This window comes from Paramisgurnus dabryanus, chromosome 2 (genome assembly GCF_030506205.2).
Source record: "Paramisgurnus dabryanus chromosome 2, PD_genome_1.1, whole genome shotgun sequence".
Classification (NCBI taxonomy): Eukaryota; Metazoa; Chordata; class Actinopteri; order Cypriniformes; family Cobitidae; genus Paramisgurnus; species Paramisgurnus dabryanus.
Window position 1 is genome coordinate 31,718,278 of NC_133338.1, and position 144,179 is coordinate 31,862,456.

The 144,179-nt window shown below is 37.5% G+C and overlaps 10 protein-coding genes and 1 long non-coding RNA gene across 18 annotated transcripts in view; 7 read left to right on the top strand and 4 right to left on the bottom strand.

Annotated features, from left to right (window-relative positions):
* Nucleotides 1-269: 269 nt before the first annotated feature.
* Nucleotides 270-2,816, top strand: ddx28 (DEAD (Asp-Glu-Ala-Asp) box polypeptide 28). The gene has a single exon (XM_065267768.2). It carries the CDS (start codon nucleotides 430-432, stop codon nucleotides 2,095-2,097), a length of 1,668 nt encoding a protein of 555 aa, XP_065123840.1. The 5' UTR covers nucleotides 270-429; the 3' UTR covers nucleotides 2,098-2,816.
* Nucleotides 2,817-3,481: 665 nt separating this feature from the next.
* Nucleotides 3,482-35,849, bottom strand: galr1b (galanin receptor 1b). Its single transcript, XM_065267801.2, has 3 exons — nucleotides 34,746-35,849; nucleotides 34,070-34,135; nucleotides 3,482-4,310 (listed from the first exon to the last, which is right to left on the bottom strand). Exons 1-3 carry the CDS (start codon nucleotides 35,400-35,402, stop codon nucleotides 3,993-3,995), a joined length of 1,041 nt encoding a protein of 346 aa, XP_065123873.1. The 5' UTR covers nucleotides 35,403-35,849; the 3' UTR covers nucleotides 3,482-3,992.
* On the top strand, nucleotides 10,982-13,232 carry LOC135749261 (uncharacterized). The gene is made up of 2 exons (XR_010532326.2): nucleotides 10,982-12,186; nucleotides 12,539-13,232. It is a non-coding gene; the product is annotated as an uncharacterized lncRNA (long non-coding RNA).
* Nucleotides 35,850-45,616: 9,767 nt separating the features above from the next.
* Nucleotides 45,617-48,153, bottom strand: ctrb.3 (chymotrypsinogen B, tandem duplicate 3). Its single transcript, XM_065267651.1, has 7 exons — nucleotides 47,996-48,153; nucleotides 47,359-47,462; nucleotides 47,165-47,244; nucleotides 46,737-46,821; nucleotides 46,440-46,620; nucleotides 46,052-46,185; nucleotides 45,617-45,887 (listed from the first exon to the last, which is right to left on the bottom strand). Exons 1-7 carry the CDS (start codon nucleotides 48,045-48,047, stop codon nucleotides 45,726-45,728), a joined length of 798 nt encoding a protein of 265 aa, XP_065123723.1. The 5' UTR covers nucleotides 48,048-48,153; the 3' UTR covers nucleotides 45,617-45,725.
* A 1,087-nt stretch (nucleotides 48,154-49,240) lies between these two features.
* LOC135749171 (chymotrypsin A-like) lies at nucleotides 49,241-51,115 on the top strand. Its single transcript, XM_065267646.2, has 7 exons — nucleotides 49,241-49,390; nucleotides 49,491-49,594; nucleotides 49,731-49,810; nucleotides 49,933-50,011; nucleotides 50,113-50,293; nucleotides 50,658-50,791; nucleotides 50,879-51,115. The coding sequence occupies exons 1-7, from the start codon at nucleotides 49,339-49,341 to the stop codon at nucleotides 51,038-51,040; spliced, it is 792 nt and encodes a 263-aa protein (XP_065123718.1). The 5' UTR covers nucleotides 49,241-49,338; the 3' UTR covers nucleotides 51,041-51,115.
* A 3,437-nt stretch (nucleotides 51,116-54,552) lies between these two features.
* On the top strand, nucleotides 54,553-56,593 carry LOC135749293 (chymotrypsin A-like). Its single transcript, XM_065267850.2, has 8 exons — nucleotides 54,553-54,612; nucleotides 54,727-54,830; nucleotides 54,921-55,000; nucleotides 55,177-55,255; nucleotides 55,371-55,551; nucleotides 55,761-55,894; nucleotides 56,063-56,260; nucleotides 56,402-56,593. The coding sequence occupies exons 1-7, from the start codon at nucleotides 54,561-54,563 to the stop codon at nucleotides 56,222-56,224; spliced, it is 792 nt and encodes a 263-aa protein (XP_065123922.1). The 5' UTR covers nucleotides 54,553-54,560; the 3' UTR covers nucleotides 56,225-56,260; nucleotides 56,402-56,593.
* A 2,656-nt stretch (nucleotides 56,594-59,249) lies between these two features.
* LOC135749294 (chymotrypsin A-like) lies at nucleotides 59,250-61,312 on the top strand. Its single transcript, XM_065267851.2, has 7 exons — nucleotides 59,250-59,393; nucleotides 59,505-59,608; nucleotides 59,687-59,766; nucleotides 59,981-60,059; nucleotides 60,160-60,340; nucleotides 60,771-60,904; nucleotides 61,111-61,312. Exons 1-7 carry the CDS (start codon nucleotides 59,342-59,344, stop codon nucleotides 61,270-61,272), a joined length of 792 nt encoding a protein of 263 aa, XP_065123923.1. The 5' UTR covers nucleotides 59,250-59,341; the 3' UTR covers nucleotides 61,273-61,312.
* Nucleotides 61,313-61,525: 213 nt separating this feature from the next.
* Nucleotides 61,526-65,286, bottom strand: agrp (agouti related neuropeptide). 5 transcript variants are annotated; one of them, XM_073812639.1, is made up of 8 exons: nucleotides 65,162-65,286; nucleotides 64,717-64,917; nucleotides 64,520-64,601; nucleotides 63,687-63,785; nucleotides 63,457-63,573; nucleotides 63,109-63,279; nucleotides 62,808-62,893; nucleotides 61,526-61,966 (listed from the first exon to the last, which is right to left on the bottom strand). In XM_073812639.1, the coding sequence occupies exons 6-8, from the start codon at nucleotides 63,215-63,217 to the stop codon at nucleotides 61,775-61,777; spliced, it is 387 nt and encodes a 128-aa protein (XP_073668740.1). In that variant the 5' UTR covers nucleotides 63,218-63,279; nucleotides 63,457-63,573; nucleotides 63,687-63,785; nucleotides 64,520-64,601; nucleotides 64,717-64,917; nucleotides 65,162-65,286; the 3' UTR covers nucleotides 61,526-61,774. The 5 variants fall into 5 exon arrangements, with proteins under 5 accessions (XP_073668740.1, XP_073668739.1, XP_065123926.1 ...); XM_073812638.1 differs by having other exon boundaries at nucleotides 63,687-64,601; nucleotides 65,168-65,286; XM_065267854.2 differs by lacking the exon at nucleotides 63,687-63,785 and having other exon boundaries at nucleotides 64,479-64,601.
* Nucleotides 65,287-65,418: 132 nt separating this feature from the next.
* Nucleotides 65,419-72,208, top strand: atp6v0d1 (ATPase H+ transporting V0 subunit d1). Of its 3 annotated transcripts, none has more exons than XM_065267849.2 (9): nucleotides 65,419-65,662; nucleotides 67,024-67,195; nucleotides 67,684-67,862; nucleotides 68,573-68,652; nucleotides 69,239-69,316; nucleotides 69,920-70,096; nucleotides 70,423-70,500; nucleotides 70,621-70,784; nucleotides 72,190-72,208. In XM_065267849.2, exons 1-8 carry the CDS (start codon nucleotides 65,536-65,538, stop codon nucleotides 70,780-70,782), a joined length of 1,053 nt encoding a protein of 350 aa, XP_065123921.1. In that variant the 5' UTR covers nucleotides 65,419-65,535; the 3' UTR covers nucleotides 70,783-70,784; nucleotides 72,190-72,208. The 3 variants fall into 3 exon arrangements, with proteins under 3 accessions (XP_065123921.1, XP_065123920.1, XP_065123919.1); XM_065267848.2 differs by lacking the exon at nucleotides 72,190-72,208 and adding an exon at nucleotides 70,938-71,474 and having other exon boundaries at nucleotides 65,420-65,662; XM_065267847.2 differs by lacking the exon at nucleotides 72,190-72,208 and having other exon boundaries at nucleotides 65,420-65,662; nucleotides 70,621-71,474.
* Nucleotides 72,209-89,427: 17,219 nt separating this feature from the next.
* On the bottom strand, nucleotides 89,428-100,495 carry hsd11b2 (hydroxysteroid (11-beta) dehydrogenase 2). The gene is made up of 5 exons (XM_065267905.2): nucleotides 99,990-100,495; nucleotides 93,779-93,991; nucleotides 93,009-93,194; nucleotides 91,292-91,429; nucleotides 89,428-90,804 (listed from the first exon to the last, which is right to left on the bottom strand). The coding sequence occupies exons 1-5, from the start codon at nucleotides 100,261-100,263 to the stop codon at nucleotides 90,371-90,373; spliced, it is 1,245 nt and encodes a 414-aa protein (XP_065123977.1). The 5' UTR covers nucleotides 100,264-100,495; the 3' UTR covers nucleotides 89,428-90,370.
* Nucleotides 100,496-142,201: 41,706 nt separating this feature from the next.
* The window catches only part of zdhhc1 (zDHHC palmitoyltransferase 1), an 18,742-nt gene continuing 16,764 nt past the window's right edge, over nucleotides 142,202-144,179 (top strand). For both annotated transcript variants that reach the window (XM_065267707.1, XM_065267708.1), the window contains exons 1-3: nucleotides 142,202-142,804; nucleotides 143,663-143,906; nucleotides 144,010-144,179. The exon at nucleotides 144,010-144,179 is cut by the window's right edge and continues 6 nt beyond it. In XM_065267707.1, coding sequence (XP_065123779.1) covers nucleotides 143,688-143,906; nucleotides 144,010-144,179 — 389 coding nt within the window. In that variant the 5' untranslated portion in view covers nucleotides 142,202-142,804; nucleotides 143,663-143,687. The remainder of the gene's footprint in view (nucleotides 142,805-143,662; nucleotides 143,907-144,009) is intronic.

A 144,179-nucleotide genomic window follows, 5' to 3' on the forward strand; every position in this document is an offset into this window, starting at 1 on the left:
TTGGCAATAAAAACTTTAACAGAAAAAAATTAAAAATACTTATGTATTGATTTTAAATGTATTTATATTTATTTATTCATACATTCCTCTAAAAACAACAATGCAATACAACATTTTACAACCAGCAGTGCAAGAAATAGCCTTTTAATTATTTGAAGACTTTAAAACATAAAGCAAAAGTAAACATGTTTTGAAGCTTTTCTATTAGTACACGCTTGAATAGTAAAAATATATCGAACATTGAAAACATCGGGGCTTTAATTTTGGCGTAACGAAGTGCTTTGCGTCATCATTCCGCGACTCAAAGACCCAAGGTTGTCTACACGTGAGTGCTAGTTGTCACGAAACTACAAACAAATGTGTGTATTAAAGAGATTGTGCGATATCGTTATCGATTCTGGATACTGATTTGCCGAACAAATATTCAGAATGCAGTCAGTTACGTTCGGGAACATTCACGTATTAAAACAGCTGTCAGTACTACGCAACTCTTTTTGTGCTCCGTTAATCTATGGACGGAGCGATGCGATGTTGGCTTGGGTACGCAGTATGACTACAGCTGCCTCACAGTCTGTGGTGATCCGGATCCCGAGACGAATGCAGGAGCGCATAGAGAACATCAAGCAGATGCAAAGCAAAAAATTTAACAAGCTCCCAACAATCAAACCTGGCAGACTACTGATCAGGAGCAGAAACCCTCAGCTGAACCAGTCTGTTGGCTATACACTTGGAAAATTTGAACAACCCGTGCTTGTTTCTAAGGGATGGAAAAACAAAGAAGCACTAGGGGATTACTTTACTATAAACAGCGTCCAAAGTGCACCGCCATTCATGGTGAAACATGAAGGTGAGGGTGATGACCACAAAAAGACATTTAATTGCTTTAACATTTGTCCAGAGTTGGTAGAGACGTTACAGAGTCAGAATATAATTCATCCCACCACAGTGCAGATGCAAACCATTCCTAAAATACTACGGGGTTTTAATGTTCTCTGTGCTGCAGAGACGGGAAGTGGTAAAACACTCGCTTATCTACTTCCCATCATCCATAAGCTGCTATTAGAAAAGCAGTTAGAGAAATTCACTGACACAGAGAGAAAGATCCAAGCCGTGGTTGTTGTCCCATCGCGGGAACTAGCAGAACAAGTAACGTCTGTGGCTCGTTCCATTTCCCAGCAGTCAGGGCTTGTGGTCAAAGTTGTGGGGGGAGGCAGAGGTGTGGGAAACATCAAAGCGACATTCTCGCACACCCAACCAGATGTTTTGGTGGCAACCCCCGGTGCCCTTCTGAAGGCCCTTTGGAAGCGATTTGTCAGTTTGAGTGACCTTAACTTCTTTGTGATCGACGAAGCTGACACCATGTTTGATGACAGCTTTGCAGGCATGCTTGAAAAAATTTTGTCCCATGCCCAAGTGGCATCCAGGCTCTCCGAGACTGTCGGTTTCACCCGTAAAGCACAGCTTGTTGTCGTGGGGGCCACATTCCCTGGTGGTGTCGGAGAGATCCTCAGTAAGGTGACTGATTTGGGCAGCATGGTCACTGTTAAAAGCCAGATGCTACATTGTCTTATGCCTCATGTAAAACAGACGTTTCTGAGGGTGAAAGGTGCCGACAAGATTCTGGAGCTTCATCAGGCTCTGAAGAAGGCTGAACAGGAGCACAAAGGTGTCCTGGTGTTTTGCAACTCGGCATCCACTGTCAACTGGCTGGGCTACTCGCTGGATGAAATGGGCGTGCGTCATATGAGGCTTCAGGGAGAAATGCCCGCTGCCATGAGAGAAGGAATCTTCAGGAACTTTCAGAGAGGAAATGTTGACATTCTCATATGCACTGACATAGCTTCAAGGGGCTTGGACACACAGAGGGTTGGACTTATTGTCAATTATGACTTCCCAGAATCCCACACAGATTATATCCACAGAGCAGGACGTGTGGGGAGAGCAGGTAGCTCCAGTGGAGGGGAGGTGCTGAGCTTTGTTACTCATCGCTGGGATGTGGACCTTGTGCAAAAAATTGAGACAGCTGCCAGGAGAAGAAGTTCTTTACCTGGGATGGAGTCAGAAATTAAAAAACCCAGCAATAAAACAGAAATGTAAAGTTTAACAAAAGGTAATATATTTTATGATCACTAAATTAAGCTTAAAACAGTGGAAAATGTAAGATATCTGTTGTTAATTTGTAATAAACCATTTGAAATAAATGAAAAGTTTTTTTGTATTTCTATGTAAGAAAGTTCACTAAGGCTTACAGTTCTTATTAGGCTCATACCCGTTAAGGTTTACAGTTCATGCTATTATACTAACAGGGCTCAATATTACAAGCATCCAAACCTAAAGACAACACAAAACGCAGATCCCTTAAATGCTATCATAACTAAAACCCATTTTAATTAAGCATATTAGTAAATTTCTTTTTTAATAGCTGGTGTGATGCTGCTTTGTTTGTGTGTTGTTATTTGAAGCCCATAATTGTTATCTGCATAATAGGGATAAGAGTGATAGAGAAGTCTGAAAGTAAGGCTGCATGCATCACTGCCATGCGCTTATTATTTCTGCACAACAGGGTGGTTGCCATGAGATAAATCTGAACTTTGCAGCAGTGCCTTTGAGAAGAGCGCTTTTCATAACATTGATTAGAAGAGGTATAAACACTAGATGTCAGCTTCTCTGATGGAGTTGAATAAAAAACCTGAACTACTGCTGTTTTATCTAATGCTTAGAGGCAAACCTTCAGACATGTGATCGACTGCTTACCTGCAAATCCTGTTTCAAGTATTTTATCCATATAGCACTGTTTAATAATATTGTTTGAAAGCAGCTTTACATGAAAAGAAAACAACAGAAAATGTGATGTATGTGATATATATATATATATATATATATATATATATATATATATATATATATATATATATATATATATATATATATATATATATATATATATATATAGTAGTATAAATAATAGATGTTGTTATTGCAAATTTTATTGACATCATAAATTAAAATAAATTAAACGGCATACTCTCCTTTGAACATGAGACATATTGTCATTTAATATGATAAATGATAGGTGTCATATTAAACATGCTTTTCCATCTTAAAAGAATTACATAATTCCACATTATGAAATGTATAGCAGTCGCAGGACGACTTAAATATTTTGGAGGACTAAAATGTCTATTATACATGGCATAATGCCAGATCAACAGTGCTGGCACTATTGCCATATAAGTGAAATGCAATCCATTCATGTAGAAAAACAGTTTACAAGAGCTTCTGTCTGGTATCTCACAGAGGGGTGACAGTATGGACTGGTGGGAGATGCACACAAATGCAAAGAGTTTCCATTGGTCTTTTGTTTAGGGTCATCTCTGCTATGTCAAACATTTAACCATAAGCATTTACTACAGATACAGATACATTATAAACACCCATTCTGAATTACTCTTCGAGGACCAGCAAACTTACACATAAATGATTCCTTAAATTAGGCATTTTATTTAATTTATTAATGACATAAAACCATAGTAGACGACATAATACATGTAAACTGATGTTGATGAATAAATAGTAAATCACAGTGCACAAGACAATATCTCAGCTGGCATGTTAAACTAAGTGTTTGTTAAAATACTACATAAAGTACACAAATGGTGTATAGGTCAACACTTTGCAGGTCATTTACAAACACTGTAATGTTCTTCATTGCTTCTTTAAAACATAAACTTATCATATACGGTAATTAAATAATTGAGTTTCTACAGTTTCACTTATTTTCATAAACATTAAAAACACATTAAATATGTACATAAATAATAATGAAAAAAACTCCCTTTTCATAAGCAAATTTGTTTAATACAACTGTCTTTGTTATTCATTTCTTCCTTGGATGAAATCTATGACATAAAGCTACAAAGCATAAAACAACAAAACCGCCTTTGCCCCCTTCTGGTGAAATTTTAACAGTGATGGTAACACATTTTGAGTTTTTATATGTTAGTGGTGGAATGCGTTGTGGAGAAGTTCTCCATGCGTATGCGCACCACTTTCTCCACAGGTGGAGGAGAATAAAAAAAACGACATGTGAAGACCTGCTTGCAGGCTTTTCGGAAGTTTTCAGAGAGGAAGGCATAAAGAATGGGGTTGACGCAGGAGTTTCCGTAGGCCAGGCAGTGTGACATGATGCGAAAAGCAAAGGAAGCATCGTTCAAAGGGAACTGGCCAAACTCCACCCACATTGCTATGATGTGATGAGGCATCCAGCAGATGAGGAAAGCAGCAACAACCAGCAACACCGTCTGAGCTGTCTGTAAGCCAAAGAAAAGAGAAAATATACTTGTTAATCATACTCATTTTAATGTGCAGATGTTTGCAGTTGGCACTGTTATTCTTAAAAAAATTCCCAATGAAAAGTATAATACACTTTAACATTTATATGTGCATTTACATGCGCTACTGTATAGCTCAGTGGTAGAGCATTGCATTTGCAGTGCAAAAGGTCATGGGTTTCTAGGGAACACAAGTTAAAAAGGTGTATAGCTTATAATGCACTGTAAGTTGAAACTGGTGGGAGGAGTGTAACTTTTTCTTTTGTTTTTCTCGTTTTGTAGCCAAACAGTTTTAAGATACTGAAGCAGATGCCAACCGGTGAACCTCACTGTGGGCTTGGTAATACACAGCCTATGCAGCTACAGTACTGATGATGCAACACATCCTTTGAGTGGGCAGGTGATAAACCATACCAGGTGATAATTGACAAGAGGCGAAAAACCTAAATCATGTTGCTAACATTATCTTGGCAGTCATTTCTAGAGGTGCTTCCTTAATAATGGGTGTTACATTCTGAAAAATAAACGGTGTCCAGGAAAATGAGCTCAGCTGTCTGCTTTCAGAAAAGAAGAAGAAGAAGAAGAAACATATTTTCTGAAGATAACTTTCACTTCCACAAATGTGGATTACTGAGTTATTCAGATTTTATAATGTCTGTAATCTTGGATTGTTCAGTACTTCGAACCTCATCTTGGTATAGTCTTAATAAAAAAAATCTATATTTAGCGTAAACATGTTGTATGACGGGCATATCAATATCACAATACTTTATTCAATATATAAATAAATATATTTATCAAATATCAAATAAAAAATATAGTAAAAACAAAATATATTTTTTCATTGGCCACATATGAATACAATCAAAAGAAAATGTATTTCATCACCAATCACTATATTTTTGAAGCAAAAATAATAAGTGATTGGTTATCTTTTGGTTATTTTTGATGCACTCAAGCATTTTTCAAGTATCCTATCATGTCCTTTTCAATAAATACACAATTTTGGAATGCACAATTGTTTTAGACTGTTCATTCTACAAACAAATCCCCCATGTGTGTGAAGAACTAAATAAGCCAGGGAGCAATCACCAATGTGAATTTTTGAAATATGTAATTTTATTTTGGTTGTATATTAAGTGACGTACAAAGAAAGAGGCCCTTGAAAGAAGATATTTAACCTCCGTCTAATATATAAACTCATTACCAGTGGAGATATAGACCAGCCTGACTTGTACTGTGTTTATAGTTGGTCTGTCAGTTTTTTAATAAGCTGAGTAGATGACAGTGGACAGCATCTGCTTTACACAAATCACAACCCACACATAGTGATTTGCTAGGTTAAGTACTGTTTGTAACTCAATAATTCTGACTAAGGTAATTATTGCAAGGTTAATGTCAGTATATCATTGGTGAATATATGTGTGTTTACTTTATATGCACACACACGCACACCCACACACACTCGGTTAACAAAATTTTCTGTTAGATTGGCCCTAGTTAAGCGATTCAATACTTAATAGCCTTTGCGTCATGAGTTTATTAAAATTATTAAAAATTTTCTATTAAAGTCCCTGTAAAGTCAGATATTAAATGTGTTCTGAGTTTGATACAAAAAATGTGATATTTACCACCCAGCCAAATCTGAATGATGGAAAAACAACAAGTAAATAAAATAAGTCATCAAAATCTCAGAAAAAAGGATTCTCTGCCCTCCGCTGTCACTCCACAACCACGCCCGCTCACAGGAAAGCTGCCATCTCTCTCAACTTTTAAATACAGCTACAACCATAGACAGTAAAAGAAATGGACACAGCGACCCCGTTGGATTCAATGGAGACAAGTGAAGCCAATTAGAAGCTCACACTTCCTGGGGGTCGAGCGTACTGCGCAGACTCAAACTGAGCTTGGTGACGTGAGCAATCTGTCTGACAATTGTAAGTCTTCTAATAGCTGTGCCAAGAGAAATCTGAATCACCCACCGAATCTTGCAGAAACGGCGAGCGTAAACAGGAGTACATTTTGTATTAAGTATATTTAGTATTCTGATGAATTACTTTGTCATTTTGCATAGTATTTATTTATTTTAAACTTTAACGCCAGTACGCCATATTCTACATGCGCTTCTCCTCCTGTCCATACGGTAATTTCTCTACTGTGCGACAGAGAGTCGCGTGGTTATGACGCAATCGTTAGCATAGTTTTACTAAAACTGCTTCTACTGGGCCATAACGTAAGATACAAGGTAATGGAGCCTTTTATACATTTTCGTGTTTCTTTAGAAATAATTGATGCACAAATTGAGTCTTTAAATGCCTCAAATGTAAAGTTATTCACTGTCAAAGTGACGCCAAAATGAATGGGAGTCAATGGAATGCTAAGAGCAGGTGGGGGTCCACTAGCTAATGGCGGTGCCCAGGGCTGCTTCAATAAAATATGAAACCCTGCCCCCCTGGCTACAACCTCAATGGATGCTCATGATTGTGTAAGGGGTGGGGCCATGCGGGGTGCCTCAAGTGTGTCATCAAGTCGCCGCTTTAGACCTGCTAAAAAATCTTGAACTCAGAAATGGTGAAAAACTGTTTAAAGTGATACTCCATGGTTTTGTCATATTAAACTGTTATTACCTTAACTAAGAAGAGTTGACACATACCTCTATCATCTTAGTGCATGCACTGTGGCGCGCGGCGACACTTTGATAGCACTTAGCCCAGTTCATTCAATGGTACCAAACAGAGATGAAATTAGAAATGACCAAACACATCAACGTTTTCCCTATTTAAAACGAGCAGTTATACGACCAAATATGGTGGCACAAAATAAAACCTGCCACTTTTCTAAGCGGGTTAAAAAGGGTAACTATAATGTATGGCGGAATAGCACTTTTGGGAGTACTTCGACTCGGCACAGTAAAAAGTCACGCCTGAAAAAACTGCTCCCCTTCTCCCTCTCATAGCGATGATGGACTGCACCCAGTCAAAGTACTCCCAAAAGTGCTTTTCCGCCAGTATCCCTTTAACAATCTAACTCTGTAATTTAGTACTACATAGTTTACAGCTGTGTTTCAGCAATACATTTTTAACTTTTACAATGTGTTTAAAAAAACTTTACAGGGACTTTAAGGGTAAATGTAATTGTTGAATTGTTTGATTTACATCTTGTTTGACACAAAGCAACAGAGTTTACATAGAGTAAATAGTTTGACTGGCAGATTTTAAACAAGTAAAGAAGTCTATCTAAACACCATTATAAACAAATAGAAAGATCCACCAATAGAAAAGATATGGCATATAGAGGACTTGAAAGCCCTTATAAATCTTATTAAAGTTTACAATTTCATGTTTTTTCCTTCAGTAAAAACATCAAGCAACATCTACTATTAAATGAATGAGAAAATACATGATGTCTGTTTTTCTTTTTAACTTAACAGTTCCCGTTTCACTGTGAATAGAGCATGATTCACTGTACTTGGGTAATACACTTGGGCATATTAGAGGACACCAGAGGATTAACTAAAATTAAAACTAAGCTAATGACAAACCAACTATTTTATTGCTCTTCTGATGGTTTTAAATGTATTTCCGAATGATATTCAACAAACACTAAAGACTAAGATTTATACATCAGGACTGTGAAATTGGTTGGAGGAAAATGGTCAGTAATATAAGAGGATGTAAGCCATAAAGGTAAGTCATTACAAAACACAGTAATTTATAAATTTTTAATAAAATATTTTATATATACCAAATTTATTTTAAGTATGAGCAACAAAGAATCATTGGCAAAGAAGAAAACAGAGTAAACACAGTCAGTTTTGATTTTATGTTGACTATTTTGTCAGTCATTTATGAAATTCTCTATTACACAATGTGGTCCATTCAATGCATTAAAAATAAACTGGCATATTTGATGGTGAATGGATCACAATGATCATATGTGAGAGATGCACCCTCATTCAAATATAAATATCCCTTAAAATAATTAATCTTACATAGCAAGGAAAACAATGTCTAACCACATAACTTGCATTGCTGGTCTCTGCAACCATTCTTTTCCATGATGTCAAAACATTTCCATGAAATGCATAACAGTCACAGTTTATCATGCAGAAATATTTTAAAAAGAGGGTGCAAAAATTCCATTAGGACCCTCAAAACGAAACGTCTTTATAAATATAACACCCAGTATATATTGCATATTTGTGACTGTGAAATTCTGCACAAAATTGAACAATGCAAGGATAAATGTTTTAATTCACAGCAAACATCAAACAGCAAAGTTTCACATACAACCTTAAAGACACATGTCATTCTGGCATTGTCCACTGTTGCACAAACAGCATTGAAAAACTGACAACACAAGTAAATATCGGTGTGAATGAACCGCTGGAAATAATGGGAGCCTATAGCGGCTCTCAGACTGATTCAAACATAATTACTATTATTTTCCCTTTGGCACCATCCACCTGTTTGGACTAAGGAACACATGCGCTCTATTCAGCATGGTAGGAGAAAGTTACATTTACCTTTGAAGCTTGTTACTGAGAGCTGAGGGAGTTTGTCAGCGGTCAAACACCTGCTGTGACCTCCATTGTCGGCAATTGTGTTTCAAATCCTTTTATTTATCTGACCCTTGTTTCTCTCAATAGTCTATTTCGCTTTCAAACACATAAATCTCTCTCACTCGCTCTCTTTCTTCTGTCACTGCTGCTTTCTCCACACTTTAGTCTTAACCTTCAAATATATGCCACAATGGGACCATAAAGTGAATCTGCAATGAAAGTGTCAAAGGCCATTAAAAAGTGAGCTTGAGAGTGTGAGCTTGAACAATTTTGAATAGTGCTGCCAAAAACTGATTGTAATTTAAAGGCAGGGTGCATGATCTCTGAAAGCCAATGTTGATATTTGAATACACGCCTCTACCCCAATAGAATCTGGACCTTCTTTTGATAGACCGTCCCATACACACACAACCCAGGCAACGATGTTGGTTAGCAGACACGCCCCTTACTGCTGATTGGCTACAAGTGTGTTTTGGTACTTGGCCCGACTCCCTTTTCCAAAGCGTTTTTCTCAAATCATGCACCCCGCCTTTAAGATTTCAAATCTCTATGTCAGTGGTTCTCAAACTATTGCGGTGTCCAGCCCCCCTGTGTACAGTGCATCCCTTCGTGCCCCCCCCAAAGAAATTATGACATAACATTCCAAACTTAAAATTAAACAAAACATCTATTTTACACTGTCGAGGTGTTGGTTAGTAGCCATATTTTAAGAATTTATGATAATGTTTTTTTTAAATGTCATTAAACTGGGGCCCCCCTGGCACCATCTCAGGGCACCCCAGGGCACCACTGTAAGGAATGTCTGTTTATTCTGATCTGTAATTGGCTTTGTCATGGTCTAATAAATCAGTGCAGTAGATTGTACTTTGATGTTCAATATGCATGCATGCAAGCTGTCTAATGATTAATTAAAAAGCCATTAAAATCAAGGGTTGGCAATGCCACATTAACCACGTTTACTTTTGATTTGACTCTACATGGCGTTTTAATGCTCACCCAATAACATCAAATGCACACCCACCTCAGAAGAGAGTGTGGAATAGCATTATGAGGTAAACCTTACAATACATTTTCACCAGAAACTGTAATCTACATTTATCATATTTTTGTCTATTTTACTGATCAAGCATGGCTGAGCTTTTACAGCCACTGACATTATTTGTCAGGAATTCAAGGACAGGACCCAGACACAAACAATATATGAATGCAAAAGACTTATTTTAAAAGACAAAGGAGAAAACAGAAACCCACAAAACTTAACAAACACAAGACAGACTACACTAACATTTTACAACATACTTTTTACTAAAACTTGACTTTATAATTCACAAGCTACAAAGAGATTTGACTTTAAACTAAAATGATTTCTAAATGAACCTAGCCTGGGTGCCTGCCGAACTTAGCCCCGCTAACAACATTTCAGGTCTGGAAGTTCGGTCTGGTGTCGCTCCATTGTGGCACAACTATGCTCGAACCAAAGCTGGTCGAACCAACCAAATTGTCAGGAAGGGCTTTATACAATGATGGACGGATGATCAACAGTAACGAAATCAACCACATCACCAAAGAGCGCTTGTGTTGAAAATGGCTGCCGCTGGAGAATTGAGATGTGAAGATTCTGCCATTGAGTCTGTTCTAGAAGATATCGACAGCACATTGATTTTAAAAGTGGAACAGAGAAACGCGATCAAGGCATTTGTTGATCGGAAAGATGTTTTTGCCGTCTCTCCTACGGGATTGGGCAAAAGTTTAATTTATCAGCTGGCTCCCGATGGTCGCTAAGAAGATGGGACACAATCAAAATGGAGCGGTATCAGACTCAAATTATGACTAGAATTGAGTATGACAACATCAGGCTAAAATGAACCAGCAAAGGACAGCAAACACAGGGGCATTAAATAGGGGAGAACTAATGAGGGCAACATGTGACATGAATCAAACAAGGATAATTAACAAGGAAACGAGGGGCTTGGTCAAGACACTAGATGGGGGACAGTACATGTCCAGAGTTAATAAACAACAATGACCATGTGCTACACATAATATACACTCTAAAAATGGCTGGGTTATTTTTTAACCCAAAATGCTGGGTTGAGTCTGTTGGGTTGTTTTGCTGGGTTATTTTTTAACATTTTAAACACTTTTTGGGTAGTTTCAGTTTTCTGGTTGTTGGGTTAAAACTGCTGGGTTATTATGCTGGGTTGTTTGAAGAGGCTCACGTGCTTCGCGCCTTTGATGTTTGAATGTGCTCAGCAAGGGTCGTTGTGAAAGGACAGAGTCACTGGAAGAAGTTGTTTCAAGGTAAGTTTATATGTTTTTGTAAACATTTCATGAATATAAACAAAATTATAACATTTTGCGAGACACCAACGTGTTAATTTATACAGACTAAGACGACGGGTGTAATTTAGAGGAATGACGACTGTTACCTCAGATCGCCATTTACACAAATTGACTTGAATAATCGTTCTAAAATGTTTAATATGGCATATTAATAAAATTAATAAAATCGATGTTACAAAATCCCCATCACACGGTTGATTTATTAACTCATGACAATTTCTGTAAGCCTTTAACAAAGCGAGTCAAAACCGGTACCGAGTCGACCTCCGCAACCCCACTTCGGCTTGTTGTGTCACACACGCGCATAGTTTTCCCAGCTTAGCAATAGCGACACTATTAAATTAAATTTGATGACAAACGAGTTGCTTTCTTGTCATTCGATATGGAAAGACAGACCGCGAGGCGCGAGCAAGTTAACTTAACCGGCGGCGGAGAATTGCGGAGCCGGCGTCTACTCTGTCACTGAGAGGCAGGGACAAGCAGCACTTTCAATTCACCGTCGGTACGGCAGGTAACTCGTCGATAAATGAAAACGAAACAGCGTTTCCAAGAACCGGTGTCTAATATGTATATTGCTTGGTCCTTTCTTTTAAAATGAAACAATAATTTAAGTGTTTGGACATGAACTTGAAAACATAAACGTATTTGTCACCAAGACGGAGGCTGCGTGTACCGTTTAACAAACATTTATATGTGTTATATGAATGAAGATGTGTTATTGAGTCGTATTTAGTTACTATTTTATATTAATTTAATAATATTCTTGGGTTGTCTCCTGTGATTTCAAGTTTATATTGACCAACCCTCTGATCTGTGGCTGACTACTGTATCAGAGATGTTATGTTTTTAGCAGAGATCAGATGTGATGTTGTTTTCCCATTCTTTTTTTTAGAGTGTGCAGAGTTTTTACGTCCATCCATTGATGAGGCTAGCAAGGCCTTCATACAGCCAGTAAGTATAACATTTAATCATTCCTATTTAAAATGTATTGGGAATGTCTTAATTATCTGCTGCATTTTAGTTCTGCAGCACATCATCCTATTTGTCAGTCTGTGTGGTTTGCAGCCTTTGTTGTTGGCACAACAATTAAAGCAGTGTAACACCAAAGTCTTATGCAAACCGATGACAGGCCATTGCATTTTTGGGAAAAAAATCTCACAAGTGGTGGTAATGCGGCCAGGGATCCAAAAGAAAGTCTTATAATTTTTATAAAATGTATAATTCCCTTGGCCCACATGGTTTTCTGAACACTTAAATCTGATCATTTAGTTCAGACCACTAAAAGTTTTTTCCTCTTTTGTAGATTGCAACAAATGTGGTGGAAGTTCTTCTCTGGACAGAATCCTCAAAATCCTTTCCTTTATTTCCTGGCCATGGGAAACATGCAACAGATCTCTCAATCTTTTTTCTCAATCAGTCTCTCTGATGGAGCCAATACGGAAGTGACTTAAACTGCAATTCGGCAAAGATGGCGACGGCACGCACCGCCTACTTTAGGCTTCAAAAATGCTCTTCACAAACCAGTGGGTGACGTCACGGACACTACTTTCATATTTTTTTTACAGTCTATGGTTTAAAGGCATTTTACGTGCTTGAAAATAAATACCCCAGGCAATGTGCATCTACTGTAGTCTGTCATTTTCCAAATGGATAAATCCTCTGCTGTTCGGTTCCTTTGTACATCTTTGTTCGTGAGGAGTAACTTTAATAAATGAAGTATTTTTAGTCAAATACATTCCATACTCTGAAACTTGGAACATCTGGTCTATAAAAAACTTTACACATCTGTAAATGATTTTACTTTTAATTTAACAATTACATTGTTTATTTTCTTACACTGCTGCAGTTTTGTTTATGTACATTTCAGTATTTCATTTATATATTGTATATACTTATATACAAATTCTGTCTTAAATTCAAACAAATTGATTTAACCTGTTACATTGTTACTTCAATGTGCATAATTTCTGATATTTAATAAATATATTTATACTTGATGTCAGTAAGCAGCAGTCCTTTAAATGATTTTGCAACTGCCAACTGTAAAAATTTAAGAGTTTGTAGTTATTTTGAAGTCAAATAAACATTTATTTGGTGTTCGCAATGGTCTTGATTTACAATAAAGCACATGATAAAAATAACCCAGCAAGAATAACCCAAACCCAGAATATTAATCTCATAAATGGTTAAAATGACTACACGTTGGGTTTTTTCAACAACCCAACCTGCTGGGTTAAAATGTGTTACCCAGCGTGTTGGGTTACTTTAACCCAGCATGTGTTCTGTCCAATATTTACCCAGCGCTGGGTTGCCAATTGGGTTGTTTTTAACCCAACCATTTTTAGAGTGTACATGGGGCTTTCACGATCCTGACACAAAACTAGAAACTATGCATAAAAGCCTGGATTGTGATTCGTGACATTATTATCAGTAAAATCTTTATTTGGACACATTCTTCCTTTTGAAGTGACATCTCATTAATCAATCTTTGACATAAAGCCATATTTTAGCTTTAGCCTTGCTGAAGATGAATATAAATTCATGAACATATAACTTCACAGTGTCAAATAAAAGCATAAAAACAGAACATTTGTCTCTAGATTTCAGCAATGTTAAAAGGTATACTTTTAAATAATTTAGTGCAATTAAATTAAGATACGTTTTAATTGCACTCAAAGAGACCATGTCTGTGAAATCCAGGCTAAAGTCTCAACGTAATTATGAGATTCATTAGGAGCATCGAAATGTAATTTCAGTCATTGATTTCACTTTTATTTCAGTCTTTGACATGGCCTTACTCAATCAATATAAAACAAGGTTATCTTTTCACAAAATGTTCTTTATGTGGGATGATTTTATCTAGAAAAATCTGAAAAATAACCTTGGGTTTCAACAGACAGGGTCACGAATGTGAGATACTTTCACTTTTAATTTAGTAAAAGTTATACATTCAAAATTCTTTAACTTTGGCGGTGGCAGCTCGTGACTGCTCATCGGAGGGGCGCAAATTCAAAATAAGTGTTTGTGTGTTGCTCGCGTTTTCAAAATATGTGTTTGTTGTGTCATGTAAACCATGTGCATCACGTGTTTTGTTAAAATAAGTGACTGTTGCACACCCGTAAAAAACGTTTATGATAAAAGAGACGCTCACGTTCTGAAAATACTTGCAAGACAGTAAACTCTAATTACACATGAGATTATGCAAGTATCTGGCAAACATGATTGTCTCTTTTATCATAAACCCTTTAGACGCATCTGCCGCAGGCACTTATTTTGACAAAACGTGATGATCTCTCAATGTGCAGAACACATATTTTGAAATTACGAACCACACGCATGATGGGCTACATACATGTTGTGACAAACTTTGCATCGCGCGCCCTCGAAAAAAAGAAGTCACCGCCGCCACTGAACTTTAATATAATCAAGTATAAATGACTCCTCTGCATTTTTAGTTCTGTAGCGTACAGTTTTTGCCCACCTTACCAGCCAGTATCCATTTCTTAGTGGCACCCAGATTTGATGCTAGCACTAAAAGAGTTTTGAATTAGACAGAATGAAGGTTCAAGTAGGTTGACTTTATATTTATATCTGTAATGGAATAAATTAAAATAGCTTTTTTTTTTTAATGTTGAGGACTTTTGAAAAACATCTCATGTCAGTGACGTGACCCTGGTACCATTAGATCCTTTCAGCTCTGTGCACCAAAAGGAAATGAAGAAATAAAAAAGCAGTCTTTCGTAAGTAACTATATCCAGAGTTTTTTTTTACTAAATCACTAATGGTAACACATACACTAATGTTAATGCATTCTTTTTGAACTTCATTTTGGCATTGCCAAAGAAAATTGGATCGTGTGATGAGATGGATTCAGACTCATGAGTGCCACAGGTTAATATACTGGAGCTAAAAGCTTTCCTGTAGAAAACTGGTAAGGTGCAGTGCTTGCAAAGCTGGCGTCATGGATTTGAGTCCCAAATACAATAAAATCTTTAATGCACTGTAAGTTATATTGGATACAAGCATGCCAGAAGTAACGTAAACGTAGCATATTTTAACCACTTGGCTCTAATACGAACACAGGCTTTTATAGAAAGCTCAAGCTCTCCGCAGAGAAAGTTTAAAACTTGTCAATTTGATTTGTAGTGTATTCTTTTGAGACATCACACATCTCTCTCCTTCAATTACGAGCAAGCTTTTTCTTCATAGCATGCTGACTCCTTATCTGCCAGAAAATGAGAAAAAGTTACTTTGGCAGCAACATCAATCAATTGATCTCAAAGGAAATAGAATCCTTGCTGAGGCATACAACAGGCTTGTAATGGGTCTCCCTTTGATGCATGTAGCAGAGCGCATTTTCTGTTAAGCTGTGAGTGTCCCTTGCTTTCTGCTTTATTTAATTATGCACTTGAGGAAACATCTTTCACATGTCATTCTCAAACTTTATCACCACAGCTATATTGAAATGATTGTTAACATTTACAATTCTGACAGAGCATATGAAGAAATTAGAACACAAATCTTTTCTTTGTCTTTACCTGTCATGGACTGAATGATAATAATAGTGTGATCGTGGTGTGAACGTCTTCAGTCATGATTTGCTGAATTGAGAATTTAGACATTTATCAACACGAAAGCTGACAACTCTGGTATCTTTCAGTTGCACTGTGTAACTTTTAGAAGGATATCTTGACAGAAATGCAATACAGTAAACACAACTATATTATGAGTGGTATAAAGACCTTACATAATGAACTGTTTTGTTTTATTACCTTAGAATGAGCTGTTTTTATCTACATACACTGCGGGTCCCCTTTTGTGGAAATTGCCGCCAGGTTTCTACAATAGCCCTAAACTGACAAACTGTTCTACAGAGCGCGTTTCATCCCTACTGTACATTGTCTAAAACGATAACATTTTTGTCCTGTGTTTTCAGATGTGCAACTCTTTTTTGAGTTGGTGCCGAATTTCAGAATTCGCGCAGTGTTTGGGGGAATCGTAAGGCAATTAACTTCTCTCGGCAATCAGATGGTCAATGAATTTCTTCTCACATATCCAACAATTTGGTCACTCCTTGTGAGGGTTTTGACCAGCTAAAGCAGACCTACAAACCGATTTCCCTGAGCTCAGTGTTTTTGTGCTCTTCTTCTTTTGTTTATTTTTTTTGGCACTGTAAATCTACTATGTATATCGCCACCTACTCTGCTGTTATGCAGTCAGGCATTATTTAAGGATAATTCTTCTCTCTCTTGGAAATCATGTGGTAAACACATACAATATGCCTTACCTACACCTGTGAATATACACACAAATATATCTGACACACGAGTGCCCACGGTATCATCTCATATAAGAAGGGCAGCACTTTTCTCAGGAATGCATGTTTATTTTGAAACAGGCACACAGCCACAAATGTTTGGGTTGGAGTGTCTCAAGTGTTTATTTTAGATGTTCAGTGTGAATAGTCAAGTCGCAGCTCATCAAATTGTGAGAACACAATCTGTGAGCTTTGACTTTACATCGCATTCAATTTTACTCATACAGTATGAGTTGCCGTTTATCCACGTTGAGTCTTATTTCAAAAATCTTATCCTCCGGAGGTCACATTTATCGACCGCATACAATACGTCATCTACTTTTATTATCTCAGGACTTATTTTAGAAAAGTATCTGCAGTGAAATAAATATAATTTTTATAAAGTTTTTTCTAAAATTGGAGAACCGTTCACTCACCACAATGGATGGTGCTCAGATTACTCTCTTAGATTTGTCCCAAAAGTATATTCTAGAGAATTTTGGTTTAATTGAGGTTTAATTTAATTTAACTAATTCCCTGCCAGCCATTTTTTTTTTTAAGTTCCCCGCCTCCATTTTTTTGTGATTTTCACAAAAGTTTCACAAAAAGCTGTACAGGAAAATTTTCTTCTAAAAATATATAATCATACAAATATATCAAATGAAAGAACAGAGTTTCATAAAATCTACGTAAATATGGGTATTTTTCTTAAAAAAAATTTTTGTGAAAAAAGCTGAAATAATTGATTTTTTTGTGAAGGAATTTTGATTATGATTATTAAAACATACACAGTTTAAAATTAGTAAATAACATTTTGGCTTCAGTTTTTTCATAAAGTGTGTATCGTCTAGTGGACAATCACGTTGTTGCAGATTAACATAAAAATTAACCAGGAACATGTTTTTTTATGCAAATGTTTCCTATAAATTGATGAGATAACTCGTCAAAGGCGGGGAAAGAGTTAATATGAAAATGGGTATTTTTCAAACAGCATTTAAGCAAGTTTGAAAGGCAATGCCATTTGTAAGGGCATTCCAAACAAAAGTGATTTCCCTTCGCAAAGGTCCCTTCTGTACACTTCAAGGAAGTAAGTCCCATATGTGATCACAGGACCTTGGGTAATAAGTTCTTTTAGTAGAATTATTCAGTTTTTAAGGCATATATTAGCCAGCGATAGAAATATTGATCTCATTTAGAATTGATTTTAGGAACATGTTTGCTGATGTGTTTATTAACATGCTCCAGCTGTAGCCTATCTACTTTAAACAAGCAATGCGAAGCAACTCAGTTTGAAATAAGACAAAAATAAACAACATTTCACAAGAAATATTAAAAATAACATTTATATGCAACAACTGAATCTATAGGTTTATGAAATATATAAGGGTACCCAGCTGCTACACTATTGATCAAGAAAAACACAAACAACTTATGGGTACTTAACGTACGATGTAATGTATGCTTTTATGCTTTTAAATCATCTAAATTCCTAAATTCTATCCAGATGAGCTGCATTCAAAGTCATTATGAAATAGTTGGTTTTGTATATACATACGAAGAGCTCAGATGCATGTTTTCTTGTAAATGAAGATAAATGAGTATTTTAATAGATTCTACCAACAGCAGGTTAGGCATGAATGACCGGAGGCTGGGATTAAGTGAAGTATTAAATTAACGTTTAATACGTGTCTGAGTTCCTCATATATTCCTTGAATGCAGCCAATTGCTACATTTACTTTGTTACATTAACATTTAACCAGTGGTGAAGTCAGTATTACACATGGCCTCTCACGGTTTTTCACTAAAAAGATAACAAACACAAAGCGTCAGTGTTGAATTTTCCCTGCTGTCAGATCCCTCTGTTTTTCATGTTCAGTTGACAAGATCACATCCAGGTGAGAAGTAGGCCAAAGAAAAGTCCAATTACAACATGTCGACAAAGAAGGCACATTTGTCACTCACTATGCAGGTGAAGAAAGCCTCTGTTTACACCTGTTATTAAGATTCATTTTGTGTGGTCTGATCACAGTTTGACAGTCGACACAGATTTACACCTGGTAGTTACACAGATCTCAGATGTCTCTCCTGTGCTGAGGAGTAAAATAGCCCTGGGCTTGAATAATTTTTATCTTCAAACCTGGCTGGCTTATATCAGATTTTTCTTTCACCACGCTACTGTTCATTTCTGTTTATTTCACATTATTAAACACAAATTAGAACGCCATCCAAACTCCTATGAACGCTATGTAAGAGGAACATCCTAGTGATACATTTTTCCTCTCTGATGGACCACTGAACCTTCAACTAATTAAATTTGAATTGGCATATGTGTGGATTACTCAGATCTTATCAGTGCATAAAGATGTGGATCACCAGAAATGTTCGTATTTCAAGGGATGAAGTGGAAAAGGCCAAAATGGTCTGACGTCAAGGTGTAAAATTGGCAGATGTTGTTTCATTGTATATGAAAATCAGGTTGAGGTCAAAACAGATAATCGGGCAGATGTTCTGCTTTGGTAGGAAATGAAAATCGGCCTGACATCAAAACGACATCAAAATCCAACACCCAACAAAACCTTAAATCAAAACCCAACATCTGCCAGATGTTGAAACACAACATAGGACTGACATCGAAACCCGACTTCATACTCAAATAAAAACATGTTGGGTTGACATTTTTTCTGCTAGCCTGGGGTGCGTTTCCCAAAAGCATCGTTAGCCAACAACTTTTGTAAGTTTTGTTGTTACTGACAAAGTTCAACGATTTGGTGTTTCCGAAACCATAGTTCAAACGAACATTTCGTCGCTGTCCGATGAAAACCACGTATGTCCATTTTGCCGATTTTGAGATTTTTCGACGAATTGAATGTCCAAGTTCATTTCCGTATACAGTATGCTTCACATATCTAAATGGCCAATGAAAAGTTGTGAAATCATGTCATCTGATATTCACGTATATCCATTTGGTGTTAAAGCTGTCAATCACGCCCCGTATCTCCCGCCCTGTGGAAGCATATTGCCGGTCTCGTGAAGTTTCATCGAAGCTCAGCACTGGATAGCCGAATAAACATAACCTGGTGAGACAATGACTTTCCTTCATCGAGGTAAAGGTTTGCCCCTGATGCGAGACGTACGTCTAGGAGTGACAAAATTACGATAGGACTGTGAAAACAAAGTATCTGTCTAGCATAACCATGTCAGTGTATTGATTCATTGTCCCTTCATAGTTTGCAAGAGACATTTAATAAATGTATAATTAATAATAAATAAACTAAGCGTATTTAATAAACTAAGATGTAGGCTATTTAATAAACTGAGCGTATTCATCTGTCAATATAAAACGCGACTTGGCCATTCTAATTAATGATCGAAAGAACGCGTATCGACCACCGTTACTGTAAAAGATGCACGTATGTCCATTTAAACTCAATTTTGGTCAAATGTGGATTATATAATTACACTGGCAAGAACATTGTTACATGTAAAAATGCCGTACCAAGTATTACAACGCTACATTCAACTGCTTTTGAAATACGGTGTTTTTTTCACTTCCTGAAAAGTAACCGTTTTGGACATACGTGAGTTTCATCGGGCAGCGACGATTTGCAAGTTGCATCGCAAACTTATGTGGTTTGAACGACAGCTCTTCACCTGTCGTTAGAAGCATCGTTCCTTGTTATTATCATATGTAGACTTACGTTGATCATGCTTTTGAACAAAATAAGCAAAAAAAATGTAGTACAATGTATATGTACATCCATCATTCTAAATATATAAAACTTTTATTTTACGTCTTTAGGTTTGTAAACAGAATTAAAGCGCTGCATTGGAAACTGCGCATCTGCGCAGATCTACGAGCTTTAAGACCCTGGGGAATCCCTGGGAGGAGTGACGTAAGAGGGAACTTGCGCATGAATTAAATATCTTGAAAATAAACAACAGATAACTAAATTACGATAACACAATTTGTCTTCCGATGCAATATATGTTATTTACAGCAATAATCTGACATTAAATCGATTTGCGCAGATTAATTAGTACTTCACCTCCCATGTGACATCATCAACTACGTTGTTAAACCAGCATGGTTTAAACGACGAATGTGCGACAAAGTTACTATGCTTTCGGTAAACAGTAGTGACAAGGTAGTTAGTTTCTCCAACTATGCATCGTATTATGTTGGTTCAGCAGCGAATTGCGTCGTTGTTCGGGAAACGCACCCCTGATCCGCCAAGTGGTTCAAAATTTTACTCGCCCTGCCGGCTGCACAAAAAAGTTAAAATGAAATAAAAAAAATCTAGCCTTAATTTTATCATTTCTAATATTTCTATTTTGAAATATATTAAGCATATGGTCAGCAAAAAACAAATAAAGCACAGATATGCACATAAAAACACAGTGCTGTTCAGTTTTTTTCAATTTGGTGTATCACTATAGTTTCGTATCACTAGTTAAGTTCGAAAATGTACTAAATATTTTGACATATTTTTTTTTGTGAATTTTCCACTTAAGTGCATGAAGACGTGAACAAGAATTAATTGCGTACTGTCTGAGATGCGACTTACTGCACACAAAACTTTGCATTCGTTCTCCTCCACATTAAATTGGCAAGGCTTAAACAGTGACAGCTCCGCACCATTTCTGAGATTTTTATGTTAAATAATGAGGTCTCTGCACATGTAGTAGTTGCTTCTGACTCAGCACGTCCATGAGTATACTGTAATACAAGTACTAACGTTGTGTTGATCCCACCTGTATGGCCTGTAGAATGGGCCAGCCCTACAGCGTTTCTTATCTAAAGGTAAAAATATTGTGTCTGAATTTATGCTGTCAGAGAAAATGATCTAAAACCCTGGCTGTCAATAGGCGGTACCTTTTCAAAAAATACACCTTTGCACCTAAAGAGTTCATATTAGTAACTCAAAGGTATATTTTAATGTGCCTACATGGTACATATTAATCTAATCTCAACAATCTTATTTCAAACAACAGTTTATTGGGTCTTGTACACCTTTTGTGAACATGTTGTGTACACCTATTACTACTATCATTACTACTTGTGATCAGATGACCAGAGGTCAAAGTAAAAATTGGTTTAAAGAGTGTACTTACATGTAAAATACATGGATAAATAACAAATTATAATCATTCAAAAACATTCATTGATCATATGAGTCATTACATGAAAAATAACAATGTTCCAAACAGCAGACAGTTAGTTACACAAACACACAAGCACGCACGCACGCACAAACACACACACACACACACACATACACAGTGAAAATATTCAGTTCTTAAGGTCACAATTCACTCGTTCACAAGTCCACTATTAATATTGTGTTATATTTAGTGTTATAAATCCAAAATGACAACAGGGCATGGCGTGCCAGGTCTGAAGACATCAAATCTTTATCGTTATAAGAGGTTAAGAACACTTATCAGGTGTTTATAATATTGCTTTAACATGTACCCATATACACATGTAACATCTCTCCTGTTCTCGATGTAGTTTTATGAATTCGGTTGTTTATTCTCTGTCTTTAATCGCATTATTGGTTTCACTGAGGCAGAACTAGAAATCATATAAAACCTTGTTGACGATGTTTACTGCAGTCTAATGTAGTTTCAAATGATTTAGAAATCTGTGATTCATATTGTTTTGCATTTTATTATGGGTTATTGTAACTCTGTTGTGTCTTTGCTGACATTTATTCTGACAATAGCCAAATGTTAACTATCAAAAGGTTAGGATCATTAATCTACGAGTCCTTGTGTCACAGAGTGTTTATAAGTTGTGTAATGTTCAGAGTTGTCGCTGTGGGGGTTCTACCAAGACTGTCACAGGTGTTAATAGGCTCACTAGACAGGAAATTTATCATTAGGCATTCCTTAGACGCTTTGTATATTTAGATAAAAATTCTTCTTTAACAGTTCATTCTTAGCTTTCAAAGAGGTAAATACATTTTTTTAATAAAACCAACAGAGATTTCATTTAAATATCATGTGTGAATTTATAAAATGTGCTCCAAGACATAACAACCCATAAAATAGGATGTCTGTCATATTTGTTTGTCATATTTGTGATCAAATATGACTCCTATACTGTAGGGGGGTTTACTATATTAGCCGCAATTCAACAGAAACTTTTGCCTTATGGTGCATTCACATCAGACGTGGAAGAGGTGGCAAGTGCTGTGATTTCCATGTTAAAGGTGCTCTAAGCCAGTGTTTCTCAAACTTTTTCAGCCCAAGGACCACTTCATCTTCCAATATTTTTCTGAGGACCACCTAACAGAATCTGACTCTAACACGCCCCCAAAAAAACAACAAAATAGGAAGGATAAGCTAAATTTAAGTTTAATATGCAACTGTTTTAAGTAAAAAACAAATTTTTTAAACACAAATGCAATGCTATGTTCAGAAATTATTATATGAATTTTATTTAATTTGAAAAAGTAAATTATAAAATGAGTTGCAGCTTAATATGAACAACAAACTGCACATGTGAAAAAAACTGCAATTAAACATAATGTAACAGCCTAGGTCCCACTTAATGTCATTCCAAAGAGCCATTAGTTTAAAACTGAGGTGGTGGGTATGTGAAGTTTATGGTTGTATCTATGGTAACAATATAATGCTGAAAAAAAATTCTCCTTAATGTCCAAAATCACTGAAATTACAGGGATTTTACACATGAAACAAAAACTAGTACATTACAAAACTAATAGATCTGTGGATTTTAGCTGCTTTCAGTTTATTCTTGACATTAAGCTTTATTCACATTTAAATAGGTAAATAAGATCCATATCACACTCATTGACAATTTAACTTATTTACTCACGTCAGTGCACATATCAAAAAAGTTTATAACATGGAACATAACATTGTTTTATGCAGTTTTTTGTCAAAGCTAATTATTACAGTAGCCCTATTTCAACAACAACAGCCATCTTAATAATTGGCAAACATTAGGCTAGCTTCTAATAAGACAGAATATGTTTTTAGATTTCGCAAGAGCAGTGAAATCAGGTGTATGTTTGTCAGCACGATACGCATACAGTGGTGCAAATGAACTGTTACTCGTTTAAATTGCATTATTGTGTGAGAACGATGCTTTGAATTTTGGAAAAACGTTTCATTTATTAAGACATGTAACGTAAATGTCATTGTTGATAAGCAAGTCATAATTGAGCAGACTTATCAGACCACAATTGTCGGAAAAGGCAGTGTTTTAAAGCTGGAAATACAACAAATAAAGTTAAAACAGCCATAGAGTCAGGTCTCTTAACTCACCACAGTCAGCTATCGCGTCTTGAGACGCGGGCGCGAGCGGGGGAGGCGATCGCGTTGAACTTGTGGACCAAAGCGCGAATATAAACACGTGACACAGCTGCTCGCACCAGTCACGTGACTCGCGCTCTGCAGCTCATGCTGTATGAAACAGACGCACGCGCATCAACTCGTAACTGTAGGGCCCGTTGTCTAACTTTCTAAATTTATTCTAGACATGTCTTTTTTACAGACTACATAAAGGGACGGATCAAATTATCTTGGGGGCCGGGTCTGACCCGCGGGCCGCCAATTGAATAGCCCTGGTATAAGCACTTGCCTAATTTAGGTCATCCTTTGGCGGACCACTGGGGGGGTTTGGCGGACCACTAGTGGTCCGCGGACCACACTTTGAGAATTACTGCTCTAAGCGAATCTGTGTCACTTCTTGTTGACGTTTGAAGTGTTATCAAACAAAACGGAGCGTAGCTACCTCCTCCCCCTTCCTTCCGTGCTTTCTGAAAAAGTAATAAAGGCGCCCCACCCCCACTCCCAAATCCTTCTTGTTGTTTATTGGCTGGAACACTTTGTTATGTTTCGTGGTGGTAGGTTTGACCGCTTTGTTTTTGTTGCAGTTTGTGGAGCCTGGGCTGTCTACAGAGACCGCATTTTTAACAGTGTGTTCAGGGGACAGGCAGCTAGCAGATAGTGAGGAGATGTTTACTATATGAAACAAAACATGTTTTATGGCCTAAAACGTGTGAATTCGCTTAGTCAGTGCAAAGATGCGAATAGGCATCCTACGGCGTGGTAAGCGCGATTGTGGCGCGGCATGGATAGCGCATTCTGTGCGAATTGAGTTCAGCTGACAATCATCATCGATTTACGAGACATCTACGTACTTTTACAGGAATTAAAAGGATCTTGTTTGGAAAAAAAACAGTCTGATAAGTTTACTCAATTTGAGCTATATACTGTAAGCCCCTCCCATGACGCAAATTTACGTGTGAATGTCTTGAATGACTAGAATTTCATGCGCAAATGAAGCGAGTAAACTCTTAATGTTCAAGCATCCAACTACGCATGAATAGAGCATTTTTGCCGCTTATTCTGCATCTGGGGTGAATGCACAGTTAATGCCTCTGTGTTTTAGTGGCATCTAGCAGTGAGGTTGTGAATTGCAATCTATAGCTCAGTCCACCACTCACCCCCCACTCGAAGCTACTTTAACCACCACAAAAAATAATGTCGTCATCTGAGACAACTTAGTGACAAAACACGCTCTGTAAAGCAGTTTGTCCATTAGGGGTACTGTAGAAACATGCTGGTGCAAAATGGCAACTTCCGTATAAGTTGACCTGCTGTGTATGTAGATAAAAACGGCATAAGGTAATAAAACATTATGGTTTATTATGTAAAGTCTTTATACACATCTGAAAACATAGTTATGTATAGCATTTTTGTCAATAGATCCTCCTAAAATTAATTTACCCATTGCACCTTTCCCTTAAAAATGTAACTGGGTTGTAATAAGCTGCTAGCACAGATTAAGGAAAATATGGTAGTTTTTGAAGGAGGACAGGTTAATTTATAAAGTTTCATTTATGGAAAAAAACAGTCTGTTTTGATCAAAAAGTCATTTTACTCTCATGGGTTATACTGCTCAAGCCAAATAAATCTTAAATGAATATGAAGGAACAGATATGAGAAATATCACTTTAAGCATATATCTTTAAACATAATGAGAACCAGATGACACAAAATCCACTTCAGAATTTTCTCTCTCACACAGCAATGTGGCTAAAGCTCCCCTGATTTTGAAAAAAGTGAATAAAAAAATTGCAGTCACTATGCGAAAATAGACAGACAAAAGAATTGCTTGGCAAGATCTTTGAATGATTTCTTATTTCCATATAAATAATAAAGAAACAGCAATCGTAATATAAAAAATCTTCAATAATGACATTTCATTTAACCTTTTATAAGAAACGAGAAATCATAATGAAAATCTCAAATCCCAACACAATATCACAGGTAAGGCAAAGACATTACAAAGTAAATGACATACATCTGAGTTCTCCTAATAGCCAGACATAGCAGCCTATTCATTTTTATAATTAAAATGTATTCATTTTTGCCCCAACGTATAAATGTAAAAGTTTTGCCATTTACATGCTAATAAGTATACTCACACTACAAAAATTTCTCTTAGCTGGCAGAGCATAATGTTATAGCAATGCCAAGGTCATGTGTTTGATTCCTCAGAAATTCTGTATGTTAATGAATGTAACTGACAATAGCAGAGAAACAGGCCAGCATTAATGCATAATATAAGACCATCGATTTTTATCCAGATAAAACCTACATAGTGATCAATACTGCAGTGAAAATGTCCTATACTCTGATAAAAGTCTCATCCTGCAAAAGACTGACATGCAGAAACACGCAAGAACTCATATTTAGCTTATTCTTTGATCTTTATAGACTAATTAAAATAACAAGCAAAACATATTAGCTTATGGATGTTAATAATACTTTTTTTAACCAAAATAAAACATTTTAGTTATCAGTAAATCATCAATATAATATTCGTATTCAATTCTATCAGTACCAATATGAAAGATTTTTTTAATAGCATTACTGTAGTCACTTTTACTTGTATCAATATGAAACAGCCTACATTTCAGTACATACATGAGGTGTAAAACCCAGAAGTACAGATTGTTTGAAACAAGCCTCTAAAATACTGGCAAAGAACAAACTGAAAACATCACTTTGTTATTTCCATAATAAAGGTGCAGAAGGCCAAGTGAACAACTATGAATTATTTATTGTAAACACCCTAGACAAGCTTATTATCACTTAACAACAGTTTTTCTCTGCACAATTTAATTTGTCTCAGCTAGGAATGGTTACAATATGCCGTTTTGCTGTCAATCCCAATTTCTGTGTTGTAATTAAAGGCAGAAAAACAAGCAAACGCCCTGACTTACTGCAAACACAATGTCATCAATCCATTTCTATCATATGGTCTGCTCTAAAACTTGAATACTGCAATTTGGCAGGATTGTGACTGCATTGCAGACAAATTATGGAATATGAAAAACTGTTGGGGAACAAAGTTTACAAAGGCTAGTAAAAGACCTCTATGATTTAAGCCCCCCAAAAAACCTGACAGCTAAAATGGACAATGGTGTGAACTGTTGGTCAGCCAAATGCCTTTTGGGCTAAAGGCCCAAATATTTTTAGCTAATCCTTATCCATATTCGATATTCTTTATTGCGCTGCTTTTTCATAGAAAGAAAATGAGAACAGAACGCCCAAGCATAGAAAAGAAGTAGGTTTTTATCTAAGAAAAGAAAGAACTGAAGTGAAAAATAAAACGGGAGCAAATTTAACACCATGAGGCCAAAAGCTCTCTCTTGTAATATTTAATATTTAATCTCTTTCCAATTCTCTGAACGTATAATTTTGACTTTCTTTGTTTAAACGAGACTTGGAACAGCCTGATGACTTTCTACATCTCAATCAGTCAGTCCCTTCAGACTGGTCCAATCTTTATATCGACCTCTTAAGATGAATTAAACTTAAAAAAAAAAAAAACTTTTAAAGGGCAAATATTATGCTAAATCTACTTTTATAAGCGTTTGGAAATACAGGTGCATCTAAAAAAATGTATATCATGAAAAAGTATACTTTATTTTTTGTAGTTTAATTAAAAAAAAGCAAACCTTTGTATATGCAGGAAAACTTTCATACAAACTGAAATATTTTAAGACCCTTTTTGCATTTATTCTGGTGACTACAATTTGTAGCATAGAACAATTTAATAAGAATATTTCATTGTGACCTTGATTGTCTTGATTAATTTTGAGTATAAATAGCAGGTACCTCCTAGCCTAATTAAGTACATGCAACTACAAACATAGGGAAGACTACTGACTTGACAGTTGTCCAGAAGACAATCATCGACACCCTCCACAAACACTGGCTGTTTACAGAGTGCTGTATCAAACCATATTCATAGAAAATTTACTGGAAGGTAAAAGTGTGGTACAGTAGAAAAAGGTGCATAAGCAACATATGACCGCAGCCATGGAAAGATTGTTAGGAACAGCAGATTCAAGAATTCAGTGGACTGAAGGTGGAGTTAGTGCATCAAGACACACAATGTCTTACGGAAATGGGCTACAACTGTCACATACCTAGAACCAGGCCGCTTCTTAACCAGAAACAACGTCAGAAGCATCTCACCTGGGCTAAGGAGAAAAAAACTGGACTGGTGCTCAGTGGTCCAAAGTCCTCTTCTAAGATGAAAGTATATTTTGGATTTCATTTGGAAATCAAGGTCCCAGAGTCTGGAGGAAATGTGTCCAGTGTGAAGTTTCTAGAGTCAGTGATGATTTAGGGTGCCATGTCATCTACTGGTGTTGGTGCACTGTACTTTATCAAGTCCAAAATCAATGCAGCCATTCACCAGGAGATCTCAGAGTACTTTATGCTTCCGTCTGCCGAGAAGCTGTTTGGAGATGCTGATTTCCTTTTGCAGTGGGACTTAGCAACTGCCCACAGTGCCTACTGTAACTAGTTTTTGGACCATACGATTACTATGCTTGATTGACCAGCCAACTTAACTGACCTATTGTCAAAAGAAGGATAAGAAACATCCAACAATACAGAGGAGCTGAAGGCCGCTATCAAAGCAACTTAGGCTTCAATAACCCCTCAACAGTGCCACAGGATTATAGTTTCATACTGTACTACACTGCATTAAAGCAGTAATTGTTCAAATTGTTTTGAAAAACTGGATTTTTTTCGCTGTATGTATAAATCAAAATAGAACAAATGTCTTGAAATATTCAACTTTGTGTGAAAGGAATCATGCATATACAACGGTTTGTTTTTTTGAAGTACAATAAAAAAGTAAAGTACTTTTCCATGATATACTAAATTTTTTAGATGCACCTGTAAATGTCTTGGCAGTGTGTGAACTCAACAACCACACAATAAAAACTCCCTTTACAAGTCTAATTAAACATGCTGTTTTGATTCTCTTGTTAATGTGATGTCACAAAAACACAGCCAAAGTTACATTTCATTTTACACAAAAGGCTTTTCTAAATGTGTTTGTCAGTACGTTGGAGCTCAAATGCAGCTAAATATACAATGTATTTATTGGATTCAGATCTATTTTTAACCAAAAGTGCTCACTGTCTGTTAGTAGGGTAGTGAGCTGTAGCTCATTTGCATTTAAAGGTACAGATAAGAAAACTTTCTTTGCTTCCACCCAAAAAAGGGCATTTTGGACATGCTATAACTTATGATCTGTGGGGCATTTTGTTGTGAAACTTAACAGACACATCCTAGATACACCTGAGACTAAGGCTGCATCTCAGTCAGCTCCCTTATTCAGTAGTCAGTGCACTGGTCAGTGAGTCAGCCATTTTAAGGGCTGTCTCAATCGCAAAATCCTGCCAATGTTCGTTCCGTAACAATTCCCACAATTCAACGGAAAAAACAGTTAGCATTGATGGTCCTTATTTTCCCTTACCAGAAACCACGTGACCTTTTCTGAAGCCCTCCAACCGAAACCACACGAGCCAACTCAAACTTCATGAAAAGCATGAACTTTTGAAAAGACAAACGTTTGTTATAATATAAACACATGTTGCAAGACAGGAAGGGATCAAAATCTGCTTAATATTTAAACGTATTACTTCTTCAAATGTATGTATGAATAGGTAAGATAAGTATTTTTCATAATATACTTTTAATATACCATTTCCTTTACTCACTGTATTCTCCAAAATTGTGTCAACTTGAACCTAAAGGTCGGTGCCTTGAATGTTTGTATGCCAGAACGCGTCTTACAATCTTAAAGTATTGTGTGCTCATCATATCTAATACTATAAGGATGCTATAACTAAGGCTAAATCTGAGTTTTACACTAATTTATTTAGGGCAAGGGAAGGTGAAACTAGATTTTTCTTTTTTTGCTGTCAATAAACTTGTCTCCTGAACCCTTACCATCTTACAGGGTACATGTACTCCACAACTGTATGTAATACTTTTATTGATTATTATACCACAAATAATTAAAACATCCATAATAATCCTGACAGTGGTATTTTAGATCTATTTGGTATTACATTTACACTGCCTTCTTTATCTACCTTTTAACTTCCCACTATTGAATAGATAACATGTATTATTAAGAAATCCAAATCCATTATATGCCACTTGGGTCCTCTTCCTACACATTTAGTCAAAGTACTTTATCCTCTTTGTCTTCTTTAATCACAATGATTAATATTTCTTCATTCTCTTCTGGTACTGTTCATTTATCACTTAAAACAGCAATACGAACTCCCATACAGATCCAACTTTGCGAATGTTTCAAACTTACCACTGCTTTCTAAAACTTTAGAAAAGATAATTGCAGCACAGGTTTCACACTATCTATCAGACAAAAAACGGTTTGAAGAATTTCAGTCCGAGTTTCATCCACTCCACAGTACAGAAACTGCGCTAGTCAAAATTACCAATGACCTGTGTATGACAGCAGATTTTGGACAGCTGTCTTTACTTATTTTAGTTGATCTGAGTGCAGTCTTTTATTCAGTCTCACATAACATTCTCCTAGACAGGCTAGTTGCCCTGGGAATTACAGGCACCTGTCTTTCTTGGTTTAGATCATATCTCTCTGGTCACACTCAGTTTGTGCACCTCCTAAAATTTCAATATCGAGTCATCTTTAGTTACCTCTGAAGTCCCTCAAGGTTCAGTACTGGGCCCCCTATTTTTTATTTAATGCCACTGGGACAAATTTTCAGCAAATTCTGTATTAATTTTCATTGTTATGCAGACGACATCTTTACAGTCTTTTTTGCCTACTTGTGTTTTTTATTCACCTTTTCTGACAAACTGCTTAGCTGAAATAAAGAAACGATTTTTGAAACTTAAAGGAACAGTATGTAGGATTGTGGCCAAAACTGGTATTGCAATCACAAAACTTGTGGCTAAAACTGGTTTTGCAATCACACAGCTGGTGGCCAATACACAAAATGACAACATAAACATCAGTTGAGGGCTGCAACTCCACTTTTTAAATGACAATATCCTGGCCAGACCACTGTTGTGGGTGATATAAGTATTTAAAAAGAAAATGATTTCTTAATGTCTCGTGACATATCAGGGCCATTTTATGATTAATTGATATAAATTTCTTACATACTGTTCCGTTAATACTTATAAAACAAAAATTCTTGTAGACTCCAAATGTTACTTTTCTGTCCATTGATTAGTCTATGCTTTACTTTCTCTTTCATTACAGGTAAAAAATATGGGTGATTATGGGTGATTATCTTATGAAGCTCGAACTGGCCTGTAATTTTCATTTACGCAATATAAACCGTCTCTATCCTTCTCTGACAACAAATACCAGTGCTATTCTCGTATATGCCTTGGTTACATCACATATAGATTATTGCAATTCTTTACTAGTAGGTCTTCATGAAAGGCGCCTATAAATACAAAATCAATTTTTATTATTAGAAGTTCAGCTGAGACAAACAAAACTGTGCAAGTTAGCAGCTACAGTCAGTAATCTTCATATTATTTGCCTAATATGATTCCTCACTGGTTAGGAAGAGTTTTGAAGTTTTCTGATCTATGCAGTTCCACTATTTCAATTTGACGAAATCACAGGTGTGCTTTAATTGGACAGATTTTAAAAACATAGTTTTCTTTTATCAGTATACAGAAAAAATAGAAACTTGAGAATGGAACTGTTGTTGTGATTTTGTTGTGCTTTGCTATCGGATTTGAAGAGCCCCAGGGTGAGCGTAAAGAGCTCTTATCGTGCTCCTCTGTTAAAGAGCCAATTTTCTATGATGCAGGTTGGAATTAAGGCAGCTGCCCACTTTCAAAACAAACAGCTTCATAATGGTATAGTCTGTAACACTCCTGCTTAATCTAGTCACTCACTTATTTCTCCAAGTAATTTTAGTTTTATGTAATGAACTACTCAATTAGTGACCAATGGCTTAAGAAAATGTACTGATAGTTTTAATTTATTATAAATCGTACTGGATTTAAAGTGTATTGTGAATGTTTTTGTATTTTAGTGTCATAGCTTGATAAAAAACATCAGTGTGCATTTCTCTGCACCGCATCTGTCACAAAAAAAACATGAAGAAGCATAGATATTTTGGTTCCGATTTAATAGTTAATTAAATTTAAAGATAATTACACATGTGTTGCCACATAAAGACCAAGTGATCTGATGTGCACTTATCTAGAAATTGTAATAACATGTAACACTTATTCTTAGTATCTCGCAGCACTTGACTATCAAGTTTCCTCTCTCATTCATTTACATCAGTTTCTATGGCATTCATCTTATTATCTAGCTAGAGCCCAGAAATTAGATTTCTAATGACAGAAAAGAGAAAGGGGACAAAAGAACAAAGGAAAGGGAAGATAACTAATAGCGATAATTGAACTATTACATATGGATGTCTTATGTTCTTGTGTAAGGTACTGTGACAGCACAGATGCAAAATTAATGATACAGATAACAATTATTACAATAATGAAGTACTCCAACAATTATGCATAATTATGTTCAGCTTTTTCACTGCACTTTTTACTGCTTTGTGTCGGGCTGGAAACAGACTCTGATTTAGTACGTTTTCTTTTCTGTCGCACTCTTAAAACTATTTTGTAAACAACATTCTTCTGTCAAGACACATATTTAGGTTATCAGAATATATATTACACTTCTACTCCTCGCAATATATCCACGTTCCAAAGCATCTGATAAGAAACCAAATATAAATCTACTTTGGCACACTGCTACGGCCTGCTCAATTCTTCAATGTGTGGGAATACAGAATTCAGTTTCAGAGTGTGTAATCTCTTCACCTAACAAATGATTTCGGACCAGTAAATTACAATAAGAGAAAACAATACATTAAGTACTGAAAGTTTGGGACAGTTTTTTCTAAGGAAACAAACATTGTCACTGGGGCGATAGCTTTCCAAAATGTGCACTTTTGTAATTAAAAGACGCATATTGGTACCTCAAAAAAATATACATTGGTAGAGGAACATACTTATTCATCAAAGGTGCATATCTGTACCAACATATACATACAATATTAGGACCTTGCAACTTTTGTACATTTCTTTCTAAGAGGGTAACAACGGATCAAGTGGTCAAATTCTTGGACTTTAAGAGACTCTTGTTACACTTTCTATAAAGCTCTGTTGTAATAAGTTTACATTGAGGACCTCAGTCTGAACATTTCTCCATCAAGGCAGCAAAATGGATTTTCGTGTTAGATGCCATTGCCAACCACTCCTTTTCATCTCCTAAAATTGTTATTTTTGGCTGACATGAAAGTCTGTGTTCTAAAACAACATTTTCCCCTTAATACACATGAATGGGTCATCCACTATGAATGTAATCTACTATAAAGCATCCCAGGGTAGTTTATCTGCTGCTAGAGATACAGATTTCAGTTTTGTAGTTGCTTTAACAGTGATATTTATCACATTAGTGGTCAGTTCCATTATAAATACTGTCAAGTACATCTGTGTGCGATGCATTAAGATTTACATATTTAAATCATTTCCCAGTAAATTTCAAAGCACTGCAATTCTTTTCTGCCACTCTCTAACATCCACTCCCACTGTTACAGGTTCAGCATAAAGAAGGTGCCTTGGTCGCCATTGGTTACAAAGACCTCTCTCGAGCGCATCGGCTATTACGAACCATTAACTTAAGCGAGGACATAAACCACAGATGCATGTTTCTGACATGAGTTTCTTGATTAACTGACCCTTTCATGCATTTGAAATATAAAATTTAGTCAATATGACCATTAAATACAGAGATTAACTGCATGAACCTGAAGGACATACAGTACAATGTTTCTTTCTGATAAGCACACAAATGAAGTCAAACAGTGAAGATTTAGTCTATTATAACGGAGTCATCTGCCCTCATCTGACAGATCATTTTTATTTATTCTTTCTGAGAATGATTGATTTTGAATAACGATTCCCACTTTAATGCAAACAAAAGGTGATTAAAACAACAGGGGTGTTATGAATACACCACCCTTTGTGCACTTCTAGTCTAATTTACAAAGGTATATAAATGTAAGAAATACTGTGGTATAGCCACAATCCATTAATAATTCAAACATGTATAATTTTTTGTCAAAATTGACAACACATATAAAAAATAAATAATCTTACCTTTCGCTTTGAACGTTTAGACTTCTTTGACATATTTTTCATTTTTTTATGAAGATGATACAACACCTGAAATTGAAATAAAATACCATATTACATGACTGTACACTGTAACTCTTCCACCATTAAAAATATATTGCACTCTGAATAATGCTGGGTTATTGAGTCAAAAAGGGATAAACTGAAACATTGGGTTAAATTTACCCAGAAAATGTTTATATTTGATCCATCCATAATATGTTAATTTAAAACATTTGGGTTTGTCTCTTTTGGACACCTTGGATTGAAATTAACCCACCATTTTTTTTAGAGTGTTTAACATAGATGACAGAAGCAATTAGTGATGAAAACTATTGCATTAATATTGTTTTGCCACTTAAGAAGGATGAAAAAGTTCAAATTTGGCCAAAGTGAATTGTGCTGTTATTGACCAAACGAATATCATGCATTACAAAACCATACTCTGCCCTTCGAATATGTTGGCAAAACTTACAAACGTTATTTTTATTGTGTAATAAACCTAGACTTTAGATCTTTTTTAAGAGTTTCCTTTAAATTTAAATAGCCTTATAAATTAACCTTATAAATCAAACACAGGTAAAATCTGAAATATTGCTACTTTGCAAGTGAAGGTGTCTGCGGTAATTCGAGAAGCTGTGTAATGTTTGAACACTCATACCTTGGCATAACAACATGTGATCAAAACCAAAGGTAACAGATAACCTATCACGAGAATGGTGACTTTATAGGTGTGCTTGGCCACCCGTTCGGTCCAAATCTCCCAGCAGAACGAGCTGTTAGGAGCCTTGGGGTGATCCATCAAAATCTGGTGCTGCGCAACCGGGACGGCAAAGATAAAAGAAAGCATCCAGATGACACACACGCCAATGAGCGCATTCCTCCGGTTACGAATACATGGGGACTTTTTTGAGAGAACCACGGCAATGTACCTGTCCACAGACATTGCAACAAGTGTGAAAATGCTCACCAGCATGCTGACCATGAGAAAATAGTGCACGAATTTACACAGAAACGCCCCGAAGATCCACTCGGGAAGAGAGTAGATGGTGGCGTGAAACGGGACGCAGAACAGAAGAAAACACAAATCTGCTATACTTAGATTTAAAATGAAAATGTTAGTGGTGCTTCTCGAGCGCCTTGACTTAATTTTCCCAATAACAACCATCACTAGAGTGTTCCCAATAATTCCCAGAAAAAATATACACCCAAAGACGACAGGAACAATCACCACCTCCGGACCAAAAGCGTCGGTCGTTTGGTTCGTTTCCATGTGGTCCTCTGCCAAAAATATCGTTTCATTTCGGGATAACCCCATGTTTGCTTGGTTTCACGATTCAAGTCCAGTAGAAATTACAGGACGCAAGTCCGTTTCTGGGCAAAGAAAGTGGTACAATCATTCCATATAGTTCAGTTTCTCATTTTGATCCATGCGTTATTTTCCCAAGTTGCGCACACCTACAGATCCTGGCCGTTGCGCGCTGGCTCATTTATGAACTGAGCTGGGAAATGCACCGGCTGGCTGTGAAACACTGGTGACAGCGCCCATCATACTGCATTTTCTTCCCAGGGAAGACGCTGGATCACAGTCAAACGCGCAGTAGCTACTGAAAGTTTTCCCCCGGAAGCGCGTGTCATGTGTCGTGATGTTGTCGTGTACGATTAAATTTTATGGGAGACCAATATACTGTCGCCAAGTTTAATTAATAACGACTTTTACCTTCCTGTCATAACGATCATGTCTTTGGGTCAAAGAGCAAAGACATGTTTGTGTCTCTGCACCTGTAAACTCGCCTTCATCTGGAATACTGTCTGTGGACTTTTACACTTGTTTTCAATCTTAAAGTGTGACGATACAGATAACCAGGCTCGCGCAGACTCTGTAACACTTTGACTGCAAGGTCTGCTTGTCTGCTATGTGGCTGCTGATCCTACTTAACTCACAATGTTACCAAATAATAAAGTAGAATAATGTTTATCAGGCAGTCAAGTCTAATGTAGTCTATATTATTGGTAATTTCAGTCAGTAATCTGTTCTTTATAAGTAGGTAAGTATGCTACTTATCTTTATAAGTAGAATAACACCCTTAAAAATAATAAAATGGTGCAGATCTCTGATTTAATGGACTCGGAAAAGATCTGTAAACATTTGCTTGCACTTTATAGCAGCTGGCACTGTAGTAGGATATCTTTGATCTAATTACAGTAGTCAGGATGCACTTTTAATAGGTTTCAAACAGAATTCATTTTTAAATTTCAATGATTTCTATGTTATTTTCAAGGGGATTAAAAAACAGACCACCATGATGATAGAGTATATACTCCCAGTTAAAAGTATAGGATTTCTTGACTGAAATGTTTTTATGAAACGGGTGTCTTTTTATGCCTATAATGTTTGATTTTTTTGTATATTACTTACACTTTGAAAAATTTTTTTGAGATGAAAACATTCCTAATGCTGTTTCAAAAGCATTACAGATTGAGACCATAAACAGTTAAAAAGGTTGCGGATAAAATATCTTAATATATACCACAAACCAGTCTGGACCTCTGTGCAGTTCCAATTAGAGGTGTTTCAGTTCCAAGAGGTAAAAACAGACAAGGCTGCACTGTAAAAAATTTCTGTAGAAATGACAGTATTACTGGGTATTACTGGCAACTATCTGCCAGTAACTTACTGTAGATTTTACATTTATGTTATTTACTGGCAACAGTTTGTTTAAAGTTAAATGAACATGAAAGTTTTTCGGTCTTAATCTTCCAAGTTACTGGCAACCAGCTGCAATTACAGCAAGCAATTTGTACATATTTTACGAGGCTAATTCGTATTTATTTGTATAAACACAATTATATATTTTGGTACGATTTGTTTTTGCACCTGTGACTTTAGGGTTAGGGGTGGGGTCATAATTGTATGATTTTATATAATTCACTTTGTGCCAACTCGCAAAACACATATTTATGAGATCAGGATAAATAATTAAGTTTGACAGGTTGTCCAGGCAGGAATTTTTTAATCATTTGCAAACAGATGATGCCATTTTTAGTTATGCTATACAATTCTCAAATAGGATTTTTATCCATTTGCTGGTATTTTAGGGTGTAGCAATAGTCCAGGCAAACTAACTCATTTTGGAGCAAAAAATAGAAGTAATTGTAAAAGAATTTTTTTCAGCATAGATCATTTCTATGAGGTGTCCAGAACAACATACTAAAAGTCCTAAGAAATCCTAGTTGAGGAAATATGTTAATTTCTCATCAATCCGAAATGTGTGCCAATAAGGCCAGACTACAATACACCCCAATGGGGCTATTTTTTTCCTTTACTCCTATCAAAATGAAACTTTACACAATGAAAGTACCCATGAAAAGTAAATTTTTTTGTATTACAAGTTGCTTTGAAAATTAAATTTAATATGCATATGAGCTATACACTAATCGAATATGCCCAAAATACACCCAAAAGTAACTTTTTGGTATTACAAGTTTCTTTTGAAATGAATTTGAATATCCACATGAGCTTTACACTTATTTAATATGTCCTAATTTGCATAGGCAGAAACATCATTCATATGTTTGATAAATATATCAGCCCAATGTTCATCCAATCATCCTGCTGCTTTTAGACTGGCCTCTAACCTGAAAACTGCCTGGCTTGGTAAGTCCTGCCAGCTGTATAACCCCCACCGGTATAATCTTCAGGGTCACGGAGTAACACAAGCCTGAACAGAAGGGGAGAGTTGTGTTTTTTGTGTGTGTTTTTGTTATTACATTTTTTTATGTTTTTTATCCAGCCTGGATCCTCAACCCCTTCTCTGTGGCTTTTGGTTCGGGCACCCCCATATCATTTCCTGGTTTGTTCTTTACTTGGTTCTTCCACTCTGGGTTATATTCATCTGATAAAATTGCCTCACTAAAGCAATCTGAATTGCAGCACTAGCAAAATCTGTACAATTTAAATGCATGTTAAGCTAAAAAATAGATCAATACAGTAAATTTATTAACAAAACACAAGAAAGACTGATTCCTTTTTTCTTAAGGTCACTAGTATAACAGCATAAATGTACCTGAGGTTTCCTTGCAGCATTAATATGGGTAAAAAAAATTGCATTACAAAATACATTCATTACAATGCAGTGCAATTGGCCATTTATTTTGTTGGGGCACTATTATGAGTCAGTGCTGAAACAATTTATATAAAATCCTCTTATGTTTCAGAATTTAAATGACATTTTTATTAAGAATGTGTAATTGATTGTTTTCCATACTTACATTTTAATTAGGGAACGAAAACCTATACCATATTATAGATTTGTATTTAAAAGCAACTAAATGATTTCAGACTTTTTCCATTCAAGATGACACATCGAGCTCTTCAAACAATCCAACCACAATCATTTTGAGGCTGTAATTCTACATCTCGTCTATTTGGCATAGGAAAGGGATGGCACTGAAAAAAGTAAAGAATGACACGAGCTTTCTCAAACAAGCTAAGGTGTTTAGCCAGTCACAGGAAAATGTGGGAAAAGGCATCATCATTGCAGGTGAAAAAGCTCTAGTATCACTGTATGGGGGCAAAAGGATGAATCACTGGACGTGCTGAGATAACAGGCAATTCTTTATTAAAGTAACTCAGAACTCATCTCCAGTGGAAGCTCAATCTCTTCCTCCAACGTCAGCAGCTGCAAAGTTCCATAGTCGTTGGGTCTTTTACCAAATGATGAAGTGGAAAGGGGGAAGTGAACCTATGGACCCAAAACCTTGGGGGTGCCATGTTTTGGATGGGAGATTAATGCCAATAATGACTGATCAGCCAAGCAGCGTAACGAGCCAACACCATGTCAATTTTTTCCCAGGCTGGGAGGACCAGCTTAAACCAGCTACTGCCACCTTAAATCAGCAAAAAACAGTTACCAGCTTATGCTGGTCTTAGCCGAATTTTTGTTAATCACTGCTGTGACTAAACCAATACGCATAGGTCTAAAAGGTACCAAATTGTGAAAAGCGCTATATAAATAAAATTGAATCGAAAAAAATTAAATACATAAATAAGATGCTCACTTACATTTTAGGCTATAGCGTTACATTATAACCACATTATACTTTATAGCGGCATTTTCCGGGCTTCAGATCTGGATGGCATGATGCACACAGCAGCTCTAAACTTCAGCTCAATCATTACATTTGCAGAAAGATTGATCCATACCATTTAAAATCATGTTTACTTACTGCTGCACTTTTGGAGTTGATAGTTACGTCCACTGTAGTTGCAAGAAAGACTGCAGCACAAAGAGATGCACATGCAAAAAACATGGACCCCCTTGCACTAACATTTGTGGAAAATGTTGTGGTAATAGCTGTACAAACTCACAGTTGCCTGATTTATCAGATGAATATGACCCAGAGGGGAAGAACTAAGCAAAGAACAAACCAGGAACTGATATAGGAGGTGCCAGAACCATGAGCCACAGAGAAGGGGTCGAGGATCCAGGCTGGATTTAAAAAAAGATGTAAAAACAAAATCACCAAAAAACAAAAACACGAAAAAGGCCTCCCCTTCTGTTGCTACCTTGTTGTGGTGGGGAGGCTTGTGTTCCTCCGTGACCCTGAAGATTATACCGGTGGGGGTTATACAGCTGGCAGGAACTACCAAGCCAGGCAGTTTTCAGGTTAGAGGCCAGTCTAAAAGCAGCAGGATGATTGGATGAACATTGGGCCGATATATTTATCATATGAATGATGTTTCTGCCTATGCAAATTAGGACATATTAAATAAGTGTAAAGCTCATGTGGATATTCAAATTCATTTCAAAAGAAACTTGTAATACCAAAAAGTAACTTTTGGGTGTATTTTGGGCATATTCGATTAGTGTATAGCTCATTTGCATATTAAATTTAATTTTCAAAGCAACTTGTAATACAAAAAAATTTACTTTTCATGGGTACTTTCATTGTGTAAAGTTTCATTTTGATAGGAGTAAAGGAAAAAAATAGCCCCATTGGGTTGTACTGTAGTATGGCCTTATTGACACACATTTCGGATTGATGAGAAATTAACATATTTCCTCAACTAGGATTTCTTAGGACTTTTAGTATGTTGTTCTGGACACCTCATAGAAATGATCTATGGTGAAAAAAATTCTTTTACAATTAGTCTGTCGTAAAACGCTATTTTGCCTGGACTACAAAGGCACATGTTGACTGTACCACAGAGGCAGGAGATTAAGAAATAGGACTGAGGTTGATTTGATGTTGAAGAGTGAACATCACCGTGCTAATTTTACAGGTCCATATGGTTTAACTTCTTCAAAAGAAGCAATACATACAAGAGAGTCTAAAGTGGGTGGCTGCTGTGCATAAGCTCTATAATTGTTATATGTTTATAATCAAACCAGCTGGGTGGTCTATAATGACCCTGCTTCACCATATCCATCCTTGCAGCTTTCCTGATGTTTTGTCCTCTGAGAAGGCAGTGGAGATCATCCTCTCTGATATGATTGGTAAATTAAGTGCCATTATAGAGAGGGATCAGGAAGGTGACAGTGTGGAAATGTGAGATTGGAAGTCTATAAATAGAGTGCAGGAGAGGGTCAGGAGAGACTGATAGTCAATGGATCAGGCTGACTTTTTCTTTCAGTTGAGTTAATTTAGCTGGTTGTGAAGGTTGTGCTCCTCTTATATCCTGTGAGGAGCATATTCCAGTCAGTAGAAGCATCATTTGTTTCAAAGAATTCAAACAAACAGTAATAATTTAGTGAATATAAATGTATGAGTCTTATCTTAAAACTGCTTGTCTCGGAAAAATATTTGCTATTTACTCAAAGTAGTACAAAGTCATAATTTAAAAAAAGAAAAACAACTAGTGGTTTGCATTAACTATGTCCATTAAAACATTTTAACAGTTCTTATGTTGACAATACAGTTTTTTATGCACAGTGATTGAATGATTCATCCTTGATTCATCACCAAAGGGAGATCAGTCGATTCAATTAACATTTTATGCCCATGAGTAGTCCTGTGCATTGAAAGAAGTCAAGGATAAGCAAATGATGTATGTGATGCCACGTACACAAGTTTAAGTGAGGGTACTGCTGACAAGAGAAGGCTGATATATTGTTTTTGGAAATTTGCTAGTGCCAGAGGTCAGGGTTTGGTTAGCATGGGCAGATAGCCTCTGCTAGTTGATGACATAGCAATTGCCATTATGTGAGTAAAAAGCATGTTTTTCTTTTGTGTCCTCTACACTTTTCTTAGTGACTTCTTGGGGAAGAAATCATACAGATCTCATCTTTGATAATCTTTATGCAGTTTGTCTTTGTACACTGAAAAAAGAAACAACTGTCATTTACGTTTGTTAACCTTGTTTCCATTTTTTTCTTGCCCTGTTCAGTTCGGATAAATCAAATTACACTCACCTTCAACAAAATGAAAAGAAAGTTGTATTTTGATTAACCACAGAGGTTTCTTTTGTCGCATGACCAATATCACATTTGTCTGCCAATGTGACTTACAGCATCTCGACAAAATAAAAAATATTACAGTACGTTTAAATAACTTACACCTATTTTGTTGCTAAAACAATGTGGTATTTTGTGTATTTGGTATAGTACAATGTGTTCAAATGGTTTATAAAACATTATTTTCCACATACCATACATTTTTGTTGCTCCATATATCCCTGCCTTCTTCAAACATTCTGATTTTGTACAAAGCTCATAAATCTGAAAGGTGCTGTGTCCCTGACTGGCCAGCTTACCAGTACATTGCGATTGGCCTGAATACCTCAAACATTAAAAAACATTTAAACATTTAAAACATTAAAACCATGTCTGCATTTTTGATCAAAGAAATGACAAACATTAGCAACTCTGCACTGCACAAAACTCGCATTTGAGTCATGGTTAAGTCAAATTCTTTAAATATGAAAACATAAAATACTTACAGGTTGTATTTCAGACCGGCTCAGGAAGTAAACTGTTGCTTAAAATCTGTGTGTTTGTAGCCCAAGAAAATAGATTTTTATTGGAAACGATAACTTGCATCATTGTTTACTTTGGGATTTTTACTCTTTTGCATATCGTTAACATGTACTAATACACACTCACACACCAAAGAAAATGTGAAATCGTGATTAATTGGTGCTTTTAAGCTAAAACTTAAACAACCAAATCCATTAATGTTTGTAAAGGTCAAAATAAAGTGTTATTTTATGCATTTTAATCAAGATGAGAACAGGAGGTAACTTATTAATGTTTGGTATTCTGTTTTGTAGTAATATTTAAGAGTTTATAGTTTAAAGGATTTGTACTTTTAAGTGGTTACCACTGTGCAGAAAAGTAGAGAATTTGCATAGGAGGTGAACACTAATTATTACCTAATGTACCTAATTTGGAGTAGTTTTCATCACAAGGCTTTAAGTTGGTAATGTCTGTGCTGTGCTTTTGTTCCTTATGATAACTTTCAGCCTTACTTAAAAATTAAGCTCATTGTTATCCTTTGGAAGTTTTCCTTAAGAAGTGAAATTAAGTTACACATAAATAAATTTAATCTAAATCAACTAAAGTGTATTGACCCAACTGAACCAATTTAATTTAATAATAAAAAACACTTTCTTCAGCTAAACCTAAAAGGTAACAATTCATTCTTTGGAATAAAGAACTAAAAAATTGCATGACAAAATTGGATGCCCACATTAGAGTAATTTTATTAAGTAGTCCAAAGTATCTTTTATTTCAATGTGTGGTGATCAGAAACCCAAACTGTATTGTTGTGACTTGAGTTGCAAATTGTTGAGTTTGGCCGTTTATGTACAATACATCTCTTTCATAACAAGTTTGAATGGGCCACAAAAAGGGAATAAGGTATAGGAGCTATAGAAGAATAAACAAGCTACAAAGCTAATTGCTATACACATTTATATACTGCAATATAAGACTAATACTACATTCTGATCAAATCAAAGCTGCTGATATATACTGTGACACAGAGTTCTTTAAATGTGGAATTGGGTCTTATATTTTATGAAGATCGGAAAATAAGAGAGATAATTAGACAAACATGAAGCTATTCATTAGTCTTCTTTATTCAGCATCAGAAAGCCTTAAATGGCTTTAGAAATATGAAAGCAAAATCTGTGTGTTCTTTATGAAAATGAAGGCTGCTGCACGGTGCTGTTTGCGTTATTTTTCCAGACACCTAGAATAAGGCTGATTTTAATAGGCTTGATTATTTAAGTATAAGATAGCATAAAATGATTAATGTCAAAGATTTCATAATACATTTCTTTAAGACTCTAGCACACCAAGTTTGTTGGAGCAAAATGTATCCTAAACCGTCTTAAGACCCCCCCCCTCTCTCTCAAACACATGCATGCGCGCGTATATGGGTATAACTGATATCATGGTATACATTACACTTCTGTGTCCCGGGAGGACTGGCACTCTCAAGGCATACCCTCCGGTTTTGATCTTCTGTTTCCCACTCTAGGCAAAAGGAACACATAAAAGCTGCTGGTTCATTGTGGGGGAGAACCTTGGATCAGTGAAGTGCACCTTCCCAAAGGAAGAGAGTAAAAAAAGGAAAAGAAAAAAGAAGAACCCAGGCTGTTATTGAGCTGAAATAGGGTGAGGTGAATGATGTGAAAGGTCATTCTCCAAATGGTAACAAACATATCAATTGACTGAGTATTCAAAAAATATAATATAATAACACAACATATAACACACAACACAATACAATACAACACCCTATTCTATCCTATCAATCATCTTATTTTATAAATTATTATAATATACATTTTTTTTAGGTAAATTATTTGCCAAGTGCCTTAAAATATTTTACACCTCTTCTCACTAATTACAGTTTATTTATTTACTTTTAACACATTTTAGTTAATAATTAGTCTAGGAAGTCTGGCAAAAAGACAAAACAAAATACACAATTAAGTTGTGGAAAGGACTTCCAAGGACAAAGTTCAGTAAAAAAGGCTGTGCAAATGATCACATGGAGATTTCCACTCAAGCCTGAAAAAAGATTAAATTTTACACTCTGTTAATTTAAACATCTTTTGTGTAACATTGTTAAATGTTTTTGAAGCAACCATCCAAGAAACATTCCAAAATATCCAAATGTCAGCAAATTTTGGGGTTACAGATTCTCTCTCTCTCGTTACCTCAAAAGGAACTAATTGTGACATTCTTTTTCAAACACAGAAACAACTAAATATTTTCCTATTGGCCACTTAGTGCAAGATGTTTATGCAGAGCCACAGATAGTATTACCACAACATCTCTTGGGCACCACTTGTGCTGTCGGATCCTCTCAATACTAGGATTAGTCCCATGGGGAAATTGATAAGTTATTCAAGTTTGTCTTTTGGAGTTGATCCATCCGTTATCAATAGCCCTTGACTTCAACTCCTTTCATCTTTGATCATATAAAATAAACATGAAGTCATTCAAAGAACATTGGATAAATGTCTAGAACTGAATTTAAAACTGGTCTGAAATGAATTCATCTTATTCTTCTAATCTTGAATGTTCAATTCTGGTCTGGCCCTAGCCTGCATGAATACATAAAACTCAAAGGTTATTGAAATGGGCAAATCTATAAAAACGAAGCTTCAATTGCTTGGATTTGATTCAGAGTGACATTCACCTTGAACTTATTCTCTGAGGACCCTGACAGGCTTTTAGCACATCATATGTATTTTTACTTGAACATAACAAGTGGTTTACAGGTTTTTGTATTTTGTTGCAATTTGTTGTACTGTCTTTCCACTGTATTTATAACAGCATTGAGCATCATTACCAGGAAAAGATGAGAGCTCTCCTTTTAGTCTGGTCCCTTTCTTTTATCTTCTGTTTCCTATTTTGACATCTCTCTGAAACAACTGACAGTTGTATATGACTCTGAGACATGTTGCCATGGAGACAGTAAGTCTATATGGTGTTTAACTGAATATTTAACAGACTGATGAGCTGCAAGATCTAAGACCGTAATAAATTGAATGCACAATAGACATTTCATGATGTATAAACCACATTTTACTTGTTTTAATATTAACGTGTCGGCTTTGTTAAGTAAAAAACACAAGAAAATAAATTTTGAGCAGAACTCAATTCTCCAGCTTTTTGACATTGAATGCATACTAGAAAACAGACATGTAAATGATGAACAACAACAACAACCTGGCAACAGTATTATGAGAGGGTACAAAGCTGCGGAGGCTTTAGCGCCCTCATCTGCCAGAGATGTGTAATAGGTAAAATATCTATTTGGTAAAAATTATTAACAATGATGAATGAATGAATGAATGAATGAGCATACTGTGTGTTACAGTATCCGTATGAAATTTCATATAAAACGAGTTAAAGGCAAGGCACAGACTTGGTATTGTTTGTTGGAAAAACACAACAATGCAATAATAATGATCAAAATAAAAAATGAGTTAAAAAGATTCCAGTTAAGTTTTTTTTTCTTCAATTATTAAAATGTACATGGCATATGGGTTTGTAACAACATGAGCATGAGTAAATGATAACTTTTTTATTTTGGGGTGAAAACGCTTAAAATGTATAAGTATCAAAAGTTTATTATCATATAATCTTTATATATGATTATTTTTTTATGAAATAGCATTTTAATTGGAAGCCAGAATCTGGTCCACCCAGTCACGGAGCTCTGTGACACGGGCATATACACCAGGGATAGTGGTGTCACAGCGACTGCTTCCCCAGGACACAATACCAACCAGTGTCCATGCGCCATCCTTCTGACACACCAGAGGACCACCAGAGTCACCCTAAACAGGTGGGAAAGGAAGAGAGGGACACTCTTTAAATCTTTTTTTAATAGCTTACAAAAATGTTGACATTTTATTAATTAAATCAAAATAAAAATGTTGAATATATTACATTTAGATATTATCACTTTATAGAGTTAAGAGGAAGATATAGGGAGTCATACCATGCAAGAGGAGGCACCAGCTGCACCAGCGCAGATCATGACATCACTGATGTTGCTTCCCCAGTAGTTTTTGCAGTCTTCATTAGACAGCAGGGGCAGGGCAACCTGCTGGAGCTCATTTGGAGTGAACAAAGCTACGGCAAGACAGAGAGAACAAGCAATGAAGAGTTATTATATGTAATATCTGGCTCTTGGTACTGTATGCATGTAGAAATATTTACAAGGCTGGACTTCAAATATTTGTAATTTAGATTTTAGCACTTAAATGATAATTTACATTAGAAATATATAATTGTAAATAACCGTTCAACCTCTGCATATGCCTTTAATGACTGTGTTTCTGAACATGTTTCTTTTAATCTACAACCAATGTATTAAGTAGAGATACCATTGTATCTGGTGACACCCCAACCACTGGTCACACAGGTCATGCCAGGAGCAAATTCATCAGAAGTCTCAGCAAGACAGACAGGGGAGACGTGATTGATCAGGGAAACGGGGGAAGCCAGCTTCACCAATGCAATGTCATTGTTGATGGTATTAGGGTTCCACTCAGGGTGGGTGAACACCTGTAATTCACATGATTGATTCATAAATACCAGATTTTTTTAAAACACAGATGACAACGGAAAAGTAAGTAAACATATTTGTCAACCAAAACAAAGCAATAATATTTTGTTCTCACTTTTTGCACTTTCATAGTTTGTATATCTTCCTCAGTTTGAGAGCTTGCTTTGTTGTGCTCTCCCAGGATCACACGATGACTGGTTCTGCAGAAAAGTCCCAGAAATTGTATAATCTATACCATTTTTATTAATGACTCCACTGTGTTGGACTAAGGAAAATAAATCTGAGAGCTACTATCCTTGTCCAGAATATTTATTGCAGATGTATTTTTGCTAGCAATACCGAGAATATGTCAACAACAGATCAAAATCTTCTGGTATACATCAAATCATAGTAAGTAGATGATGCAGTAAAAGAGGAGAATGTTAAATAGTATACATCATATAGAGCATAATATTTGGCAGAAATAGGGAAGAAGTAAATATACAGAGTGATATTTGAACCTATATACACATATTTGAATGAAATAATAAGATTTAATTTTACCTCACACTGCAGTGAGCAGCAGTCACCACCCAATTCTCATTGATCAAAGACCCACCACAGAAATGCCAGCCAAAGATGTCCTGCAAATATAAACAACCAAAAAACAATCTAGTCACAAATGTTTGTGTTAGGTGTGTAGTAATTTGCAGGTTGATGTCCATACTGATGTGAAACATTGTTAGCTGTGACAATACCTGCAGAGACACCTGCCATGGCCAGGAATGAGGCACTGCTTCCTCACCATTTACAATGCGGGAATAGCCACTGACAACAGGGGAAATGGCAGGAGCGCCACAGCCTGAAAACAAAAGAGGTGAACAGGGATAAGAATGGATGCAAAAAAAAAAAAATGCTTTAAATGACAAAAGTTAATAGGAAGTTTACACAGGCATGTAAGAAAATTAAAATTAAACTGAACTAATTTCATTCTTGAGAGAAATAAAAACCATTACATTCTCACTTTATTATTATTATATTATCTAATAGTGTTCAGGCAGCATATACAGTACTGTATAAAAGGCAAAACTGGCATACAGCCTTTGCTAATTTATTAAGGAACAGTATAAATAGGTCACGGTCCCAAAGGTATAATTTTGTACCCCAAAAGGAACAACATTTCAATATGTTGTATACCCATAAAGGTACAAAACTGAACCTTTGAGGGTACCACCCCACTGACAGAAAAGTTTTAAACCTATTTTTTCTGACAGTATTAAAATAAAAAATATATTATGTCATGACAAAAACATGTTATTTTATGCTAACATAGCTAATAGTCTCTTTCACCTTTTAAAGAAAAACTGTACATGAAAACTAAGAATATTTTCTCACCATAGGCTGCACCAATGAAGGCAACGCAGGATAACAGCCACAAGAAAGACATTTTGGATGAAATACCATCTTGTTTACAGCAGTAAGCCCTTTTTAACCCTTACCAGTGATGACACGATACCCAGAGGAGCAGGTGTGGGGAAAAATTAACTCTCGTAGTGTGCACAGCTGCTTGTCACCTGTGCACAATCCTACTTTTCTCACCACTGTATAATCACATGGTCATGTATCATACAGTAAGTTAAAGAGGGCATTGTGTCACAAACTCTTGATATTAAATATTTAATTTTTTTGTGCTAAAGATTTTACTTTAATTTCAATCTTTGACATGGCCCTACTTAGTCAATATTAAAGTATTGTATTATTTTTGATGGAGGTGGTGTATAAAACTCTCAATAAACTCTTCATTAATTGATTAGTTAATAATACTTAATACACATCTTTATAAATATTTTACAAAAGAACCCTAATATAAAGTTTTATCATTTTTTTCTTTATCTTTTATATTAATCATTAAAAGCAGCCAACTTATAACTGATATGTTCACATTACATTAGCATAACTTGTTTTAGCTAGCATAAAATCCATTTAAACCATTGTTGCTTCGGTTTAGGGTTAGATTTGGTGTTTGCCGTAGGAATTCACTTTAAGTATTGGTTTATACTACTTTTTCTAATTTATTCTTTTATATTTTCTAAACTTTAAACAATTGTCGGCTGGCGTTGGGGTTAGAGTTGGGTTTGGGTAAGGATGTCATTTTATGTAAATCTAACCCTAAACCAAAGTGACAATGGTAAGAAAATAGGACAAAACAGTTGAGTAACCAATCCGTGAAGAATGCCACGGAAAAATGAGCAAAAAATGTTTTGATTATCCCATGGAAATTCGTGAGAATTCGATTACAAAACACCATTTGTGTGTCACAGCCTAATCTACTTTTTTTGGATACATTAATTATTATTAAAAATAAATATTTTCTCAGTTTTAGTATTTACAACTGCAGTGACAACATACAGTATACAGTGCATTTAAAACAGTAATACAGTAAAAAAACAATTTGCGAATGCTAGTTATTTTATGTTTCCTTGTTCCTTGTTTTTTTCTGGTCATGAACTCATGACTATCAGATTTTTCCACTTTGTCCACTTTTAAACATGGATAAATTTCCTCTCCTATTCAATTTTATCACAAGAGATTGAGATTACAAACATGAGCAGGTGACAAATTCACACAGTACATGCACATTCATAGCCACAATATTTTGCAACATAAGCAAATATCCAGAAAGTTGTGTATAAAAGCCCCAGGAGTTGGTGTGACATTTCAGAGATCTCAGCTCAGAAATGGCTTTCTTGTGGATCCTGTCGTGTCTTGCTTTCATCGGGGCAGCCTATGGTATGTTGGTCTTAACTTTTAATCTGAAACATGTTACGTCTGGGCCGAATGTTTAAATTTTATATCAAAAGTTCAGCCAATAATTATTTCTATTTTTAAGGCTGTGGTGTTCCTGCCATCTCCCCTGTCATCACTGGCTACTCCAGGATTGTGAATGGAGAGGAGGCAGTGCCACACTCCTGGCCCTGGCAGGTGTCTTTGCAGGTACAATCAGACTTAATCTTAATTTGCCAATGACATGTGTATAATAGAAATATCTAAAAATGAAAAGAAAAGAAGGTTGCATAAGTTAGGAATAACTAATAGCTAATAACTAAATAAAAGTCATGTTTTTACTAAGGACTCTACTGGCTTCCATTTCTGTGGTGGCTCCCTTATCAGTGATACGTGGGTCGTGACTGCTGCTCACTGCAATCCAAGGTATGAGACAGCATTAAAATAATAATGCCCTCATAAACCTACAGGCTCTTAATTATTATTATGCCACATTTTATTACAAGTTTAGTATTCAGTAATCATTTCTATAAAAAATTTTTTAATAGGACCTCTCATCGTGTCATCCTGGGTGAGCACAATCGTGCTTCCAACTCTGAGGCCATTCAGGTCATGGCTGTTGGCAAGGTGAGAGAATTGATATTTATTTTCTACACAGAACAGGAATTCTGTCCCAAAAAATGGCTTTTAAATGCAAATGCTCAGTTCTTGAAATTGATTTCTCAAAGGTCTTCAAGCATCCTAACTACAACAGCTTCACCATCAACAATGACATCACTTTGATCAAGTTGGCCACCCCTGCCAGGCTCGGCATGCAGGTGTCTCCTGTGTGCCTTGCTGAAACAAACGACAACTTCCCCGGAGGAATGAAGTGTGTGACATCTGGATGGGGCCTGACCAGATACAATGGTAGATTTCTGAATTTATTTTTAATTCATTTTATTCTCACAGCATTGCAGTTATACAAAGATACAGAAGTATTGTGATTTGAAGCACATTATAATGTGTTTTGTTCTACTGTTTATTTTCCACTTAAACCACATTTTCATATGTACAACCATTAAACCAACTATTTAAATTAGATTTAGTTTCCTTGTAGAGCTTTTACTTCCAATCTGTCCTATATAGCAGTACTTCAGACTCATGCCTTGCTCCAGCACTCATAATGCATTGCATTTGATTATAACCAAAACATTTGAGTTACCTTACTGTAATTCCTAGCAGCAACAGTCTTTATGTATCATGTAAAACATAATCTATTTTTGCATTTCAGCCCCTGATACCCCTTCTCTGCTCCAGCAGGCCAGTCTGCCTCTGCTCACCAACGATGACTGCAAGCGTTTCTGGGGTAACAACATTACTGACCTTATGATCTGTGCTGGTGCCTCTGGTGCCTCTTCTTGCATGGTAAGTCTCTATGCATTTCACTGTTTACTTTTCTGTTTTAGCATTCTGTTATTGACCTTAAATTTCTGACTCATTGTTGTTGTTTAGGGTGATTCTGGTGGTCCTCTGGTCTGTCAGAAGGATGGCGCCTGGACTCTGGTTGGTATCGTGTCATGGGGCAGCAGCACCTGCTCAACCAGCTCCCCTGGAGTGTATGCTCGTGTCACCAAACTCCGTGCCTGGGTTGACCAGACCATTGCTGCTAACTAAGCAAGCTGTTGTGGTTGATACATTTCAGACATAAAGTTAATCAATAAAGAAAAACAATAAAAAAATCTACCTCTATGTTTTTATTTTAATGATTTTATTCACTCTAAAAAAACAAACGGTGCTATATAGCACCAAAACAATTGCTTTGGATCGTAACGATAGAAGAACCATTTTAGTGCCATATAGCACCGGTGAAGAACCAGTGAAGCACCAGTGAAGCACCAGTGAAGCACCAGTGAAGCACCAGTGTAGAACCATATAGGGGCCATATAGCACCACATATGGTTCTACATAGCACTATATGGTTCTACACAGGTGCTTCACTGGTGCTTCACTGGTTCTTCACCGGTGCTATATGGCACTAAAAATGGTTCTTCTATCGTTACGATCCAAAGCAACTGTTTTGGTGCTATATAGCACCGTTTGTTTTTTAGAGTGTTCCTCCCGGCTTTGAGAGGCCCCCAAAAGGTGAAAATTCTGTACCAGAATTTCAATAGACTTGAATTTTTTCAACATTTTCATTTAAACTAAATGAATAAGTCTGTTCTCTCAATAAATGCTACAGAATAGTGACAAATTATTCTTTATATACACCTAGGTTTTATCTTAAATAAAAATAAAATATATATTCTCATAATACTTGAAGTTCAAAAAACCCTGTTATTTATTTAAAACTTGTTGGAAAACTAACATTTTAAGTGTAAATAAGTAATGCTGCTGTAATTTTAGCATCAGTTGCATAGCCAACCACTACCTCTATTCAATATTAAGTAGGTTACGTTTTCAGCACTGAAAATGAGAATAATGCAATTTTGCTCCATATAGCAAGATCCTGTTAGCAAACTAGCAAACTGCTAGCGGACTCCTACACGCAAGGTCTGCTCTTATCCACTCTTTCCCGGGAAGTTTCCCAACTCCTCTCCCAGTTGAGGAAGAGGTAATCAGATAGAGAGCATCACAGTTTGATTTCAAGCAATAATTTCACTATGATTTCAGTATCTGACATAATCTTCCTTATTCATTATTATATCATATATCCACAGAATGTTCTTTATATTATTTAGGATGATTTTATGTATAAAACAGTAAACAACAAATAAATACTTTAAATGGGGTTTCACAGGCAGGGTCATAACTATCTACAGTGTATGAAGCTAAATGTTTTCGTGTTAAGGTTCATATTCACACCATATAATGTATGTTTAACATTTGTTTAAGAATGTTGCATTTACTCTGAATATTTGATTACTGTAGTTTTTTATTAATTTTACATTTGCAAAATAAAACATCTGCTAGGCTAGCATACAGCTATGGTAGGTCTCTGGTGTAATACTTATACCTAATGGTCAAAAGCAATAGCAAAAAGTAATAGGTCAGTATTATTAAATTGCAAACAAAGGTTTTAGCTAAGTTGGCTTGTTTGGTGCAAAATGAGTGTGGTGAGAGGCCAAACTTTATATTCTTTTTTTCACAGTGATGCTCATGACCGTTAATGCAATAATTCCTAAAACATTACATTCTTACAGCACTTCTTATGTTAATGTAACTGATAAATTTTAATTAACTATTTGTAATAAGCCATTTCAATGTTTTTTTTTTATCTTGACTAGTGATGAGTTGCTGTAACCAAAATTAAGTCTTCATACTATGTCAAATAATTTAACAAAATGCAACAGACACGTCAAAAGACTATACTTAACTTATTTGCACATTACATAAAAAAACGACAACTAACAGAACTTGTTCTATCTCACACAGAGGGTTCAAAAATTGTCTTACATAGAAGAAAAAGCTACAAAACATTTAATTAATTAATTTAATGTAATTAACTGTTCTTCCAGTGATATGGACCCAATGGCTAAACCCATTATTGTACTGTTTTCATTTAAATTTAAGTGATTTGGTCTCCAAATACAATAACTGAATAATTATAATAATGAATTATTGATTTTATTTGTTAAACACATGGAGGAAACTAAAATTAAACATTATGAACTGAAAAACATTTTGAAGTTGTTATAAAACAACTTGACAGAGTATTAACACTTAATGACATTTTTATGAAAAATTATATTTGTACCACTGTAGTGAAGGTCAAGAAAAATATTCATAAAAAATCAATTTGTATCACTGGTAAAAAGTGGTCATGTTGTCTTGGTAATGTCAAGTTTTCATAACAAGTTATGATGTATTGGTTAATGTCAAGTTGTCATTACAAAGACATCAAATTAAAAATGACATAATTAAACAAATTACCCTTAATGACAGTTGTCATAAACTTGCATTAAATCTCCTTCATGTTCATGGCACGTGTCATGTCAGTCTTATGAACACCCCTTTAAGTAAAGTGTTACCCTAAAAATTGTGTGGTTTAAACAGAAGTGCATATTTTCTTGTTAACTACATTTCTGTTAGCTTATTGTCATTGCAAATGTTTATGAAAATTGAACATCACCTTAGTTAACAATTTTTGAGTTGACTTAAGAACTTTACCTTACATATAACAAAAATCTCAGAAGTACTACTTAAATCCCAGCACGTCGTCAAAACTTACAAAAGTGAAGGCAATCAGTTGGCACAAGTTCTGCCAACTTATCTGGGTTTTCATTGTGTCCATATCAAGCTGTTGCTTCAAATAAATTCATTGATAAATAAATAAATGTAAATAAGAATTGCTTATGCTCTCTGAATGAATTGTGAGAGGTTGATGTCTCAAATAGCAAAACAGATAAAATGAGTCATTTAGAGGGATACTGGTAATGCAGTCTGAAGAATAAACACACATTTGCAATTTGCAATGCCATTTGCAATATGCAAAATCTGATTATGTACATTTTTAGGGTTTTATCTATAAGCAAGTGGTGGCCTGTGGACATTTACATGTCCTGTGAATTGATGCAGATGTTGATGTAGAGGACTTGTAAATGGAACCATGTGTTTATCAGTGTGAATGCATATAGAAAAGATGTTCAGGGCTACTGCAATTAAAATATAAGGAGGCAGACAAATGTAAATTAGAACATTTTCCAGTAAAACACATCTATTTCAATACTTTCCTATTTAGAAAAAATATTATATGAAATATCAGCTGCTGTAGGGGTATGTGAAGTACATTATGTCAAGGTCATTTCCAGTCAACACTTATTATCAACTATTTCCATTTACATAGCATTGACGTGTCACGCTTTCACATCTTATACATGATTAACACAATGTAAACACAGATGTCCATATTCTACTATATAGAAAGAATTTTGAATAATTTTAAATAGAATGACATTCTACGTGAAGCAGAATTAATGGCATGCAATGTTGAAAAATGAATGTCTGAAGAATTTATTTTTGATCTAAAGCAACTAGAAACTACAGTATAATGCAGATGGAGCCTTATCTGCAGGGTAAAAAATAACTTTTTGCAAGGTGTACAATCTCCCAGAGTGTTTAAGATAAAATGTCCACAATATCATTGGGGATTGGGTATAAAAGACCCTACATTAGCAAGCATGCTTTAACTCCAGCAATGGCCTTCCTCTGGATCCTCTCCTGTCTTGCATTCATCAGCACAGCCTATGGTATGATCCTGTAGTTCCTATAACCAGACACTTTAACACCTCCATTTAAGTTTTTCCTAATGAATATTTGAGTCATTCGTTGAAAAATGATTTGAAATCACTTTTCTCATCCAGGCTGTGGCAATCCTGCCATCTCACCTCTTATCACCGGCTACTCCAGGATTGTAAATGGTGAGGAGGCACGGCCTCACTCTTGGCCCTGGCAGGTGTCTCTGCAGGTAAAAATGAACATCATCGGGCATGTTAAAGGGTCTTATGACAACCAGTCTTTAATGATCATTTGTAAATTCACATTATGTTTGTAACAGGACTACTCTGGCTGGCACTTCTGTGGTGGCTCCTTGATCAGTGAATATTGGGTTGTGACAGCTGCTCATTGTGATGTGAGGTAAGACAGCATTCACGAGCAAAACCTATAAACAAAAAACAAAAAACTATTGTGAAAAGAATGAAAATAAATATTGAATTATACCAGTTATAACAATAGATTACAGAAATGCTGTATAATATTTTGATATTTATACTGACCTGCTTCTAAAGTAAATGCGCATATTTCGGTTATAGGACCTCTCATCGCGTCATCCTGGGTGAGCATGACCGTTCCTCCAACTCTGAGCCCATTCAGACCATGACTGTTGGCAAGGTGTGCATCTCTCCTTATAATTGTATCACATTTGGACAAAGGAAATATTAAGTGGATGAATACTGTAGATGCATAAATACGTGATTGCTAAGTTGTCTATATTTTCTTTTCAAAGGTCTTCAAGCATCCTAACTACAACAGCTACACCATTAGCAATGACATCACTCTGATCAAGTTGGCCTCCCCTGCTCAGCTCACCGCGCAGGTGTCTCCTGTGTGCCTTCCTGAAACAAGCGACAACTTTCCAGGAGGAATGAAGTGTGTGACATCTGGATGGGGCCTGACCAGATACAATGGTAGATTCTTTTTTTACAATATGATCTTGTTTCAGTTCCATTTTTCAATGTATTTTATTTAGCTTGTGTCATCATGTTCTTAGTTTTAATGTATAAGAAAGTCAAACCTAGTATGATCATCTGCTCTACTATGCATCTTTCTCTTAAATGATTCATTTTAGTATGTATGTTTATTGAAATATGTTTTCCAATCTTTCATTGCGTTTCAGCTGGCACTACCCCTCCTCTCCTCCAGCAGGCCACTTTGCCTCTGCTTACCAATGATGACTGCCAGCGTTTCTGGGGAAGTAAAATCACTGATGTGATGATCTGTGCTGGTGCTGCTGGTGCTTCTTCTTGCATGGTGAGCTGCCCAAATTAATGAACTACTAGAAACAATTAATCATCTTAATAAAGGCTACACGTTTTATCATAGCATTCATTGTTTTTGTTTTATCTATTACTTACATTAATCACATTTGCATTTTAACAATACGCTAACTGATTACAAACTCTTTAATGTGTATTTCAGGGTGATTCTGGTGGTCCTCTGGTCTGTCAGAAGGATGGCACCTGGACTCTGGTTGGTATCGTGTCATGGGGTAGCAGCACATGTTCAACCTCCTCTCCTGCAGTGTATGCCCGTGTCACCAAGCTCCGTGACTGGATTGACCAGACCATTGCTTCAAACTAAATTCACACTGTTTTTAGTTTTATCGATAATAAAAATGTATGTCCTCACTTTTGCTTTCCATTTCCTCTGTCTGTTGATAAAGAACTTATGCAGGTGATATAAAATAGTCTGTATATTTGTTCTAAAATATATTTCTCGATTTTTGACTAATTATGTTGGCCCTCTGGTCTTCATCAGAAGGATGTCGCCTGGACTCTGGTTGGTATTGTGTCATGGGGCAGCAGCACCTGCTGAACCAGCATGCCTGGAGTGTGCCCGTATCACTAAACTCAGTGGCTGGGTTGACCAGACTATTGCTGCTAACTAAGTCTGCAATTGTGGTTTATAAATTTCTTACAAAAATGTAATCAATAAAGAAAATTAAAAAAGGACATCTACCTCCATGCTTGTTTTTTATGTAAGTTGTAATGATTTTATTCAATAGACTTTGAGTACACAAACACACACGCACACACGCACGCACGCACGCACGCACGCACGCACACACACACACACACACATTTATCTAACCCAACTCCTAGTTTTGTATACGTTTTTCCAAAATATGTCCCCAAAAGGTAAAAAATACTGTTCCAGACCAATAGATGGGACAGATTTGTAATTTATTCATTATTTTAATTTAATAATAAATAAGTGTGTTTATTCTCTCAATTAATGCCACAGAATAATGAAAAATTATTCTTACAGTAATATACACCATGGACTTTTGTTATTTAGATTCAAATGGATTAGGTTTTATACAAAAATTATAATAAGATATTCATTTTCATTGTACTTTAATAAGTTTACTTTCAGAAAAACCTGTTATTTATGAACAACTCGTTAATAAACCTTTTTTGTGTAAATACAGTAAGTGTAAGACTTAAAAAGATAGAGGCTATAAAGATCCCAATAATTCACTATGAATCTGCCCCAAAAAGTGTCTTTATAGTCAAAATATCCGTCACATATGACATCATATCAGCACTAAGTGAAGCACTGACCCGTTATATGCAATGATTCCTTAAACTTTAAATTCTTACAGCACTTCTGTAAACCCGAAAGTTCGAAATAGTTAAAAAAAAATTAAATGATGTAAACTTAATTTCCTGGAAAACATACTAACTTAAATGTGTAATTTCCTTTGACATAATCTTCTTTTCGAGTTAATATTAATTGATTGTTTTTAAACAGCTGTAACTATATTTGTGGATTAAGCGACACTTAAAGGAATATTTTCACTTTTTATTTTAGTCTTATCATTATTGTGTAAGTCTCTGATGAGCTGACATAAAATATTTAGGTTTTGAGTTAAACTCACAAGAAATGCTTTTACTAATTGTCAACTTAACATAATTTAAAAAAAGTTAATTAAACATGATATGTTGAGAAGATTCCAGTTCCAAGCATGGTTGCACACTGTACATTTTTGCACATAATTTTTTAAGTATAATCAACTTAGATTTACAAGTCACTTCAACTTTTTTTTATGTTGACTAGTGATGAGTTGTTAACTTATTAACTCATTCTCCGCTAGCCTTTTTTAAAAGTTGCCCGCCAGCTTTTTTCGTGATTTTTACAAATGTTTTACAAAATGCCTTCCAGGAAAAACTTCTTTTATAAATATATAAACACACCATCTGCTTTCAAAATAAACAAACAAACAAACAAAACAGCAAACAACCAAACAAAACAGGGTAAAACGTCATTGGCAGGGAAATGTTTTCTCTTAAATGACGAGATAACTCAACAAAGGCGGGGAAAGAGTTAAATAAGGTTGAATTAGTTAAAGTCACAATAAAATTTATTTTATTTTTATTTTTATATCATGATATTCTATTTGTAGGCGCCTTTCATGACCCTCAAGGACATCTTACAAAAGTAAAACATAAAAAGCAATAATAAAATACAAAACAATCAAATTACTTTGAGGCAAGGAAAAAAGAACTTACTCCAGTAACTTGCTGTAAATTTAAATGTATGTTATTTACTGGCAACAGTTTGTTCAAAGTTAAATGAACATGAAACATTTACAAGTCTTTATCCTTACAGAATAAAACTAAAATAACAGCCTCATGCAAAGCATTCTGGGAAACAAAATCTGAAGGAAACAAACTGAAAAAGTTGATGATGATTTCTGGCTCCCAGAATGCTTTCCATTAGGCTGTTATTTTACAGTTTCTTTTCATACAATTTGAAAAATACGTGACAGACAGTATGTTTATACTATGTATTATATTATATTATATTATAAATAAATGGATACGTTATTTGCTCAAAATACAATTAATCCTGGAAGTTTAAATTAAAAATCATACATGTCATTATTGAAAAAATATCCCCCAAATATATTATATTTCACCTGCTGCCATTAGAGATGCTGATTTAGTAAACACATTTTAGTGTTGTATTTGGGGAAATGGACAAATAACCTAAACAATCGCATGGCAAGACGTGCAAAAAGTGATTATGTACAGTCACAGGTGCAGCTTCAATGTTTTACTTATAAGCAAGTGGCGGCCTGTGGACATTTTCATGTCCTGGGAATCGATGCAGATGTTGGTGTAGAGGACTTGAAAATGGAACCATGTGTTAATCAGTGAATGAAAATAAAAAAACATGTTTAGGACTATGCAGTCAAAATGAAATTAAAATATAAGAAGACAAATAAAATAATAAATAAAACTTACAAAAATGTTAATGCTCTATAATTAAGAAAAAATATTATATGAAATAACCATACCAGCAGCTGTAAGGATATGTGAAATTCAGTGCAGCATGTCAAGGTCATTTCCAGTAAACACTTTTTATCAACTATTTCCATTTACCTAGCATTGAAGTGTTACAATTAACACAATATTAACACAGATGTTCGTATTCAACTATAGAAAGTATTTTTAACAATTTTAAACAGAATATTAATGTGTGTTAATGTAGTTAATGTGGATAATAAGGAATTAATATATAAAGGATTTAAAGCAACTTGAAATTATAGTGCAGATGAAGCCTTATCTTTGTAGGGTGATCTTTTTTGCAAGGTGTACAATCTCCCAGAGTGTTTAAGATAAAATGTCCACAATATAATTGGGGATTGGGTATAAAAGATCCCACATTATCAGGCACGCTTTATATCCAGCAATGGCCTTCCTCTGGATCCTCTCCTGCCTTGCCTTCGTTAGTACAGCCTATGGTACATCCTATAACAAGACACTTTAATACCTGCTTTTAAGTTTTCTCTAGCTTTAAATCAATATTTCAGTCATTCATTGAAAAATAATTTGAAGACACTTTTCTCCTCCAGGCTGTGGCAATCCTGCCATCCCCGCCGTCATCACCGGCTACTCCAGGATTGTGAATGGTGAAGAGGCACGGCCTCACTCTTGGCCTTGGCAGGTGTCTCTGCAGGTACAAATGGACATCTTAAAGGATCTAATGACAATCAGTCTTCAATGAATTTGTAAACTTACACTACGTTTGTTACAGGACTACTCTGGCTGGCACTTCTGTGGTGGCTCCTTAATCAGTGAATATTGGGTTGTGACTGCTGCTCACTGTGATGTGACGTAAGACAGCATTAAATAACAAATCAAATCTGCAATTAATACACTGTATATTTTGTCAATAAACATACTTGTGAAAAGAGAGACTTCTTAAATATAATACAATGAATTGTGAATTATACCAGTTACTGTAAAATAATAGATTACAGATATGCTGTATTATATTCTGATATTTATACTGACCTGCTTCTAGTTAATGTAGATATTTTGCTTATAGGACCTCTCATCGTGTCATCCTGGGTGAGCATGACCGTTCCTCCAACTCTGAGCCCATTCAGACCATGACTGTTGGCAAGGTGTGTATTTCTGTATCACATTGGGGCAAAGGAAATTTGAAACAGATGAATAGCTGCATAAAAACGTGATTGCTAAACTGTCTATATTTTCTTCTCAAAGGTCTTCAGGCATCCTAACCACAGCAGCTACACCAAAAGCAATGACGTCACTCTGATCAAGTTGGCCACCCCTGCTCAGCTCACCACGCAGGTGTCTCCTGTGTGCCTTGCTAAAACAAGTGACAACTTCCCTGGAGGAATGTCATGTATGACTACTGGATGGGGTCTGACCAGATACAATTGTAGGTTTATTTTTTACAATATGATGATGACATTTCAGTTCCATTTTTTCATTGTATATAGTTAGTACCCCTATACTTGGGGGTGGTGATGGCGCAGTGGATAAGACACTCGCCTTTGGTGTGAGAGAACTGGATTCAAATCCACTGTGACACACCATTGTGTCCCAGAGCAAGACACTTACGGTAACCCCTAGTTGCTCCAGAGGCGTGCGACCTCTGACATATACAGCAATTAGAAGTTGCTTTGGATAAAAGCGTCAGCTAAATTAATAAATGTAAAGGTAGTATTGTCAAATTTAAAACTATACCCAGTTTTGAAGGAAATTAAAATGTATGATCATCTACTTTACTATGCATCTTTCTCTTAAATGATTCATTTTAGTATGTATGTTAATTGAAATGTGCTTTCCAATTTTTCATTGCATTTCAGCTGGCACTACCCCTCCTCGCCTCCAGCAGGCCACTCTGCCTCTGCTAAACAATAGTGACTGCCAGCGTTTCTGGGGAAGTAAAATCACTGACACGATGATCTGTGCTGGTGCCGATGGTGCTTCGTCTTGCATGGTGAGCTGCCCCAACTTAATGAATTGCTAGAAACCATAAGTCATCATGATTATGGCATTATACATTGTTACCAGTACTATGTCAGTTAATGAATAAGTTAAATTCCATTATAGCATTCCTTGCTTTTGTTTCATCTACTTACATTAATCATATTTGCATTTTAACAATACGCTAACTGATTACAAACTCTTTAATGTATATTTCAGGGTGATTCTGGTGGTCCTCTGGTCTGTCAGAAGGATGGCACCTGGACTCTGGTTGGTATCGTGTCATGGGGTACCAGCACCTGCTCAATATCTACTCCTGCAGTGTATGGCCGTGTCACCAAGTTTCGTGACTGGATTGACCAGACCATTGCTTCAAACTAAATTCATACTGTTCTATTGATAATAAAAATGTATGTCTTCACTTTTGCTTCCCAGTTTCTCTGTATTTTTTATAAAATATATTTGTATATATATATAACAATCATATACATTCAAACGTTTTTCAAATCCATTACATTTTTAGTTGTGTACTAACTTTTTAGGTAGGCAACAAAAAAAAAACAATTAAACTTTATTAATATATGTTTTCTCATTAATTCGATCAGTACTTATGTTTTTTTTTATATATTTACTCAACATAGACTTACTTTATGCAATAACCCTGGTTTATTGAAATTACATATACAAAATATTTAAGACAACAAATTGCAATAAAATTTCACCTTAGCTTTGTGCATATTATATTTGCATAAATAATAAGAAACCTTATTGTGAATGTAAGGCTGTATTTTAAAGTATGTCTGCAATGTCCATATTCACATTCATTGGCTGTACAAGCTGTAAATGTATGCAGCCATTAACCAGTTCAGGTTAATGGCTGGCTCTATGCATGATCATGTTTGCAGGTGTGGTCCATGCTGCGACAGTAACAGAAAGCCTTGAAGAAGCGACAGTAGCACGTATCGCAGGGGTTGCAGCAAGGCAGGTGGTGGCCCAGGCAGGACTGCTGATGCGGGATACAGCGACTGGGGGAGCGAGTGCCTCTTCTCTGCAGCTGTAGAGCTTTACCCATGTCCTGTGGCCATGGCAACAACAAAGAAATCACCATTATAATTTTTATTGCTCCGAGTTTGCTCTTTCATACTGCAGCCCAGAACGCTAAGTGAACTGTTCATTTATTTAGCATTGGTCCATTTGGTCTGAAAATAATGACTGGGCTTCCCTCACAGTCCTCTCAACGTTAACCATAAATCCTCTCCCAATCTTCAACCGATCAGACTAACAGACTGTTAGTCCATCACGTCTTTTAGTCTCTATATTGAGCTACAAAAAAAACTAATTAAATATTACCATACACTGTAAGAAAAAATTGTCAAAATATGTACCCTAGATGTCACTGGGGTGGTACCCTTTCAAAAGTTAATATTAGAGGTACATTGGTATCAAAGAGAGCTAATTATCACTCCAAAGATACATTTTAGTATTTTAAAGGTACATATTGGTACCAAATGTATACATATCTGTGCCTAATGGTGCTGTACATACATGTACTACCCCAGTGACAGCCGGGGAACACATTTTGATCATTTTTTTTACAGTGTAGGTAGCTTTATCTTTGATGGTCCTCTTATCTCCTGTACATGGTTTACAAAAGAGGCAATATCCCTCAGACAGTAAGTGACATTTAGTCATACAAAACAAGGTTGTCTCACATATTTATTGTCTGAAGTGATGTGAATGACAAACATAAAGGTTACATTTTTAATTTAAAGTAGGTACAAGAGAATAACTGAGATCACAGTTATGATCAATCAGCACTGAACCATTGCTTAAAGCAGAACAACGCGTCTATAATACATTTTAAAGTTATGTAATTTGCTTGATTTTGAAAGCACATACTAAATGTCAATCATTACCTCATCATAGAAGCCAAGATCCTCTATCGGTTTTTCTTCTGCTGAGCTTATTTCAAATTGATATGGATCGACTTCAGGTAGAAAATCTTTACAGCGCATAACAAAAATGATCCAAACACAAACAGCATTAAAAGCACTCAAATATTTTTTAAATAATGCTCAAAATGTAAACAATTATTATTTCAACATATGTCAACATTTCTGTTTAACAATTTAAACTTTACTGTTTCAAGACCATTGTTCAAATGTATCAACAGAAAATAATTCACCCTTCCATGACTTTAGAAATAAAATAACCTACCAGTATCAGAAAAGGTAAATGAACTTTGACTGCGCTTCAGGTTTGGATGAGATGCCATCACCATGACATTCATCATAATCCAGCAGAAAAAAACTGTGTTCGGCATCATACTCAACTCGCATATAAGATTAAATTCAGCCACACTTTCAATGATCTGCTTGAACCTTTTCACTAAGGAAAAGAAAGAATTACAAATACAAAATGAGATGAAACCTTTCTAAGACGATTATTTGTGTGTGTTTTTCTAAATGTGTTGGTAAATATTTTTGTTAATATTGTCATTTGTGTGGTGTTGTGTGTATATGTGTGTACCTACATGTTTAAATTAAGTGTCTGTATTTTACCTACCTGCAGTGTTCTGCGTTCTTAGCAAAGGACAGCACACGACTTCTTGATTTATAAGGCAGCTTCTTGAAGTGGGACCACATGGTCCTGATCAGTGGACGGAGGTGTGGCCTTTTGTGCCTGGCTCAAACACATAACACACACATCCACACACAATGGAATTATACTTATAAATTATTTTCATCGATATGTTGTAAGAAACTTGCAAACTGTAATTTGTTTAAATTAAGTACATTAAATTAAAGGGATTTGAAAGGCTGTACGCTTTCTTGTGTACTCAGACCAACTTGATGTGTTGTTTCAAAAGATTTCTAAACATTGACGTAACCAACCTATCCAAGATAAATGAAAACATTATTTCAGATGATGGTGTATGGCAGAACATGGTAATTAATGTACATTTGTCCCATGAAAATTCAATTCTGTGAACTCAGCACTGCTCTTTGATAAAATCTGGTTGCTACAAGATTAAATGTTGATCAATTTTCTTTCAGAAACACTCAGTTCATTATTTGTTCAGATATGTCATTAATGTCTTCCAAATAACAGGATATGAACAGAAATCAGCTTAATTCAATATAAGCTAAAAGCTCATCATGTTTTAAATAGCAACATGTATTTGGTGAAATGGCATCATACATTCACAGTTTAGCTTTACACAAACACACTCACATTTAATGTCTAGGCTTATTTTACATGACATTTTTTGCATTTTTATTTTTTGGCAGACGCTTTCATCCAAAAACACAGTGCATTAAAAGGTACATGTTTTAATCAGCATGTTCCCTCGGTTTGAACCCATCACCTTTTGTGCTGCTAACACAATGCTCTACCGCAGAGCTATACAAAAGCTGCAAATATGAAAATAAACCTTAATGCAGTGAAACTGAATTTTGACACTTGACTAAACCTTTTTAGTCTTTAACACCATTATTTAAAGGTATATAAAATAACATAATTGCCATGCTGCTTTAGTCACTTATTTTGCTGTTGTACAAGGAAATAACACATGCAATAAATCTGACCTCCATCTCATAAGTTCATACTCATAAGTGTTTTTCCTCACAAATGGATGCTGTATTGCGTCATGATCATTAAAACAGCAGGCTGGAGTCATCAGTTGACTGCAGATGTATTAGCTTTAAAACCTGCAGGGTAATGAAGTGTTTAGTGGTTAGTGCTCAAGGGGGCCATCATTACTTCAATACGGTGTATCTCAATGGTGTAGTCGGGGTGATATGCACGTATACGCCGTATACTTACTTTTCCACATGGTTGTTTGTGTATAGCAACTTCTAAGGATTTATTTGTGTATACCCTCCATATACCCACTTTTGTTTTGCTGCTTTAAACGTCTCCAACAGGGGCATTAATAGGGTTGAATGGGGTGGGGGGCTTGGCCTCCTCAGAATATGACCCCACAAACACAGCTAACAGTTTTGATTATAATATTAATTGTAAAAACTAAAACAAACACAAAAAAAACCACAGTGCTTTAGTTACTCACAAAAAGTATTTTCCCTTATTTATCACTTCAAAATTCACTAAATGAAAAACTTTTCACCATAATATTTAAAGAAAATTTGTTTTACAGCAAGCATTAGGCCTACTTTTTGGTAACATTTCTGCAAGCTCCACAAACAATTAAAATGATAAAATAATACTTAGAGAAAGAAATAAATATAAGAAGGGTTCCAGCAGAACCTACCCACACCTTCCTGCAAGTTTTTTTCCAGGTTGTCGCTGTCACAAGAAAGCATAACCTACTACTTCTGACAATCTTTCTACTTACATAAATAATAAACTAATACAGTAAACTATGATGCATTTATGGTTTGAAACAAATGAACAAACAAGGCATCTTGAGTTTATAAACTAGCTCAGATCGGTGTTTTAAATTGTTTAGGGCTGTTCTGAGATCAGTGTTAAGGCCGAGAGTCAGATGTTTGGTCACATGAGTGTGTGTTAGCGTGCGCGTGCACGGACATCCGGGTATCCACAGCTTCCTTCTTTCAGGTCTTGCTAGAAGGCTACATTTATCTCTTGTTTTAGATAGAGCTGTTGTAATCTTTTCTTCTTACCATGCCTTTCTCCGAATTATATTTTAATGTCGATAATGGATATCTGGAGGGGTTGGTCAGAGGTTTTAAAGCTGGGATTTTATCACAAGCGGATTATTTGAACCTCGTTCAGTGTGAAACTCTGGAAGGTGGGTCGAGTGTATTTTGCCGATTAGTATGTTTTTTTTCCATTCACAAGATTTCACATACACCTGAGAATAACAATTGACATTTGCTTTTTATGTTTGTCGCAAACTCGTATTTTTACCAGGTGTTAAGCTGTTTACAAATCATTTAACAGTACAGCTAATGTCAGTTAGCTTGCTTCTTTACCCAGCACGGACCCTTGGTGTTTAAATGGCATTTAACAGATAAAGATCATCTTTAAACGTTTATAGATCTTGTGTTTCTCTTCTTTGAAATTAATGTACATGTGGTCATTATATTATGTTAGTCCTTCGCTAAGGGCCTTGATACAAGAACGTTACCTGTCATCCTGTCAGGCACACATCTTATGTATTTTTATGTGTAAAAAATATTTGCGTAATTTACGCAAGTCTTGTAGTGTTACTCAAGTAGTGTTTTCAAAACGTTAAAACAAAGCAACGTGTTGTTAATCACAATGTTTGAGGTAAATAGTAAAGGTTTTTCGATGGAAGATGCAGGTCGTGATGGTTGTGTTGAGCCGGTGGTCATGTGATACGTCATGACGTCAGTAATACAGAATGGGCAGATTCGCATTCAATCTGTGCGAAATGTAATAAACATATCCGGCACAGTTTTCAAAGAAAATATCTCTTAGAGATAAACACTTTTAAGCTGCCTATATTAACAGTATATACTTAAGAAGAGCATGTTTTTTCCCCATAAATACTACTTTTGTACCAACAAGATAGAAGAAATCCAATTTGCAGTCTTGCATAAAATATACTTTGTGATTTAACTTAGCTGTATTGAAATATTTTCCATTGTCTGTAATTTTTTTCGCCCTGAGGATGAAACCGTCTTAAACGCAGCCCAGTTTTTTAATTTTTAAAAACATTTTATTATACTAACACATCTTTCAAGTCTAAGAATCCTCATACACATGTATTTATTTATTTATTAGGTAGACTTCTCAAATCTTTGTACTTGTTTTAATCAATATTATATAATTTTGCTGTTTCTTTAATGTTCTCCTAAATATGTTTGCACATTTTCAACTCTGTCCTGATCGAAGAAAATATATTATTTAACTATATGTAAATGTTTTTTCACATAAAAATTGGCATATGGTCTCTTTAAGAAGCTACTGTAATTTGTAATAGTGCGTCACTTGGAATTTTGTCTGCATTTTAGGGAACTGGAAACTGTGAGAAAAAATCCAAAATGAGTATAGAAATCTTTTCAGAAACAAGCATTAAGCATTTGTCTCATAACAGCATTAGGATATACGTTTACAGTTCTATGTGCATATGTATTTTTAATTATTAAAATGATATTTAAAGGTTTTGCTTTCCTTTCACTGTAGACCTGAAGCTTCATTTGCAGAGCACTGACTATGGAAGCTTTTTGGCCAATGAAGCCTCTCCTCTCACAGTCTCTGTCATTGATGACAAACTGAAGGAGAAAATGGTGGTTGAGTTTTGCCATATGAGGAACCAGTCCTATGAGCCTCTGGCCAGCTTTATGGATTTCATCACGTGAGTACCAGTAAAATACTTAGTAGTTCTGACTGCTTGATTATGTGAAAAATCACAATTATGATTATTTTGATCAATATTCTGAAATTGCTATTGTTTAATGCAATTATTTAATATAATAACTCATTGACTTGAGTAAAAAATAGCATGCACTGATTTAACCATTTCTTTAAATGGGAAACATGGTTTTCCAATTCACGGCCTGACATTTGTAGATGAAAATTCCTCATTAGATTCCTCTTTTGCCCAAAGTGCTGCACAATGAAGAAAATAGAAAAGATCTAATATACAAACAGAACAAACATGTATTTAAATACAATTAAAGAAAGGTTCCCATAACCAAAATCACAATGAATTAATCCCACAGCCTTAACGTGAAGAGCGACATTATACTAGGTGTATCATTTATATAACCAGCCAACCATATTTTTGACCGTAAATTTTTGAAAAGTCAAATCTCAAACTCTCATATTCTGCTTTTTTTGCAGATACAGCTATATGATTGATAATGTTATCCTATTGATCACTGGAACTCTGCATCAGCGTGCCATCTCAGAGCTGGTACCCAAGTGTCACCCTCTTGGCAGCTTTGAACAGATGGAGGCAGTCAACATCGCACAGACTCCAGCAGAGCTCTACAATGCTATCCTGGTGGATACACCACTTGGTGAGAAAGTCTCTTATAAAAAACATAAACACATGGGCTGTGTCTTAAAGCTATAAAATGCTGCTTTCGGAGGCTACAATCCAAAGCAGGAAGGCATCAAGGAACGTCCAAATCCAATGTTAGCTTTACTCTTTAATCTGATCAGTTTTTGAAGGCAGCATAGATGTATACTTCGGTGCCTTCCCTGTCCCACAATGCATTGTGTGTGTGTAAGGAAAGTGATTGGTCAAGCAGGATTGAGCTGGAAGAATAAAGTGCAGCAGAGAACCCGGTTGGACCACAGTTTTGTAAAAGTTTAATATTCAGGTTTGATTGCATTTCTAGATAGAAATTCATGCAGTAGTTTTAAAATATGCTAATGGTTATTGTAAAGAAGCTTTCTATTTATGACTGAACTATAATAACATTGTTATCGGTCTGAATCCGTTTCTTGCGGCTGCCTTCAAATCCTGCCTCCGAAGTCATTGCATTATTAAGCAGCGAGGCAACAAGTCAGCTGCCTTAGCTTTTGGATACAGCAATGGAATATTTAAAATTTCTTGTTACGTGATCAAAGGGAGAGAGCAAGTTGTGAGTTTTGCATTTGCATATTGTACATTTCTTAATTTATTAAGCTTGATATTTGCAGATGTAGGCCTAATGCATGTATAATGTCAACATGACCACATCCCCATGTGACAGTTAATGGTAACCACCTGTGTTTCTTTCAGCTGCTTTCTTTCAGGACTGCATCTCTGAGCAGGATCTGGATGAAATGAACATTGAAATAATACGTAACACCCTTTACAAGGTCAGTCTTGCCTTTGAAAATCCCAAAATAGTAGATATTAAAAACTGCAAGTTTTTACATGACACAACAGCGATGCCACAGCACACATTTGACAGGCATATGTGTGGGTAGCAGGAATGTAGATTTGTATGTGCTTGTAGTGAAGGCTGAATCTAACTCAACATTAACTGTACATTCACACCGCCACCGGCGAGAGCGTTAAAAAAAAGCACTGGCTGCCCTGCCAACAACGCTATTGAAAAAGAGTAGTGGACGCTCTGACACTCGATTGCATCTGGAATCCTCTAAAGTGGAGGTTTCTGCCAAACGTTGGTTTGCCACCAATCATTTCCCCTCTCCGATTGGTTTGCACCGAACCGCGTCATAGTTCATTATCATAAAGTTGAGCTGATTCATCTCTCCTCGACACTCACACCGTACATGACTTCCGGCTATTTTGACGCTCTCACCGGTGGCGGTGTGAATGCACAGTAATGAATATAGACAATGTGTAATGTCACTGTTATTTTCGTAGTCTTATTCATTTGTATTTTTATCATAAAAACCATAAGCTGGAATTTACCCGGGGGTTTTTTTTGTTTTCCAGGCTTATCTAGAAGCTTTCTACAAATTCTGTACCTCTCTGGGAGGAACAACTGCAGATACCATGTGCCCTATTCTAGAGGTGAGAGAGAAAAATAACATGAAACACACTAAAACCGATTGTGATGCAGTGTTTGTGTGAGTGTTTTATGGCTGCCTAATGATTAGTCACGACTAATCGTTTGCAGAATAAAAGTTTTTGTTTACATATTGAATGTGTGTGTAATGTGTATAATAATTATGTATATATAAATGCACACACATGCATGTATATATTTAAGAAATATTTGCATGTGTTTAAACATTTGTATTTTTACATATAATGTATATCATATATAAATATATATATTTATTATATCAGTATATTTTTCCTTAAAAATATACATATATGTGTTTTTTTATATATACATAATATTTGTTGATGTACTGTGTATAATAATTATATAAACAAAACTTTTATTCTGCAAATAAATAGTCGTGACTAATTATTAGGCAGCCCTAGAGTGTTTCTGTCTTTTTTTCTCAAATAAAACCTATCCAAAGATTAAGGTTTAAAGCTAGCCAACAATATTTTGATGACACACTAGTTTTTAGCCTAGTATAATTATTGTTAACAGACTAAATTTGTTTGTTTTATTGACATAGCTTGACAAAATGGTTTTAATATCTCTTGTTTGTATCTCAGTTTGAAGCAGACAGGAGGGCATTCATCATCACCATTAATTCCTTTGGTACGGAGCTGTCTAAAGAAGACCGAGCTAAACTTTTCCCTCACTGTGGCAAGCTCTACCCAGAGGGACTAGCACAGCTGGCCCGCGCCGATGACTACGAGCAGGTCAAAGCTGTGGCTGACTATTATCCTGTAAGTGTCTTTGTAGACCTTGTGTCACTCGCTCATTTATTCATTCACTCACTCACCAAATGTGATTCACAAGTTTAAACATTTAGAATAAAATCTGTTGAGATTGTCATTGAATAGATAAAATTTTGGTCTATTCCTCACGTAAAGTTATTGCATAATTCTGAAAACAGCAGATGAAGTTATAGCAGAAGTTTAATAGTTTGTTTCCTTAAAGCTGTTCTCATGAAGAGTTATGATATTCACGTGTGTCTTATAGGGATTTATGTTTTAAGAACTTGTCTACATAGTTACATTTGATAATTGATTTTGGGTACAATTTGCATTAGGAATACAAGCTTCTTTTTGAGGGTGCTGGCAGCAATCCAGGTGACAAAACTCTTGAGGATCGCTTTTTTGAGCATGAGGTGAGAAATGTTTCATTGCATTTAAAATACATTTTGAGAGTATTTAACATTTTTATGTTAAATACCTGGCCTGTTTGAAATGTTTATGCTAATGTGAAAACTTGGGTTATTTGTTTTTAGGTGAAACTCAACAAGCTGGCCTTCCTGAACCAATTTCATTTCAGCGTGTTTTATGCCTACGTCAAGTTAAAGGAACAAGAGTGCCGGAACATTGTCTGGATTGCAGAGTGTATTGCCCAAAGACACAGGGCTAAGATTGACAACTACATCCCAATATTCTAATGGTACATAACAATTCTTGAAGAATGATCCAGATGGCATGCATTGACTGTGCTCTGTGTTATGTTAGGGATAAAAAATATGATTCCGTCTCCTATCCGTGTCTACTCGTAGCACTACGCCACACTTATCTTTTTCATTGTTTATCTGTATTTCAGTAATGGATCATCACATAAAGGCAACTACACTGGTGGTTGCAAAAATTTGTGGAGGAAGTTTTGTGTACAAAGATCTTATTGTGATAAACTCTCCTGTGCTGATGTACAAATACATTCCATCATTATTTTTATGCATTGCACATATGTATTGCATTTTATAATTAATGTACACGTTCAGATTATAACCTATAATCAGATTAGAGGGTCCAGTTTTCACATCTGAGAGTTATCTTAAATAACAGTGGGATTGCCCTTTAAAACAGAACCGTTTTCATGGATTTTTTTTGCGTGTTCATTTTATCTGTTTGTGAGAAATGAGAATTGTGTGCTTCCTGTATGTAAATTAGTGCTAATGTCTGTGCTGACCTAATTTATGAAGTAGATATTTTATGATTGACAGCTGAATCAGAAAGGTTTATTGGATCTAGTATTACAACCTTGCACTCAGTTGTCATGCAATGTAAAACTTACTATACTGTTGTATCCATATTGTCTCAGTTTAAGTGATATAAATGAAATATATATGTATATACCATATACTGTCTTTTTGTGCTTGCATTCTTTTATTATGTTCAATCAATCTTGCATGCGCATAATATCTGGTTAGGATGATTGTACTTACATGAGTTCGCCACCAGATGCTGCAAAGAGTCCAGTCTCATGCAATCCACGTATACAGTTCACTTCGGTTTGATTTAGACTTGACTGGTTTGGATTTAACATCAAACTTGTTTGTACCAGTACAACAGCTTTATAATTGAAATTCACTTGTTTTACGACTGACAAGCATTCAGCTGATTAAAAGGATCCAGGGTATAAAGTAATTACTGCTACTTGTTATTCAGACTGCATATTATTAACATTATTAGTCAAAGGTATGAATCGTGTTAAGGTGAGTCAGATGCAGGTGAGAGTATGTGCTGTGTTGTTTGGCAAAGATATTGACGTCTGTAAGAACATACGTGAGGCCTGCAGGGTTAATTATGTTTTGTTTATATTGACACTTACTTTATGTTCTCTGCCAAAAATTAAGATATACCTAAACACGTGCACGCTGTGGCAATTTGTACATGCTTAGTTTGGTTTGAACATGTATTTGTTGATTTCAAACTGTTGATAATGTTTCTCAAGCAAGTAGTGCCACAAAACACCCAAGCAGTACATAGTTCTACAATTCTGTTTGGGTCAGTTGATTTATGAAGGGGGATTTTTGGATCATACCCTAATAATCCTTTCCGCTTTCCTTCCACAGTACGTGCTACAACATTGATCCAGGACTTATTAAAAACGCCTAATGACTGCTAACAATCCCAGTATTTTTTTTTTTTTTTGCTCTGCATTATTCTGGACCTGTAATGTCAAATACAGTATTAACCACACTGAATGCAAATTATCTCAGCTGGCATGCAATAAGGTTACAGTGCTCTCCATCGGATGCACAGATCAAAATGATACTACTGGAAAGTGCACAAATCTTTAAGGCATCCAAAACTTTTTCCTATTACTATGTATAAATGAACAATATGGTTGTTACAGTGATAATATGGACTGTTTATTACAATCCATTACTTTGGTTGATTGGCTTTTGTGGTAAAGTTTAGTTTTAGACAAAACTGATGCATTTAAATGTATATGATGAAAGTCCAAGACCGGCATGACAAGAGATATTAAATGCTTTTCTGGCAAATGAATAAGAGCCTTTTGAATGAGGTGAGATAAAAATATATGGCAAGCACAAGTTCCCTTAGTGTCAAATGATAGGTACACTCTACTCACATATTGTGCATTGGAGAAATACCATCTGAAGGATTAGTGTGTCTTATTCAGGAAGTGCACTTAACACCATGGTATCATAATATAAATGTGTATCTGGAGCAAGACTTTTTTACATAAGTAAAAAAGCATAATTACTTACTTCATTTAATTCAATTTCTGTCTTGTCATATACTGTATGTATATGTATGTATGTAAATATGTACCTGTAAAAAAAAATCACAACAAATTCCTTTGCGTACACATTTGGCAAATCAACCACATTTTGTTTTTGAAGACTTTGCCAGTACACTATAGTAGTAAGGTGTCCACGACCTAGATTCCATTTTCCTTGGGCAATAGTGGTTGCTGTCACTGAGCTTTAAATAGCATGTTCCCTATTTTCTAATTGGACTCAAAATTCCAGCTATTCAGTAATGTCCCATTCACCCCCTGGTCCCCGTAATTAATAGTGAGTGAATGATGTTTGGTTAGGATGATTCATAGAGATGCCTTTGGTTATGTTTTGTTGATGCCATTTTTGTTAGAAACTGAAATAAAGATGATATAAAAAAAAATTAAACACAACTGTGATATACTGTTTAATGTTCTTGAATAGCAGACAAGCACCTGCATGTTGAATGTGGTCACACTGGAGATGCAGGTTAGCAGGCGTTTCATGTTTATCTTTCTGGCACAGCACACAAAACACACGTATATGCAAATTGTTTTCTTAGACTGCAGGGATGCATAGATTGCAAGTGAAGAGATGTCTAAACATGGCAATATGTGTCCGTATTTGTGCACCAGCAGGATCAAACTGCTGAGGAGAAAAGGCCCTCTCCATTGCACAACCTATACTGCCCCTCTGGGATTTGACTGGGATTATTGCGAGATGTCTGGGCAGCTTCATCTCCATGGGCTTTTTCTTTGACAAGAAGGTCTCCGTTGGAAACCAGATCAGCAGATCAGATGTTTTCGTAGGCCTTTTCAAGTAATGAATGAGAGGAAAAGTTAAGGACTTTGATGTATGCTGGACTGCACTCAATGACCCCCCACATACAAAAAGACTGAAAACACAAAAACAATAGCATCATATGGGCTGCCCCAAACCGGAAACCCCGGAAACTGCTTTGCAGTCACTGCACATTAACTGACATCATATGGCATCATGACACAGTTAATTGTTACGTTGAATGCATGCAGGTTGGCATTCTGCGAGTGGACAAGAATAATGAGACCCTTAAATTTATTTTAATTAATCGAACATACCAGATTTAAGGTCATGATCTCTCTTCCAGAAAGTTAAAAACATATTGTATATTTGTGGTGCAACTGGTACTGCTAACCTAGTTCTGCTTGGTTTATAAGCCAAATGTAATTCCAGTAGATTAACATAACTTCAAGTTCATGCCCTCATCAATGTAGTTCTAACAAAGATACTGTATATGGTCTTAGGCCCCCCTGTGTCCCCAAACTTTGTGCACTTTTGTTGCTTGGCCACCTGACAGATGCCTCTAGCCCGATGAAATGAGAAGAAAAAACATTTTAAGTATTTACAATGTAATGGTGTTCAAGTCCCTGGGAACAATCAAACAGACAAATCATAATGGCATAATACATGCTTGTGAATTAAACCAGAATGGTGGCATGACTAGATCATTTTCATTGAGAAGGCTTATGACAATGTGGCATACATAAATAAATTACAAATTCACTAAAAACATTTCATTTTCATAAACAGTTTTGTGCAAAATGTTTAATGTTTAGGGTTGGTTAAAGAGCGACTCATCAATAAAAGCCATGAATCATTTGATGCTTTTAAGGCAGAAATCAATGCTAAAGTCAATGAGTTTTGTGATTGCATATTGAATAATTTATTTACATATGTATTACATCTGTGTTCCTCATCCATGTTGTTAATCTTCCTTTGATTAAAATAACAGAAAACAAATGACTGGGGAAATACTTAGAAACAGCTGTATGAGGCTTTTCCTTGAAGTTCTTGGATCTAAAATCCTCTACCGAGTCTGGCTGGCCCAAACGTTACTATTTTCCATCACTCCTAAGTACGCTGAGTTTTAGGAGCATCATTTGTTTGGATATAGTTAGTATGTTGATGTTGGCAAGGATTTTGTGCTGGATTTGGACCTCTGCATCGACTGAGACGTTGCGCAGAAGTCCTCACTCTCGAGGGGAGCTGGCAAACAGAACTGTGGCTCTGCTGTTACGCACCTGCAGTGCTTTTGAATTGATTTTGAGATTCGGATTTCGATCAAATAATAACCCAGTCACTCACTTGTCCTGCTCGATGTGTTGGTGATACAAAGTGTTTTTTAAAGGAAAATAGATAAGTCCTTTTATGGCTCATTGACCCCAGCCATTAGGTAATATTAGACAAAACTGTTTTTTTATTTTAGCAGAATGTTATTGTTCAGATATCAAGTGACACAATCTCCTGTCCTGTGTCCTAAGTACAAACCTCCCACCACCACAGCCCAAGGGTTTAGCCGTGAGTGAACATTGTGTATTTCTTTTTCCTGCTTTGAGTGATTTTGCCTGTCAAATTTTGGAACACACCACCGACATGAATGAAAACAATTTGTCAGAATTTGCTTAGCTTTGCTTTGTTTTTTCTAAAAAAAAAAAAAAAAAACTAAAAAAAAACTTTTCTCAATATGTGCACCAAACTTTTGTATCACAGCTAGAAATGTTACAGCCCTGAAACCATAGTTTACAGAGACGTTTCAATGATGCATTTTCTTTTTAATATACAGTATAGCTTGGGTGGAACATTGAATACACTGCACTTTTTTTTAAATAAGAAATCAAATAAAATGTAATGGTAAATTTTGCCAGTATATTAGCTATTAATTTTATGTACATTTCCGTAACACACCCTAAAACACAACTCAATGAAGTGTAAAATCAAAGTAGAGGTAAAACTTAGTAGAGGTAAAAATTTCTTAATAATACAACATTGTGCCATACTTTTACAGTATAGCTCATCCTTGTTCTAGCCAATAGCCTTTAGTTTATGTCATAGCCTGTGAGTTGTTCCATGAATAAAAGCAATGGAGATATTTTCAAAATAAATAAAACTTTGCAATCAGTTGATAACTTGGATAAGACATTAGGAAGACACATGAACCATTTCAAAGCAGAAGGTACTGGTTGAATTTTGACGGTGCTCCTGGAGATCCGTCCACACCTGAACCATCAAATCTGGTTTGGATTTAATACTTGATTAGGGTTGGAGATTTTCGCTTGAGGTTATGATTGAAAACCATGTATAAAGTTATTAGAAATCAATAAATAAGACTCAATTGCCCCCTATACTACATGTATCTCCTGCACTGCTATACAGCACAAAAATATCTTTTCACATGTTTATAAAGGTCACATCTGTATTTATAATTCAGAGAGAGAGAGAGGGGGGACGGTTTTAATCTAGAGACAAATATTGGACCAAATGATTTAGGTATAGTGTCACAAGCCAGGGGCTGGCTGCTAGTGGTTAAGCCACGCCCCTTCTAAATTCCCACCTCGAGGAGGTCCCCAAAACCAACCCAATGACCAAACAACAACGAGGCACAGGTAAGTATAAAAAAATAGTTTTTATTTATTTAAATATTTAAAAGATACTGGGGATTGGGGAAAGGGAAATTAAAACAAATGTCTGGATCTGTCCTCCAAGGGGCCACGAGCAAGTGAGTGACAGGGGGGTGAAAGTTGCGTCGGGGAACGGGCTCCCGCCTCTGGTTCCCTCTGCCCGTGGCGCGCTCCTCTTCCTTCCTGGAGGCAGAATAAAATCACAATGAATATGGGTATGTACTGTTTCCCGTCCGTGTACCTGCGTGTAGTTCGCGGCACTCCGCCGTCTTCCCACGCAGCTCCTTGGTTGTCGACTCACTCTCCTTTCCTGTTCCTCTTTCTCTCCACAGGCTACCGCTGGGGCCCGAAGACACAGTGGATCGTTCTCCCGAGAGTCTCCTCACCTCTCCACCGACTACAGCTGCTGGGTAAGTATGAATTTTCCTCCTCGACTCGTTACTTTGGTGCTCACACTTGTACTCTCTCTTTTCCCACAGATGACAGCTCGTCGCTGATTACAGCTTCTGGTACGTATGGTTCTCCTTCACAACGGGTCTCCTTGGAGCTCACGCTGGTTCTCTCTCTCTTCCTCCACAGACAACAGCTGGGACACAAAGGCACAGTGAATCGTTCTCAGTTAGTTCTCTCACCTCCTCGCTGATTACAGCTTCTGGTACGTATGGTTCTCCTTCACAACGGGTCTCCTTGGAGCTCACACTGGTTCTCTCTCTCTTCCTCCACAGACAACAGCTGGGACACAAAGGCACAGTGAATCGTTCTCGGTTAGTTCTCTCACCTCTTCGCTGTTTACAGCTTCTGGTACGTATGATTCTCCTTCACAACGGGTCTCCTTGGAGCTCACACTGGTTCTCTCTCTCTTCCTCCACAGACAACAGCTGGGACACAAAGGCACAGTGAATCGTTCTCAGTTAATTCTCTCACCTCCTCGCTGATTACAGCTTCTGGTACGTATGGTTCTCCTTCACAACGGGTCTCCTTGGAGCTCACACTGGTTCTCTCTCTCTTCCTCCACAGACAACAGCTGGGACACAAAGGCACAGTGAATCGTTCTCAGTTAGTTCTCTCACCTCCTCGCTGATTACAGCTTCTGGTACGTATGGTTCTCCTTCACAACGGGTCTCCTTAGAGCTCACACTGGTTCTCTCTCTCTTCCTCCACAGACAACAGCTGGGACACGAAGGCACAGTGAATCGTTCTCAGTTAGTTCTCTCACCTCCTCGCTGATTACAGCTTCTGGTACGTATGGTTCTCCTTCACAACGGGTCTCCTTGGAGCTCACACTGATTCTCTCTCTCTTCCTCCACAGACGACAGCTTTCTTCCCTATTGATGGACAGACTGAACAGGTTATGCTCTACTTCTCGGGGTGGCGGACTTACGATCACGGCTAGGCGTACTGCACCGACCGACAGTGGTTTCCAAGATAGCGCCGGGGACCAAACCCTCTCGGCTGACTCGTTGGATCCCCAGAGGGGCGGGAGTGTCACGCCGTCACACCGGGTCGAGCGCTGCCCTTTCCTCGACGCCCGTTGGCAATCGAACACCGGACCGGGGCGCCCCTTTGTAGAGACCTCGGGACAGCGGATCTCCTTCGCCTCTGTCTCTGTGATGATAAACGGCACACGGGTAAAGTAGCAATGAAACTGGTAATACTCACACCGCCTGTCGTACAGGTCTTCACCGCCACTCCTAACACAAGTCCGCCAAGCGTCTGGCTACGAAAGTACTTCAGGAACTACTCCGTGGTTTTCTAAGGCTGAAACACACTCACAGCATAATCGTACACAGGTTTATTCTAGGATCCGTTTTCCTCTTCAGCGCCCCTAGCGAGTGACTGGAGGCGGGGTACGTCAGACACGACACAGCAATCTCACTGCAATATACACAGCACCACTTCAAAGTGAAATTTCTACATCCAAGACTCACCCACCACGCTCAGTGCACACAATAGACGCCCGTCTTCCTTCGCCTCGCTCTGGGCAAGAATGTGGAGATGGTAACACGGCCTAGCAGTTGTTTTCCGTCACTGTGGCTGTCTCACACAAAGATCCGGTGGCTCACCCACTCTTGCTGGAAAGTGCTTAAAAGATATCCAGGTCAAGTATATACAAGGTACACTCAATGAATGAATTCGTTTACTCACGACTGTGGTGCTTCGGTTATCTCACGTTTCCTTAGGTTAACTCCTCCGTATGATAATTCCAGCTACACAGATAACGTTTTCTCCAGTCGTCAATACCACCACTACACAGATGGGTATTCACAATAGCACGTACCGTCTTCTTTCACTTCATTCCTACAAGGTCAGTCTCCGTTTACTTTTCAACCCGTAAGGTCTTCAATATCTGCATCAGCCGAAATCCCACGATGCACAAAGAGAGAGAGAGCGAGTCCAGCAATCCGACTGGCGTAACCGGTGAGTTTAACTCAGCGCTGCAGCACACACCAACACTGCTCCTAACAACAACAACTGTGGTTTAAACTGCTCTTAAGTATCTGCCTGGGTGTTGTCTTCGTCCAATCACCCGGCGCTCTTGTTAATAACTCACAGCTGTCCGTAGTTTGGCTGATTACAGCCCTCGCGGTGCTACCGGATGTCCGGTGTTTTCTCTCCCCGGTCCGGGCGGAAACATCCGGGCGGAACCAAAACTTTCCAAATTTTTGGTTCCGCCTAAAAGATCGTCACTCCTGTGACATCCTCCCCCGCCAATGCATTCTAGTCCCTGGAATGCCTCGGTGTCGTCCACTCACCGTACCGGGCCGGGGGGCGTCCTCGGTTCTCCCGTTGGGAGCGTCTCATGGGTGAATCGGGTTCAATGGGCTCGGGTGCTAACTCTGGTTGCCTCTGGGCAGCTGGAGGTTCAGCCGGTTCAGGCGCCAGCTCTGGCTGCAGCTGGGCAGCTGGAGGTTCAGCCGGTTCAGGCGCCAGCTCTGGCTGCATCTGGGCAGCTGGAGGTTCAGCCGGTTCGGGTGCCAGCGCTGGTTGCATCTGAGCCGCCGGGGGCAGCGCCACCACAGGTCGACCCGGTACCACAGCCCATCCCTCCATCCAGGGGGCCGCCGGTACTGGTTCCATGGGCCCTTCCTTCGCAGCCTCGGGGTAGTTCGGGCAGGGACGAAGCATGTTTCGATGTACCACCCGTTCGGGGCCAGGTTTTCCCTCGGGCCGGATGGTATACACCGGTTGTCCCGGCCTCTGCTGCTTACAGACCACATACGGGATAGCCTCCCAGCGGTCGCTCAGCTTTCCTTTTCCCTGTCGCCGGTTATCCCTCGCCAGGACCCTCTCACCTGGTAACAGGGGGGCATCTCGAGCAGTCTGATCGTACAACCGTTTGTTCCTTTCTCCCGCTGTCTGTATCTTCTTTGACGCTTGCTCATATGCAAAATGTAAACGCTGGTGGTGGCGCCCCACCCACTCCGTCACACTCACTTCTTCCCGGTCCGCGGCCACTCCCAGGACCAGGTCAGTGGGCATCCGAACGTGTCTGCCGAACATCAGGTAAGTGGGGGCATACCCCGTCGTGCTATGAACACTGTTAATGTATGCTTGCAGAAGATTTGGTAAAGCACTCACCCAGTCGCTCTGCTGTCGTTGATCCAACGTCCCCAGTAGTCCCAATAGGGTCTGATTAAACCTCTCACAGCTTCCATTTCCCTGGGGATGATATGATGTCGTATGGGTTTTAGTGCATCCATACAACTGGCACAACTCACGGATTACTTTAGATTCGAAATTGGTCCCTTGGTCGGAGTGCAGAAACTCGGGACATCCAAATGTCTGGAACACATTGCGCCATAGAGCTGTGGCGGTGGTGTTGGCTGTCTGATCAAGCGTCGGGACCGCCCAGGCGTACTTAGTAAACAGGTCTGTGATCACCAGGATGTTCTGATAACGGTCCTGGGGACGGCCCAGCGTCAGGAAATCCATTGCCATTATGTGGAGGGGGGCCTTTGCATGGATGGGTACCATCGGCGCTCGGGCCTCTCGTCTAGATTTAAACAGTGTACACCGGGGGCAGGCTTGAATTGAGTCATGCACAGACGCCTCCAGCCCAGGCCAGTAAAAGAATCTCCGTAGTAGGGATACGGTCCTCTCCTGTCCCTGGTGTCCCAACTGGTCATGATAGGCTGTGACTAATGCGTTTACCTGGTCGGCGGGTACCACGATCTGGCTCACTTCCTCGCCCGACTTCGGGTCGCGGGTCTTCCTACAAAGCACTCCTTCCTGTAGCTCTAACTTCTCCCACTGCCCCAGTAATCTTCTCCCAGTCTCCGTCTGGGCCAATCTTTCCGCCGACGTTGGCCGTTTGCTCTGCTCTACCCACATTTTCACCTGGCACACGTCCCGGTCCTGGGCCTGCCTCTCTCTCCAGCGGCGGGGGTCCCACCCCCAATTCCCTGGTGCAGCTTCCCGCTGACCTCCTGGCGCCTCCACGGCCCCGATCATGTAGCCCTCCTCACGGCTATCCTCCCTTTGATACCCCTGGCGTCTGGGGCTCTTTCCCTCAGGTAGTCTTGAAAGGACGTCCGCGTTCGTATGCTCTCGTCCCGGCCGATACTGCAGCTTATAATCAAAGTTGGCCAGCTGAGCCACCCATCGCTGTTCCACGGCCCCCAGCTTTGCCGTCTGTAAATGTACTAGAGGGTTGTTATCGGTGATGACTGTTACCTTAGCTCCCCAAAGGTAGTCCTTGAACTTTTCGCTCAGGGCCCACTTCAGGGCCAGCAGTTCCAGCTTGAAGGAGCTGTAATTTGCGTCGTTCCTCTCTGCCGGATGGAGACTCCGGCTCGCATAAGCGATCACCCGCTCTGTTCCTTCTTGCCGTTGGGCCAATACTGCCCCCAATCCCAGGTTGCTCGCGTCTGTATATAAGACAAAAGGTTCAGAAAAGTCAGCATACGCCAAGATGGGGGCCTGTAACAACTCCTGCTTCAGCCTCTGAAAAGCCATCTCACACTCATTGTCCCAGTTAATAGAGGGCGATCCATGGCCCCGGCTTCGTCCCGTGCCAACCAGCAACTGGTTAAGGGGCCTGGCAATCTTCGAAAAATCCTTAATAAAGCGCCTATAATATCCCACGAACCCCAGAAAGGATCGTACTTGCCTCACAGTCTTAGGCGCGTCCCAATCCTTAACTGCGGAGACTTTCTCGGGGTCCACGGCCACCCCCGCTGCGCTGACCACATGGCCCAGGAACTTCACTTCTCACCGCAACAGGTGGCATTTGTCCGGCTGCAGCTTCAGCCCGTACCTTTCCATGGCTCGGAAGACTTCCTCTAGGTGCTGGAGGTGGGAATCGAAATCTGGGGAATACACAATCACATCATCCAAATACACCAGTACTGACTCCATCAACTGACCTCCAAGACAGCGTTGCATCAAGCGTTGGAAGGTGGCTGGAGCGTTGCAGAGTCCGAAGGGCATCCGGTCCCATTCGAATAGTCCGAACGGGGTCGTGAAGGCGGTCTTCTCCCGGTCGGCCTCGGCTACTTGCACCTGCCAATATCCACTGGCCAGATCTAAGGTGGAGTACCAGGCTGACTGCGTGAGGCTAGCAAGGGAGTCTTCGATTCGAGGTAAGGGGAAGGCGTCTTTCTTGGTTACCAAGTTCAGCTTGCGATAGTCCACACAGAACCTCCAGGCTCCCGTCTTCTTTTGTACGAGCACGATGGGGGCCGCCCAGGGACTGCTACTCTCTCGGACAATGCCCCGGCCCAACATGCCCTGCAGGAGTGTACGTACTTCCGCATACAAGGTAGGTGGAATCGGTCGATATCTCTCCCTACTCGGCCCTGCATCCCCGGTGGGGATGTGGTGTTCCACCACCCTGGTGCCCCCGTAGTCCTCATCGTGCCTCGCAAACACATGTTGCCACTTTCGAAGGAGTGCCTGCAGTTTCTGTGTCTGTACCTGTCCCAGGTCGTCCCCTTGCAGTGACTCACCCGCTAGGTGTCTTGGCACACTTCCCTCCTGGCTACTCGCCGGGGCATCCAACTGGGTCAGGGCCACCTCGATCACAGTGGGGCACACCTGACGAAAACTGACGTCCCTCTCTTCCCTCACCTGGTGGGGTGTGACCGTCGTCAGCCGGGCCAGTCGTTGATGCCGGTGTAGCTGTACTGCATAGGGGTGCTCGTTTCGTACCTTTACCGGGATTCTCCCCCGGTGGACCGCCGCTAGTCCCCGTGCTACCTCCACTTGTGGGCAGTCTGTATGTGGCTCTACCAACACCCACTCCTCTGGGCTCGCTTCTCGAAGGGGCACTCTTGCCCATACGATAGCCTCACTCCTAGGGGGAATAGACAAAGCAAAACGACACATTACTCTTCCCACTTCCTCCCGATTTCTACGCACCTGGTTCATTTGGACCCGACGGCAGTCGGCCACTACACGCTCCCACTTGGGTCTCTCAGTGGGTGAAATCCTCGGACCAGGCCTAGCCTGGAATATCTCCTCCCAGCATTCGGAGAGGACATTCATGCCCAATAGGGCTCGGTGGGCGCCCAAACACCTATCTTCAACAATGATCACACCTTTCTGGGGGACGACCACCCCATGCACTTCAAGATCCGCCAGGCGATAGCCAATGTAGGGGATTTCTAGGCCATTAGCGCCCTTCAACGTCAGCCAGGGGGCCTCTGTTCCTCGTGTTCCTTCCTGTCCGAATATCTCCTTGGAGAGGCTTTCTGCGAACATCGTTACCTGTGAGCCCGTGTCTACCAGGCACTGAATCCATTTGCCACACACTTTTACTTCTGCCACCGGGCTATGCCCGATCATCTGCTGCCTAGAGCTGTCCCTCCTTCCCGGGTCTTCTCGAGGGGTCCCGGCCACACGACCCACTGTGGCCGGTCGTTCTAAAAACCCCCTTCAGATGCCCTGCGAGGCCCAAACTGACGACGGTAATGTCCAGGCTCCCCACAACGGTTGCAAATTGGTCGTCCCTGGTCATCCCATTCGAAACGGGGTCGATTATAACGGTTTGGGCGTCCCGGCGGCTCTCGGCTCCTCTCCGAGTATACTCGCTCTCGGGGTGCCGGCCTTGGCTCCTCCCGCGCCCTACCTTGGCGCAGCTCTCCCAGAAGAGTTTTAGATAATTCTGACATCTGCTCCCGGACATCCTTCAACAGTTCGACTTTTAGAGCCTGCTTCCAATCCGTGCGTTCTGGTGGTGGTAGCACACTCTCATTTACCGCTGCACATACTGGGGTCTCACTCACCTCGACCTCGTCGCCCTCTAAGGCTAACGCCTCCTTCCTTAGATCTTCAAATGTGAGGTCGGGGTCTCTGCGAAACTGGACCCTCAAACTCTGTCTCACGGGGCCCTCTTTCATCCCCAGGAGGAATTGGTCGCGCAGCAAAGTCTCGCCATCTCCCAATCCATGGTCGCGGCGGGCATGTAGCCGGGTGAACTGTTCTCGCAGTCTCAGGGCAAAAGCTCTAATGGGTTGTCGGGGGCCTTGTTTGCTGTTGAAGAATTGGGAACGGAGGACAGCTACGGGGGTGTGGTCACCATATTGCTCGGTAAGGAACTGAAATATAGTTCAGTTTCTCCCTCTAAGGAGTTTAACACGAACTGGAGCCGCTGGGCTACACTAAGGCTTTGCAGGTCGGCTAAATACTCCAACTGGGCCTTCCATTCCGTTAGTCGTATTCCCGACTCTATCCCTCCATACTTTTGGACCCAAGGGCTACCCATAAAGACAGGCACCGCACGGGGTTGGGCTGCGGGCCCCGCGTTGTCGGTCATTGGGCTAGTCTGGTTACTCAACTCGAGGTGGGGCCCTGCCGACTACGCCAAAATCTGTCACAAGCCAGGGGCTGGCTGCTAGTGGTTAAGCCACGCCCCTTCTAAATTCCCACCTCGAGGAGGTCCCCAAAACCAACCCAATGACCAAACAACAACGAGGCACAGGTAAGTATAAAAAAATAGTTTTTATTTATTTAAATATTTAAAAGATACTGGGGATTGGGGAAAGGGAAATTAAAACAAATGTCTGGATCTGTCCTCCAAGGGGCCACGAGCAAGTGAGTGACAGGGGGGTGAAAGTTGCGTCGGGGAACGGGCTCCCGCCTCTGGTTCCCTCTGCCCGTGGCGCGCTCCTCTTCCTTCCTGGAGGCAGAATAAAATCACAATGAATATGGGTATGTACTGTTTCCCGTCCGTGTACCTGCGTGTAGTTCGCGGCACTCCGCCGTCTTCCCACGCAGCTCCTTGGTTGTCGACTCACTCTCCTTTCCTGTTCCTCTTTCTCTCCACAGGCTACCGCTGGGGCCCGAAGACACAGTGGATCGTTCTCCCGAGAGTCTCCTCACCTCTCCACCGACTACAGCTGCTGGGTAAGAATGAATTTTCCTCCTCGACTCGTTACTTTGGTGCTCACACTTGTACTCTCTCTTTTCCCACAGATGACAGCTCGTCGCTGATTACAGCTTCTGGTACGTATGGTTCTCCTTCACAACGGGTCTCCTTGGAGCTCACGCTGGTTCTCTCTCTCTTCCTCCACAGACAACAGCTGGGACACAAAGGCACAGTGAATCGTTCTCAGTTAGTTCTCTCACCTCCTCGCTGATTACAGCTTCTGGTACGTATGGTTCTCCTTCACAACGGGTCTCCTTGGAGCTCACACTGGTTCTCTCTCTCTTCCTCCACAGACAACAGCTGGGACACAAAGGCACAGTGAATCGTTCTCGGTTAGTTCTCTCACCTCTTCGCTGTTTACAGCTTCTGGTACGTATGATTCTCCTTCACAACGGGTCTCCTTGGAGCTCACACTGGTTCTCTCTCTCTTCCTCCACAGACAACAGCTGGGACACAAAGGCACAGTGAATCGTTCTCAGTTAATTCTCTCACCTCCTCGCTGATTACAGCTTCTGGTACGTATGGTTCTCCTTCACAACGGGTCTCCTTGGAGCTCACACTGGTTCTCTCTCTCTTCCTCCACAGACAACAGCTGGGACACAAAGGCACAGTGAATCGTTCTCAGTTAGTTCTCTCACCTCCTCGCTGATTACAGCTTCTGGTACGTATGGTTCTCCTTCACAACGGGTCTCCTTGGAGCTCACACTGATTCTCTCTCTCTTCCTCCACAGACGACAGCTTTCTTCCCTATTGATGGACAGACTGAACAGGTTATGCTCTACTTCTCGGGGTGGCGGACTTACGATCACGGCTAGGCGTACTGCACCGACCGACAGTGGTTTCCAAGATAGTGCCGGGGACCAAACCCTCTCGGCTGACTCGTTGGTTCCCCAGAGGGGCGGGAGTGTCACGCCGTCACACCGGGTCGAGCGCTGCCCTTTCCTCGACGCCCGTTGGCAATCGAACACCGGACCGGGGCGCCCCTTTGTAGAGACCTCGGGACAGCGGATCTCCTTCGCCTCTGTCTCTGTGATGATAAACGGCACACGGGTAAAGTAGCAATGAAACTGGTAATACTCACACCGCCTGTCGTACAGGTCTTCACCGCCACTCCTAACACAAGTCCGCCAAGCGTCTGGCTACGAAAGTACTTCAGGAACTACTCCGTGGTTTTCTAAGGCTGAAACACACTCACAGCATAATCGTACACAGGTTTATTCTAGGATCCGTTTTCCTCTTCAGCGCCCCTAGCGAGTGACTGGAGGCGGGGTACGTCAGACACGACACAGCAATCTCACTGCAATATACACAGCACCACTTCAAAGTGAAATTTCTACATCCAAGACTCACCCACCACGCTCAGTGCACACAATAGACGCCCGTCTTCCTTCGCCTCGCTCTGGGCAAGAATGTGGAGATGGTAACACGGCCTAGCAGTTGTTTTCCGTCACTGTGGCTGTCTCACACAAAGATCCGGTGGCTCACCCACTCTTGCTGGAAAGTGCTTAAAAGATATCCAGGTCAAGTATATACAAGGTACACTCAATGAATGAATTCGTTTACTCACGACTGTGGTGCTTCGGTTATCTCACGTTTCCTTAGGTTAACTCCTCCGTATGATAATTCCAGCTACACAGATAACGTTTTCTCCAGTCGTCAATACCACCACTACACAGATGGGTATTCACAATAGCACGTACCGTCTTCTTTCACTTCATTCCTACAAGGTCAGTCTCCGTTTACTTTCCAACCCGTAAGGTCTTCAATATCTGCATCAGCCGAAATCCCACGATGCACAAAGAGAGAGAGAGCGAGTCCAGCAATCCGACTGGCGTAACCGGTGAGTTTAACTCAGCGCTGCAGCACACACCAACACTGCTCCTAACAACAACAACTGTGGTTTAAACTGCTCTTAAGTATCTGCCTGGGTGTTGTCTTCGTCCAATCACCCGGCGCTCTTGTTAATAACTCACAGCTGTCCGTAGTTTGGCTGATTACAGCCCTCGCGGTGCTACCGGATGTCCGGTGTTTTCTCTCCCCGGTCCGGGCGGAAACATCCGGGCGGAACCAAAATTTCCAAATTTTTGGTTCCGCCTAAAAGATCGTCACTCCTGTGACATCAGCCTTAAAGCTGACATACAAGGCACAAAGATCCAGTTACCAAACTCATCTGGGTCTTTTTAACATCAGAGGACCACAGCTGGATTTCTTTTAAAATAGACATGTTGCCAACCAAACCATGCACACCTACTCCACTGTCTATATGAATGTTGTTATGAGGAGGAAGCAAAAGCACAAAATACCACAGTATGGTACATCGTGGCCATATTTATTTAACATGACTTTCCCATGGTAATCCAAGAATACCATTACTTGTAAAACATAACCTTTGTGCAGTGTCAAAAAACCATGATGTTACCATAGCACCACATCCAAAACACTATGTTAATAATTTAAGGTAATTCTGGCATCCGGCCATAGGTTTCTGTGGAAAAAACAAATGGTACACTTTGACCTCTGTCAAAGCCAAGACTTCAATTATTACATGAGAGGCACAGTTGAGCCATGCATGCACTTACAAGTACAATATACTGTAACTAGATTATGGATAAAGTTGAGGTCTTTCCTCAATGTTTCCTGTGTGAAAAGAAGCTCTGGTTGCCCTAAATCCTTACTTATTGTATTACTTTTTGTTGTATTAATAAAACCTTTGTTGTAAATGAATGCAACATGTACAAATGTTTAATAAAAAGATATAAAACCCATATTCATTTAATAAATTTTTATTCATTTGTTTGAAGTTTTTTTATGTACATGCAGGCTATGTACTCTTATGTTTGAGAGCTACAAGCAGAGAAAGAGACAAAAATATGCTCTTCTGTGTTTGTTACAGACACATGTACAGTTCACTGGCAGGGACACTTTGTATTGTTTAGGAACAAAGTTCTCATTAATTATGGCAATGCATTGCTAATCACAAGGCCAATGCGATGTGATGTGACAATGTGTCTCATTATTATGTTTCAGATCCAATAATAACTCAACACTGGTCTTTCCAAAAACAATAAATGCAGTTAATGAGATAAACATGCTTAGCCGTTAATCTCCCAGAATCTTGACCTTCATCAAAAGGCTAAGCTTCTCAACTGAGGGTGTTTGGAAATAAAGCTCCCCCTTGCGATCTTCACGTCTGGATCCCAACTCCATGAAATCAAAAGTTCATAACAGAAACTAAATTATGTTTCTGTTCTAACCAAAAATCCTAAAAACTCATTAGGATGAAAATCAACATTTGTGTGATACTGTATAGCAAAGGGACAGTCTTACAGTGCTGTATACAGCATGTGATATTTTGACACAGTACTGTGCAAAAGTCTTAGGCCACCATGCTACCATTAGATTTGTTGTTTTTGCAATTGTATAGTGATCATATTTAATTATTTCTCAGTCTCTTTACTAGAATACAACCAGAAAATACAGGAAATGTGTATGTATAATGTGTCAAGTATTTAGGGTAAACTCCCCTTCCACTTGAGCAATAGCAGGCAGCTGCAGGATCTCTTAAACCTAAATAAAATTAAAGGGATAGTTCGGCCAAAAATGATATTAAACCCATGATTTACTCACCCCCAAGCTGTCCGAGTTGCATATGTCCATCGTTTTTCAGACAAACACATTTTCGGATATTTTAGAAAATGTTCTAGATCTTTCAGTTGATTAAATTTAATGTTACGATCTGGTTTGTTAACTCTTAGAAAAAAAGGTACAACATCTGTACCTTTTGCAGTGGCGGTTCTAGGGATGGGCCAGCGGGGGCCAGTGCCCCTGTGACAACAAGCTTGGACCCCCTTGTGGCCCCCCTAAATGTGGGGTGTGAAATTATTTTTACAAATTTTTTGCGATCGTTGTTTTTTACATCCGTAATTAGACAGTAGCATAAACATGGTATTTGGCCTGTTAATGTCTTTAGTGCACACTGCAAAAAATGATTTTCAAGAAAAAAAAATCTTATTATTTTTGTCTTGTTTTCAGTAAAAATATCAAAAAATTCTTAAATTAAATAGCTTTTTCTTGATGAGCAAAACGACCCAAGAAAATAAGTCTATTTTTTAGACTAAAAATATTAAATTTAAGTGATTTTATGCATAAAACATGTATTTAGGGTTTAAGAAAAAATTTAAAGATTGTTTTCTTACCCCATTGGCAGATTTTTTGCTTGTTTTATGCACAAAATCACTTACATTTGATACATTTTGTCTAAAAACTAGACATATGACTTAATTTTTTGAAATTCTTACTGAAAACAAGACAAAAATACTAAGTTTTTTTTTCTTGAAAATAATCTTTGCAGTGCAATGCAGAAAATAATATGACAAGAATAAGGTCTTAATGTAACTGGCCCCTCTAACAGTACAACTGGCCCCAGATTGGCCCCCCCAGTTGAAATGGTCTAGATCCGCCACTGACCTTTTGTCACTGGGACAGTATCTTTTAAAAAGTTCCTAATTTAGGGACCTCAAAGGAACATATCTGTACCATTTAGGTAAAAATGTACAGCCCCATTGGCAACTTTTTTACCTTTACCTTTTTTTGAGAGTGTAGAAATGAACATAAATGCAAATTGCTAATAAACAGTGTAAGTGTGTTGCAGGGTTTTTATATAGCAATTACTTCAGAGGTTACTTAATTAGCATACACAAAGATCTTTGACCAGCTGGGAGCCATTGTTGATGTTCTTAGAAAAGAAATGCAAACAACTTCAAAAAGTCAACTTTAATACTCTAAGAATGATCAAGTGAACAATGTACATTTTTTTTTCAAATTTTCATGTTTGTATAAAATTCACAGTTTACGTGATCTATTTAAAACAAAATGGCATGAACATGCCAAAATGTGACATAGAAAAAATATAACAAGTATAACAAATACAAAATTATGGAGTAAAATACATTTTAAAAGGACTTCTGACTTAAGGAACCATTGCAGTCCATTGGTCAATTATCTAAAAAACTCATAACGTTTTATATTTACATGATGATGTTGGGCAGTCATGGCCTAATAGTTAGAGAGTCAGGGTTGTAACTCGGCTTGAGTCTCACGACTGGCAGGTTGTGATTGAGATGCCCTTGAGCAAGGCACCTGTCCCCCCATGCCCCCCAGGCACAGCCAGGTGTTCACAACTTGCAGTGCATGTGTTCACTACTCACTGGGTGGGTTAAATGCAGAGGTCATATTCCAAGTATGGGTTACCATACATTGGTCCTTACTCAGATCCTGACCCTAGCAATATTATAATTGGCCACTACAATGTAGTAAAAGGAAAGTCTTTTTGCTTTGTGCAAAACTTCAAAATGAAACCCAGATATCTCTACACATCTATCTTTGTGGTGACTGCCCAGAATGATTACATTTTGCAGAATACACAAACTATTGTTTATCTGTTTGGATTTTGCCTTGCCTGAGAACTTTCACAATATAAATATGACCTATGGACATGAGTATGTTTTATTATTATTATTTAACTTCATGATACTAAAAGAGTTTGGGGTTACCATACTGTAGATGACTTGGTGCAATTCAGTGTTCCCCTCAAAATACACATAAGCCACAATACAAAAGCTAGAGAAGTATGCACAATGGAGTCAAATCTCTGTAAGCAGATCACATAAGTGGTGCTAAAGGATATTCTGACACAACTGAACTAATCAATAATCTTCGTGAAGTCATTGTTGTTGTTAATCGTATTCATGTTATCATTTATGGTGTTGTTGTTGTTATTGTTGAGACTCAGTGCTTGCTGTTTCCTCAGTGAACGTGGCATCACCTTCTTCTTTACAAACAGTTTCTGGAGAAACCTGTCACTGAAGCTCAGGGGCAAATAGCTGCAGATGAAATACATGAGAAGTAAACCTGGCCCAGCGTAGTAGCGCACCTGGGGCTGAGGAGAGAGGAGCGCATCCACGATGGTGTTGATTACAGGGCTCAAATCCTCGTTGGCTGTTTTTGCGTAACTCTGAAACAGTTCCTTGGTCTCCAGTAGATATTCCTCTCCGTATTCTTCAAGGAGGCTTGGGGGCAAATTCTGGATCAGGTGCTTGTACTGCTTCTCCCAGTACTCTGCATTACTGCTTTGTCCTGGAACATAAGGAAGGAAAAGTAAAAAAAAATGATGTAACAAACTGGGGCGAGAGGGGGATTGAAAACATAAAACAGAGGTCTGAGCACACTTTATTCAGTTAGTTATATTGTAATCCAAGACCTGCATTTGGCTGAACTATTTGTTCAAACAACTTGCAGAGAATAGCTGAGATATCAACTTAAAAACCTGATATGTGGCCAAGATGCAAACAGCTTAAATAAGAACTTGACTGACATGGTTATTCTTTCTAATATGTTACCTATTTAGCTAGTTCACACTAGGTCAAAAGAGTGCTGTCGGTTATTTCATAATCATGTAACCTATAGCTTAAATGTACTAAGAATTATGTTTACAATGTGTTTAGAAACATATGCCCTCAACTAAAAAATCAAGAATAATTTCATTAGCCGCTGTCAAATAATTTATCACAGCATTTGACGAAGTTAAATCTCCATTATGTTTAAAATCTAAATTTGTTATCACCTGTCTTATAGGCAGAAGGTAAGATGGTGGAGACTTTGACACCCCATGGCTCTAGTTCATGACGAAGTGTGTTCATAAAAAGATTCAGAGCAGCTTTTGAAGCCCCGTACGAAGCCAAACAAGGGAAGGGCTGCTCTCCTAAAGATATAAAAGGCAGAAATACACAGTCAAAACACATATCTGCTGACATTACAATTTATAACACAAAACATACCACATTCATTGTAGAGGGCAATAAAGGTTGCACAAAAGAAGATGTAAGTCAACAATCAGCCTAACAGAGGAAACCCAGCGGCATTTGAGGGTTAATAACAGATTCTGACTGTTTACAAGACGTGTGGTTTTGCCTTAAGCATCTGAAAAGGTTTGTGTTTAGATTGCTTCTGCTTGGCCGCTCAGAAGTTGTAAGGAGTTTTAAAAGGAGCGGTGAATCAAATACTCAATTTTAACTTGATAATTTGTATATAAAAGGTCATCATACTTAAATGAACATCCTGCAAGTATCAGAACTGAAAACGTCGGTGCTACTGAAATATAGCAGTTTTTGGCACCAAGCCAGTTGAACGGCAATTCGGAGAAATCTGACGTCAAAGTGGAAATACAACGACCACTTTTGTAGCCCCGCCCACAGCTTGGCGTGACACACATGTGTCTCAACAATCAGTAAACATGTCTTTAAAAATGTAACCAAAATGACTTTTTAAAAAAACTATTCTGAGTTTCTACTTTACTATACGTATTGTCATTTATGTGTATCATCTTTAGCACAAAGAATCTTTTGTGGCTCAAACATATATGTGTTCGGCTGCTATTTTTACACATTAATGTTTTTAAAACAATTCCCCACATGGCGGGGAATGAAGCTGTCCAATCATAGCAGTGGGCGTTTACTTCCAGGTCTTCAATGAGGCCCGCCCCTTCAAACGAACCATTTCTCTAGAGAGCCACTAATCCATGTTACAAAATAGCCTATTACTTTTTGCTTTTAATGTTTTTGAATGTAAAAACCACGCGAACATCATAAGTAGACATTAGACAACAGTATAAAACAATAAAATCGACAAATTCACCGCCCCTTTAACAACAGCAGGCATCCTGTAAGTATTTTCAAAGAACAACGGTTCATTCTGCTATGACAGTAGCATCCGTCGTTCAAGACGGACAAAACGTTTTGTTTTCTTCAGTACAACACATCTTTATTTAAAAAGGCTGTGAGCCAGTGTTTACAAAGGACACGACAGCATCCTGTGCCAGGCTGTTACTCAGTATCATACTGTTTTGGCACGATGGCAGTAAACAAATGGAGACAAAATCCGCAATGCCAGGCAAAGCTAAAAATGTTATGTGTATATCTCCTATCGACTGCTCTCTGCGAAAGTGTTTAGTGGACACTTGAGAAGAACAGAAAACACGTGGACCATAACATGGGTTCCCATTAGTGTTTGGTTTGGTGGGATTAAAACCATCTGGCATAAAGACATTTGTCAAACATTTTTAAGTGCTGACAACTTTATATGGATTGCAAGAAAGACATAGGGCCTTTAAGTATCCTAATGAGATACTGCACTGAAATAGGATGCCAAAACGCTCATAAATGTCAAAGTGTGTCGACTTTTATTTACTCTCTTATATTAGGAGAAAGTATGAGAGACTTTAGAAGATAGTAAAAAGTTACAAGCACTGGTGTTAGCGCTCAAGTTTGTGTGTGTGTGTGTACCTGATGGGCTGGAGATTGTCACAATTCGGCCTTTAGACTGCCTCAGAAGTGGCAGGAAGGTCTTTGTAACATTAAGAGTCCCGAAGAAGTTTATCTCCATGCATCCTCTGAAGTTGGACATGAGGGAGAGCTCGGCATCACCAATATTTATACACAAGCCAGCATTATTTACAAGCCCCCAAAGATCTAGAGAAAAGGAACATGTACGTTTTTATTTCTTCTTGATGTATTCATATAAATATAGTGTGAGTATAAAAAATCACAGGTTTACACAAAGGGTCTGCATTTCTCTTTTTAGTATTTTTTTACCCGAACTAGCTGCTCTATAAATGTCTGTGACCTTGTTTTGTAAAAAAATAGATTTTTTCTGTGATGGGTGTTCAAGCCACCTGGTGCTGTGGTGTATGATGTTTGAAATAACATAGCCCCTTGATGTACTGCCAAACTATACACACAACCCTGTGAAAGCACCACCCTTCCACCCCCTATCCTATCCTATCCCCTTCCCAACATTTACTCTTCAGATTAGATGTCTTGAATTAGACAACCTTACTTGGTGGTGACACATAAACAGAACTACAGTATGCTGGACACACACGTATGCACAAATATATGCTAGACTAATCTAAATACTGACTTCTGCACTAACAGACTGGCCTTTTCATACAAAATATAATAGTTTGATCTAGCTAATTCTGTATTTTAATGAGCTGCTAAGGAAAAACCATAACAATAAAGTGTACATTTTTGGGCATTACATAAATCCTCACCTCTCATGCCAAGCTTGGCCTTGGTGTCTAGCAGGGCTTGCTGTACCTGCTGAGGCTGCGTAATGTCTACTTGCAGGAGCGTCAGGCGTGAAGAACAGACTCTGCGCAAGTATTTGGCACCCTCACCTTCCAGGTTCAATACGGTTGCGAACACTTCAAACCCCATCGCGTCTAACCATTTTGCTGTAGCATTACCAAATCCCGAATCACAACCTACAGAGAAAAAAAGAGAAGATGAAAACATAAGAATGTTATGTTCCTTTCTGATATGCATGCACCTTACCACTGCCATAATTGGTGAAATGTAATCTTACTGCAATTGCACACCTGTAAATTTCCACAAACAGCAAATACAACAAGGGAACAATTATGTAATCATCCAATGCCACGTTCCATGATAATGTGATCTCTGAAACTGGAGATTCACATCTTTCTGTTTAAGCACAATGTCAACACGAGCCGTGTGCTCTTTCCAATATTTACCCAGCATGGAAGTGTAAGAAAACGTATTTAAAAAATAAGGGTCATTTCAGTACAAATGTGTAAGCCCATAAGAGCTTTATCCAAATGCATGAAGAAGTGTTAAAGGAGAATAACAGCAGGCCCTGTGTTCTTTTGACCTCTCCGACGTGTGAGTTGTTCTTGGCAGTCAACAACAGTACAATACAGACCATGAAAATAATAGTGACATGAATAGATATACACACATTAATATTTCTTTCAATGTGAGGTCTGCAACATAATTGAACCACCGGTCTTTTCTCTGCGTGCCAGGATTAAAATCTTTGTTCTTTTGAAAAAAAAAAATGGTTGTTTATGAACTTTGCTCCTTGCCAAACCAAACTAATATATGGTCCATTATGTGTCTCTTTTGATTGGCAGATAATTCAAAGCTGTACAATCCTTAAAAACTGCCACAGATGTGTAAAAGAGAAAGATTATCATCGCACACCGTTCAGAAGTCAATGCCCTCACTTTTCGGCATCTATCTGTGAATGTGCGACAAAGAATTTACAAGCCAGTTACGATAACAGCAGTTACTCGGTGTACAGAGGACTCAACCACACACCAATAAAAATCACACCTCCGCATTTCAGTGAAACTGTTATCTAAAGGTCTTCTGAGGACATGCAGGATCTGTCTGTACACTAGATGGGGATTCACGGATACACGTTTGTACTTTTGCACTTTGTTAAATTTAGGATCAGCTTAAACCACAGATGCATAAAATCATGACTCACTGATGTTTTACTGAATTATATTTTTATTAGCACTGGAACTACAGTTTGCTCAATTATGCGTGAATCATGATTTATGTACAATAGCTCAATCTGGTTCTAAATGAATGTACAGTCCTAATAACCTAGGTCCATGTGTGGTTGTGACCTAGATTCAGTTTGGTGTGGTTTTTGAGAATTGGCTTAACTCAAAGGTCTTGCTGTGCGTGCTTTCAGGCAGGAGCTCATCGTCCACATGCATCACATTTTCACCAGTGCAGGCGAGGCACAGTTCAGGTGTGTATTTTGCTAATAGCTGACTAACGGCACGTGCTTCCTAAATAAACAATTATCTGAATTTATTAACATTCAAACTAGAACAAATTGTAATGTGTATGTAAATTTATACCTTTTCTGTGTCAAAGGTAACAGCACTTTTCACTTTTTAATTATTAGTGAATATGATAATTTTCCATTAACAAACAAGCTTTCAAGTGGGTAAAACTTTAGTTACCATAATATTTCACATATGTGCATTTTTGTATTAAGCATACAGATTTAGCATTAGAAATTTAAGACACAGAAGCTACTAACATTAAAAGATTTTATTGTTTCGCAATAAAATTGTCCAAAACTAATTGTGAGAAATGTCTCTGAAGAAATTACAAGATGAGCCAAGCTCTGACAACTTGCCATTTATACATCTGTGCCAAGTACATCCTCTCTGAACTCTCTGGCCCCACGATGCTGCACGTAACCCTTCTCTTTCCTGTAAGTTTTCACCTGCTTGGACCAACAAGGCATTGCAAGAATGTCTTAGGTGCCCCCTTCTACCTTTCCCCCCAAAAGCATTCTGCATATTTTTATGTAACATTGATATGGGTATTATTAGACACCTCAGGTTTAGCATAGCTCATCCAACTCTGAACTGGCTTGCCTTGCACTGGAGTGTCTCCAGGAACACTGGGTAAAGAAAGGGCCTGCCAGAGACCTGTTGGGTCAAAGAGGAGCGCTTCTGAGTTTTTTTCTCTCTCTCTCTCTCTCTCTCTCTCTCTCTCACACACACACACACACACACACACACACACACACACACACACACACACACACACACACACACACACACACACACACAGCCTCAAACTCCCTCCTCTCACACATGTGAACCCCACAGGGCTGCAGGACAGTCAGTACTAATATTGTCAGCAAGGCAATATGTGGAACTTCCCTGGCCTCAGCCAAATAAATATTAACGAAGTGTGATAGAGTGACAAGCAACAGGTTTCCATCCACGGTTTTATGTGGATTTTGAGAAATCGTACGGAAACACCAAGCTGCAAATACAATTTCCAAAAGGGAGTTAGCTAGTTAACTGAGGTTCGGGAACAGGGCCACGCCTCAATCAACACTTGACTTCCCAAAATCTTCTAAATCAGACCGCCCTTCAAGGACTGTTAGTTTAGTTCTCTTGAACCCTGTCCCATCTGTCATCCTTTAACCATGCTTTTCATTTTTTTCTCTTTACCTCCAGGTCATATGGGGGGTCCTAAGCACTAAGATGGTATACCAGAGACAGTCTCCTGGCTACGTCATAAGGGCGCACTCCATTAGGGCTAACCCAACCGAACCATGCCCGTGCACGATTGCTCCCCCAAAAGCATGCACTTACACTGCACTTTGACCAATCGGAGCCCGGAATCGCTTTTGTCATTAGAATGCGATTGTTTTGAAGAAAACAGGAAGTTAAGGACTCTTTTAACACTGGAACCCATTGTAATGTAAAGTATGTGTTTTTTATTCTGCATCGTTTGGAGCGCGATGAAACACAGCCCTCTTAAATCATATTGCTTAGTTGATCTGTCACTTGTGCAACTCAGACATTTACGTAACCCTGCTATGCACATCAGGAGGTTTTTATTCGAAGGCAGACGAAGGGGAGAGGTTGCGCAATTGACTTCTCTCCTTTTGAACCGAACACACATACTGTACACATCTGGGGGGGTGTTTTGTAGGATCACATCCGAAATTTGGTGGGTGACTAGAAGACTTTTCATCAAGTGCGGGATTAATCGTGCTTCCTCATGCTGTACTCAGCATGCACACACAATAAGAGTGCCTCATGCTACGTATCACATTTCCCAGTGCCAGTTTTCACACGTACAGGCTAATGTCACATGGTACTTAATAGTTCATGTAAGGCAAGAAATGATGGAGTTCAGCTATGCTTTTTATTATAAACTGTTATTTTTCCTACTAATTAAAAAAGTCCACATCTCAGGGTGTTGGAGCAGGGATTGTTGAAAAAAGTAAAGATAAGTAAAGGTGTAAGGAGCCAAGCTGGGTGGCAATTATATTTACCTTGTGTTTGTTGAACACTATGGTAATGAGGATAGATGAAGAGATGAAAATGTTTGTGTGGGATGAATTTGTGAGAAGGTACGTAACTCTAGAAGTTCACACCTTCATGGTGCTAGAACCTGGTGTTAATCACAGCTTAACTCTGTCATCATGGTTTATTGGCAAGGTGAAATCGAGAGAGAGAGAGAGAGAGAGAGAGAGAGAGAGAGAGAGAGAGAGAGAGAGAGAGAGAGAAAGAAGGGGGGGTGAATATGTGACTTTCAGCAGTGCAAATGTTCTCAACCATTAAAGGTGTAATTTTCGGGAAACAGATGCATTTATATACCGAGAACATAAGTGTGTGTGGCATTCCTTTAATTGGACAATTTATTTAATTCCTCCATAATAATAAAAGCAGGTGGCCACAGGAAGAAGTCTTTCTGTAGAAACAGACCCCTCGGTATAAATTTTAAGTGACATGTATGGGACTTAAGAGTCTACTGGATATTTTCCAGAATAATAGTGTGGCTGGATTTGGTTTTAGGTTATGAGTCCTGAAACCTTAACCTTTTGCCTCAAATAAATTTAAGAACTAACTGTGCTTTTCTGTTGGCTCTGTAAGAGGTTTAAAGGTTTTCCACTGCTTCTTTATTTTGGCATAAGAGTTGTTTAACCCAGCTTAGATTATTTATTTGAGGGTAACTTAAAAAATATATATATTACAATTAATTTATTACTGTTAAAGTGTAAAATATATTCACAGTGTATGCTAGCTTTGGTACTAAAAAAAAAAAAAAACTGAACTCTACCTCAGCGGCCACCTCTGAAGGTCACACGGGTTCTTCCTCTTTGTTCGTGTTAAAATAAGTAATGCATGAGGTTTGATCGGGTGCTTGTTACCATGCCAATAGATAGCAGACAGCTTTAGGGGATTTCAGCAACCCATTGAAATTATTTCTCACAAATCATCATAACTGTAACTGCTTGATTAAACGTAACCCTCTTAAACTGTTAAGTAAACTGACTAAAGGAAAAAGGAAACATTTAAGGATAAAAAACCTGACATTTAAAAACATTTAACTTTTTAATTTCAATAATCAAAAAGTGATTTTTCAAAAGAACTTGCCTATGACTGATTGGAAATTCCCCAAAACATACCTGGAGTCCACACAGAAAAAAAAAAACATTTCAAAGGAACAGTCTAATCTCTGGCACATGGGTATTATATCAATTATGCACATTATACATTACATGCATGCATGCATGCAAATATATATATAAGGCAAAAACCAGACAAGCCTTAAGGGAGCACAGGGCTTTTTTCTATATTTTTTGCAAGGTGTAAATGAGTGTACTTCTCATGCTTGCACAACTCCCTGTTCTAGCATTCTCCAGGTTCAGTGGTTTGCCTGACGGCTGCACATATAAAAGCCTTATTAGTATCATTGGTATCCAAGTATTTGTTTTTTTTTCTTGTTGTGTTATGGCTGCTTTGGAGATATATATGAATATGAAAAAAAATAATATTAAAAAGAAGTTACATGGCTAAATGTGTGTGTATGTATGTGTATATATATATATATATGAAATATCTTTAAAATTTTACACATGCCCTAGACAGAGTCAGTAAAGTGAGTGAGTGAGTGAGTGAGAGAGAGAGAGAGAGAGAGAGAGAGAGAGAGAGAGAGAGAGAGAGAGAGAGAGAGAGAGATGCAGGGTCATTTTATGGCATAAATCTTAATGGAGCAAAAGCCATTTTGAAGTCTGCTGACTGGACAAAATGTACTGAATACAGCACTTCACATTACAGCAAGAAGCTTACTGCAACTTTAAGGAGCGCTTTAAGAAACAGTGCACACGAGTGCAAATTGAGAAGGCCAGTTAAAATACAGCTGCAATTTTAGAAATGATTTGTAGAAAGACCACCTGGTAAAACAGCAGCCCTTTTATCTTAAAAAACTCTCCAGTTTACCATGCAGACCTCAAGGAAGGTTTAAAGACAGCAAATCTTTAATGGACAGAGAAACTATTGACATCTATACTCTACAAATACCCCCTCCAGACCTGAACAGAAGAACAGAACATTGTGTCTTTACCATGTTCTTAATATATGTCAATGCAGTTCCTGAACAATCATTGCAATTTAAGCATTACATTTTGACTGGCTTGATGCAGTTTATGGTACAGCATGTTCAGGATCAAGTTTGTCAAACATAAGACAGGAGGTTGTTTGTACACAGATCAATGACTAATTAGAAAAGGTAATACAAAAGAAATTTGAATACTGAGAATGCAACATGTACTGACAAATCTGGAAGTCTACAAATGTCCTCATACAATTAAAATACGGGGAGAACAAGTTCTCATCACTTTTGTAAGTTAGTAAATCCTTTTATTCAACAATCAAAGGATTGTGGCAAGTTTGCACAACAGAATACAATTGGAATGACCTACATTTCTCACCCGTATTTACAATCAGTGCATCGGTTCACGTGCATAGGTCAATGGTTAAATCGTAATGATAGTGTGAGTCAGCTGCTATACAGTAGAATAAAACAAAGCTCTTACTAAGCAATAAATTAAGCTCATAAAATAAAGCTGAGGTAGATCAAATAAAACAAAGTTTATTTCATTTTGGTTCATTTTTGTATTCTTACCTGTGATGAAGACTGCCTTCCCCTCAACTGGCAGTAATGGCTTAGGGGTGGCCCATGTAAAGTATAGCCAGCAGGAGACACAGAGGACCAATCTTGCCAGCACAGCAGGCATGCACAGGGCACACAGTCTTTCCACCAACAGAGTGGCTGCCAGCCATGCCACCACCAAGGGCATGGTACCGATGTGGGATGCCAGGAACTTCTTCAGCGCTCCACAAACAAAGATGGACATCACTCCCATGTAAATCCAGAAAGACACTGCATAGTCTTCCATTGCACTGGTGTTGGAAATGTTTTATATGCTTTCCCTGACTCTTTTCTCTCTCTCCTTCTCTGTTAAACTGGTGTTGGCACCTTTCCCTCTTGTCTTATTGCTTTCTTAAGTGGGAGCACACTTACAAATGAGCAACCATGTGCCTACTCTATTCCCTGCAATCTTAAGCTCAGGCAAGCTGACACACACACACACACACCTCAGATGTTCCAACTCAGAGTAGGAGTGTAGAAGCTTGTGAACAGATCTGTCTGACTCGGTGTGTTTGTATATATAGTGTACTCTGCAGGAGAGGGGAGGGACTAAGCTCAAGCAGATGTAATCAAAGCCCAATGGCCATGGCTTTGCTGCATTTCAAACCCCCCCAGTCCCTCCAACATTACAAGTATTTGTCCCCTTTCCAAAAAACCAGGTGCTCTTCATGTCTTGTTTTACTCTTTTTGTTAGCTCAAAATGTTTTAACATTTATGTATAGTTCATATTTATGCACTTTTATCCAAAAGCAACAGTGCATTCAATGCATTTATGGCTTCAAACCCATGTTAATGCAATGCAATTTGTGCTGCACCTATCCTTTTCAAACTTGACTGCATAAGAAGTGTAAATATCAAATTAGGTATCAATGTGACTCTTCTTGGTAGATGAGTGTGTGTGCAGTACATGTTTAGTGTGCGCAACTTAATGTGCATGCGTACAGTATGTATTCAAGGAGGAGAACGCTGGGTCATGTGAGGTCATTTTCATTTGATGATTTAAACTTGCAACTGGCTTCTTCTTTCAAAGATTTACTAAACAAATGTTTATGCATAAAAACGGACTGTCCGTTTTTTAAAGATAATAAACAGATCAAAAGTGAACATGGCAGGTGTTTTTGATCATGTGCAATAAAGACCAAAAAAATACTATTTTATTTGTCTTAATGCAGATGTACTAAGCTGTATGTATGTGCAAAGCAATGGAAAACATCCAATTGCTGAGAGATCCCAGTATTTGGATCAAACACTTTGAATCACTTGGCCAATAGCACAACTATGCACACGAGTGGTCCTGAAATATATTACTTTTTAGTTCGATGCAATTTCAAACTGAGCCCAAACAACTTGTTATCTTTTCGACTCAAGTCTCGTTTTGATAACACCAGCAGATTCATCCTCCCATGCAGAACACACACAAAGAGATGCTTTGATATATATAAACGTAAAGGACATCTCATTGGCTTTTGTTGCTTTCAGCCTAAAGATAATGTAATCCCGTAAACAACTCCCTAAGCCTAACCCTCACATCAACCTGTTGAATTTAGATTTACAGCATATTTACCTTTCTTACGGGAAAGGAACATTTAAAATGTCCTCTCAAGTTCATTCATGTCAAGTTCACTCTTGACATGATATTAGGTATACCCTCAAAACTATAGCCAACAGAAACATACACACATTAAAAGCTCCACTTTATAAACCCTTCGGCAGTGCCATAAATCCGAGGAGAAGAATCTGACCTTTAAAAGGTGAAACATCAAGGGTAAGAAAGAACGAAGAACATGATTAAGAAAGGGGGGCAGACAGGGTGGAGACTGAGGAACATTGACCCCATTCCCTTAGCAGGTATGTTATTGTATACATAACTGAGGAGCTTATATAGCATTATATCATTTCCTTATGACTCTAGTTCCCATCTGTCCTTCTCCATCCTTAAAACCTTGTTCAGAGCTTAAATGTAATGTAAGTCTATATAGCAAATGTTACAGCTACTTATTAATTTTTAAGCCTGTTCCTTTTCTCTTCAAAATCACAACCAGTTCATCTATTTATTTCTGTCTCTCTCTCCCTCCCTCCAGCAGTACATGTACTATTTAAATAGACTTTGATTACAGATGACAGTAAGGCTTAAAATTATAATACATCGTGCAGCCCTCCCTTTATCCACATCAGTGGAGAACAGTGCAAACTATATGTCACAGTAAAACAAAAGATAAACTGTAATGTGATTCTTGCACATCCTTGTTCATTCCTTTCCTGAACACTATGTTCCCTGACCTTGTATTAAAAGACCTCCGAAAGTCTCTGAAGGCTGCCATTTATCCAATACCCTGACTTTGTGTAAAACACTCGACCCTCAATATTTTTATGACACTATGCTTATGTAAGGATAAGACATTATTTGGATGGATTCAATCTTTTACAGTTTAAAGGCTTCAATTTAAATGATGAAGTGTTAATAGTGAGAAATAAGAGAAAATATGTCTAAACACAAATTTGCATTAACATAAGGAGTGATGATTTGAAGTTATATATCTTTAGGTACCAGATCAAAGTACTGTGATATTTCTACCTTTCTGCAGCCATGTCCATTGGGGGCGATAGAGAGCTGTGACTGCACAGGATGAACCACTTGTAGGAAACATTTTGTTCTTGTTGAGAATGAATGGCTTGCTGTAAAAATAACAAAATATTTCAGAGAATAATGTGTAATCTTATATTAAAGGATTAATGTTGTCTGATTTAAGCTAAATGTAAATAAAAGTTTTATGATGCATGTGTTTGGAGTTAAGGGTGGAACCTTTGCTGTTCCTTTATAAGCACTGAAAAAAAAGATTGTATTTGATTATATTGTAATGTAGCCTAATTTATATATTAATATCAATGACCTAACAAGAAAGAATCCGGCCTTCGGCTTCAGGATAGCTTCAATCCTCTCTGGAATGCTACAGTAACACACAAGTTTGAATTTTTGTGCAACTGTTCCAGGAAGAAAGTTGTGCAGGTCTTTGTAGGTAAATATATACTTTGCACGCTATATGCTCAAAAATTTCTTAAAGGTTTAATGACACTTGGTTACCAGGGGACATAAAAGATGACTTTATCATGGATGTCTGCCCATAGAATTATAGATCTACCATCATGTTTAGCAACTGTGGCAAGAACAGGGGCTTAGCCAGCATTTTAAAAGTAGGGGTGGACCTGGCTGTGAGTAGATTATACATACACATATACATATATGTGCTCTTTGCACAATCCAGTCATTTATATAGATCAGTGGGTTCAGTAGAATTGTAGACAGAGAATAAAATCATTTATTTGTCAACACATTTTTGTTCATGGTCAGGGACTATTTTTTCTATATATAAATAAGAGCTGAAGTCTTCCTTGTTCTATGAAGTCCCCCCTTCAGAAATAAGTAGCGAGTTCTGATTGTGTAGTTTGTTTAGAGTGTTTTGATTCGATAGCAGCTTAGCTTAGCAGTAGCCTGGTCCAACCAGACTCTCGTACATTCATTTCATTTGTGCGAAATGAAAATTAAGCGGAAGCACGTAGGAGGGCGGTGCCAGGCTAGCTTAGCAGAGCCGTTTGAGCCAAAGCCGGCGTCTGACATATTCATGTGGGCGGAGTTTAGTCAAAAAACTGTTTTATTGATGTCATTTAATCGGGAAGTAGAGAGCTGTAGTTCAAATCTGCCGTTCGTTGTAGGTTCAAAAGAGAAATTCTGTTAAAGAAAATATATCACCTGGCAGTGAACTTTGAGCTTTATCATTTTGCAGGTAATATATGCTCTAACAAGCGCCAGCCTTTTCGTGATTTCCACAAAAGTTTAATGCCTTCAAAAAAAAATTTCTTCTATAAATATTGTTATAGTATACACAGGAGAGGGACACAGGAGTAAAAGCAGACGATGATAATAACAGGGGCACGTTCAAGTTCAAAACGGTGCGCAATGTTTTGCTATCGTTTCTGGGTTGAACAACATGTTTCCTAAAAACGGTGTGCACTGCTGTGCAACAAAGTTTGATGTATGTTCTCTCTTGTTTCGTGGGTGTGTCCAATCAGCGGCAACATGTAAATAAAACACGCAGTGCTAAAGAGACAGCTCGCACAATAGGTCTAATTTGGATGTTTTCTTTCAGGCTAGCTTAGCAGAGCCGTTTGAGCCAAAGCTGGTGACTGACGTATTCATGTGGGCGGAGTTTAGTCACGTATAATAATGATTTCATCAGGCTCCGGAAACATTTCAAAAATAACACAAAGCATGGCCTTCTCAGTTGCTGTAGTCGCAATTTCACCAGAAGGACTCGAAGATAGGTTAAGAATTGATATGAGTTAATTTAACAGTAGTTAGCAGCCAAGGCTGGAATGTAACATAGTATAGTTCTTTGGTGTAGGCCCCGGCCATAGCTTGAATCTGGGAGGTCACGGATTCTTGCGGTTCCTGTCTGAAGATGGAGAAAGTGCCAGAGTCTTAGTATCAGGGGTGATTGATTGCGCCATGTGAAATGAATGACGTGGCATTCGAGTTTCCTGGTAGAACTTATGCTACGCTTACGCTAAGCTACCATTTCTTGTGTCATCAGAACACGGTGTTTTTTTTTAAAACGTTGTGCAACATTTTGTCGGGGCTTAACGCAGCCCTGAGCACAACGTTGCACAACATTTTTTTTTACAGAAATGGTGATGCGTTGAACACCCTGTTCTGATGATGCAAGAGTTGCAACTACGGCAGCTGAGAAGGCCATTCTTTGTGTAATTTTTTAAAATGTTTCCGGAGCCTGATGAAATCGTTATAAATACGTGTTTAAAACTGTAAAATACTGTACCCTTGATGTTACATGTACATTCACTGCACTTGCCGTCCAGAATGAAAAAAACATCCAAATTGGACCCATTGTGCTAGCTGTCTCTTTAGCACCGCGTGGTTTATTTACATGTTGCTGCTGATTCACAATTTATTGAATCAATATATAAATGTGCATTCATCTTTGCCATTTTATTTTCATTTAGTTGACTAGTGGTGTACACTGATAAAAAATGAAACATTAATGGCATTTATCAAAACACTTATTGTCATATTAAGAACACTGTCATTGCTGCTGTCATCATTGGGATATCGTCGCTGAACTTTTTTGACAGCAATCAGCTGTATAATGTTTTGTCCTGCTCGATTTTTATTGACTTTGAATAAAAGAATGGAACGTTTTTCATAAGATCCCCTGGGGTCAGTGCGAAGCATGATGCTGTCGGGAGAACAAGCAATAGCCTCCATCTTTCCTTCGCCCGAGTGGCTTACATTTCTTCTCCGCCACAGAAAACCACCACAGGTTTATAAATGCCATCAGGGGCCCGTTTCAATAAGGAGGTTCAACCAACTCGGAGTTTAAACTTGAACTCTGAGTTGACTTACTCTGAGATAGAAAACTCTTGAGTTTTCGGTTACAGAACAGCTGATCTGAGTTAGTTCAATCGACTCTGAGTAGGTTGACTCTGAGTTAAGCGCGTGCACAGCCACAATGAAAAGCCATCATCAATGGAGCTCAGATATTACGATTTACCATGGCAACAGCACGTGACAAAGAGGTCTTAATGATTTTTACTACTAAAATTGAAGGTGTTACTGCAAGTGTAATGCAACTACGAGCATATATTTTTAAGAAAAGAGTTGTTTTTGTAAATTGCTAATGCGTACATTTAATTTTTCATCACAGTTAAAATATCCGAAGTAAATAAACTGAGGACTGTAACTTACGTTATTATATTCATTTACATGCAGATGCAATCCCATGGACAAAAATATGACAGCAGCTCAGCTAAAAATGAAATTAAGCATAATACTTTGTCATTAAAGGCTACGAACTTTACAAATGTTTGTTGTGAATAAAACAGAAATTCACCGAGCCGGGATTCGAACTCCGATCGCCGACAGTACGTCTGCCCTAACCACTGCACACAGTACTACCCACTAGACCAGCAATAATGACAAGTAGATACATAAGAAATGCCAAGACAACTGTTTAGATGTAAGAGCACCACAAAGACTGATATTAGTCATATAAGGATATTTAGATATCTAAAATTACTGCAAAAAATAATAATTTTGCTCACATAAATGTAAGTGGATATGATAAAAAACCACTCGGGGTCTCAAAATCCACTCGCAACATAAATTTAACTTCCTACAAATGAATGCAACATCATCATCTACATGATTCTCTATAAAAGTACATGACATTTTAGTCACTAAGACGATCTATGCACTTAAGTATATCATATTAGCTTTACAAGTCATTTCAATTTACTGTTTTAATTTTTTTGTTGAAAGTTTAGTGTAATATATACAAAAATAAAGTAGTAAGTTAAAATGGTTTGCACTGGCAATTTAATTATAACTTAAAGACAGCTAAAACATATTTTACAGTGTACATGATAAAAATGTGCACAATGAATGAATGTACTAAAGCAACTAACAAGATTAAACACCGCTACTCCTTTAAAAATGGGGAGGAGACCACCAGAAACTCAAAGTTTACAGGATAAAACCTGCTCCCGACCAGGTTAGGTTCAGAGAGTATGTTACTTGAGTATAAGTTACCTCTCCTTCTGAAACAGGCTTGACTTACCCCGCTGTCTCAGGTTTAACCTACCTCCCTTTTTGAAACGGAAAACTCAGAGTTTCCCTTATTTCAGGGTTAACAAACTCAGAGTTTTCACTTAACCACCTTTCTGAAACGGGCCCCAGGAGTATTATTTTGTTTTTGTTTGTTTGTTGATTACGAAGTAGGAATAAGATAAGGAAAACTAGGATTCTGTGTATTCAATGCGCCACCATTTTTGTTTACAATGCATAGAATGGTGCGCTGTGATTTTTTGAACTGATTTATTGCATTTTACAGAAATAGAGGACTGGCGTTTATTGCATTTTAGAAATAAAGGGAGAAAGATGACAGAATATTTTGCTTAAAAATTAAGAATTTTCTTTTTAATACTGACCTGAAACAATACTGATTTTGGCGGTAACATTTTTTTTTAGAAAATGGTTTTAATCACGTTTTGGAACCGAACTCTTCAAATATATAAGCATACAATATATCAAATTAAAGAACAGACCCTCTGCTTTCAAACAAACAAACAAAATAATAATAGTAATAATAAAAAAAGTTTCATCCTAACTTAATTTATTCCCTTTCTATTGGATCCAAAATACTGCTTACATTCACTTAAAACAGAGTGTGTTTATGAGGAAAATCGTGACATTTTTAGTTTTAGTATATGTCTGTTCAACCGCAAGAAAACCTGAATTCAGTTAGCACTCTGCGCTTGTGCTAACGCAGCCCTGCATTTGATATGATGCATTGACACGTGTAAGCTGTCCCTGCTCCGATCCTTTGAACTTTAAAGCTCACCCAGACGTGTGTGCATAAAAGATGATTCACCTTATAATGATCACTTGTAGTTGGGTATATGTTACTTTACTCAAATCTAAGTAAAAAAATAAAAAATAAATGGAACAGTAGCAACGAGTTGAATGCTAAAAGGGATACAACTACGGCTAAAATCTGAAATCTCACTGGATGAGCACTATTTTCATCCTAATCTTACCCCCAACCTAATCCCAAATGCAACATATCACAGGATTTAGGCTGTAGCTGTATCCAATTAAGCCAGAACTCCTGTTTCTCATCCTAATACTATCCCCAAACCTAACCATAAACCCAACATCGCACAAGATTTGGCCGTAGCTGTGTCCTCTCTAGCCAGAACCTGAGTTTAAAAAGTGTGGGAGACAGAATCATAATTATTTTAAAGTGGGGGGGCATGTCCCATGTTTCCCTTGCGTATTTGAAATAGCCCCATTTACCCTTAAATAGAGCACTATTTAAGGGAACATTATTTTTTTGTAGTGTCCAAAATCATAGTGGACATTATTGAGTGCACTTATTTAACTCCACAATGCGCCACAAAAATTAGTGTACAACCCATGTACACTCAAAGCTAGCTGCCACTCGTCCACTGAGGATCGTGCGGAATGCATTCTCCCAAATTGGCAGAAGATGGCGAGTGAAAAGTTTCAGAATTCACTTGCTCGTTTTTATTATTATTTCTTCAAGTGAACTACATAAGTAGATTAATGTTAGTTCATTTTAGCTAATGCATTAACTAATGTTAACAAAGATGCAAAAGTCGCTCAATGCCATCTTCGCCAAAAATGAGATAATGTTATTGATGTTCTCAGCATGTATAATGTGTTCATCAAATACCTTTGCTGCGAATCTGCTTAGTCCTGCATGGCTCCATTCAGAAATACAGTGTTGTTGTCAGAATCCGCTAACTGCAACACAGATTTGTTTGGCAGAATCCACTAAACTCCACACTGACTTTAATTTTTACACTGTGACTTTCATTATTTAAATTTTTTAGTTACATCTTAAAGATACAATTTGTAAGATATTTGCAGTAAAATATCTAAAAACCACTTGTCCCGTGTTATATATTTTGTCCAGCTGATTACTAACAATATCTATAATGTTTTTAACTACTTGTAAATTATGAGAAAATTGCTGCTCTAAACAGTGACACCGGGCAGTGCAGTCGCATGTAAATGACGTTAATATCTACGTTACCCTTTGTCACCGCCTTTACTGACGTTAAAACCACATGACAACAGTGTCGTGGACAAATGCGAAAGTAATAGCATCTGTCGGGCCACTCGCTTTTTTATGGTAAGTTTGTTCATCTGAACACTTAATTCTATGCTGTATTAACAAACCATCGTATTGGACTAATACTGTAACATCTATGACTAACAATTGCGTTTTGAACATTACATGAAACCTAAAAAAACAATGTCATCAAACACAACATTTATAAAACATGATTACATTACCTCATGTGTAACATGATCTCTCGTTCTCGTCTGATTGATGGCCATCAGCGTTTGAGTTAAAGACAACAAATCCCATCAGTCCACGCTGCTTCAGAGCATCATTAATCTACGTCATTGTTATTGATTTGATCTGGCGCCATCTAGCGGCGCGGATAATACAAATTGCATCTTTAAGTGATTTTGCAATTGTTTACTATGTCTTGTCCAAAGAACTGGATTTTTTGCAGAAATTTTAGTGGACGTTTTTGCTACAAAAGCTTGTATGCACTTAGAGGGTTTTGCAGTTAAAGACAGTCGAATCTGTTCAATTAAATATGATATGACAAAAGTGACAATTGTGAAAATAAGCAATTTCAATTAATTACTAATACTCTTTTAATTGGCATAAAATAAACATAGGGGCCTGATAAAAATGTTAATTTAGAAGAAAATATGTCAGATGTACTTAGAGGGTTTTGCATCTGAACTTTTCAAATACAACCTTATTGTAAAGTTTTACAGTTTTTAAACAATGACTGAACAAAATCAAATTTTATCTGACTATGTAAGGTCACTAACTGTCTAGAAACGCAAATGATATTTGAAAAAGTTAACTTTAAGGGATGGAACCAGATTGGCCAACCTGTACATGCTCACTCGATGGAGGGACGATTTGTCAGGATTAACCCCAGTTGAGTAGACATCATGTCTACATGATATGAAGTATGGGCTAAAGTATTTTAGATGATCATTTCTGTCCAGTCCGCACGTTTTATTGGGTTTAACCACAGCTGTTGTCAGTTTTTTTTGCCTGGCTGTAGCAGCTGGTATCCGATAAAATTTCAAATTTGAGCCTGTACTAACACAAGATGACATTTGCGTTGCTTGTGTAGCCATCTCTGTGCTGATTTATTTTAGCCGCCTCCAGTTTTTCTTTTGTTTTGTTAGCGCAGTGATGTAATTGTGACGTTGACACTAAAATGGTCTATTGTCCCCATTTACAAATTTTTGTTGCATATTCAGAAGCATTTTACGTTCTTTGAAAAAATGTTTCCTGTTAAAGAGAGAGTATCTCGCTTTAAAGTAAACTCTGAGCAACATTACATGCTGAAAAAATAGCTAATTTTAAAGTTAATTTTGCTTGTTTTTTTTTTGTTTTTTTTGCTTGAGGGTTTCTTATGTATTAAGAGTTTAGTCTCATCTACCCATTATTTTGACTTACAGCTTTTTCTGATGATGAACCCCATATCCATCACTATTGTAAATGTATTTGAAAAGGCCAATTTCATAATTAAAAATTGCATTTGTCAATGTGGTTTCTTAAGCTATGTAATGGTTTGAGTTTGTTCTAATAACTTTTCTGGCTGGATATGTTGCCACATGTCAAACATACAGTATAACAGTAACAACTTTTTTGGCTAGAACACACACATAAAAGCAAGATCAAGATGTTTTCACTAAATCATTCTCTAAATCCAGAGGTCAATGTGAGGGAAAAGTAATCCACTATAATATTTTTCATGGTTCATGTACAGTATATTGGCCATAGAAATTGTGTGTGTGTGTGAACAAATCAATACCATCTTTCCTAAAGCAACAGGTTTCATCTCCACTAACAAAATCTGACAAAGTCATCATAAAATAATGAAATATTATGACAGCGGCAAAAATAAAGCTATAGAGCGTTGCTCTCTGCTGACGCAGGTTTTCTGTCAACAGGGGGTCAGAGTTATGTCCCTGGGACAAATTCCAGGTAAAACTTATTGCACATTCTTACAAAAAGCTGTAAATTGTATGTAAAATAGAAAGTACACTTCTTTGTCTCTGGTTGTAAGGTTCTGACATTATAGATCAGAGAAACCGATTTTATGGAAGCCTATTTTTTCTTGCTGGGCCTACTGGGAAAGCAAAGCTTACATACTCCATCAAACCAGAATCACTGCTCCTAACCACTATCATCTGGATTATTCTCTCATAAATTCAACAGATGTGCACATTATTGTTGAGAGGGATTTAACTTTATAGTCGAAAGGTCTTTATATATTTTTAAAAATAAAGGTGTTCCATTTCTTGTTCCTCAAATAACCACTGTGTCAAAGATTCTTAAAAAATCATTTATTTTTATTGTCCAAATAACCCTTTTTTCACAACAAAGAACCTTTTGTGCACAAAAATGTTCTTTGGATGTTAAATGTTCTTTATAAAACGGGCAGTTCTGGTTCTACATTCTGATTGGTTGAAACGCGTTCTAAGCTGTGATAAAAAACACCGGAACCTACGGTTCAGACCACATCACATAAGTATCACTGCGCCACTGTTGCTGCGTACTGATTTATGAAAATAAACACCACAGTCTTTAATCATATTTTTTATTTGTCTACAATTGCACAATTAATGGTGATTTCCAGATACATGTCAATAAATATTGTTGAGTCATCTCGTCGATAAAGAGAAAACGTTGGCTACGGAGTTTATAAGTCAAGTTCATACGTCCACTATTATCCACTGGGTGGCGATCTTTCCCAACTTAAACACTGACGCATTCACTCAACACTGAAAACACAGCGTGCAAGTTTTGATGACTTTGAATCTGATCTCTTACATAAGTTCTTCACAAAAATGGAATTATCTCCGCTTTTAGCTAAAAAATTTGAGAGGTGATAAGAGAACAAATGAAGGTAGGATTAAACTTTTTTTGTTTGTTTTTGTTTGAAAGCGGATGGTCTGTTCTTTCATTTGATATTTTATGTTTATTGAAAGAAGAGAATTTTTCTGCAAGGCATTAAACTAAAACTGGGTGGCAACTTTAAAAAAAAGCTGACGGGGAAAGAGTTCAGCATGCTTCCAAGCATATTTGATCATCACTTCAACAGTTGCACAATATAAATGTTAATGTATAAATTACATGAATGTTGGTTTATAAAATAAACACCACAGTCTCAAATTATTTTCATTGTGTCTTTTTTGCTGCGTCTGTGTTGGTTGGGAACTGCGCTCTGTTTCAGTCACAATTGATTCTGAGGAACTACTTTGTTTGGCGGAAGAGTAATATTTGTACTAATATAATTACAACTTATTTGTGTTTTATTTTATAAAATCCCGCTAACGTTATGCATATGAAGTAACAGTTACAGTACAGCTAAGGGTGTTTTAGGCACTCCGCTTCACGTCGTGCCTAACAACGCCCCTTAGCTGTTATAAAATGCACTAGTAACCCACTGCTTCTTGGGGTTTATCAGACATGGGGACTTGTGACTTGGTGACTTGGACTCGAGTCGACTCGAGTCGCTATTTTTGTGACTTGTGACTTGACTTGACAAAAAATAAAGTACTTGAGACTTGACTCGGACTTGGAAGTTAAAGACTCGGGACTTGACTTGACTTGAGACACGATGACTTGAATGACTTGAGTGTTAATCACATCATGTTTTCAGTTTAAATATAAAATATATAAATTATTTTAAAAAATGAAGTCGACCCAGCTGGAGTGCAGGCTGAGAATGGTGTTGTCATGACTGAATCACGACACTATCATTCGCCATGCCCTCTCGTACCTTACGCACACCACGCCCACTTAGATCAGATATCAACATGTCAGCCGGAGGGGTACCGAGGGTCATCGCTTTTGGCTTCAATAAGATGGCAAAAGACGAACAGTGCGTTGCAAGACATGCAACATTAAAATCACAGGCAGCCAGACGGCAACCTCCAATTTTGGTCGTCATTTAAAGAGCCATTATGCCCAGTAAGTGCTTGTCAATTTGTTAATATCTGGTTAGTTGGTATAGCTAATGTAATAATAGCTAATGTAGCCCTCATCATACTGTGTTGGGGACAAATGTGGGCAAAATAATTTTGATTTATTTTTTAAAATACTTATTTTTATTTTTGAATACTTCTTTTTCAAGTTTGCCACCTAAACACACACACACAGAGAAAAATTACTTGATTCTACAATGTTAGGGGCGGTTCACATGTCATGTCTTTTGCGCGCTCAAGTTCGTTATTTCAAATTTAGGCGCGCGAATGGAAGAGGTGCGACACGCTCGTTTTTTCTGGGCACATGTTTGAGAGAGAGATAGAGAGAGAGAGAGAGAGAGAGAGAGAGAGAGAGAGAGAGAGAGAGAGAGAGAGTGTGCGAGAGAGAGAGAGAGAGATAGAGGAGAAAATGTAACAAAGTTTAATGTTGTACATAAACTGTGTTTGAGAGAGAGGGGGGTGTTCAGAGAGGGGTCTGTTGGATGTTAAGCTGTTATTTGTTTTAAGGACTCAATGTGGAAAATTTCAAACACGGTTGGCAGAAGTGAAAAATAAATAATTTATGAAGTAACAATTTTGTTTGATTCCAAGATGTATTTTACTGAACATGAGTATTTACAATGCAAATCCAAATTATTGTAATTTACTGATTTACTTACTGTATATCTTGTCACTTTATTAAGATCAGATTCTGCAGGTAAAATTACAATAATAAGGTGACTTGACTTGACTTGGACTTGACTTGACCTACTACAGGACTTGACTTGACTTGACTTGACATAGCCTGTGACTCGACTTGACTTGCCCAAGAAAAAAATACTTGGGACTTACTTGAGACTTGACGGTTCAGACTTGAGACTTACTTGAGACTTGCACATGTGTGACTTGGTCCCATCTCTGGGGTTTATTGCTTTATTATTCAACCATTTGTGAGGCACCTTTATTTATAAGAGTGCAAATGTGTCCTTGTTTATTATGCATCTGGTACAGCACACTGCAAAATATTATTTGCGGCCTTACTTTAATTTGGTTGAAACAACTCTTTACTTTTTTAATTTGTAAAATTAAGTTGACTATATTTTATAAGATATAACAACTCGTCTCTAGTCAAGATAAATAATAGTAAGTTAAATTGACTTGTTAATCTGAGTTGATTCTACAACAAAAAAAAAATTAGGGCAGCAAAGAATTTTATACAGAGTGGGTGGTTTAGTCCAGATTTTAATTTCTTTCTCTCTAATAAAGAGTGATATTAAAACAACGAATGCTTGTTATCCTGGTTTATAGTTGTGAAAGTCATGTACTAGAAAGAGGCATAGCAAGGTACAATTTTTCTTAGCAATAAATCAAGGTTTATGTAACAGATTTAGTCACAGGTGTCTTCCCAGTGCCCTTTGAGTAGGCTTTATCAACCGGCTGTTCCATTATGTCTTAAAAGTGATTTGCCTATTAGGAATTTGTGCCACAATGTACTGCATGTACATTTTTGTGTAGGTTCTGCTAAGCCTTGTCTTGTGTTTTTAAGACCTGGTGACGTTGTTAGATCAGGTTGAGAAGACCTGAATGACTACGTCTTACATAAACCCATCAAGTTTGTGACATTTTATTGGCAGGTTACAGCAAAGCATTGACATTTTTCTTTGGTATTGTCAGCTTTTAAAATTAATGACATCTTCCTCCTTGACTTGAATCCAGTTTTATTAACAACATATTGTATTCTAAGAAAATTAGAGCGTGTTACCACACATTTGAAAAAACTTTGCCTTAATCTTTCATTGTAAACTATGATAAAGTATGTTGTAGTGGATACAGTAACTTTACAGTGAGTCTGAACAGGCATTTGGATGACCTTGTGGACCTAAATCAACTTATATTTCAAGATGTTTTGTCTCTATTATTCACATATTTCATAATATAAATGAACACAGTTTACTTAAATGGATACTCCATGAAAATACCCCATAATTTACTTACTCATACAGCATAAAATAAATGTTTCGGGCCAAAAATCTGTTTTAAATATATGCAAAATACATTTTGTAGAATGTAAAGTGCAATTAAATACCAGGGTTTCTGCGGGGTTGTAAAAAGTTGTAAAAGGTATTAAATTAAATTATGCCAAATTAAGGCCAGTAAAAAGTAGTAAAAAGTAGTAAGCGTCATCTGACGAGGTAGTACATTTTCGATTGCCTTTTGTAATGTTATGATGCCTGGAAATTAGTTCAAATCACCTGCATATCTGGGCAAATAATCAAAGGTCTTTAGTCTCTGGGATGTGATCAAAGCCTGGAGTGGAACCAAATCACGTTCCTCTATCCACTGTAAGAGTTCTGTAATCACTACGGACCGGATCCACTCCGGGTTTTCTGACTGTATCACGTTAAGCTGAGGTAAAACTTTATTTCAGCTAGCATGGTCAAACTTATAATGCAGGAAGGTTCCGATGTTTTGAAGATCGATAAAGGTGTAAAAGACGATTGACTTGGCTTAGCGAAATGATGAAGATTGGCAAGCCTTTCAGTTCGTGGGCTAAGAAAACAGGTAATTGCGTGTCTTTGCACAGTATGACTAACGTTAGGGGTCCTCTATTTTGGGGGTAAATGATTTCTCACGTTACTGATCATCCGCGGCACGCTTTTTAATGCTATGCTGATATAGCCAGTGACTGGTACAACGGGTTTGTTTAACTCGTGGGTAAACTTCATGTGGCGCCACAACAACCAAAAGGCAGATGACATCCAAATCCTGTGAGAGGCTAGCGATTGACGAGTAATCATAAGAGGAAACTGCTTCCGAAATGCTCTCGCGGGACTTTGATGTCATCCACCTGTCGGTTCTTGCAGTTGCATTTGCGTGTGGGCACAAAAACGTAACATTTGTACACATATTTAAGCACAGCAGTTTAAAAACAAGTGATTTTAAGCCATTCAAACTCAAACAACAGTGCGTCCGCTGTTTCTGTGTCAGAGGAGCACGCTAGCCTCGCATTCGTTTCTCGTCGTGTTGTACGTATTTTTGCCGCTTTATTGGCCTTAAATAACACATATCTCAAAAATCCCGTCTTTGCAAATATCCTCATATAAACACGACCATTTAGGTCTTAGGAGAAAGTAAACAGCAGAAACATTGCGCATAAACTAGCACATCAGCGCTGCCTCTATTGTAACATAATAATTTGTTGATAAATGTACAGTCATTCAATTAACAACTGTCACGATGGTTACAGACATCCTGTGCGATTGCTACACGAGTTTGACTCGAGTTACTCGTTCATACATAACGTTTCTGTATTAGAGCTGTGACTGTAAGCTTTTGTGTGAACAGAACAGACCCTGGATTATTTGTTTATGTTTACTGAATAATATGATATGAAAAAGTTGTATTTGTTCACATTAGTAAATGCATTATATAACATAAACAAACAATGAAAAATATAGAGTATATAATCATTAATTAATTCTTGTTTATGTCATTACACTAATTGACTGTGGTTCATGGTGCATTCACTAATGTTAACAGTTTCAACTTTGATAAAAAAATTATTAGTAAATGCTAAAATAAATACATTTACAATTAATAAATAATTAATAAAAGATTCATTAAAGGTGGTGATATTCATGTTTTCTTTTTATACAGTATAGTGAGTTATTTATGTTTCGCCTTAATCTGAAATGCCCTGCAAACTACAGCTACCTATATATGCCACATGAGACTTCAATATGGAATTTATGGCAAAAAAATCTCCCCTTAAAATGCTATTGGTCTCGCCTACATAAAGTGTTAGGTAAAGGAATATGACTTGGCCTGAAAAATATTTCAGTCAGAAGAATTTTTTTCACTTTAATTCTTTTTTGTATGTTATATATGTCAAAATCTGTGTAAATAATAGAAAGGTCGCTGATTAACACTTGCAATTCAGTGTCGTGATGGTTTTAAAAAATATTCTGAAGGTAGTAAAAAAGGTAGTAAAAAGTAGTAAACTTAACTTAAGGATTTCTGTATAAACCCTGAATACGTATTTTGAGTTTGAAATTATATTTTTATATTATATTTTTAAAAATGTATTTCAGGGGCAACAAATAAATTTCTAATTTATAACCCATACAGCAAAAATATATTTTTCCATTAAGGTTTAATACAATCTATAAAGTATCAAATGTATAAGTATGTATAAAATATAAAATTATAAGTATATATTTTTTAGTTGAAAATATATTTAGTTTGATCCTTTTCAAACCTGTTATGTTTACAAAGTTTTTTCCTGTGCGACGTAAATGTAAATGCTTTAAATATGTTTATTTTTTCAAAATATAAAAAATGGGCAAAAAATATATTGGTGAAAAATATGTGTTTATAAACATATTTTATTTTTAAAATTTATTTAAAATTATATTTTAAAATATGCTTTTTTCTGCATGGGGTCCTCTATGTACTTGATTATCCTTTTATCAGACAAACACAATCAAAGTTATTTTAGAAAATGCCCTTCTTCTTCCAAAACAAAAACGCTAGTAAACAGGGTCCAAGTAATAACTTCTGATTTGAAAGTCCAAAAAAGTGCATCTATCCAGACATAATCCACATGACTGAAGTGGGTTACTAATGTCCTTCTGAGGGTAATCGATGTGATTTGGTAAGATAAATTTTCATTGGGATTGTGAGAGAGGAAAAATATTTAATTTCACTCTGCAAAAGTTATAGTTTTTTGGCCACTTGTGCTTTACTGTGAAACATGGAGCGAAAAAAGATTCCTCCTAGATAATCCTGGTGTTTTACAAAAAGAACAAAGATTTGATTAATTCAGATCCCTGTTCATCTCAAACACAAGCAAGAAAGAAAGGATGAAAGTGAGAAAGTGAGAGAAGAGATACATGTGCAGAAAGAAAGCTTTCCCAGGACAGTATGTTCTAGAAATCTGTCAGACATATACAACAGAGTAAATAATGGACATCTGCCAAACACAGCACAACTCGTACAATCTGCAGAACCACTTCCCACGCACAGACACACACACACACACACACACACACACACGCACACACACACACACACACACACACACACACACACACACACATACATGCATGAACGCACGCACACACACACACACGCTCATACATATTGCTACACAAAAACAAAAGAGCTTACACAAAGAACACAAATGTCATGCTACTGTCACAAATGTGACATCATCTGCCAATGAACACATTCTGTCCTCCTGAATGTTCCATATAGTGAAGAAACCCACATTCGCCTGGAGCTGTGGCGATCTCTCTCTCTCTTACCTAGAAATTCTCTATGAGTCATCCTATAGTTCGGTTTTGCAGCTTCTCTTCAATTTAAACTCAGCTCAAATTTCTCTTGGTGTTGAACATGTTTATGTCCTCTCCATTACTTTACATTTCAATAAGTCTAACAGAGAGATTGCACAAGAATGCATTAATATGCAACCTTAATCAATACATTAACAAAGAAGACAATAAAAATAAATCTGCCATATGATCTAATTATTTTAGTCTAATGTTAAGTCAGTTACAAAAGTCTTTGTTCCCCATGATGTTATCATGGCCGGACCTCTGTCATTTTCTGACGCTCGTCTTAGGCATATCCACACGGACATGTATATTTTTATAACGGGAGTCCTGTCCACACAAGCTCGGTTTAAAAGAAATCTCTGTCTACATGAAAATGCAAAAACACGCTATCACACACTGTCAAGAGCATGCCACACAAGCAGACGGTGATATAACCCTAATCGTAAAGCCACGTTGGCCAATCAGAAGCCTTAATCAAAAGCAAAAACCCCAGTTTTACTGTCTACACGACAACACTGCAACTGGCGTTTCTGAAAATCCTCACCCTGGCAGGGGTTTTCAAAAATGTTCGGCTTCAGTGACCTGATTTTTACGAACCACGTAAAAATAGCTGTGTCCATGTGGACTAGGCCTTATTTTACCCAACGCTTAGTGCTCGTTTGGCTTCTTGTTGCGCCGTGCAGGCATGTGTCGTCTTAGCACCACGAGACCGACTTAACAGTAAATGACTCTGTATGCTTTTTAATCAGTCTTGCGGTAGTGTGATGGCACAAGACAACAGGTCTGCAATGCGCCCCATTAAGTAAGATAAAGTCAAAATTATTCCGAGATGACCGATCAAACCAGGCAGATAGAGGTCCAACTCAAAGTAGGACAGGTACTTAGGACGCGATTCCTCAGAAAGTGAAAGTGCAAGAAAGATATAAGTAATTAAACGCTTCATCCACCGGTAGCACTAAAGTTAATTTCATTCATTAAAGTAAATTAAAAAACAAAAAAAGAGAAAATCACTTAATGATCCTGACTGTAACTTCGTAAAAACGATTAATCAGAATTTACTTTTAAATAAAGTAACATTTTTGCCAAAAATCCTTAGTGTTGAGCTCTGCTAAGTACCGTAAGTTAGGAAATTTTGATTAGGAAGTTTTTCTTCAGACCTTTTGCTTTATTAACAGACAGTAAATCAAATGTGAAAAGTTTAAAATTCAGCCTTGCATTGCATCTTGCAGTTAGTATAATAATAATTAGTAATTAGTAATAATTAGTAATGTAAAGTAATTAGTAGTCATAGATTCATTTATACTTTTTTAATAATAGAACAGTTTTCTTTCATGGGATATGGACCCCCCAAAGTAATATTGGCCACTCCATTTATAAAATCCTAGTTCCGCCACTGCATTTCTGATGTTGTATTTTAGCATAGTAAGTGTATAATTATGTGTGCATATTGTGAATGAATTTAATATACTTGTATTCTTGGTAACCTTCGGTTAGTTCAAATGAATTAAAATGATCCTATTCAGTTAGCCTATGTTTACTTTACTGACACAGCCCAGTTATTCCTAATAACCAACACACGTCTTCTGCATACTGATATGGTTTAAAATCTTTAGTTATTTGATTCTTTCTATTTAATTCATATATGTAATTAAAAGCAGAGAAATACGATTTTTTTCCTGCGCATGCCATAGAAAAAAATATATATGGACCTCAGTATTTATAAAATCCTGCGTACGGCCCTGGATGTTATATGAATTTTATTATTATTATGGTCATCTGAGTACAACTACCACATGTTATAAGGTAGAGAAAGCACATCATGTGCCAAAATCTGAGGGGCCATTTATGCGACAACGATTTCATCCGTTTTATATATATACAATCAACCTATTTTTGGGGTTTGTCAAATGTGTAATAAAGACGATATTTTAAAAGGACACATTTGTATAGTGTATATATTTTTTTTACAGAAAGACTGCTAAGGCACAATACATAAAATCAGGTGGTTTAAAATCTATCCTTTTTTATTGGCTGTCCATTACTCAGTTGACTATACAATCACTTGTATATTTGTGCTGTAGTGTACAGTAAATAATATAATTTGAGAAGTCAAATAAACATTAATTAACTGTACATGCTTTTGAAAGTATTTTAGCCTACTAAATGTAGAAAATAACAGCTTCAAAAATTGTGTTGTTGAAAAACAGTAACTAACTGGCAGCATGGTTACCAGCAAATAACTCTGAATTGGAAACCTCTCAAAGTTATGTCACTTGACCATTGCTATGTGTTTTCGATGTAACGTGTGTGAGCCCCTGGACACATTGTACTAGCTGGTGAATTTTAATCTGCTCTTTATTCATTCCAACAAAAACACTGTTCCCAAATGAAATCTCTCAAACAAAACATTGAATTACTGCTAATTATATTTTGTCAAGTGGCTTAGTGTTTTACAGGCAGAACCCTTTGCTGCATACACACAAACATCTAATGCCTACATAATCTGTGAGGTTTGTTTTTTAACAGTTTTTCTTCAGTTGTAAAATTGTTTAGTTGTTCTTCAACATGACCATTTTGCTGAAATTCAATTGAGTTTAGGAATAATCTGTCACAGCTGTGTTTTACCTGAGTGAAATAAATAAATACTTTAAACCGGTATCAAATATTTCTGCCTTCAAAGGATGTGTTAATTTTTAACACATTGTTTTGGGTTATCTTATTTACCACATTATGTGTCATTTAGTGTTTATTTTATGTACAAATAAATAAAATGGACAACACAAGATGTGTTTAAATAACACAAAGTGTGTTGTTCCCAAAATAATACAGAGATGTATGTGGACACACCAGGTCTTAGGAGGTTAAACAGATTTTTCAGTAGCACTTTATTTTTTAGTACGTGTACTTACCTTGTACATATATGGTAAATAAGTTGTACTTACCAACAAATGCGTGGTACTTACTTTTACGTATCTACATGGTAATTAATTGGTATAATTACTGTACTTTCCAGTGCTGGTACATACTTGGTAGTTATTATTTAAATCTAGATAAGTACTGGGTAATAACAGATAGATACTTAGTGTAGGTATACTGTAACTAATGAGAAACATTACAGTACTTACAAATAAATGTACAATATAAGTATTTAGTATTTACAGGCAAGTTAGGGTAAATGACAGGTATTTATAGTGTACATATATGATAACTAATATCAAACACTACTGTACTTACAAATTGTATATACATGATAAGTGTGTGGTACCTGTAGGCCATAAATTAATGACCGGCACATACTGTATGGTGTATGTATACTGTAACTAACCAGAAACACTTCTGTACTTACAAATTGTATATACACGATAAGTGTGTGGTACCTGCAGGCAATTGTAAGTCATACTTATACCATACCATACATATATGATAACTTAAAACAAACATTTCTGATGTGCCATTTTGGTACTCAGTATCTTTGTCCTTTAAACCAAGCATTAAATAACCGTATGCATTAACTACTGGGTACAATCACTATGGTAACTGCATGGAAACAGGACTGTAAAATAAAGTGTTGCTCTTTACACAGTTATTACATAGGACCTACCACCTCAGATATAGCAAAATATACATGTCACTGTGAGGCAAACAGTAGTAGTGTTTGATATTAGTTATCATATATGTGCACTATTAACACCTTTCATTTACCCTAACTTGCCTGTAAATACTAAATACTCTTTAGTTACAGTATACCTACACTATAAGTATGTATCTGTTATAACCCAGTACTTATCTAGAGTTACATAATTACTACCAAGTATGTACCACTGGTAAGTACAGTAATGATACCAGTTAATTACCATGATACCTAAAAGTAAGTACCACACATTTGTCGGTAAGTACAACTTATTTACCATATATGTACAGAGGTGTAAAAAGTACTCAAAGATTTTACTCAAGTGAAAGTACAAGTACTGTGTGTAAATTTTACTCAATTAAAAGTAAAAGTATCTGGCCAGAATTATACTTGAGTAAAAGTAAAAAGTACCACATTAAAATTGTACTTGAGTATTAAAAAAGTAAAAGTAACCGGAAGAAGGAAAACGAGAGATTCATGTTTAAGCTTTCTCTAAAAACATGAAGTGAATGAACCACATACAAGGTTTTATCCTTTACAACTGTTTGTATTTAATTGTATTTCATTATCAAACTATAAGACTACATAATTTCCAACATGATCTCACAAAGTTCAGTGGTATAGTCACAGAATTTTTTGCTAATTTATCTGTGTCATTGTCACGGATCTCCGCATTTTTCCGTGTCTGTACCACAGACTTTCTTTTCCGTGTCAGTTTCACGTATTGATTACTCAATTGTTTACAATCGAGAATACAATCACATTTAGAACGGTGAACGGCTAAAAACCACATTAAATCTGTTATTTTCTAATCCGTTTCAGGCTACATCCAGAGGTGGTTTGAAATCCATTTCAGTCTTACCGTCCTGATCGCATTTGTGTAGCTTTTCGGTTACGTCATGCTGTCACGTCACATAAAACACATCAGACGTCGAGGCAGATTGTCATGCCAGCGCGACGTCATTGCCATAGAAACAGTGCAGATAATCTGGAAAACAGCTACAGGATGCACAGATCGGATCTGAACAGTTGTGAAACACAATGTGGACAGTGAGTCTGTCAAATTAGATATGCACCAAAATTTGGACTGAAAGTGTGAACAAGGTATTAGTCTTGATAGAGAGGCTGCAAACAGCAGGAAACGTGTAACACTTCATGTGTTGTCGGTTTCAAAGAAGCAAAAAATCTTCATCATTAGATGAACTGTCGCCAATTCCTCAGTGTGGTCCAAAGGCTCCAGAATAAATAACATTTCAATTAAACTGACCATCAGCGCAATTCAATTGGTTTGACAGAGCAAGCAAAAATAGATCTCTAAAAAATAAGTACTTTTTGACTGTAAATAAAATTGTAAGGAGTAAAAAGTACTTTTTTTCTTTAAAAAATGTAATTAAGTAAAAGTAAAAGTACTGATTTTTAATTGTACTCAAGTAAAGTAAAAATCCCCAAAATTAATACTTAAGTACAGTAATCAAGTAAAATTACTCAAGTACTTTACACCTCTGTATATGTACAAGGTAAGCACACGTACTGTAAATTAAAGTGCTACCGATTTTTCTACTGATTTAGACTGTTTGGAGATGTATGTTTTCAGTGCATATACCTGTAATGTCCTTGGCAGAACAATGAGTCAAGGGACTCAAGTGTGTGCTTGAAGCATCACTTTGCTTACTGGTTTTCTTGGCTGTGAAATGGAACACTGGGCTCTTTCCCATTATTGGAATCCACTTAGCTGAAACCTCCAACACTCTACGGTATTAGCTGCAATCTGTGTCACCTTCACAGATAGAGACAGTCTGTCAGTACATGTTTTCTGGATAAGGGTCTTATCTAAAAAAACACGTATTGGCAGACTTTTAGCCATTAGTGAAGCACATGGTCACATGTTGAAGCATTGCTTGTTTGTTCATTTAGTATAGATCATGCTTTGTTTTGTTGTTTTTGTAGTCATGTTGTTTCAGCTTTTGCATTTCATTGACCAAGCTCATGTTCTCAAATCTAGGGTCACTGTGATCTATAATGAGCTTAACACAATACGGCATAAGCCTGCTTCTGGTTGAAAAATCAAAGTGTGAAGTGTCACAACTACTTACCCTCAGTAAAAAAGGATTAGTACTAATAAGGCCTTATTCTCATACAAACCATGACTTTTTATTTATTCAAGTAATTCATCTGAGTATATAAATTCCCAGCTCAACAGAGTTTGCAGAGATCATTTGTTCTGTCAGACAGAATGCAGCTGTTTGAACATTCCTACAAAAGAGTCAATCAGCTGTTCTTACATTTATATGCAATGACCTACTAACCACTATTTTCTGGTTCATTGCTCGGCGTTATATATATTAAGAGCTGCATTCTTTCAGGATAACATACTTATGATGTGCATTAGGAAACCTATACTGACTCATGGTGTACTGAAGTGCAGTCACATGCACTTGAATTATTGGCTTTCACATAAACACTTGGCTTTTCACTGTAGATTAAGCTCTTTTTTTCTGTCTTTTCTTTCTCTGATTAATGTAAAACTGAGCAGTAATAACTTGAAATAAATCCACCAGTGAAGAACAAAATGTTACAAGTTGTAAGGTGAATTTAGGGCATATACACAGTTTGCAGTACTCCATCTGGAGTACTGCACAATAAAGTACATAATAATAATAATCCATCTTTAAAGTTAAAAAGTAAAGCACAAATTATTGGCTCAGATCATATGTTTGGTAATGTTGTACTCATCGACTATTATTTCTCAGGATAAATAATGACTCTAGTGAGGATAGAAGGGTATTGAGTAACATCAGCTGCTGATGTGAATTTGAAATAGCTCATTTAAAAGGGTATTTCACAAAATTGCTGGATTACTTAATCACAAGACCAACAGCTACACCTCCAGTGTAATGTTTCCTTATAATTCTGTGACAATTGTATAAAATGTAGCAGTAATGTGTACTGACAAAAGTAATGTTTTCATAATGCTTATTCACGTTTCACTTCAGATACGTTTTGTTTGTATATAAAGTGGTAATCTTGGTGGTATAATGTCCAACCATCTTTAGATTTTGGTATACATAATCCAGATGTTGTGTTCCTTTGGTAAATTCGGAACTGCACAGAAATATTGTGTAGCTGAAAGCTATACCAAAATGTGGATATTGCAGTAATAATCAGACATAAGACATTTTTTTTAATAAACCTATTAATTTTTTTATGCAGAATATGTCTATCTTAGTTCTGAAAGCAGAGACCAATATGAGGAGACAGAAAATTCAGCCTCCTGTTGCCAGATAATGTTTAAGTGATTAAACAGATGCAGAAAGCGCAGTATTGTACTGTGCTTCAAAAAATATTGTAAGACTATGTGACTAAATAAATTCACAACCTCCTACTTACTCTTTATAGATTATATTGAGATATAAATGGGACATGATTTTCAATGTTTGAAAGCTGTGTGTTGACACTGGTATTTTGGGAGATCACTGTGACAAACTTAATAATCAGTAAGATCAAAAGTGGTGTTCAATTATAATTTCCTTATAGTTTCAGTCACATGTTTCTAATAACATTAGCAAAATGTGGATTACATGGTAAATTACCTTCAGACACACTCAGACTAATGCCTGGGAACATCAACATTCATGTCTGATGACAAATGCTCAAATTAATAAAAAATAAATAAATAAATAAATATATAAGCTCACCACACATGGTAAACATGTTCAAGATCTGTCGTAAGCTTTTTGGTAAACTGTGAGTTGACCTGAAACTGGAATTAAAGGCTTAGGAGTCTCATTTATAAAACTGTTTGTAAGATCCTTACTAAAAGTCTACGTGTGAACAAAAGCCAAAAATGGCGAACGGCAAAAATATTTACACTTATAAAACCGTGTTTACGCACACCTGTAAGCAATGTTCCCTTTATAAATCTCAGGTCACCTGCAAGTGTGCATACGTGAATCAGGCTCATATGCCCCCCTGTACACGCCTACTATAACCATAAATAGTCAATGGAATGTGCCTTATGAATGCTGATCCGCATATTAATGAGACTGGCATCCAATTGTTCATTTGTAAGCTGGTATGCGTTCTGCCAATAAATCCACACCATTTGCGTAATCCTCCAGCAGTGCAATCGTGCAGCATTACACACGGGGCTCACTGCAGCATTTATTTGTTTACAGTCACAAGACTGTTCCCTCACACCTTGCCAAAAACATTGCATGAATTAGTGGTATCACTAAAATAAAATAAAGATGTGTTTTATGCTTCTTTAGTATGCGGGCCTGCCCACTCTTCTTCAGCAGCACAAGTGTTCTCCTCTGCTCTACAAAGCATATAAAATGACTAATTTCAATTTAAAACATATATAGAAATTTCCTTTTACCTTACAGACTTACATTAGTTTAGCGATCCCCTTATTTAATTTCTTGCACATGCACGGCCGGTGACTTCTTTTTCGAGGGTGTAAAACTCATCACAACATGAATTTAGCTCGTCGTGTGTGGCTCGTCATGTCAAAATATGTGTTTGTCGCATCATGTGAACTATCATGTATCATTCTTTACCTGTGGTGGCAAGTGGTGTCCCCCTACTTTACATCATTTTAAATAAACTTTATCAATTAAAAATGTTTCCATTTTTATATTCGGTAGGATAAACACAATTTGTGCACTATTAACAATAAAAAAAATTGTAATGTACTTCATAACACAAATGACGTGGTTAGTTATATAGTGAATATAGATTTTATTTAACATGTACAATTTTATTAAATTATATATATATATATATATGGCATAACCTGTTTGTAAAGGTCATTGCGGGTCTTTCCTGGTAACAACACAGACATAATTGGATGTTTCAACAGTGTTTGATTAAAATCATTTAAAATTAAAAAAATTATTAAGCTTCGGTTTTAATGGATATAGCATATTAAATTAATTTTAAATGCGTAACAATTTATTGTATTAAAAGAAAACAAATAAGCTTTTTTACAATGTCTGCCTCTATTTGCCACCCCAATTGAAGAATGACAAAATTAATAATTAATCATCTTTTTTATAACACAAACCATATGATAAATGTTCACAATTAAATATTATGTTAACCTGGCTCCTCATTCAGCTTTATATGTATAAATGCAGGTAAGGATGATAAGATTGAAATGCAATTCAGATGTAAAGATACATTTAAAAAAAATGTTTGAAATTCCCCACAGGTACATTTAGGAGTTTTGGCCTGGTTTAGACTTGTCGATTGAGATTAAACAGATTATAGCTATTTTTGGCTGAGTACCCTCACACACTTTAACTGAAACCCTTATCTTAAATCTGCCCAAGTCTATTCTCAAGTGCCTGATATTTCCTTACTTGGCACAGACAATCTGTTGTCCCCTTATAGCCTTGCCCAGTCCTGCCCAAAACAGAGAGAATAAAAAGGAGTGTGAGGGGAGGGTGTGGGATACATGTGAAAACATCCATGAACCATCAGATAATTTGGATCTGGTACTTTTTAAACAGAACACTGTGAACCTTTTTACCCAAAGACAACATTTGTTAAGTAATGGTATTATGAAATGCTTTGAGATGAAAATGGATGTTTTTTGCTAAGCACATGGTTTGCTTTAAAGTTAATATATTAATCAATTTTACCAATTAGCCCGCCTCCCCCTTAGTTACTGTTGCTACATCCGACAAACAAATGACCAGCGTGACAGATTGCCATGACGGAAAGAGGTATACCCGTGCGTGTCAGTGACCTTTTTTGGAGCAATACCTCTGCAATATCCTCCAGATCGAGGCAAAAGGGGTTACAGTATGCAGTGTAGGGATATATTCAAAATATAAAAATACGCAATGAAGGAGACACGACTACTATTGAGGCTAAATTGAATGCCTTTGACACATACTACAGTATATGGGCATCAAATTTAGCTTCAAATCCACTTAATGCTGCGGATTAAATGGTTTTGAAGCAAAGTATTTAAAGAACGTGTAATATATGTCGATAGCATTCGGTTATTATAATTATTTAATTTTTGCATGTGAGCTCATCAAATTTATTATTCATGTCACTGTAAATGTGCACCAAAATCTAAACAGCACATTTATTTAGCACAAACACAATATTGTCATACTTGTTGTTCCTTTCCACAAAATTTCCCATTAAGTGTTTCCCATTAAAATTTTCCTATTTAGTGTTTGGTTGCATTTTACTTTCTTGCCTCTGCAATGTTTCACCCATGTTGATATGGAACTGGATCAAAGTTTCACTTGTCATCATGTTACTGTATCTGTGTGTAGTTATGACTTTACATTACACTAAAAAGACATCTATAAATGCTGAATCAGCACCACATTTAAGCACATTTTCTAGTTACAAATACAAGTACATCACTGTTTGTTGATTATTGTAATACTAAAGACCTGCCAGCTGCTTTACTCATATATGACCTTTTCATAATCGAGGTGATCAGAGGCGGCGCCAGGGAGGAGCTAGGTGGTGCTGTAGCTCCCCCTATAATATCCATAGCACCCGCCCAGCACCCCCAAGAAATGTCTGTAATATTTTATATGTTTATATTTTAATGTCATGTTTGAATAGTCTTTTTCATGTTGTTAAAAAAGGAATTAAATAATAATTTAAAAATATAAATTTTAGTGTAAAATAACAAGGCCCAAACAGGTGATCTTCTTTGGCCAATGGGCGCAGCGCCTGGTGAACCTTTGACCTTAACGCACGGCAGTTTGTTTTTGATAGCAAGATTTAGCAAAACCCTTAATTGCGACAACATCATTGATGCCTTCCTTCGCAATCAATCAAAAGTTGTGAAGACGTCTATGGTAAGTGCTTGATTTTCCCCAGCTGTTGGCTATTACAAATTGAATTAATTTGGTGGTTAAAGCAGCAGAAATCTTGGCTCTTCATAGTTACATCTATAATGCTCCAACCATAGGAATACTGCTGATTTATCATTAGATTAGTGTTGGTAACTGGCTGTGCGATTTCGTGATCTGAGCATAAGCGTGCACAGTTTCTGTTGGATTGTGTTGTTTGTTGATCCGTTGACTTCAGGGCTTGACTGTGACAGAATTGTGAAATATTATTTTCAGAGGTTTACATTTGCAGTTTTATGTATATTGTATCTATAGCCCTTGTGTTGAATACTTTTACATAGTCGCGAAAGGAGTATATGTCAGTTAATGCGGGCGTGTACGTTACGCGTGTATATAGACTCTTTTACTGTTTGTACACAATTACGACATGTCAACGTATGCACGCGCATTTTGGCAACGGAAGTACGGCGAGAATCAGCATTGAAGCAACACAGACAGAGAGAGTTATTTTAAAAAAAGTTGACTTTATCAACATTTTCAACACAGCTACCAGATCCGTGTACTAGTGGAGTGGATAGAAGACGTTAGCATATATACGTATATTAGTATAATGTTAGTGCAACCAAACGCACAACCAGACATTTTGATTCTGGGAAACCGTTTTAATAAACTTTCTGAGTTGCTAACACGTTAGAACCAATGGGGAATAACACCACTTCTGTTGCCAAAATGCACGAGCAGGCTATTTGGTCACGGGGCCTGTAAAAGGGTCTCTTAATATATAAAAATATATATATATATATATATACACCAAGGGTGGTCCAATGCGACCTCCATAATGAAACATCCCCAAAATTCCAAGCACCTTCTCTTAAGTGTTGAGCATCCCCATAGCACCTGCATCAGAAAATCTCTGGAGCCGCCACTGGAGGTGATCCTAGCCCGTAATTAAAACAAGACCTGAAGAACCAGACAGCTATGCCACTTTTAATTAAATTTCCAAGACATAATTACCCAAACCTAAGCACAATGGAGCTTGGCTGCATTCCTAAGTAAATAAACCTGTTAAGAAAAGATCATTATAGTTGTCCAGATACCCTTTAAATGGGCATAAAAACAATAATTGCTGTGTTAACATGAACCCAGGTAAATTAAAGTGCTTCATGCCAGCACACTGTGTTTAAGAGTGAAGAGGAGGCCATCTGTCATCTGGAACTCTGAAAACTGTGATATTACAACAAACGAGGTCTGGAAACACAGATGAATCAACCCAAGTGTACAGCAGAATCACCACAGATTCATGCAGTTCAAAGTAGAGATCACTGCAGGGGTCTTGCTTGGGAACTGAGGGACTGAATCATTTCTGGAAATGCAACTGAACTCACATTATTCTTCCATATAAGACTACTTTGATAACCACACAACCTCATTACATGTTCTTTATTGAGCTCTTCATATAGCTCTTCAGACTTAACACATCTTTTCATTGTTAATTTATTTAATTGTACCCTTTGCTTGTTTTAAACTGGTTGTATATGTTTTGCCTAACATTCTGCTTTTTGTTAAACAAAGGAGGTCTGGATTGAAACAACATGAGGGTGAAGAAAATGCTCACAGATTTTCTGGTAATGCTCCAATGAGCCTTAGATTTGTTGGCAAAGATTTATGTCTGGGCATTTGGTGGGCATTGTTGTAGATGTTACAAAAGGAATAAGGTTGATGTAAATGATGCAGACATATGTTTGTGTATAAATGTACCTCTTTGTATGCATTATTTACTGTTCAATGTATGAATATATCTTACTTTGCAGATTACCTTATACACATTAAAACCATAAACTGTATATGGAAGGTAACATTTCTGTTATTTTCTAAAGGTTTTGATGAGAACAAGAAAATTTAATCAAGTGAAAAAAAGAGATCTTTTAAGGTACAGAACATTAAGTCTCTGGGTCAGCATGACTCGAGGACAAATCATACAAAAGACCAGGTTTGCGTTTTCCTTTGTCGTACACGAGCTTGTGTGAAAATGTGTATGCTGTAAAAAGTACACAGAGCCCTCTTGGATGTGTCACATGCACTAGTCAAGAAGTAGCAGTCTTTTACTCTGTGACCCTGAGAGTACAATTTTTTTTCAAAATAATATGTACTTTTATATCCTTTTTATTTCATTTACTTGCCATCCTAGATTCTCAATGAACAATTACATGACTGCTAAAGGTACAAATTGCTATTTTGGGTCACTGTACTGTAAAAAATTATATCAAATCAACATTTTTATGTTACTTTAATTTAACAAATTGAGTTAAACAATTTCAACTTGTTTTTATTTGTTTTAAAAATGATATGTTGAATTTACTTGCATAACCAAGTTGTTTAACTTCATGCCACATCTTTTTACAATCTATGCAAAATTAATTGTATGTAAAACAATATCGCATGTATAGAGTCTCAGTTTTTAAAAATTTCCATGTGCAGAATTTCCCTGTGTTTCCAACTAAAGGTCAAGATATACAAGGTAAATATCATCATTACATAAACCTTTACGACATCAAAAGGATTATTTGTAGTGTACATCTTGGATGGAGTTCAAACCTCCTCCACTCCCAGGGCATATCAGTTCGCCGCTCAGGTTATGCAACAGCAACAATCTGGTGTATGTAAACATACTCTCTAATGTCATAATCTAAGGTAAATTCCAAAACCTACCTTAACGGTAGTATTGTGTTCTGCATTCCCATAACCACTTATTTGTGTGTTGTCAGTTTTTTTGTGTGTTGGCCAGCCTTTAACAGTGATGTACCACAGCTGGTTCCTCATGCTGTTGAGAATTCCTGCAGATAAAGAAATCCTACGCTAGCAAAGGCCACAGCTCAAGCATCTAATCTACACCAACCACAGAGAAAAAAGAGACTGTGAAAACTACTACTGACCAAATTAAACAAAAACATGCTGGTTGTTGTTTCTGGGAGTCCCAGTTGGTGTTCCTAAGTTTGCACATCATAAAATCTCATAAAGAACTTATAAACATTCAAACATTTTGAGCTCCTGAAAATTGTAGCGTGCAAAAGCACTTGAAATCTCTGAGGCAGTGACTGCAATAAAGAGTTATGACTTCAAACATAAAAGGAAAGTTATTGTCATATACTTTATACTCTAAAATAAATAGGGCTAAATAGTACTAAAAAGTCATGGGGACTAATTTTTAGTGCTGTATAACACCTATAAAGCACTTATGAACAACCATATTGTGCTGTAAATTTACCTGTACCACAGGTATTTTGATTGCTTGTTACAGAAGCTAAGAAAAATAGATTGAAAAAAAACTATGATTTAGGCAGAAAGAGAGAGACAATAGGATACAGACTTATAAAAAAATGAGAGGAAGGAGAAAAGACCGGAATGGACCAGTGGGAGTACAACGGTGGTGGAGGGAGGCTGACCAGCATTGCAACGATGTTTCTCTAAGTTGGTAGCATTCATGACAAGAGGCTCAGAATGTGCCCAGCAGGACATGAAGGCAGTCTCGCACTGATAAACACCCAGGAACATTCACAAAACCACCATTGTTCCTGTTTCTGACTGAACTTTGTCAACTTGACCCCCTTTTCCTAGGAAGTTGAGTAAGAACACAGACAATTTTCTGATAGCACACATGCATAAAAGAGTGATGACTAAAGATAAATAGTGAACAGAATAGAGTAGATGGTGTGAGCAAATAATGCAAAACAAGTCTTTTTTTGTGGTACCAGAAGCTGACTTGTGGATCCTTGTGGAAATAGTGGCCCGGCTTAATGTCTTAAGCCAAAGGCAAGCTAGCTGTTTTATACTAAATTATGTTTGTGTACTCCTGATTTACTGCTATTGTGATGCTTATTTGATTGACATGCCAAATACTTAACCATGTTGATGCTTTTGTGATTCTCAACAAAACATTGTGTCCACATGATGTCCGTACTTGTCTAATTTACTTACATGTGCCCTACTTCTCTGAACAGAACAAAGGGCTTTCAAGTGTCACACATTTACCAAGAGACACACATATTTCAGCCAGTTCACACGCTCACACGCCACACCTTGCATTTCTTACGCTAAGGAGTGACTGATAACTTTTCCTGCTATACAATTAATTGACGAGGCACAAACATATGGGAAGTTCTCTGCCGAGTTCATAGCTGTTCTGAGTTTTTTAGGTGTGCTCAACTTTACGCAGCGACACAAGAACTGACAAGCAGATGACATTAGAGTACCGCAGCGTTCTCACGCTACTCTAATGTCATCCACCTGTCGATTCTTGTGGCGCTGCGTGAAGTCGAACACAGCTCTGCAAAGTTAAATGCCACCTACTAGGCAATCAGAAAGAAATTAGAATTTGTTGTTTCTGGTTAAATTACATGATCCGATGGATGCGGTTGATATGTTAAATTGGGATATGTTATGTGGGGGGGGAGGGGTACAGGGGTAAAATGTTTAATACTTATGACAGCAAAGTGTGTTTCAGTTACATGCTGGACCTCTAATAGGATTTGATAAGTTTTAACTTCGAAGCTGGGCCAGAGGTTTACCCAAAATATTTTTAAGAGAGCATTTGAATTTGCATTAAATTATGCAAATCTGTCTGACACCCTATATGCATTTGTTGCAGTTCCTAGTAAATGCAACAACTATGGTTAAGTTCAGTATAGTAGATAAAAACTTTACTCAAATACAAGTAAGAATATAAATAATTACTCAATAGAAGTAAAAGACACACACACACACATTCTAGTTTCCATGATTTGTGGGGACATCCCATGGATGTAATGGTTTTATATTGTACAGTACAAACTGTAAATTGTATTCCCTTCCCCAAACCCTAACTCCAACCCTCACAGAAACTTTCTCCTACTTCAGATTTTAAAGAAAAACATTCTGTTTTATTTATAATCTTATTTCCTCACGAGGACCTCAGAATGTCCCCACAAAATCAAAAATTCACTGGTATTATTACTATCTGTGTGTGATGATTGCCAGAATCGTAAATATAACGAAGTAAATGTAGTGCACTCACATCTGGTCCAGACAAAATGTTGACCTGACATCAAAATCCAACGTTTATCTGACGCCAGGGTTCAACGTTGATTTTACGTCAAGACCCAACGTCGATCTGATGTCAAGACCAAACGTCGGCCTGACATCAAGACCCAACTTTGGCCTGACTTCAAGACGCAGCGTTGAACGAAGGAAAAAATTAATCTGCACAGTGTAAAGAAGTATTTTACATTTAAAATATATTTGTGTAAAATTACTCTCTTTTAATTGTACTTTCAAGAGTACACATTTTTCAAAATCTTACTCATGTAAATATAACGACATAAATGTAGTGTGTTCCTACCCACATCTGGTTAAGACCAATGTCGACTTGACATCGAAATCCAACATTGACCTGACATCAAAATTCAACATTGATCTTATGCCAGGACCCAAAATTGATCAGTCTAATGCAACATTAATCTGACATAAAGACCCAATTTCGATCTGACATCAAGGCCCGACGTCAAGACCCAACGTTGGTAAATGGACCCATATAAGGACTTCCACTGCGACCTCCTGGGTGAACCTCATTTCACCAAGTAGGATGCGATCCTGGATCAACACCATTGATCAACATTTTTATTAAATGGTTAAATTAAGGTTTAGAAAGTAGTTAGGGGCTTTTATAAATTCTATTCAACAATTATTTCACAATAATTTGAGGAGTAAAAAATTTTTAGGGTTTGAGTAAAGGGTAATTTGTTGTTTCTTTAATTAAAATGTTGATCCAGGACCAACAAAAAAGTTGATCCAGGATCACATCCTACTTTGTGAAATCCCGCCGACCATACTTTCTACACTGAAATTGCCCATAAAATAAATAAAGCAAGATTGTTACGTATGAATCTTTGGTGGAGTGCATTCGGCACATAAATACTCCATGGCACGTTTGCCTATGTTTAGCATGAGAAATCCAACTCTTAAACAGTGTTAATAAATCATAACATAGCTTTAGACCCCCTCCCCCTTAATGTTTCCAACAATTTGTGAATCTAGAATAAGTTTTTGCAAGTGTAATGTCCCACTTCATTGTTCTGCCTGTAAACAGCTTCCTGGCTATCCTTTAATTTAGCTTTTAATCAGTGGCGGCTCGTGACTGCTCTTTCGAGGGGCGATAATTAAAAATAAGTCTTCGTAGTGTCATGTGTGTGGTTCCTTTGTTCAAAATATGTGTTCTGCGCGTTGAGAGATCCTGTGTGCATCACATGTCTTGAAATTATTTAGTAAAGTCATTCCAGAACTGAAGGGTTTATGATAAAAGAGATGCACACAAAATACACACAAGACACTCCCTTAATAGTAAACTTTGTATCTGGCAAACGTGAGCATCTCTTTTATCATAAACCCTTCAGTTCTGGAATGACTTTACTAAATAATTGCAAGACATGTGATGCACACAGGATCTCTCAAAGCGCAGAACACATATTTTGAAAAAAGGAAACACACACATTACAGGGCTACAAACATGTAGTGACGAACTTTGCATCGAGCGCCCTCGAAAAAGAAGTCACCGGCCGCCACTGCTTTTAATACTGTAGAAATCACAGATGTGTTTGACTGCATGTGACATCAAAATATTGTTAGGGCCGCGATTCAAAAACAGTACTGTCAAGTCTCTCTCAATACTTTGATCTGATGCACCCATCTATCTGAACTTGTCAGACTGATTTACATTAACGTATTTGACAGATGCTTTTATCTAAAGCAACTTACAATGCATTACAAAGTATATACATTTTTATCAGTATGTGTCTTCTCTGAGTTTAAACCCATTACCTTTTACACTGCAACAGCAGTGGAGGTGAAGATGACGTCTCCCTTTATTGCATGCTTTTTCACATCATCATCAAGAAATAAAATGCACGTTGTGTAAACTGTATTTAATCAACTGGTGGCAAAACCTCAACCAGAGAACTGCTGTAAAGCAACAAACTGTTCAGTATGTAACATCTTTATTTTTAAAAAAACTTTCATTGAACAGCACTGTTGAAATCTGCTTCACAGCAATTATTTAGTAGAGTCATTCCAGAACTGAACCTGGTCCAATTCCTCTTTTCCTGGAAGTTTCCCTCAGACAACTTCAACTTTCTACATCTGGTCTCCACTTGTAAAGTAAACCAGATGACCTCATCTGTGCTGTTAATTAATACAAAGTTAGGACATTACAGCTACAGAGAACAGTGTTGATTCTTATGAAGTTTTCCAAGCTTTTGGGCACAAACTCACATGCAACGGATGAAAAAATTAACACTTTACTCTGTCCAATTTACTTACTGTTAACACAACAATTTGTTTATTTAATTTCATGTGCTCAATAAACTTCCTTGCAGGCAGTGCTAGATGGGGTATATGTCTATACCTAGAATTGTTTTTTAAAGCAAATGAGATCTCAGGAGATGCTTTTTAAAGTTATTTTTCAGGCTATTTTTTCTTTATTTGATAAACAGTTATTAAGAGATAACAGAAAAGTACAGGGGCCTCAAGCTGTGATTCAAACTCGGGTCGCCGGAAGTGCATCTGCACCATCTGAGCACTGTCCACTACACCATCGGCTTGGACAGGAGATACTTTTAAGGGCTAATATTCTGTTATGTTGGTGGTTTTTAGGTGGTTACAATTTTGCTGAAGACTAGGGCATGTGGTCAGGTTGTGGAAAGGCTATTGTTGCAAATTTAATTTAATGCAATTTAATTGCATTGATTAGTAATCAATACATTGGAAATGTATGTATAATGAATTCTTTTGTTCATTAATTCTTTAGTTAGTTATCACTAAGAAAGACTAATGACATGAGCTCCACTGCTTAACTCTCATTGGTAGTTGCTCCCAAAAGGGGCTCATCAAGTGCAGAAAATTGACTGTTCTTCACTTTGTCAAGTTGCTGGACACTTTCACTTCCTGTCGCCGTGTCTGACGCGGAAGTCTGCATGTTTCGATTAAATTGATGTTGCCTTGCTCTGCTGTTGCTAGAGGCTGGCCGTGCACCTTTTTCTGATATCAGGGGGGTTTACATGCATTTTTCAAAGAGTTTTAGCCATTTAAAAGAGAGTTTGCCTCTAAGCTTTGATGTAGCTTTCCAAAATAATCCATTGAAAACAAATCTTTATTAGACCAGAAAAAAAGGAACAACAAAACATCTGATGTGTGAATCATACTTTCCTGGACGTTCTTCTATTGTCATGAAAAAGTGACACACAAACCAAGTGACTGAAATTACGTGACTGTCTCTGTTATAGTTGTGCAGGGACACTCAGCCAATCACGTATTCTGTGTCTGGATTGGTTAATATGGTTTCCTTGCCTCCGTGTCACATTTGTTTTAGCATGTACATTCTTTGTGGAGTGTCTGACACAATAAGAATTTCCAGTAATCCTGTGCCAACTTTAAAATGTTACTGTAATATCAATATTAATATTATGTTTTAATTACCACAACTATTTCAATGCCACTGATCTCTAGGTCTTTGGTTGGGGGTGGACTGCAATTCCAGTACCACCTGCCTCTGTAAATCAAAGTGATGTTTTTTGTTCTGCTTGTTCTGTTTTTTGGCCATGACTTTGAAGATGTTCCTGAACATTTCAGGGCCAACATTACCACAGCCCTATCACAGAAATTTATGTCCGTTTTATGACTTACATTGTTTCCTTGTCCTTGGCATGTAAAAAATGAAGGTTAAAATGAATTACTGTTACTGTACTTTTAACCTGATTGGTTAAACAGGATACATTAAAAAGAGAGGCTGCAAATGGATGCAACCCACTTTTTAACTATGTAATGGTGTAATCATTACCCACCAGTTATTCTGGGCTAGTCACAAATGACCGGAAACATGAGCCAAAAGGGCTGTTGGCCAAGAGCATGGCTGGCAGCTTGTGCTTTGGCTCATTTCCATGTGTTGCACTTCCATAATATATGATTCCAAGTATAAGGTGTCCTCTGTTTCAGAGAAGACCGGACAGCTCCTGCCCAGACTCCAGCATCTGAAAGCTAGACCCACCTTGATAGTTCAATTCCCCTGCAGGGACACATGCCCATATTTACTGTAAACTGTTCCTTGCCCATATTTTGGTAATTAAATAAATACCCCTATAACAAGTATTAAGTTATGAGGGTATTATTGAAGCCTAAACCTGAGCAGGTTTGGTTTCAATAATACATTGCTTGTCGGCTTAATGCCTTGTAAAACAAGCATTATCTTTGATAGTTTTAAGTTGTAGATATCGTCAGTTGTAATTTTGGGTGGGCAGACATAAACTGCAAACATTAAATGTCTGTAAGCATCCTTTATTTGTATTGTAATGCTATTGTTTCGTTGCTCTAGATTCTTTTTCCTGCTGCGCCACCTCCCTCTGCGTCCACTTCCCTAATCACAGCAAGGGTCAAATCTCCCTTTGTGGAGGAGAGGAAGAGCGTGCTACACCAACAGCAATCCCATGAGACTCCTGTTGAGGAGCTGGCAAAAGAAGTGAAGGATTCTCCTGGCCATCCTCATGTACCCCACCATAAACACAGGCCCAACAGCCATATTCATTCTTCCTGCCGTGAGAGGTGTGGAGAGTTAGAAAGGGCTAGAGGTTGGATGAAGATGCAAAATCACCCGTGAGGGTTAGTGGCTGTTGTGATGGCAGGGGATCAGAGAGGTAAACCAGCATCAATTATTAAGGGAAAGTGATAAGAATTAGTTGTCAAAGCACAGACGGAGATGATTCCAAGGTCAGATTCCCAGAGCGCATGACTCTGGCCTGTTCTATTCATCCCCTTAAAAATTCAGAGCTGGTGCTTCTGTATACTCACTTTTAGAAATGAGACCATCGCAGACCATGCCAAGAACTGCATTCTCTCTCTTGGTTTAGCCACCATTGTAGAAATTAGAGCAAATTCTTCAACAAAAGACCAGAAAAAGGGATGAATCAAACTAGAGGAACAAAAAAGAGAGTGTGCTTCATTTTGTGAGATAACACAGACCTAATGAGAAAAATATTATAGCAGAAAGCTTAAGTAACAGCAGTTAAGATTACACAAAAGATGAAGTAATGGGCTAAAACAACCCAGCATTTTGGGTTTAAACAACCCAGCAGAGGTTAAATTACAACTCAACGAGATGGGTTTGTTCCGTTTTGACCCAACGCTGGGTTGAAAGTCACCCAAACAAAAATATTTCTGTATTTTCTATTATTTTTAATGAAGAGAATGTATCTACTAGGTAAGTTCTGTAAAGCCATTTTTTAAAGGGACTGTAAGTAGGATTTTAAGTGTTTTATTAATCAAAATCAATGTCTTTATTCATAAATATGTCCTCATTGGTATCAAATGAACTCTGCCAGTGATCTTACTTTTCTTTGTAAGCTTAGAATTTCTTCTCTTTACTTACATTGAACGGGTAAGTCCAAGGAGGCTTATGTCGTTCCGCCATATTAATAAACTATAATAGCAAAGACGGACAAAAAGCACTACACTCTTAGAAAGGATGTGTTAATTTTTTACACATCATTGTGCGATAAGCTTTTAACACATTATGTGTAATTTTAACACATTATGTGTCATTTTGTGTTGATTTTGTGTTCAAGTATAACACATGTTGTGTTAAAAGTAACACAAAATGTGTTGTTTCAATAATAACACAGAGATGGGTGGATTCCAGGACGACGCAGTTAGTGTGTTGTCCCAGAATCAACACTAATGTGTTGTTTTTAACACATTCGTTCTAAGAGTGTAGTGCGTTTCCATAATGGTTTTCATTCAAAACCAGCTGAAAGGAGATCAGTGAGTACATAACGGCTACCGTAGTTGCAACACGCATTTGGAAAAGCAAGGCGCTAGAGAGCACTATTCGTTTGAATGCAAAATACAATTTCACCACTAGATGGAGGTAAATCCAACTTACTGTCCCTTTAAAACAAGCGTTTGGCAATTTCACAAAACAATGCAAAATAGTGATAAATACCATATCCGAGATTCACATGTATGATTTCAGGACAAATACAGTCAAGGCTCAGGGTGCCCCTATCATTTGATGAATGAGACCATGAGTATGTCCTTCACATTCAACTTCTGAGAAACCAAATGCCGTACCAAGTGCTTCACGTTTTGTTCTGCTTCCTGATTCTAATTTTATCAAACCGGTGGTATGGTATGCCAAGACTTGAGCATGAGGTTTGTATATCTGGGTGTATCTGCCAGAGTCTCTACAACAGGCTTCCTCAAGTCTTCATCTCCTGCGTGGTCTGGGCCATCAAGAACAGCAGTGCTTTCTTTGGTTCAAACAGTTCCTGTCAGGACAAATCTCAGTCTAAGCCAAGACATAAAGTATTGCAGGAATTATGGTGCCAGAGCCAAGTCATAATAAACTAATTTCTGACAGGGTTGCAGTAGCTTGTTTAGTACTACGGAAGGTCAGTGACACCGGACATTAAGTTTTATATAATTATGGTAATTATCTACCAAACTGATGACAAGTGAACAAAAAGTCCTCGTTGTTGTACCAGACAAGGTCTTTGCAGGCATATTAGCATAGGATTTGAGGTCCCCCTTTGCTAAACAGCAATATGGGGATATTTGATCTTATATGTGTTAAAGTGTGTGAGAGAGTTTCATCCCCACCACAGCTGAACTCAGTGGCCTCTGTTTTGCTCTCTGTTTCTGCTGCAAGGAAAGCTCTCAAAACCTTCAATCTTCAATAGAGGAAGGCTCAGTAATTAACTCCTGTGCATTTAGCTTTAACTGCTTGGGCAAACAACCCAGCATTGCATTGAAGCAACCCAGCAGTTTATTTATTTATTAACCCAGCATGTGTTCTGTCCAATGTTTACCCAGCACTGTGTTAAAAATAAACCATCAGAATTTACAGTGCACACACAGCCAAAGAATGTTAGCTAAACATTGAAATAGAGCTCATTGTTCTCTAGAAATCTTGGTCGGATATCAGCAGATCCTGTTGGGAAGTTTTAATTAGCATGGAGTATGTAAAATGCTCCCTGCAGCATTCAATGTTACATAATATATTGATGAAATAGCATGCTTATTTTGCAGACGTGCTCAGAACAGAGTCACTCTTTTAGTCTTACCTCAATTGACCCAGTCTGGAGGACTAGGTTTCCATCCAACTATCTGTCCAGACCATCTAGTTCTGAGAACTCTTGTGATTAGGGGTGGGGGTGAAAACAGGTGCATGACTAATAATGCAGAAATCCATCGCTTTTAATACTTACTCATCCAAAAATGTTCCTTTGGGAATTTGATTGCTTAGGCAGAATGTTCCAGACCACCAGATGTGCTCATACACACAGGAGCAGTTCCATAGGACAAGTTGGACAACACTGGCATTTCCAGTGCAGTGTCAAATTGCAGCATCCCTTTGCAATGAGAACAGACAAATTCAGCTTTTTTTCTGAATTATTTACAACCCATGAGGGGCCTGCTCACATGCCATTTGCAGGGGGTTACTTCCCAGCAAAGAGTATATTATATATATATATTGAATTGAAATTAATTTCTGAAATCTCGTTTTTTGGTTGTGCATTCCAATTAATTTCAATTCAACTGCAGTTTTTAAACCTTCATAACTTAAAAAATACAGCTAAGTAGCACCATAAACAAAATAATAACACGATAACATAATAATAAACATGTTTTGACAAAAATGTTATTAAAATATGATTTATCTCGTTTTGCAATGAAACTCTTCATATTTCACTATAGGAGTAAGAGACTTGTTGGGTGAGTGTTGGGTTGTATCAGACAGTTTTTACCTGTCTGTCTGCCTATTTGTCTTTCTTTCTGTCTATCCGTCCGAAAAAATATGTCTGTCTGTCGTAAGCAGCTGTTATATTCTTAATGCAAGCCATGCAAAACGACGGTCATCCAGCAGTTTATACTATAGATTCATGCTACAACTTTTGTTCAGCTAATAACACATTTCTCCAAAACAATCCTTGCTTTTCATGAATTTCTTCAGGAATGAGAAAAGTAAGACTTGATACAAAAAGAAAATGAAATAAAAAATACAAGACAAAAAAAATGGCTGGTGTACCTGAGTAAAACACAGAAAGCTTCTTGCAAGCTCCTAAGACCTAAAATGCATAAAATTAGTAACAAAATGTACTAACTTTGCTATTCTTCACTGTTTCGGGGTGATGAATCGAATATAGGCAAATATGTGACATTGACCAAGTTAACGTTTTTGTAAGAGAGGGTCTAAATCATATTTGACATTTATGATTAGGCTTGTGGAATTATACCATCCCTTTATGCACATGATAAAGGGACATACACCGAATTAAACATTTATTTTTATAATAGGTTATATTATTTTGATAAAATAATATATTCTGAAAAATATATACTTATACTTTGCATTTATAATTAAACTAAAATTTAAATTTAGTTTATTAAATTAATACAACTTTCAAACTTTTACACTACGTGACAACGTTAAATGCGAGTGGTTAAGATGAATGATATTGCTGCCATCTACAGGACAACTTATTACAGTGCATTAAATACTCCGCAATGCTGTACAGTGGAAAATCATGCATCAGTAAACAACAACGTTTAACTAAACATAAAAAAAATATTTAGTTTATATCTTAAACGCTTAGCTTTTAATTTAAATCACCAGCTAAGGTTATTCAACATTTCACACTTGGTATTTGTTTATTTGTTTACGATGACTTTTATTTTGAAACAATATGTGTATAACGGTTTTCCCGGATGTAGTTAAGTGCGTCGGTCCGTCCATTATAATTTATACAAATTATCAGTATATATGCCGAAAATGCTGCATACAGTGTGTCTCCACTACCGAAAATCATTTTAAACTTGGTGTTTGTGCAAACTGTAAAACAGTCTAGATTGATTACATGTATCAGGTGCTTTGGACAGAGGGTGAGATATTCGTAATGTGTGATTTGTTTGCAGAATGATCAGTTAACGGTGCAGTCAGCCCGGACAGACCCTGCGGCTAACTTTAGCCTATTCCACCCTGTCACAGCGTAGGTTTTCAAGTCATTTGCTGGTTTGACCCATGATGGCAGACGACGTTCATTCATCTACATCTGACTGAAAGTATGATGTGCGACTCAGGTTATTCAGGTAACATTCAGTTGACAAATGATTTGATAGGGTTTAAATGAAAGAACAATCACACAGGGCTTATCTGCTGGTGCTATGGATGAGTGAGGCACAAATATGTGTCAGGTTAGTGGAGGTTTTCCTGGCAAGAAAGGGCAGTGTTTGCAGATGGTCAGAATGTTTTGGATCAGGATGTGGAGAAACAACAACCCAAACCACTGACACATATAACTGAGCAGGTGAGTTATATATCTTATAACATATGATTATGTCTTTACACACCCCGTGTGACACTTTATTAGGTACACCTTGCTAGTACCAGGTTGGACCCCATTATTTTGCCTACAGAACCAGGCAAAGGTTTTCCAATCTTCTATTGTTCTCAGCTGACAGGAGTGGCACACGGTGTGATTTTTTTCTGCCGTAGCCCATCTGCTTCAAGGTTCAACATGTTGTGCTTTCAGAGATGGTATTCTGAATACTTTGGTTATAATAAGTGGTTATTTGAGTTACTGTTGCCTTTCTATCATCTAAAACCAGTCTACCCATTGTCCCAGATAGCAAAAAATATCTGCAGGACTTCTTTTTGCCGCCAGCCCTAAGCTGTCGGCTATAGGTGCGTCCCGCTGGCGGGGATGAAACGTTTGCCGCCGAATACGTCACTCCCCTTTCTTGCGATTTGCCGGCGGACCGACTGCTTAATTTATGCAAAAGCGGCTGCCGGCTCCTCTGACATCAGCAAGTCATTTTTGTCCACACAACTGCCCCTCATTAGATATTTTGTTTAGATATTAGATACCATTCTCTTTAACCCTATATATGATTGTGTGTGAAAATCCCAGTAGGTTTATTTAATACTCAGCCTGTCTGGCACCAACAGTCGTGCCACGTTCAACGTCACTTATATCCCATTCTGATGCTCGGTTTAAACTTTGTTGCTGCCGCGTGATTGATTGATTAGCCATTTGTGTTAACAAGCAATTAAACATCTAATAAAGTGGCATTTTATATAGTTAAAAAGTATTAAATATAATAAATACAGTGGCATGACATTTATCACACCTGATCTGTTAAATAATGTTGTAATTTAATCTCAGGAGTGAGAAAGAAGGCTCTAATCTCATGGATGTCTGCAGTAAAAACTCAAACCGCACAGCCCCGGTGACTGAAGGGGGACCCAGGCGAGCCGATGTGCCTCTGTGCTCTCGCACTAATGGTTGGAGCTGGCCCCCGCACCCCTTCCAGCTCCTGGCCTGGCTGCTGTACTTGTACTTTGCCGTCACTGGCTTTGGTGTGTTTGTGCCTTTGCTCCCTACACACTGGATCCCAGCTGGATATATTGTATCCTTATTTTGCAGTTTATGATAAAACAGAGTGATAAAAGAAATGCATGTGCATGTCAAATGCATAAATGTAATGTTATAATCTTTAACTCAAAGTTCAGTGTACAGGGATCACATTCGTCTGTCACCTGTTCATGCACCTGATGGCAGTTTCCATCAACCCTGCCGATTATAATGTCAGAGCTAAGAGTTACAAAGGACCCCTGCCGGTGTTCGATCGCACCAAACATGCACATGTCATTGAGAACTGTCACTGCTACCTCTGTGAAGT

Bases quoted from the DNA above. Each gene is read 5' to 3' on its own strand.
- ddx28 (XM_065267768.2), top strand. From the start codon at position 430: ATGCAGTCAGTTACGTTCGGGAACATTCACGTATTAAAACAGCTGTCA.
- galr1b (XM_065267801.2), bottom strand. From the start codon at position 35,402: ATGGGGTTATCCCGAAATGAAACGATATTTTTGGCAGAGGACCACATG. The intron at 34,136-34,745 runs GTATGAGTGTTC...TTTCAATTTCAG, and splicing joins TCACATGTTGTTATGCCAAG to GTGTTGTATCATCTTCATAA. The intron at 4,311-34,069 runs GTAAGATTATTT...TTTGGCTTACAG, and splicing joins CTAAACGTTCAAAGCGAAAG to ACAGCTCAGACGGTGTTGCT.
- ctrb.3 (XM_065267651.1), bottom strand. From the start codon at position 48,047: ATGTCTTTCTTGTGGCTGTTATCCTGCGTTGCCTTCATTGGTGCAGCC. The intron at 47,463-47,995 runs GTGAGAAAATAT...TTTTGTTTTCAG, and splicing joins CTTCATTGGTGCAGCCTATG to GCTGTGGCGCTCCTGCCATT. The intron at 45,888-46,051 runs GTATGACTCCCT...CCACCTGTTTAG, and splicing joins CTGGTGCCTCCTCTTGCATG to GGTGACTCTGGTGGTCCTCT.
- LOC135749171 (XM_065267646.2), top strand. From the start codon at position 49,339: ATGGCTTTCTTGTGGATCCTGTCGTGTCTTGCTTTCATCGGGGCAGCC. The intron at 49,811-49,932 runs GTATGAGACAGC...ATTTTTTAATAG, and splicing joins GCTGCTCACTGCAATCCAAG to GACCTCTCATCGTGTCATCC. The intron at 50,012-50,112 runs GTGAGAGAATTG...GATTTCTCAAAG, and splicing joins AGGTCATGGCTGTTGGCAAG to GTCTTCAAGCATCCTAACTA.
- LOC135749293 (XM_065267850.2), top strand. From the start codon at position 54,561: ATGGCCTTCCTCTGGATCCTCTCCTGTCTTGCATTCATCAGCACAGCC. The intron at 54,613-54,726 runs GTATGATCCTGT...TTTCTCATCCAG, and splicing joins ATTCATCAGCACAGCCTATG to GCTGTGGCAATCCTGCCATC. The intron at 55,552-55,760 runs GTAGATTCTTTT...ATTGCGTTTCAG, and splicing joins GGGCCTGACCAGATACAATG to CTGGCACTACCCCTCCTCTC.
- LOC135749294 (XM_065267851.2), top strand. From the start codon at position 59,342: ATGGCCTTCCTCTGGATCCTCTCCTGCCTTGCCTTCGTTAGTACAGCC. The intron at 60,341-60,770 runs GTAGGTTTATTT...ATTGCATTTCAG, and splicing joins GGGTCTGACCAGATACAATT to CTGGCACTACCCCTCCTCGC. The intron at 60,905-61,110 runs GTGAGCTGCCCC...TGTATATTTCAG, and splicing joins ATGGTGCTTCGTCTTGCATG to GGTGATTCTGGTGGTCCTCT.
- agrp (XM_073812638.1), bottom strand. From the start codon at position 63,217: ATGATGCCGAACACAGTTTTTTTCTGCTGGATTATGATGAATGTCATG. The intron at 62,894-63,108 runs GTAGGTTATTTT...TGCGCTGTAAAG, and splicing joins ATTTACCTTTTCTGATACTG to ATTTTCTACCTGAAGTCGAT. The intron at 61,967-62,807 runs GTAATGATTGAC...CCATGGCCACAG, and splicing joins ATCTTGGCTTCTATGATGAG to GACATGGGTAAAGCTCTACA.
- atp6v0d1 (XM_065267849.2), top strand. From the start codon at position 65,536: ATGCCTTTCTCCGAATTATATTTTAATGTCGATAATGGATATCTGGAG. The intron at 69,317-69,919 runs GTGAGAGAGAAA...TTTGTATCTCAG, and splicing joins CCATGTGCCCTATTCTAGAG to TTTGAAGCAGACAGGAGGGC. The intron at 70,097-70,422 runs GTAAGTGTCTTT...AATTTGCATTAG, and splicing joins CTGTGGCTGACTATTATCCT to GAATACAAGCTTCTTTTTGA.
- hsd11b2 (XM_065267905.2), bottom strand. From the start codon at position 100,263: ATGGAAGACTATGCAGTGTCTTTCTGGATTTACATGGGAGTGATGTCC. The intron at 91,430-93,008 runs GTACACACACAC...TTATATCTTTAG, and splicing joins GACAATCTCCAGCCCATCAG to GAGAGCAGCCCTTCCCTTGT. The intron at 90,805-91,291 runs GTGATAACAAAT...CTTATGTTCCAG, and splicing joins ACCTTCTGCCTATAAGACAG to GACAAAGCAGTAATGCAGAG.